This window comes from Oncorhynchus keta, chromosome 34 (genome assembly GCF_023373465.1).
Source record: "Oncorhynchus keta strain PuntledgeMale-10-30-2019 chromosome 34, Oket_V2, whole genome shotgun sequence".
Taxonomy (NCBI): domain Eukaryota; kingdom Metazoa; phylum Chordata; class Actinopteri; order Salmoniformes; family Salmonidae; genus Oncorhynchus; species Oncorhynchus keta.
In genome coordinates, this window is record NC_068454.1 from 55,235,817 (window position 1) to 55,379,995 (window position 144,179).

At 43.9% G+C, this 144,179-nt stretch overlaps 1 protein-coding gene across 3 annotated transcripts; it reads left to right on the forward strand.

Moving 5' to 3' along the window:
* The first annotated feature begins 6,123 nt into the window (after positions 1–6,123).
* On the forward strand, positions 6,124–65,783 carry LOC118367301 (zinc finger protein 516-like). 3 transcript variants are annotated; one of them, XM_052494110.1, is made up of 6 exons: positions 6,124–6,481; positions 40,267–42,613; positions 50,000–51,343; positions 54,846–54,950; positions 55,986–56,053; positions 65,191–65,783. In XM_052494110.1, the coding sequence occupies exons 2-6, from the start codon at positions 40,813–40,815 to the stop codon at positions 65,206–65,208; spliced, it is 3,336 nt and encodes a 1,111-aa protein (XP_052350070.1). In that variant the 5' UTR covers positions 6,124–6,481; positions 40,267–40,812; the 3' UTR covers positions 65,209–65,783. The 3 variants fall into 3 exon arrangements, with proteins under 3 accessions (XP_052350070.1, XP_052350068.1, XP_052350069.1); XM_052494109.1 differs by lacking the exon at positions 65,191–65,783 and adding an exon at positions 57,613–60,787 and having other exon boundaries at positions 6,129–6,481; XM_052494108.1 differs by lacking the exons at positions 55,986–56,053; positions 65,191–65,783 and adding an exon at positions 57,613–60,787 and having other exon boundaries at positions 6,125–6,481.
* The last annotated feature ends 78,396 nt before the right edge of the window (positions 65,784–144,179 follow it).

Below are 144,179 nucleotides of genomic sequence, written 5' to 3' on the forward strand. Positions count from 1 at the left end.
TATTTCAGCCACACCTGTTGCTGGGGAAGGCCCTTGCCTGTTTCAGCATGACAATGCCCCCGTGCACAAAGCGAGGTCCATACAGAAGAAGTTTGGAAGAACTTGACTGGCCTGCACATAGGCCTGACCTCAACCCCATCGGACACCTTTGAGATGAATTGGAACACTGACTGCGAGCCAGGCCTAATCGCCCAACATCAGTGCCCGACCTCACTAATGCTCTTGCGGCTGAATGGAAGCAAGTCCCCGCAGCAATATTCCAACATCAAGTGGAAAGTCTTCCCAGAAGAGGGGTGACCAACTCCATATTAATGCCCGTGATTTTGGAACGAGATGTTCGACAAGTTGTCTATGGTCTATTCAACTATTTGTCAACAAATAAAAGTTGTTTTAATGCATTTAAACAGCTAAAAATGACCCTGCTAGAGCCAAGCCTGGGGCTAGCAACTGTCGTTCTGCCTCTGAACAGGCAGTTGACCCACTGTTCCTAGGCCGTCATTGAAAATAAGAATTTGTTCTTAACTGACTTGCCTAGTTAAATAAAGGTAAAATAAAAAGCCCAGCCCTGTACTTAAAATACACTGATGAAAGGGGAGAGTGTATCCTTCCTTTCTCCTCAGTTACATATGATGAGGCTATCATTGAAAGAGAAACCATGCATGGCAAAGAATGAGAAAGTACTTCCTGCCTCTGTGCTCTCGAAACAGGATATGTGTACAATGTAAGCTGTAAAGGTAGGTTACGATGACAATGTGCAGTTCAACCCCCTCAGCTCAGGAATCATATTATCCTCTCAAGTTGTATTGAGAGGATGGCAGCTTACTGTATAAAACACATACATTCATGGACTCTTGATGTTTTGTGTTTGTTCTTTGTTCTCGCAGCACCTTGGACTATGTGCATGCTTCTCTTGCTTTGAATGATCTCGTTCTTCTACTTGTGGCAGCCGGGATTGTATGTGTGAGTGAGGTGGGGGGCACAGTGGCCTTGATGAAGGGAGTATAGTGTGTGCATGTGTGCGTGTGCCTGCGTACGTGCATGTGTGTGTGCCTGCACGCGTGTCATCTGCATGAGTGAGTGTGTGCCTGCGTGCAAGTTGGCGTACATGTGTATGTCGAGGAGAATGGGTTTCAGACAGTGATAATTCTGGTGAAGAGAGGCAGAGGAGGGGTGGGTGAGGATGGCGAGCTGAAGAAGACAATCTCAGTGCTGCAGCAGCATCACTGTGTGCTGTATCCATCAGGCTCCCTCCTCCTCCTCCTTCTGCAGTCACTGCTGTTTAAAATGCACTGCCAGAGACACACACACACAGCCCCCACAGGAAATGGGTTCACTTCCTGGGTTGGCTGCTGGCTGCGCAGGAGTCCACTTTCTCATCCAAGATAGGATTAGCATGATATTACATGATTACACCACATGATTATATTAGCGGAGGAGGATGCAACCTGGGACTTCCCAATCAATTGCCTTATTCCCTATCTGAGGCCAGACTTGTCAACACAATCACACACCCAATAAACAATTCATTTTCCACAGCTACATGAACCTGTATCAATATCCACTTCAATGGTCAAATGCAGATGAGACCAATGTGTACTGCCTAGATGTCAAGTCACATTTTATTAATGGTGCACTTCACGTCTCAAAACATTTTTAAAGAAGAACAGCATTTTGATGCTTGTGTGACGGCCGAGGCCTGTGGTCGGATATATTTCCCGGTCCTCAACGACATGGTTAAAATAGCATGATCAATGGTGGGGGCGGATCCTCTCTTTAAGGCCACAGTGGAACTTGATAAGAGGGAAAATCAAGCAGTGCTTTTAAAAAGACAGCGAGGGGGAGGACAGAAAAAGCGAGAGCGAGAGAAAGAGAGGGGGAGAGAGAGAGAGAGAGAGAGAGAGAGAGAGAGAGAAGGAGGGAGTGGAGAGAGACAGAGAGAGAGAGAGGAGGGAGGGAAGAGCACATTAAGGAAACTGATAAAAAATGACAAAGGATAGAGGATAGAAAACAGAGGGTAAATGAAGTGTTAGTTATTTGCCTCTTATTCAAAACAAGTAATCTGACACATCACATGAATAGTTGATATTGGATAGCATTATGGTGGGGATTGCGTGTGCTCATGATGTGGTCATTGGCCGTGAGGTAACAAAGCACTCCCCTTCAATCCCTGTGGTAAGGCAGTAAGGTTCTCGGTGTACACCAAACAGCTGACAATTAGCAAGGAGTCAATAATGTACTGGGAGCTAATTGAGCATAAGGGGCTGTGGTGTCAGTCAGTTGTGTAACACACCTTCACTGTTACGGCAAGCTAGCCCAACTCCAGGACTTTTATAAATGTAGTCTCTGTCGCGTTCCTGTATGAGTGGAATATTACAAAGTGTAAGGCATTGTGGTGAATACAAGTAGAATAGCTATTAAAAGCCCGCCCTGAGGTTAGGACCAGTGTGTGTGTGTGTGTGTGTGTGTGTGTGTGTGTGTGTGTGTGTGTGTGTGTGTGTGTGTGTGTGTGTGTGTGTGTGTGTGTGTGTGTGTGTGTGTGTGTGTGTGTGTGTGTGTGTGCATGTGTGTCTGTTTTTGTGTGTGTATGTGTGTGTGAGTGCGTGTGTGTGTTCTGTGTGTGTGTGTGTGTGTGCACTACATTCGTTACTTGTGTATGAGTATGAATGAAACCTAGAGGGTGACATTGATTCGAATGATTCATTGAAGTTCTGCTACAACCCTGAAGCAGTTATTGCAGTGTGAATAAAGAACCACAACAGGACGTTTGACAAATGACAGAGAAGCCTCTTGAATGACTGGCTGGCAGAGGACACCTTGTCTCTTGACCCTCCCTGCCTCTCAGATGGTAGAGATGAAGGGAGTATTGAGTATGACCCCTCTATTGTGACAAGAAGCATCTCAGAGCACTAGTCTAAGACACTGCAGAGAAGCTTAAAGAGGAAGGGGGCTCTATGGCCATGTCGTTGTCATATGGCGTTGTGTGTACTGTACACATGTTCAATGCATATGCACTTTTAAAAGGCTAACTATCTATCCCAAAATAATGATTTAGTCGCTTGTCTTTTTTTGTGTGTGTGTGTGTGTGTGTGTGTGTGTGTGTGTGTGAATATTCAGTGCCTTCTATTTTGTGAAGTGCACCAGTTCCTCCTGCAGCAAAGCACCCTCACAACATGATGCTGCCACCCCTGTGCTTCATGGTTGGGATGGTGTTCTTCGGTTTGCAAGCATCCCCCTTTTCCTCCAAACATAATAATGGTCATTATGGCCAAACAGTTCTATTTTTGTTTCATCAGACTGGAGGACATTTCTCCAAAAAGTATGATCTATGTCCCCATGTGCAGTTGCAAACCTTAGTCTGGCTTTTTTATGGCGGTTTTGGAGCAGTGGCTTCTTCCTTGCTGAGAGGCCTTTCAGGTTATGTCGATATAGGACTCGTTTTACTGTGGATTGCGAGTGGGAAATGTTAAGATTCCAAATATGGCAAAATACTGTACAGAATATATTACAAGTCATTGGATGATATTTGATTTTGTACCTGTTTCTTCCAGCATCTTCACAAGGTCCTTTGCTGTTGTTCTGGGATTGATTTGCACTTTTCGCACCAAAGTACGTTCATCTCTAGGAGACAGAATGCATCTCCTTCCTGAGCGGTATGACAGCTGCATCGTCCCATGGTGTATATACTTGTGTTTGCATTGTTTGTTTGTACAGATGAACGTGGTACCTTCAGGTGTTTGGAAATTGCTCCCAAGGATGAACCAGACTTGTGGAGGTCTAAAATGTTTTTCCTAAGGTCTTGGCTGATTTCTTTTGATTTTCCAATGATGTTAAGTAAAGAGGCACTGAGTTTGAAGGTAGGCCTTGAAATACATCCACAGGTACACCTCCAATTGACTGAAATGATGTCAATTAGCCTATCAGAAGCTTCTGAAGCCATGACATCATTTTCTGTAATTCTGAAACAAGTTTTAATCCCCAACGTAAGTGTATGTAAACTTCTGACTTCAACTGTATATATATATATATATATATATATATATATATATATATATATATATATATATATATGACATTTACATAAGTATTCAGACCCTTTGCTCAGTACTTTGTTGAAGTACCTTGGGCAGTCATTACAGCCTCGTGTCTTTTGGGGTATGATGCTACAAGCATGGCACACCTGGATTTGGGGAGTTTCTCCCATTCTTCTCTGCAGATGCTCTCAAGCTCTGTCAGGTTGGATGGGGAGCGTTGCTGCACAGCTATTTTCAGGTCTCTCCAGAGATGTTTGATCGGGCTCTGGCTGGGCCACTCAAGTACATTCAGAGACTTGTCCCGAAGCCACTTCTGAGTTGTCTTGGCTGTGTGCTTAGGGTCGTTGTCCTGTTGGAAGGTGAACCTTCACCCCAGTCTGAGGTCCTGAGAGCTCTGGAGCAGATTTTTTAAAAGGTTTTTATGATCTCTCTGTAATTTGCTTTGTTATTCTCTGACTCGGTCCTGACTAGTTTCCCAGTCCTGGAAGCTGAAGAACATCCCCACAGCATGATGCTACCACCACCATGCTTCACAGTAGGGATGGTGCCAGGTTTCCTCCAGACGTGACGCTTGGCATTCAGGCCAAAGGCTTCAATCTTGTTTTTTAGGTGCCTTCTGACTAACTCCAAGAGGGCTGCCTTTTACTGATGAGTGGCTTCTGTCTGGCCACTCTACCATAAAGGCCTGATTGGTTTAGTGCTGCAGAGAAGGTTGTCCTTCTGGAAGGTTCCCCCATCTCCATAGAGGAACTCTTGAGCTCTGTCAGAGTGACCAAAGGGTTCTTGGTCACCTCCCTGACCAAGGCCTGATTGCTCAGTTTAGCTGGGCGGCCAGCTCTAGGAAGAGTCTTTGTGGTTCTAAACTTATTCCATTTAAGAATGGTGGAGGCCACTGTGTTCTTTGGGACCTTCAATGCTTCAGAAATATTTTGATACCCTTCCCTTTGGTTGATAAGACTCAGTGGCTTAAATCACTGGTACATCAGAAGTTAGGAAGGCTTCTTCCCTATGCATGCAAAGCAAACACCCTCCCTATATACTCACTGCAATGCAGATATGAATCTACCCACAACATAAATTGAATTCAAAGTGGCACAATTTAAAAGTAGTCTCATATTATCTAGGCCTCTTTGTTTAAATTCAACCTACCATAGTCTAAAGTCAATTTAGGTGGATCAAGAGATAACCCTAAATGTATCTTTCAAATCGGTGTGCTTATACAGCCTTCCTATGCTAGTGAGTCTACAAAAATAGGCCAACCTACCAAGCAGATATTTTCTATCACTGAAACAATATATGACTATTTTACCTTTAACACCACAGGTGAATTCCACTGTATCAAAAACAATAGAGTAGGTTACAAACATATCCTGTATTAATGCAACTAACAAATTAATACACTTTGCTTTTACCAATCATTACAGAATAAAAACGTAATTACACCTTCGTAAAGATTTTAATATAGCTAATACATGTTTAATGAATGATAAAATGCCATGGTGTTGTAGCGAACGTATGGAACGGGAATCTAACTGGGTCTCTGGAAAGGCAAAATTCCGTATGCATCGCACCAATAGGGTAAACTCACTTTGTGGATTTTTAATATGGCTCATTAAACGAGGGCTACACTGCCCCATTCGAAAATGAAGGTACGTCCCCGTGCTTCAACTAACTTCAGCCTCACGGTGCAATCCCGTGGCCCCACTTCTGACACCGATATAGCTCATTTAGAGCGTGGGAAGCGAACCCGGGTCTCTGTGAAAGGTCGGTGGGGATCGTATAGCGTGGGTCGCTACAGTATATTACTTATAATTACCCAGGCCAATTAGAAGTTAGACTAGTTCATCTAGGCTATTTGTTTGGGATTTATCTGATTCCTCTGTCTGTAACTGCATGCATTCCAAACGGCTTCTATCTACGACGTGCGTAAGCAGGTTTGAGAACCTGTCTGAATTGAATCCAAATGATAACACATTGATAGTCAATATGTTGGCGAATATACAAGTGTTGGGCCAACATGTCATGTCGTCGTGTATGTCAACCGAATATTTGATTTAGTATAGTATCAATAACTTTGTGCTGATGGAGACAATAGTAAATAGTTCATTTAATGCGGGAGAGACCATCCACAGGCACTGAAAGGTGTATCCATGAAACGACCGAGGCGCAAACGTCTTGGTTTTGCTCCTAATGGAACACAGTCCAGGAAATAGGCTGTACTTAGGAGTTAAAGAAGCAATTGGAGGCTTTGCTTGTCGTCATCGCTCGAGAGGAATCAAGCTCTTAGTGCATTGAATACTTGGGAGACCGATGACTATCCCTGTGTCACAGTGGTTTCGACTCACTCAATCATATGCACTTCAACATACAGCGCATGCTTTCACCTTTTGCGTTCGCCTATTCTTCGGGAGTGCTTCCGGGATATGTTTTGATCACACACTTGCACACAGGTACGTAACAATATTAGATTACATTGATGTTTCGCTTCCGTGTGTTTGGTGAGGGTTCTGAATGGCAGCCGAGTCGAAGAGTAGGAGTTGGAGCAAATACGAACCTATTAATTTAACCTACGTGAGACTATATCAAACAAACACAACAAACATTCCATTATCAATAGTCTGGATCTATAACAACATGCGTACGTGGTTTATATCATATGGGTTGGATAGAGCTGCCCTGATGTAGGCTACCTTTGCTTTGTCATATTCTTGAAATGTGAAGTTGAAAAGGTTGCTCTGTAATCATGCAACATCAAAACCCAAAGGGATTAATCCAATTGGAGGAACGTTAGGGGAAGTGCATGGTTGACTAGATTCATGTTTGTTGTTTTCATAATCGTAGTGAATTATTACATGGATATTTAATCGACTTTGTTGTTTGTTCCTTAAAACAGGCAGAGACAGATGAAAGCACATCCATATTAGGAAGTCGAATGTCCTACACATAGATCTAATGGACATGCCATTGCTGTCATTTAGTGAGAGGAACATGACACACATTTCATGCGTTCATAATAACTGATTTTGAGCTCGCTGACTCAAAAGTCGCCGCCAACATGTTAAATAGCCTACCAACAAAATTAGTTGGAGCTCATTACAAATTCGAGTCTATGGTGGGGGGTGCAAAACATGTGGCGGGGGTGTGGAGTCGAAAGATGCTGGGTGGGGGGTGTCGGAATCAGATGGAGCACAACTTTTGAACTACGTGTCTTATTGTCCTTTATAAACTTCAATGCGCCATTGTAGACGGAGGTCCTATGCTCTATATGGGGAAGCCTAAACAAACAACTATCCTCCCGTTCTCCTATGCATGGAGATGTGTGTGACATTGTGGAAGGAAAGAAAGCAGGAGGGCTGTGACGTCACAATCACAAAGTAGTGTCCACGTAGGGCAAGGGAGCCAATCACACGTCTGCGCACAGATGTCTGGTAGAAACAATTAGGCTACGCTTAGCCTATTCAAACCTCACATATTTAAAAAAAGAAATATATATATATATATATATATATACATTTTTAACATATATTTACTTATTTGACTGGTTTTATTTACTAGCAGACTACAAAGATTAACATTCGGTAAAGGCTATAGGCACAATACCCAAATATATTGCCGTATAGGCTAACAAATGAAATATGAAGTTCCAAGCCATTTAAGCCAGCTGTAGGTCAGTATGCGATGCATAACGTTGCAGGGACGTCACGCCGGGGCTCTACATTCTTAGCGCAAGTGACACGAGAGAGGAAGAGAGCCGGTGACAGACAAACAGACAGGGACAGAGAGCATTGAACCTGTACAGTCCTACGGCAACGAGACCACCGCGAGTAAAATACGCCAGAAACGTGCCATGCAATGTAAATAAGTAATTGATAGAATCAAAAGATGAGTGGAACCGGCACTCTCAAAATATAGTGCCCCAAGTAGCCTTAGGCCTATCTGGAGTCATTCCCTCATATTGCATAACCATACCTCTCGTAAGGGGAAAACGGTTGTCTACTGTTACTGGGAAAGGAAGTCGTTAAATACATATTATTGTTGCTGGTTGCAGGTCTGAATGGTATTATAGCCTCAGACAAACGTATTTGACTCCGTGTGAATACAGTGTTACTTGATGAGGAATGGGAGTGGCCATTCAATTAGGCTACTAATTTTGTTTTATTTGCCTGTGCCCTGATTTGAAGAATGTCATAACATCAAAACATGGCTGTTTTGTTTCGAGGACATTGCAACAACGTATAAGTATAGCAGTGAACTTGTCTGGCTACATTTCGTTGGCAATGTAGCGTAAAATCAGAGTTCAGTGTTTTGAATGACCCTGCGTGCTGAAAAAAAAGTTACGATATAGTTAGAAACTTGAAAGGTGGAAAATAATTTGACGTATTTGATAGAAAGCAGGCTAATAACGGTGCAGAATGCAGCATTGGGGACAGTGTCCTTAGACTTCCCACGTGTTTTACAGGATGCAGTTGTTGTTGTCTCTGGCGGCGTCAGGTTTCAGAAAATTGTATTCACCTTTCAAAAGTCCGCTGATGAAAATAGTTTTTTCTTTCTTTTAGATCCACAAAATCATCCGTGACATTTGGACATGATCGTAACACACGACGTAGCCAAATTGTATACTCCCTCAGAACTGAGTAGCCAACGAAATTAGAATGATAATCCACTGGAGTCCACCTGTCGTAATAGGCCTACATATTATTCTCAAAATCATTACAGTTAAATACGTTTCAATCCAACCTTTTAATGCGAGTAAATTACATGTTGCATAAAAACATGTCATGACAGGCCTGATGGAAACATCACATTTGTTGGTAAGCTTTCCAAATGTTCACTAAACAAATACACTAAGGCATGGTGGGATCTTTTTGTGTTGGCACAATTAATGATGCGAGAAATGGCTCTGGGAACGCTTTTGTGCGCAAATATTGGTATAATAACCTTTATATCGAAGTACATTTTGGAGTCACGAAATGACATGTTATTTGATGCTCCCACTACGATTCGGCAACGCATGCAGTTTCTTAGGCTACAGATGAAACAACAGGTTGGTGAAAGTGCAAGGTGGCAAGCTTGATGCACTTTTCCAATAAATATCGAGGGTCTTATTCTGGTGACATGATGATCAATACTTGGCTGCAGTTTGACAAATAAAACTATTTGTTCAACTCGCTCTTTTGTCTGTACTAATCTCATCATGTAATTATTTTTTTTAAGTAGGGAGTTCAGTCAAAGAACAAATTAGTATTTTCCATGAAGGTTTAAGAACAAGGAACACAGCAGCAGAACGACATATTTTTGCCATGTCAGCTCGGGGCTTTCGATCTTGCAAGCTTTCGGTTACTAGTCCAACGCTCTAACCACTAGGATACCTGCCGCCCCTACACGCAAGATGTTGGCTAGAGCACATGCGAGTGTGCCAATACCGGAGTGGGCACAATAGCTAAATACAGCAACAACAAAGAATGTGACAAAACCATCCGTAGAGTTGAAAATGCGATGGAAACCCATTTCATTTGTATTTTTTTATTAGGTACATGGGAATTTACCTGCAAAAGTTATTTCTATGTGCACTACTTTTATGTGCACAAACACTTTTATGGTTACTACATGATTCCATATGTGTTATTTCATAGTTTTGATGTCTTCGCTATTATTCTGCAACGTAGAAAATAGTAACAAAATAAAGAAACGCCCCTTGAATGAGTAGGTGTGTCCAAACCCCTGACTGGTACTGTATATAAATGATCAGAGATTTGTTATGACATGCATGTGGCATCTCCAAATCTCACAAATATAAGTTTAAATACATGAAAATAGGAACACGGTGGCCATGTTTAACATGCTTTCTCCATCTTGATTAAATATCTATTTTATTTAAAGATCAACGTTGTAGCAACATACTGTACCATGATCCACAGCTGATCATGTTTGGGCTACAAAAATGCACAGCTTCACAGAAGAAAGCCACTGGTGGAAAAGCCCTGTTGCAATGAAGTCACACAGTAGCACATACAATGACCCAACAGAGATTGTATTTGATTGGGAAAGAGGGATACCTAGTCAGTTGCTCAACTGAATGCGTTCAACCGAAATGTGTCTTCCGCTTTTAACCCAAACCCTCATAATCAGAGATGTGTGAGGGGCTGCCTTTTTAAAAACAACCACATCATGGGCATCCAGGGAGCAGTTGTTATTGTCTTGCTCAAGGGCAGAATGGCAGATTTGTCCAACTCGCTGGCTCAGGGAGTTACTGGCCCAATGCTTTTAACCACCAGGCTACCTGCCTTTTACCATCATGCTTAAAAAAAAAAAAAATCTTGACACCAAATGAATGACGAATAAATTGAAATGTTAGTCTTCCTTAAGTAGATTGTGTGCTTACTTTTACTTTCCATCTCTTGGCCTATCACACTTAAAACTTTACACACTGTACCATGAAATGTCTTTCAAAGACGTTTTGTCATAGTTCCCCCTCCCGTTCTCTATCTGTAGGAGTCAAATTAGTGATTTCATTTTTCGAGCCGAATGTGTTCTATCGGCCTATATGAAACAATGAGGACAAGGCAGGCCTTTGTGGTGGCTGCAATGCATTTTTTTACCCATGTGAATGGTGCCTCACATTCCACAGCAGCAGGCTCTAGCTGAATCGCACCAGGTCCTAGCTGAATGGGACCAGTAACTCCCTCTGCTGTTTTCATTACTGATTACTCCTATTGGGCTTTTTGAACAACACACACACACACACACACACATCTTACTATATTTTATATAATCACATTATGGAAGATCCATAGAACCCCATCTGGTTATGCATCTTAATTTCCTGTGTATCCCGTCTCTTTGTCCGGATAACCTGAGGTGCAACACTCAACAGTTGTGTCTTTTGTTTCCTCAATTTTTGTCTACCATGGCAACACCTTAATGGGCTAGGCTGATGTGGTAAACACACCACACCTCTACTACATTCTAGGAGATTTAAGATGCGTAATGTTGTTGCATAACCTGTATCCAGAGTAGAAAATACTTCCCATAGGCTTTTATCCATACACACAGTGTTGACTCATTTTTTTGTGTGTGGCTCACTTGGTTTGGGTAAAACAGCTATTTGTTTTTATTACATTAATGTACTGTAATGGAATCTGTACCTGGCGGCTGTCTACAGACAATTCCATAATTTGTTTATCGGCAGACGGATAGGTAGTGGTACCTGGCTGTGTTAGTTTGTGGCCATGGCATTGATTTCAGCTGCACAGTAAGACTCCTCCTGTGAAAGGGCAGTCTCTCTCTGCCAGTTCAGAAAGACTGTGGCTCCTGGATTAAATTATAAATGAGCCCCTCCATAGGAAACTCATTGCTTATGTCCTCAGTATAATCAAAAGGAATGTATTTGGCAAAAAGACTGACTGCAGACCCTTTAAGGCACTGCTGTATCTTCTCTCATCATCACTACACACACACACACACACACACACACACACACACACACACACACACACGTGTTTTCTCCTAATTCTGCGCAAAGGGTAACAGGTGGGTGTGTAATCCCCATATTTGGGTCACACCTGCAACCCCATGGCTGGATCAATGAAATGCCATGCTACGTAAGCATGGGCTTGATAGTAAGCTATCTAGCAAGATATCTGGCCAAATTAGTCCCGAATAAAATGATTTAGTCATCGTGGGATTAGGGGTTAGAGGAGAGGAGCGGGGTTGGAATGAGGTCGGTGGGAGGCTGGGGCCGAGGGATTTAACATGGCACATTTTGAGACTGCATGGTTAGCTAGTCAAGAGGCTGTGCTATTGTGATGGGGTAACATGCAATATGGTGTATTGGTAACACTTGATAACACACCTTCATGAATAAGCATTCAAAATATCATTTTCATTATTTGTTAGAAGCATTGTCAAAAAGTGTTACCGTTGTGTTTCAGGGACTATTGTAGTGAGACTGATTTTGGAGTGCTGAATCTGAGATTGAATGAGGAGTTTCAACGGAACATTTGATTGGGTGATTTCGAGACTACCTAGTGTGTGTTTAGTGTCCTTCTGACACATAAATGCTTGCCTTCCAATTAACACATCATGCCTATTATTGGCCATTCGTCTCACATGAGAGAGTGAGAGAGAATGCTTGAACAACACCATGTTGATTATGCATCTGCCCCACTCCTGGCGAGTCAATAACTTAACCCCCACAGCAGATCACAAATACATTCATAAAACACTCCTTTGATTAATACTCACAGTAATTATTTGAATCCCCATCGGTTGTGGTATGCTGTAGTAAAGGAGCATATGTCTAATAGATTGTTTGCCTGTTCTGTGAACCAATGGTGGCATTGTTGCACTGATTGCTAAGGGATTAAAGAAGAGATACGATTAGGGAGAAGTAGCCCTGAGTCACGTGGATGCAATCAGGGATTGGAAAGAGACTCTGTGTGTGTGTGTGTGTGTGTGTGTGTGCGCTGTGGCGAGCTCATTGTCCAGCCCAGATGTCACTAGCGACTAGCTCACTGGTATTATCGATCCCCTTTTTTTATAGACCCACTGCTCAATAGAATAATGGCATTATAAGCAGACGTTGAGTTGAATAAGACCAACATGATACAGTTGAAAAATGACTGTGATGAAACGCTCGCTAATAGAATCATATTTTGTCTTTGATCAGTTACCTTCTTCCATTGCCTTTTTTTAATTCAAATGACAAAGGTCATCAAATGAAATTGATTGAATTGGGCCTTTAGCTTTTGAACATTACTTTTCCATCAACAAAGAAAACCTTTTGGTAAAAAGTCCCGGTCGATCAAATGATAAACATTAAATCAATAATAAGTGGGATATGAAGGAGGTCATTGCTCCTGTTTTGTCTACATCAACAGGTAATATGTCCTTGATATGTTTGTTTTAGCCTTTGGTATCTCTCTATGCCGATAGAGATAAAAACATAGGTTGTCTATCATCCCATCTGGTAGTGACTGTCTTGACCGCATCAAATCGATGTACAGAAGCTAGCCAAGCTAGCAACCTAGGCTAATTGACACTATTCTGTTGCACTTCCCCTTCCTTGTCCACCACAACTCCATTCAGACGAAACAGCAGCCTACCCGGTGGCTGCTCGTTGTAGCCTACTCCTTCTCATTCAACTAACTTAATTCTGTCATTTTAATTCCATTTTTGCGTTGATTAGAGATCTCTCACGTCGGCTGCTACACATGGAGCCACTGACGGTAACACTTTGATTTGCCAACAATAACAACAAACGTGTGACATCTGTAGGTTTCGCAAGTGTTCAAACGCTAATGTCCGTTCGGGTGTTCAAATAACCGTGCCCATCTCTACCTAACACTAGTAGTGGCCTGACACTATTCATCCTGACACTGCCTTCCACTGGCCATGCCTCTGCGTCTGTCTCTGCCGTGTGACGGAGGCTGTGGCCTTCCTCACGACCTTGTTCATATTTGATGAGCCACCGCGAGTCGCTAAGCCCCAGCCAGCTCTAAACACCCAACCGTAAGGTCTGAAGAGAGGAGAGGTGGAGGGTGGGAGGGGAAAAGGGGTAGAGAGGTGGAGGGATAGAAGGGTGAAGGGGTGGAGAGATGAGGACACTACGAACTTAATCAAAACCCGGTGTTCTGAAGGTCAACAAAGTGGGGTGGGGGGTTGGGGCAACGATGGCTTCAGCCTATATCTCATTGGAATCTCGAGAGGCGACCCCCCCCTTTTTTTAAAACAACGCTGGTTTAAAAACACATGCTACTGTTTTTCTGCCACAAGTGGTGCTTCAATTTACTTTGAATCCCAGTCGGGTACTAGAGATCTTATACTTGTAAGCAAACACGTCATTTAGCTGAGATTTATGTACAGTGGGACAACTAGCTGGCATGTTATTTCTGCTGGTCCATGAAGTGAACAGCAGGAGACGTGGTCCTGCTGTGAGTGAGGCTGCTTTGTGGTGGTTAGTGAATGCTCTTATTAGATTAGATTAGCACGGCATCGTAGGCTGGACAGGCTCACACAAAGACCACACCCAATAGTCACAGTCACACATACAAACAGCCCAGCAGACACATTGAAGCATATTTAAAGTGGCTATACAGAACTTTTGCCTCTGGGTTGCTCTTGAGCCAAAAGGGGTCACGTAAAACAGACGGACATATTGTCAAGAAAATATCTCATTTGAAAGAAAGGTGCATTTATTTCCACACCCGTGAGCCAAAACATATGTTGTTTACCTAAAACAAAGGATCTGCTTTGTCATCCACAATTATTAGGGATGACAAGTAAACTCGAAATAGAACAGAGTTATGTCTCTGCTTTCCACTTAACTTGAGTTCTACGAGGATGATCTAGTTTCTAGACGAGGACACTGGGTAGATGTGTGCTTTGAGAGTGGAACAGGATGGATGTAGGCCTAGTTATTGTGCTTTTTGAAGCCTGGTGATGTTCGATGTCTGAATGACTTAGGGAAACAAGCTGGAAATGTCTCTGGGCTACAGCTGATCATTCACTAAAGAGGACCTGATCGTTAGCCACTGATGTCAACCCAACCTTGCATGACGGAGGGCGATATTTATGTTCCTATTTGTATGGGTGTGTATTGGGTTGTGTGTGTGTGTGTGAGGGAGGGGTCCCCCAGTTGCCAGGCCCAGCTGTGTTTAAACACATTGCTTCACTAGAAGTGTGTTTCTGTGTGCCTACGTACACAAGTGTGTAATAAAGTAATAATCAATGTTGCTTTCATGCACATTATAGTATCCCCCCCCCCAAAAAAACCTGAAATGTTCGTTATGGTTGTGTTCTCTCTTAGTAAGCATCTCTCTCACAAAGCTACTCATGTGGAAAAGCCAGACGGAGGGAGAGATAGTCTAGGATGGTTATTTGATTTCTCTGTCAGCAGCTGTGTCTGCATTCTCAGAATGAGGGAGAGAGATGGAGGCAAGGAGAAGGAGAGGGAGAGAGAGAGAATCCATATTTTGTTTATTTATTTTAACTTTTGTACTTGAACTATTTCTACATTGTTACAGCACTATATATAGACATATGACACTTTTTTATTAATTATTTCACTTTTGTTTATTATCTATTTCACTTGTTTTGGCAATGTAAACATATGTTTCCCATGCCAATAAACCCCCTTAAATTGAAATTCAGAGAGAGAACGAGCTGTGGAGAAGGGAGACAGGGGCAGACTGGTTTTGAGGTCACTGAGGATGGTGGTGAGGATGATGACTGCCAGGGGCTAATGAACTTGCCCCATAGCCACGTGTGGAGCTGAATGTAAAGCTGGACAGAGGTAGCTACCACATGATCCACTGCCTTTGCTGGCCTCTCTCCACTACATCAGCCAAGGCAATGAAACAAAATGAAAGATCGCTGCTTCCTGAGTGGCTGTTCTCTTCCACCCCCCCCCATCCTCTCTCTTTGTCTCTGTCTCTGTCCCTCCCTTTCTCTCTCTCTCTCTCTGTCTCTCTCTCATTTCTGAAAGGCTGCACTATTGTCCCAAACTAGGCTTAATCTGAGTCTGGGAAACCGACCCTCTATGTTTTCCACCGTCCTCTAGTCCAGATTCTGTCTTCTACCCTCTGCCTTCCATGGGCTTCTGCTGCCAGCGGCCAGTGTTATCCACTGGGGATGCACGTTTCCCAGCTGCTGCCTCTATACCTCTTGCCCTGGGTGTAACTTGTTGGTGTAGTAGCGGTTCAGAGAGGGGAAACCAAAGTCAGGGAGCTCTTAGCAATGACCCACAACCCCCCCACTCGCCCCTCCTCATTGGTCCTTGGTGTTTTGTAAAGACCTAGATCTCCTTGCACTCCCCCATACGCTCCCCTACCCCGCTGACCTCGGTGTCCTGTTCCCACATTATATCCAGATGTATGTGTGTGTGTGTGTGTGTGTGTGTGTGTGTGTGTGTGTGTGTGTGTGTGTGTGTGTGTGTGTGTGTGTGTGTGTGTGTGTGTGTGTGTGTGTGTGTGTGTGTGTGTGTGTGTGTGTGTGTGGGAGGGAGGGGCCCCCCAGTAGCCAGGCTCAGATTATCTGAAGCTGCTATTAAACACACTCATTCACTAGACTTCTCTGTTGACCCTACTACTGAGAGAACGGAAGTCAGATGTCATCATGGTGAACTGACTACCATGCCCTCTTACACCACTTTCAATTTACATGTATTTACATGCATTTCCATTTAAATAAACACTTTACATTTTCCAGGGTCAAGAAGGAACCTGCCAGTAAGCATTTCGTTGGAAGTTGTATACACAGTGCCTTGCGAAAGTATTCGGCCCCCTTGAACTTTGCGACCTTTTGCCACATTTCAGGCTTCAAACATAAAGATATAAAACTGTATTTTTTTGTGAAGAATCAACAACAAGTGGGACACAATCATGAAGTGGAACGACATTTATTGGATATTTCAAACTTTTTTAACAAATCAAAAACTGAAAAATTGGGCGTGCAAAATTATTCAGCCCCTTTACTTTCAGTGCAGCAAATTCTCTCCAGAAGTTCAGTGAGGATCTCTGAATGATCCAATGTTGACCTAAATGACTAATGATGATAAATACAATCCACCTGTGTGTAATCAAGTCTCCGTATAAATGCACCTGCACTGTGATAGTCTCAGAGGTCCGTTAAAAGCGCAGAGAGCATCATGAAGAACAAGGAACACGCCAGGCAGGTCCGAGATACTGTTGTGAAGAAGTTTAAAGCCGGATTTGGATAAAAAAGATTTCCCAAGCTTTAAACATCCCAAGGAGCACTGTGCAAGCGATAATATTGAAATGGAAGGAGTATCAGACCACTGCAAATCTACCAAGACCTGGCCGTCCCTCTGAACTTTCAGCTCATACAAGGAGAAGACTGATCAGAGATGCAGCCAAGAGGCCCATGATCACTCTGGATGAACTGCAGAGATCTACAGCTGAGGTGGGAGACTCTGTACATAGGACAACAATCAGTCGTATATTGCACAAATCTGGCCTTTATGGAAGAGTGGCAAGAAGAAAGCCATTTCTTAAAGATATCCATAAAAAAGTGTCGTTTAAAGTTTGCCACAAGCCACCTGGGAGACACACCAAACATGTGGAAGAAGGTGCTCTGGTCAGATGAAACCAAAATTTAACTTTTTGGCAACAATGCAAAATGTTATGTTTGGCGTAAAAGCAACACAGCACATCACCCTGAACACACCATCCCCACTGTCAAACATGGTGGGGGCAGCATCATGGTTTGGGCCTGCTTTTCTTCAGCAGGGACAGGGAAGATGGTTAAAATTGATGGGAAGATGGATGGAGCCAAATACAGGACCATTCTGGAAGAAAACCTGATGGAGTCTGCAAAAGACCTGAGACTGGGACGGAGATTTGTCTTCCAACAAGACAATGATCCAAAACATAAAGCAAAATATACAATGGAATGGTTCAAAAATAAACATATCCAGGTGTTAGAATGGCCAAGTCAAAGTCCAGACCTGAATCCAATCGAGAATCTGTGGAAAGAACTGAAAACTGCTGTTCACAAATGCTCTCCATCCAACCTCACTGAGCTCGAGCTGTTTTGCAAGGAGGAATGGGAAAAAATCTCTATGTGCAAAACTGATAGAGACATACCCCAAGCGACCTGCAGATGTAATCGCAGCAAAAGGTGACGTTACAAAGTATTAACTTAAGGGGGCTGAATAATTTTGCATGCCCAATTTTTCAGTTTTTGATTTGTTAACAAAGTTTGAAATATCCAATAAATGTCGTTCCACTTCATGATTGTGTCCCACTTGTTGTTGATTCTTCACAAAAAAAAATACAGTTTTATATCTTTATGTTTGAAGCCTGAAATGTGGCAAAAGGTCGCAAAGTTCAAGGGTGCCGAATACTTTCGCAAGGCACTGTATATACTGTATATAAAAAGCGTACTTCCTTCCTCCCTTCATTGTAGTAATCACATATCTGGCATGACAAGTGGTGAATGGATATCTTGCTGTCACAATTAATGTCAGACCAATGATCACTTCAAGGGTGGGAGAAAGGGTATATATTTTCTTAAGTATTCAAACAGGGCCCCGGAGATATCTAACCTAGCTTCTCTTAGCTCTACTGGGTTATAACACTTTAGGAATCACAATAAACACTTTGTCGTGATCTTGTTTTGTTTCTGTGATGCACTGTAACTGAACTAACTTCAAATAACATAATAATTATATATTTTTTTAAATAGAAAAATAATAAATGAGGTATAAATAGAAGTATAACAACACATGGAATAAATACACAATGCATAACTTGGCTATATACACAGGTTACCAGTACTGAGTTGATGTGCGGGGGTACGAGGTAATTGAGGTAGACATGTACATATAGGTAGGGATAAAGTTACTAGGCATTGGGATAGATAATAAACAGTAACAGCAGCATATTTGAGTCAAAACAGATTAGTGCAAAAAAGGGTCACTGCAAATATTCTGGGTAGTTTATTGGTTAACTATTTAACCAACTATTTAGCAGTCTTATAGCTTGGGTGTAGACGCTCTTCGGGGTCCTGTTGGTTCCAGACTTAGTGAATCAGTACCGCTTTCTGTGCGGTAGCAGAGAGCACAGTCTATGACTTGGGTGGCTGGATTTTTTTCTTTGACCATTTTTAGGGCCTGCTGGTATAGAGGTCCTGGATGGCAGGAAGCTTGGTCCCAGTGATGTACTGGGCCGCACGCACTACCTTCTGCAGCACCTTGCAGTCAGATGCCAAACAGTTGCCCTACCAAGCGGCGATGCAGCCAGTCAAGATGCTCTCAATGGTACAGCTGTGGAACCTTTTGAGGATCTGAGGGCCTGTGCTGAATCTTTTCAGCCTGCCGAGGGGGAAGAGTCTTTGTCGTGGCCTCTTCACGACTGTGTTGATGTGTGTGGACCATGATAGTTCCTTAGTAATGTGGACACAAGAAATTGAAGCTCTCGACCTGTACCACAAAATCCCCATGGACGTGGATGGGGGCGTGTTCGGCCCTCTGATTCCACATCCGACGAGTCGGTGTAGTATGACTCGATCTTGGCCCTGTATTGACACTTTGCCTTTTTGATGGTTTGCCGGAGGGCGAAGCAGGATTTCTTATAAGAGTTTGGATTAGTGTCCCGCTCATTGAAAGTGGCAACTCTAGCCTTTATCTCAGTGCGGATGTTGCCTGTAATCCATGGCTCCTGGATGGGATATGTACTGTATCTATGGTCACTGTGGGAACAATGTCGTTGATACAGTAATTAATGAAGCCGGTGACTGATGTGGTGAACTCCTCAATGCCATCGGATGAATCCCAGAACATATTCCAGTCTGTGCTAGCGAAACAGTCCTGTAGCTTAGTATCCGCTTCATCAGACCACTTTCGTATTGAGCGGGTCACTTGTACTTCTTGTTTCAGTTTTTGCATGTAAGCAGGTATCAGGAGGATAGTTATGATCAGATTTGCCAAAAGGAGGGCGAGGGAGAGCTTGTACGCGTCTTTGTGTGTACAGTGAAGGTGATCTAGAGTTCTTTTCGCCTCCAATTGGACAGGTCATGTGCTGGTAAAAATAAGGTAAAACGGGTTTCGGTTTTCCTGCATTAAAAGTTACCGGCCACTAGGAGCACCGCCTCTGGGTGAGCATTTTCTTGTTTGTTTATGGCCCTATACAGCTCGTTGAGTGTGGTCTTCGTGCCAGCATCGCTTTGTGGTGGTAAATAGACAGGTACGACAAATATTTCCATGAGAATTGTAGAAATTCAGTTGTTTGGTCTCCAGCATTGCTTCAAGTTGGACCTATGTCACCACAGGAAAACCGTGCCATGCAAAAAAAACTACATTTTGTTTTTGCTGAGCCCACATATGAATGGAATCTAATAGACCTCGGAGAATCAGGGCTCGTTGTCAGAATATTATTGATTAGAGGTGACACACACACACACACAGACTCTCTCTAATACCACTATCTTGCTCGGGAATGATTGTTGTCATGGTATTCCCATAACAAAGTCAACGAGACAGAGGCTCTTTGCTCTTGAGGCTCCTGGCCGTGATAATCTAATCCCTGGCCACAGAACTCTATTTAAAGAGCAAACTAATCCCATCAGATTATACCTTGCCGACGACCACAAAATCACCCAATTCATGCCCCATGACCGTGGGTGGAGAAATCTGTTCTCCGCCATAACCGAGGGAAGCTACAGGAGGTCCGTGTTCATTTGAGCATGAAGCATAAAATGTATTTAAAACATTCCGTAACAGAAAACAAAAAAATGTCTGTTTCTTATTGGACAAGTCGAGGTAGTCCCTCCCTGGTTCAGTCTGTCTTCTCCTGTTCGGTGCCTAATGAACACGACCCTTGCTGTTAAGGCAGAAAGGGAGTCAGTTTACAGAGGGCTGCAGACAGGTGTCATTGGTCCAGATAATGCTAGCGGACAATTGTGATGTGAACACTTCTATTGTCTGCAGCCTGTTCTGTTGTGCTGCTTTTAGAGTGCTTCTTTGTCTCTGTGGATCTTTACAGTCAGTGTACCACCACTCCCTTATACTGTATGTCTTCAACTGTCTTCAGCTGTGCCAATATGTTTTTCTCTCCTCTCCTCGGTGCTCATCTATTCTGGTCTAAATCACCTAATTCTGTGCAGTGCAGACATCACTGACTTGAGTTCTGTGTAGGCTAGTGTATTGCTCTGTGCAGGGTGCTGTAGCACAGAGCTGCTCTGTGTGTTGCGTTCCACTGTGCAGTCCCATGCTGCTGATTTACACAGAATACACACCCACACGACGCCCTTCTCTGTGCTGATGGACGCACACAACTTGTCAAAAGTTTTAGAACACCTACTCATTCAATGTTTTTTCTTATTTTTTTAAACTATTTTCTACATTGTAGAATAGTAGTGAAGACATCAACACAATGAAATAACACCTATGGAATCATGTAGTAACCAAAAAAGTGTTTAACAAATCTAAATCTCTTATATTTGATATTCTTCAAATAGCCAGATGATAGCCCTATTTGGTCTTCACTATTATTCTACAATGTAGAAAGTAGTATAACCTTAAGAAAAACCTTTGAATGAGTAGGTGTTCTAAAACGTTTGACCGGTAGTGTACGTGTACATAAGACAAACACACAGACACACAAATGTTTCTCACAGCAGAAAAATAAAATATTTTTTTTGTTAAGAGATATCAAGTCTGACATTATATATATATTATATATATATATATATTTTTGTATATTGATACATATATATACACACACACACACACACACACACACACACACACACACACACACACACACACACACACACACACAGTGGGACAAAAAGTTTAGTCAGCCACCAATTGGGCAAGGTCTCCCACTTAAAAAGATGAGAGAGGCCTGTAATTTTCATCATAGGTTCACTTCAACTATGACAGACAAAATGAGGGGAAAAAATCCAGAAAATCACATTGTAGAATTTTGTTAATGAATTTATTTTCAAATTATGGTGGAAAATAAGTATTTGGTCACCTACAAACAAGCAAGATTTCTGGCTCTCACAGACCTGTAACTTCTTCTTTAAGAGGCTCCTCCGTCCTCCACTCGTTACCTGTATTAATGGCACCTGTTTGAACTTGTTATCAGTATAAAAGACACCTGTCCACAACCTCAAACAGTCACACTTCAAACTCCACTGTGGCCAAGACCAAAGAGCTGTCAAAGGACACCAGAAACAAAATTGTAGACCTGCACCTAGTGAGTGACCTGCAGAGAGCTGGGACCAAAGTGTATATAAGATATATAAGACCACTGATAATCTCCCTCGATCTGGGGCTCCATGCAAGATCTCATAAAATGATCATATATATATATATAAATATAAATATAAAGTAAGAAGCATTTCAAGGTCCTGAAGTGGCCTAGCCAGTCTCCAGATCTCAACCCCATAGAAAATATTTGGAGGGAGTTGAAAGTCCGTGTTGCCCAGCAACAGCCCCGAAACAGCACTGCTCTAGAGGAGATATGCATGGAGGAATGGGCCAAAATACCAGCAACAGTGTGTGAAAACCTTGTCTGTCATAGTTGAAGTGTACCTATGATGAAAATGACAGGCCTCATCTTTTTAAGTGGGAGAACTTGCACAATTGGTGGCTGACTAAATACTTTTTTGCCCCACTATATATATACACACACACGCTTTTTTCCCTCCCCAATTTCATGATATCCAATTACGATCTTGTTTCATCGCTGCAACTCCCCAACGGGCTCTGGAGAGGCGACGGTTGAGTCATGCGTCCTCCATACCCCCATACCGTGCTCTAGCGACAAGGAGTGCAATGAGCCAAGTAAAGCCACCCCGGCAAACCCTCCTCTAAACCGGTTGACACTGGGACAATTGTGCACCTCCCCATGGGACGCCTGGTCACTGCTGGGATTGAACCCAGGCCTGTAGTGACATCTTAGCCCGCTGCGCCACTCGGGAGGCCCCAAGTTTGACATTTTGAAAGTGGGAAAAAAAACGTGGAAATTGCTAACTTTAGAAGCTGTTTTAAATCTTGGATGCACTACACCCCTCATGCAACTATGGACCTCGAAGCCAGTGCCATTGCGTTTTTTTCATTATTCCCGTGTAATCAGGGACTGATTTACACCTGGGACACCAGGTGGATGCAATTTATTATCAGGTACAAAAGAGAACCAGCATTCTTCAGACCTCGTAGGGTAAGAGTTGAATAACGTTGCACTACCTGTTTGCATTTCCTGCAACAACCGTGGGATCACATTTCAGAACGTACACCTGTACAGGTCTTGTTGATGTTTCCATCAGCAATGCATCCTCACACAGCTACGGTATATACAGTTGAAGTCTGAAGTTTACATACACTCCAAAAATTTCTTGTCAACAAACTATAGTTTTGGCAAGTCGGTTAGGACATCTACTTTGTGCATGACACAAGTCATTTTTCCAACAATTGTTTACAGACAGATTATTTCACTTATAATTCACTGTAATCACAATTCCAGTGGGTCAGAAGTTAACACACACTAAGTTGACTGTGCCTTGAAACAGCTTGGAAAATTACAGAAAATTATGTTATGGCTTCTGATAGGCTAATTAACATCATTTGAGTCAATTGGAGGCCTACCTTCAAACTCAGTGCCTCTTTTCTTTACATCATGGGAAAATCAAAAGAAATCAGCCAAGACCTCAGAAAAAAATTGTAGACCTCAAAGTCTGGTTCATCCTTGGGAGCAATTTCCAAACGCCTGAAGGTACCACGTTCATCTGTACAAACAATTAGTACGCAAGTATAAACACCATGCAGCCGTCATACTGCCCAGGAAGGAGACGCGTTCTGTCTCCTAGAGATGAACGTACTTTGGTGTGAAAGTGCAAATCAATCGCAGAATAACTGCAATGAAACTTGTGAAGATGCTGGAGGAAACAGGTACAAAAGTATCTATATCCACAGTAAAACGAGTCCTATATCAACATAACCTGAAAGGCCGCTCAGCAAGGAAGAAGCTACTACTACAAAACCACCATAAAAAAGCCAGACTACGGTTTGCAACTGCACATGGGGACAAAGAACATACTTTTTGGAGAAATGTGCTCTGTCTGATGAAACAAAAATTTAACTGTTTTTGCCATAATGACCATTGTTATGTTTGGAGGAAAAGGGGGAGGCTTGCAATCCGAAGAACACCATCCCAACTGTGAAGCACGGGGGTGACAGCATCATGTTTTGGGGTGCTTTGCTGCAGGAGGGACTAGTGCACTTCACAAAATAGATGACATCATGAGGATGGATAATTATGTGGATATATTGAAGCAACATCTCAAGACATCAGTCAGGAAGTTAAAGCTTGGTCACAAATGGGTCTTCAAAATGGACAATGACCCCAAGCATACAGTACTTACAAAGTTGTGGCAAAATGGACAACAAAGTCAAGGTATTGGAGTGGCCATCACAAAGCCCTGACCTCAATCCTATAGAACATTTGTGTGCAAAACTGAAAAGGCGTGTGAAAAAGCAAGGAGGCCTACAAACCTGACTCGGTTTCATCAGCTCTGTCAGGAGGAATGGGTCAAAATTCACCCAACTTATTGTGGGAAGCATGTGGAAGGCTACCTGAAACGTTTGACCCAAGTTAAACAATTTAAAGGCAATGCTACCAGATACACTCAAATAGTATGTAAACTTCTGACCCACTGGGAATGTGATGAAAGGAATACAAGCTGAAATAAGTCATTCTCTCTACTATTCTGAAATTTCACATTCTTAAAATAAAGTGGTGATCCTAACTGACCTAAGACAGGGAATTTTTACTAGGATGAAATATCAGGAATTGTGAAACAACTTAGCCAAATACGTTTAAACTCAGTTTATGTAAACGTCCGACTTCAACTGTACTGTAACGGCCGTTGTTGGTGGAAGAAGGTGAGGACTAAAGCACGGCGTGGTACGTGTTCATGATGTTAATATTTAATTAATCAAACTGAACACTGATATACAAAACAACAAAGTGAAAGAACGAAATGACAACGAAACAGTCCTGTCTGGTGAAGACACACAACAGAAAATAATCACCCACAACTCAAGGGTGAAAACAGGCTACCTAAGTATGGTTCTCAATCAGGGAGAACTATTGACAGCTGCCTCTGAGAACCATACCAGGCCAAACACAGAAATTCCAAATCATAGAAAAAATAACATAGACTGCCCACCCCACCTCACGCCCTGACCATACTAAAACAAAGACAAAAACAACTGAACTAAGGTCACAAAGTGATGTACGTGAAACCATGCTAGACATCTAGCCTAAATGCTGCAAAAGCACACTCCCACTCACACACACACATATACACACAGGCAGAGTGTGTTGTGTGAAGCAGGGCAGAAGCTCGGCCCGATGTGAAAATAATAAAAGGAGTAGCAAATCCTTTCGCTTATTTGTTGTGTAACAGGACTGAGGGTTTATCATCGCTTGGGCAGACCGAGAGAGAGACACGCACAGCCCAGGTCTCTGTCGTCACGGCAACCTGGCGGCCCGCCTGCCAGGTGAATCCCGTTGGAATCGTTGAGCTCCGTCACTGACTGTCTTGAGTTCTCCAGAGAACCTGTAGTCGTGCCGTAATCACCGCTGTTTACCTGTATGGTAATGTGCAGCTGCGTGTGTTCAGCTTCGCTGTGCATAGTAGTCCGCTCAACCCTCTGATGACATCATTGTCTATGTTACCTTACCTTACTCATCGTTTACCTGACATTACCATACTAAAAACCATTGCAGAAATGTCATTATCTCACCCCAGGTATATTTATAATATACCCCACCAGGATATTCTGTTATAGGTGACTGGTGCACTGTTAAAAGGAAGTGTTTTGTAACACTAAAATTAGTAGCAACTAAGGTGCCACCATCGTTAAGGAGACGAAACCTTAACTTTCCTTGAGTTTTGAAACACATGGGTATAAGGGGGTAATGATACAGATTTACTGTGTTCTGAAACATTCATCCTGAGGTGTTCCGAAACATGACATAGTGTGTTGTAACACCACTTAATCAAGAGTTGGGCAACATCTTGCAAGAGACTGGGAGAAAGTTGAGGACACTATTATCGTGTTTCGAGTCCTGTCTAGTGCAGAATAAGATCCCTTATTCTGAAGTTTCCAAATACTGTAAATGGGAGTCCCTCCTCTTGTTGTATATTCCTTGCTCTTATACGGTATGCTGATAAACGCCTCTTTGGTCATTCCCAAAGGTCAAATGTACAGTATTATGCTCAAACAAAAGATGCACGAAAATATAGTTTTGTGAAAATACAAATTATTAATGTTTGTCCAGGATAATAACTCATGAGCACAAAATGTGTTTTTCAGGACATGATTTTGAAGCTTCAAATGCTTCATTTTCTGTAACGGCGTTCTTCTATCTCCTCCTCTGACGAAGAGGTAGAATAAGGATCGGACCAAAATGCAGCGTGATGATGATTCATGATAATATTTTAATGAAGGAAAAAACAATACAAGCGGAAACTACAAAAATATGAAAAGTGAAAAACCGAAACAGCCCTATCTGGTGCAAACACAACGACAGGAACAATCACCCACCAAAACACTCACAGAATATGGCTGCCTAAATATGGTTCCCAATCAGAGACAACGATAATCACCTGACTCTGATTGAGAACCGCCTCAGGCAGCCATAGACTAATTAGTCACCCCACAAAACCCCAAGACAAAGAACACACCACAATAACCCATGTCACACCCTGGCCTGACCAAATAAATAACGAAAACACAAAATACTAAGACCAAGGCGTGACATTTTCTTTGCAAATATATGTGTTCTGCTACCTCGTTTTACCTCTGCTGCTATGACTTACATATTCCTAAATATTTTGGATTGTAACATTTATAATCTCACAAATGGGCCTGGCAACTGTAGCCTGTAATTAGTGCCATTTTCTACGCTAGGAAAAATATTCAATTCCCAGTGTCTTCTTTAAAATGTTAATTAAAGAGTCAATATGTACGCTATTAAACTATTAGCATTTCAAACCATGTGATTGTATGAGAGGCACAGTTTGCCAAAATCTGGCAGGTTGTGGCTCCAGACTCAAGTCAATCCACCAGCCCAGGTTCCTCTCTCTCTCTCTCTCTCTCTCTCTCTCTCTCTCTCTCTCTCTCTCTCTCTCAGAACAAATCAGGGTGGAGACCTCGAGGGGCTCGAGGCAGACCAATGTATCGTGCTGGTCTTTCTGGATCAGACACGTCTGTCACAGGTGGTTTCAGAGGACATCACTACGTCCTTACTTCTGCTTGTATTTAACCTCGTATATCTGAACGTTGACCTTTTAGCATTTCAAGTGGAAGGGGCCTCCAAATCAAACCATTTGAATGTATCTGTATTAGCAAATCCCACGCAACACGAGGAGACATTTGGGTAGATGCAGTATCAAACTATGCAGAGTCATGATGTTAGATACTAACACACAGTGACTCTGGTGTTATTCTGTGTTGCCTTTGGGATGCAGAAAGAGACTCCTGTCTTCAACATGCATGTAGCACCCATAAGCCATAAGCTGACAGAAAGAGGAAACCTAATCCTATCAGATTCTCCCCCATAGGAGTTTTCTGGGCTAGGAGTGTTTGGCGATTGGAGAGCATGTAGCATTTCCTTGCTGTGGTTGGAGCCTGCGGTTCACCCTTTCTCTCTCTTGCTCAACCATTCACATAATCTCTTGTTTTGTCTTTATCTCATTTCTCATACTATTTTTATCTATATATATATATCTCACTCGCTCACGCTCTCTCTCTTTTCAGAGGGAGGTTTCATTCTTAGTGTATACTTTCCACTTGGGGAGTTAACAACCAAGGCTGATGTTCACCAGCGGGAATCAGTCAGCCCTGTAAAGACATGACACAGATGTCCATGGTTCTGCTATCAAGCACATCATTGTAATGTCTCAGAGGCAGTTTGAAGGAACTATTTTACATGTTGATTCCTTGTAAACAGACCTGGGTTCAAATACTATTTTAAATCATTTCAAATACTTTATCTGAGCTTGATTGATCTTGGCTGGCTCAATCAACCAATAGAATAGTTCCATAACTCCAAACCTTGCCAATCCGGCACTCCTAGAAGGCTAGAGCAAATGCTCAAGGTAGTTGAAAGATTTCAAGTAATATTTGAGCCCAGGTCTGCTTGTGAACTCCTTGTAAAGTCCTGTGTGAAACTGTGAAATATCATACACCTAAAGTAGTGGTTTTCCTGTGTGCTGGTTCTGAGGCCCCGGGCAGATGTTTCTCTCTGTTCCCAGACCAATAGTGAAGTGGACTCCGTGTCACAGTAACACGGTATTTGTTTTGAAGAAATTGGATTTCACCCACTGGTTATTTTATTTTGGTTGCACCTTGTTGTGCTATTGTATTTGTTTTGAACAGTTTGAACCAAGTTAGTGTTTGACCATCCACAGTCTCCATTGAGCTGAGAAGTTTTCTGTGAAACCACGCCTGTGTGTGTGTGTGTGTGTGTGTGAGAGAGATTCTCTCTTCATCCCTATGTGCCGTATCTCTTCACCTCCTCCTCCTTTGCACTTCTTTTTCTATAATGTGTACATGCTATGTTATCGTCAGGTTTTGACTTTCACGCTAGACTAAGATTAAAAAGGATTAGAAGGGACTAGACAACAACGAAAAGATAGGAGAAACCCTGGCACAGCTATACATTGATAATGTCCTTCTTTCCGTCTATTCTTTTTGTTCCTGTTTTGTTTGTGGCCGTGTGTGTGTGTGTTGCTGTGGGCCTGGCTGGAAGTGTCTCTCGTGGGCCTGCGCTGCGGAGGGGGAATGCACGGGGAGTTCAGTGACCTAATTGCATTCCAGAGAGGCTCATTTAAGTTGCTGTTCCAGGGGTTATTCTGGGCTGCCTACACAGGGGGTCGTAGGGAGAGAAGACCCTGGGACAGACCCTGGGATGGAGGTTCCATATGGGAGTCTCATCGCAGCCTACTACGCTCTCCCTCGCCTCAGTCACAACTAGTCCACAAGAAACCTATTAGAACTGCTTTGGCAAAGAGCTCAACTCGAAATGACCAAAACAAACAAATGCATCTTATCAACTGTCCAAGTGTGTTTCCAGTTCTAACATCTTCTATTTTTGTTTTCATTTATCTGTAAAACCAGATGTCTTGTCTTGGGAGCTTCAACCTTGTCTCGGGAATTGCCAGGGACCTCGCAATACGATATTAACATGATACATACAGTGCCTTGCGAAAGTATTCGGCCCCCTTGAACCTTGCGACCTTTTGCCACATTTCACGCCCAATGAACGCCCAATTTTTCAGTTTTTGATTTGTTAAAAAAGTTTGAAATATCCAATAAATGTCGTTCCACTTCATGATTGTGTCCCACTTGTTGTTGATTCTTCACAAAAAAATACAGTTTTATATCTTCATGTTTGAAGCCTGAAATGTGGCAAAAGGTCACAAAGTTCAAGGGGGCCGAATACTTTCGCAAGGCACTGTAGGTGCTGATACGATATGTATTGCGATTCTCACGATTGCATGTCGATATTGTGTTTTATTGCGATTTGATGTCCCAAACCAATTGTTCACTGTATCTGCTGCACAGAGACAAAAGATAGAATGAGAAAACTAGTTTTGATCAGTCAAAGTACTGAAAACATGTTGGCTCACTATTCTTCAAGGAAGATGGTGAACAAGCTATGGGATGGACCAGAGTTTGGCTCAAGTGCAGTCGACTAGCACTAGCTAACAATAGCAAAAACAAAAAAAAGAATAACCATCCGATTAACAAAAAAATAAATATAGATACAAATGTTCTCCTCTGCTCCTGACTGCATGTGCTGCCATTCAAGTCAGTTATGGCATAATGGGTGGACTGGCGGCCATTGTGAGTGTATCTATAGGGGCAAAGCGGGAAATAAAAGCAGGAAGTGTACCCATCAATATTTGTTGATTCAACTCAACTGACGTTACAAAAAATACATTCCATTACATGAGCCATATCTGTTTACGGGTGCGTTACGTACATTTGCTCTGGCTATCTACTCCGATTTCAGAGCACTCTCATCTGAGTGAGGTGTTCTCTCATTTGTGTCTGGAAGTAGCTAGAAAGCTAGCCAACGTTAGCTTGGGCGCTTGACTGCCATTGTGTGATCAGAACACTCTGATCAACCCTACTCCTCGGCCAGAGGGTCCACTCTGAGCACTCCGAGAGCAAAACACTCTGAATTTCCGAAACAGACAACCTGACAACGCTCTGAGTTTACCAACGCCCGGAGCGCACTCGGGCACTCCAGAGTGAGAGAGAAAGCACCCTACATCAGTTGAACGAACATTCTAAATGATTGCATCACAATACCAGGCAGCTATTGCGAGTGTACCCATGGGTTTACCATTCTAGATTACCATGGAAATGATTGCGTCACGATACCAGGGTGCTATTGCGAGTGTACCCATGGGTTTACCATTCTAGATTACCACGGAAATGATTGCATCACGATACCAAGGTGCTATTGCGAGTGTACCCATGGGTTTAAAATTCTAGATTACCATGGAAATGATTGCGTCACGATACCAGGGTGCTATTGCGAGTGTACCCATGGGTTTACCATTCTAGATTACCATGGAAATGATTACGTCACGATACCAGGGTGCTATTGCGAGTGTACCCATGGGTGTGCCATTAAAATGTCCACGGTTATCGGTTCCATGTCTGTTCTATTTATTCTAATTCTATGTGTGCTGCTGCTGCATTGTGGATGTCGTTGCCGTGTCAACCAACGGCTTGTTTGCTACAGCGCCTCGCCGGTTTCAACAAGGAACAACAACGTTTCATCACATTGCCAAGAGTCCATGTTTACCGCAGAAACTGACTCAATTGCCCGGCCGTCCTTTTTTCAGTCAGCTGTTAGTTGATGCAATAATTTCCATGGTGATGTAGACGTTTCACTCAAACGATGTGAGCTGATGTGGCCATAACAATTACCAAACAAATCAACTTAAAACAACGGTAGTGGATACTTGTTGCCTGTATGTTGGGCTGTCTAATCCAAACGTGAGAAGGATCTGAAAAAAAGGGAAACACACTAAGGCTGCCCACTTATGAAAGACAGTCCCTTAAACCCTGCAGATGTGAGTTTGCAGTTAACTCCAGAGGGCCGTGTGTGTCTGTGTGTGTGTGTGTGTGTGCTTTCCTCTTCCACCCTCCCCCCACCACCCCTGTCAGTTTTTCTCACACCACTCGTCAACCCCCAGCTGCTCCCCCCAAAAAATGAAATGAATATATATGTCATATATATGTGTGTGTTCATGTGATTTAGGCAGTTTCTGCGGACTCTTAACATGATAAAACGTTGCTGCTCCTTGCTAAAACAAGAAAGGTGTTGTAGCAAACTAGTCTTCAGTTGCCTTGGCAATTCCCCCTACAATGCAGCAGCATACATTGAAGTATAATTATTACAACAAACTTGGAAATGTTTACATTTTATTTTCCTCCATAACTGTCAGTTGATCGGTTATGTTCATTGTGCCAGCCCGAATCACTACCTTCAATGTCATGTCGCTGCTGTATCTCTCAATCTCTCTGGGTGGTTTAGCTCAGTAGTAGTTAGTCTCTGGTTAAGTTAGGTGGTCAACTCTGCATCTTTGTGCGGAATGCTGTCATGAGTAGAGGTCACTCAGATTTATACAAATAGGGTGTTCCTGTGGGAGCAGCTAGGGCTAACGAGTGGTGTGAGAAAAACAGACAGGGGTGGGGGGGGGGGGGGAAGCATACACACACACACACATAGCCCTCTGGAGTTAACCATGCAGATGTGTGGGCCAGTCGGGGGACTGTTTTTCCACCAAGGGGGCAGCCTTGGACTAGACAGCGCAACATACAGGCTACAAGTATACAGCACACTACACTCTTAGAAAAAAACGGTTCCAATAAGGTTATTGGGTTCTATGTAGAACCTTCTGTGGGAAGGGTTCTACATCAAACCCAAAAGGGTTCTACCTCGAATCAAAAAGGGTTCTTCAAATGGTTGTCCTTTTAGGTTCTAGATTTCACCTTTTTTCTCTAAGAGTATACTGTTGTTTTAAGTTAGTTTGTTTGGTAATCGGTATGGTTTCTTACAAGAATGTAGTAGAATTAAGGATTATTATTTTTTTTTATCAATGAGCAAAGTAGACAATGATTCTCTAAGCAAAATAGAAAAATGTGAGAACAACTCAAACAGATTCCAAAGTGTCCAGAACAATTCAATTTAAGGGGCTTTATTGGCACGGGAAACATATGTTTACATTGCCAAAACAAGTGAAATAGATAATAAACCAAAGGGAAATAAACAATAATGGGAAATATTACACTCGCACACGTTCCAAAAGAATTAAGACTTTTCAAATGTCATATTATGTTGATATATAGTGTTGTAATGATGTGCAAATGATGTACAAAAGGGAAAATAATAAATCAACATAAATATAAGTTGTATTTACAATGGTGTTTGTTCTTCACTAGTTGCCCTTTTTCTTGTGGCAACAGGTCACAAATCTTGCTGCTGTGATGGCACACTGTGGTATTTCACCCAATAGATATGGGAGTTTATTCAAATAGGATTTCTTTCGATTTCTTTGTGGATCTGTAATCTGAGGGAAATATGTGCCTCTAATATGGTCATACATTTGGCAGAAGGTTAGGAAGTGCAGCTCAGTTTCCACCTACTTTTGTGGGCAGTGTGCACATAGCCTGTCTTCTCTTGAGAGTCAGGTCTGCCTTTGGCCTTTCTCAATAGCAAGGCTATGCTCACTGAGTCTGTACTTAGTCAAAGATGTCCTTAATTTTTGGTCAGTCACAGTAGTCAGGTATTCTGCCACTGTACACTCTGTTTAGAGCCAAAGCATTCATGCTCTGTTTTTTTTGTAAATTCTTTCCAATGTGTCAAGTAATTCTCTTTTTGTTTTCTTATGATTTGGTTTTGTCTAATTGTGCTGCTGTCCTGGGGCTCTGTGGGGTCTGTTTGTGATTGTGAACAGAGCCCCAGGACCAGCTTGCTGGTTTATTTCTCTGTAGGTGATGGCTTTGTTATGGAAGGTTTGGAAATCGCTTCCTTTTAGGTGGTTGTAGAATTTAACGGCTCTTTTCTGGATTTTGATAATTAGCGGGCATCGACCATGCATTATTTGGTGTTTTACATTGTACACAGAGGATATATTTGCAGAATGCTGCATGCAGAGTCTCAATTTGGTGTTTGTCCCATTTTGTGAATTCTTGGTTGGTGAACGAACCCCAGACCTCATAACCGTAAAGGGCGATGGGTTCTATAACTGATTCAAGTGTTTTTAGCCAAATCCTAATTGGTATGCCAAATTGTATGTTTCTTTTAATGGCATAGAAGGCCCTTCTTGCCTTGACTGTCAGATTGTTCACAGCTTTGTGGAAGTTACCTGTGGTGCTGATGTTTAGGCTGAGGTATGTATAGTTTTTTTTGTGCACTCTAGGGCAACGGTGTCTAGATGGAATTTGTATTTGTGGTCCTGGGAACTGGACCTTTTTTGGAACACCATTATTTTTGTCGTACTGGGATTTACTGTCAGGGCCCAGGTCTGACAGAATCTGTGCAGAAGATCTAGGTGCTGCTGTAGGCCCTCCTTGGTTGGGGACAGAAGCACCAGATCATCAGCAAACAGTAGACATTTGACTTCAGATTCTAGTTGTGGGAGGCCGGGTACTGCAGAACAACTGTTTTTTTTGTTGTTGAAAACCCATCTCTCCTTTCGTTGACCATGCGGTCACCCCAGCAGCATGGCCCACTCCGAAATCTAACATGACATTGTTGACCCAAACACCTGCTCTGGTCCCCGTACCCTCCTACAGCCCTCGTACACACACCCAAGCAGTGGGTGCTTTTCATTTGTAAGACCCTTCTCACATAAATAGAGAGCCCCCCCCCCTCTCCTCTTCCACCCTCCTCCCACCTCACTCTCAAGGGTCTCGAGACAACCAGAGAGAGAAAGAGGGGGGGGGGGGGGGGTGGAGGAGGAGAGGATCCCTCCATTGTTTTGTCTCTGCTGACACATTCATGGTGGGTTTATGTTGGGGCTGTGGGTGGGGGGGTATGGTTGGGGTGAGTATAGGGGACGGAGAATGGGGGGGGAGACAATGGACGCCGTGAGCCCCCCGCTGGTCTCCCTGTCTGTGAGCGTGACCTGCTTTGACAGTCCCATGCCTAGGCCCAGCCAGTCCACAGGGTGCTGGGCTGTGGGACTTCTCTGCTGCCCTCCAACCAAACACTAAATGGGCCTGTCCCACCCACACACAGTGCAGGGCTCACAAATGCATGCAGTGCTCACAAATGCATACACCACACACACACACACACACACACACACACACACACAGCAGGACTGGGACTACACTAGAATGCAAAGCCCTCATTATTGTCATTCAAGCTAGTACATTCAGCTATATAAACAGGGAGCATGACAAGAAAAGTTAAACAACAAAGTAAGCTACAGAGAATCAAATTGATTCGATTTGTGTTTGTATGCTACAGGCGACACCAATTGGTCATTCATACATGTACATTAACATGCACTCCATACATGCATACAAAAGTCATCAGATACCATAACTCCACTGTCTAAAAAGTTGCATGCAGAAGTAATAGCCTGTGCTTTCCCTGTCTTCTTGTCGTTATTTATCCCTCTTCTTCTCGTTCTCTGGTTCTCTCCATCACACGGCTTAAAGCAGGGCTCTTTGTCTGCATGCCGGGAATGGGGAGGCGAAGCACAGTTTGTTCATAATGGATTATTGATTGGTCTGAGAATCTGCTGGCTTGGGGGTTGATAGAGGGAGAGGCGAGGGGACGGGGGCTCTGTCCACACCACTGCTGTCCTGCCCTGAGCACTGAATGTGTCCACTTTATGAGCCCCTGTCTCTATAACGTGTGTGTGTGTGTGTGTGTGTGTGTGTGTGTGAGTGTGATTTTAAAGAGTTCTCTGTGTTTAATGCCCAAAGCACACATGTGACTGACTGTGAAGCTCTCAGTATGTACCAGTCACTTTCAAAGCTTACTCTCTCTCTCTCTGTATGGAGCAGTGTTAAAATCTCAGTGTGCATGGACCCCATAGAAATCTGTGTGGATAACTTTTGTAAAAGCACCCCTCTGTTTGGCAATTACATTTTTCTGTGCGTGTGCAGGCATGTGTGCGTGCGTTTGTCTGTGCGTGTTTTGTGCATTTGATCACGCGCGTGTGTGTGAATAAGCAGACCACTTTTCATTTGCTATCCGTATGTGTTCTTCTTAAATGCTGTGCTCTGTGTCTCAATGAGGCTACAACAGACAGCAGGGCTGACGATGCCCCACACTGAAATGGCCCTGAGCCATTTGTTTTAATAAAGCGTATAGTGGTTTGGAAGGAGTGTGTTTTTAACGGCCATATCACTCCACCTCCTTCCTCTGTGTTTGGAGATGTGTGTTGCACATCTCCGTCTCTCTTCACTGTGTTTGTTGTGATTGAGAGCCCTCCCTCTGGCTGACGGTGTCGTCCATCACAACGACGAGAGTGCAGCTACAGCGCTCCGCTCTCCTCACCCTCTTGCCCTCCTTCCTCGCCTCTCTCCCTGCCTGACACACAGAAGAATGTGCTGCAAGACCAGCTCCAGATGTCCCAAGATCCTCCCTGAGATCTGAGATGGAAATAGGCCTCCTTTCTTTGAAGGGCTCCGGATCGATGGGGGGAAAAAAAATAGGAGTGGATTTCCTCGTTTCGCACAGCAGCTAGACCTTCAGCTGCCTGAGTTCGACATTTTTGCGGGGGGAAATGTGTTTTTGTCTTCCTCCCCACTAACAGACCCTTTTTATCTCAGCTGGGAAGGTTTATGTGGGTTTTAAACTCATGGTACGACATGTTAAAAGTGCATCGGTATATCTGACACATTTATAGAGCTATTATAGAGCTACGGTATAATAGACTTAGCCCTTCTCAAACCATGCATCTGCATCAGGGTTGGGATCAACGCTAGCAAGATGGAGTGGGCTACATGACAGCCAAGGCATTCAATTCAAGGTTGGGCTTATCATAGGCTATGAGGAGCTTTTTGGGTCAGCGGGGTGGGGGGGAATGAGGGTGGGGGGAATGGGGGTGGACATGTTGAAATCGAGTCTTTGACAAGAAACCCGTGGTGGGTGTAGTTTTTGCATTACTGTAACACATCATCACAGAAGTCCTAATAATGAATGGTAACATTGTTCCTCTGGACGCACACACACACACACACACACACACACACACACACACACACACACACGCGCAATGGAGACACAATGTAGTCCCATTCAAAACCCTATTTTCCCTAACCCCTAAACCTAACCCTAACCTGTACTCTTACCCTAACCTTAACCCAAAAACCTAACCCTAGCTTCTAACCCTTAACCTAATTGTAACCCTAACACTAATTCTTACCTTAACCCTAAACCCCCTAGAAATAGCATTTGACCTTGTGGGGATGAACAAAATGTCCTCAGTTGGTCAAATCTTTGTTTGTTTACTATTCTTGTGGGGACTTTTGGTCCACAGAGACACACGTCCACAGAGACACACATACACACTATTAGCCAATTTGTCATTTTTTTCTTACTTTGTGTTGAGAGGGAAGCACATTGTTTCTCCTTCAGCTAGGCTAATCTCATTACAGTTTAATTTGGACATGTGACCGTCTGGTGGATGACAGGCTTAATGCTCGCTGAAAACTTACTCAATCAGGAAACCCCATTTAATAACAAATACGATCATTATCCTCTTTTTTTTAACACTTAAACAGGAAGAAATAAACCAGGAAGTTTTAAAGGGGCAATCTGCAGTTCGAACAATAACAAAGTGAACACCCCACCACTGATTTGGTAAACAGCTGAGGAATGGGGCTGGAGAAATAGTAACCACTCTCAGACTAAATGGGGAAAGAGACAGATAGGAGGGATATTAAGGAAGAAAAAGTGGGAGAATGAAGATCTGTTCAGATCTAGGTGTTTACTTGTCGGTCCTTTCCAGCAATGTGAATTCCTTATGGGCAATTCCAAGGTATTGACGCTTTGACTTTAAAACGGATGCCAAACAAAAACCATTGATTTCAAAGTACAGCTCTATGCACAAGGAATACTTTTAACAATTGCTACAGAAAATTCAACAAAAACTAATTTATTGGAAGAACTGTGCAGATGCAAACTTGTGTAACAGAGTTGGGGTAAAATCTCCCTCGGGTTTTTATGCGACCATGTTTTCCAAAAGCTCTGTTAAATATCTGCCCCGAATTAAAATTCAAAGATGTCTGCAGAGAGAGTGGGGTGTCAGCTATGACATGGCACCTTGAATTTGAAAAAAAAAACCTCTGTTATTGAACTACAGTACCTGAAGTGGATATACACCCGGTAACGGAATTACGGTAACGGAATTACATGACCTGTACTGCACAGAAATGCATAGTTATGTATCTGAATCTCATTCTCCTCATGTTTCACAAGTTTGGACATCACAGCGCAGCACAGTAGAGTGCAGTGCAGTTCAAAACAGCACAGCAGAGCACAGTAGAGTGCAGTGCAGTTCAAAACAGCACAGCAGGGCAGTAGAGTAGAATAGATTAGAGTAGGGTAGAGTAATGCAGGGTTGAGTTCAGTAAAGTGCAGTAGAGCACAGTAGAGTTCCGTACAATACAGTAGAGTGTAGTTCTCGTATAAAAAAATAATATTCTACTGTACTATCCAAACTTGTCAATCATACGTCTATAATAGGTTCGGATTTGGTCCAGTCCCGTCTGTCTATGGACATTAACATCAACTCCAGTGGGGACTGACCACATTTCAACTACTTTTCAATGTCCATGCACGTCCAGTGCTTAGTGGGTGAAAGTGCTGGTTACATTAAATGGAAAGAGAGGTGCCTTATGGGTAGGTGTCAGTAAGTGCTGGGAGAGGTGACATTAACTGGAGAGAGGCTGAGAGAGAGGGAGGGGTTGTTATCAACTGAACATAACTGTGTACCAGTGGAAGGGAGGATAGAGAGCTAGTTTGTGACTACTCTGATTTCCCGTTGTAGCCAATTCAGTTGCGGTAATTCCGTTACTGATTTTTGGGTAATTTCGTTACCAATTTAGTAAAGGAATGAGTTTGAATCACTTAATACTTCATAAACCAATGGAAATACCCTTATGTCATTTGCTTAAGGCTTGTTTTAGTGTGATTTAGTCAAGTTTATAGTCTCTTAGTTTTTTTTTGTGATTGCTAATATATTTTATTTGAGGCTCAATGCTTTGCCAGTAAAATCATTCTGTCTTAGACTTGACTTTAATCAAATCAAATCAAAGTGTATTGGTTGCGAACACAGATTTGTAGATGTTGTCGCAGGTGCAGCGAAATTCTTACGTTGCACTAATATCTAGCAATAGAATAACAGTCCACACATAATCCAAAAAGTTAAAAAAAGGATAACAAGAAATGAAGAAATATCAGAACACTGAGCGCACAAAACATTAGGTACACCTGATCTATCCATGACATAGAGTGACCAGGTGAAAGCGATGATCCATTATTCATGTCACCTTTTTTTTAAATCTACTTCAATCAGTGTAGATGAGTTAAGGGAAGCATTTAAAGCCCTGAGACAATTCTGACATGCTTTGTTGGTTTGTGCCATTCAGTGTGAATAGGCGAGGCAAAATATTGAAGTGCCTTTGAACGGGGTATGGAAGCCGGCGCCAGGCACACCGGTTTGTATCAAGAAGTGCAACACTCGGAACAGTTTCCCGTGTGTATCAAGAATGGTCCACCATCCAAAGGACATCCAGACAACTTGACACAACTGTGGGAAGCATTGGAGTCAACATGGGCCAGCATCCCTGTGGAACGCTTTTGACACCTTGTAGAGTCCATGACTCAACGGATTTAGGTTACTCAGAGGGCAAAAGTGTGCAACTCAATAATAGGTGTTCCTAATGTTTTGTACACTCAGAGTATATAAATGGTGTGTATAGACAGTGTGGACAGGATATGAATAGAAAAGTTGTGTGCCGCACTAGGTATATAGAATAAGCCATGAATACAATACAGTATATCCGTATAAAGTTAGTAAAAACAGTATGTAAACATTATTTAAGTGCCCAGTGTTCGATGGCTGTGTACATAGGGCAGCAGTCTCTTAAGGGGAAGGGTAGAGTGCTTTGATGCACCTGTACTGTCTCACTTATTTAACAGTGAGTGTTTAGCATTTTAGGCTGTGGCTGGCATTCAGACCTTGAATCTTTCAGTAAATCCTCAATGAAACATACTGTCTGTCTTCAGCACCTTCGAGAACACCACCACTAGCGCTTTGTTTTTTTTGGGGGGGGGATAGAGGTGAAACCAAAGTCTTCAACCGGTTTTAACTTTAAGCGGCTTATGTTTGTAACATGTGGACCAGTGAAATCTTGCGTCTGAGGTACTCTCTCTCTGATACAAGTACAATGGGCTTTCCTCAATACGTATCGCATTCATGCCTGACTTGCTGTTGACATATTGCTCAATCCGTATGATGTCCATGTGCAGCAGATGAGAACTGCTTTGTGATAACTTGCACAGGCACAGTTAAACTGACATATGGTGTTGTACTCTCCCCGTGTTAAAGCAACACCATTTACTCACTGTGTGTGTGTGTGTGTGTGTGTGTGTGTGTGTGTGTGTGTGTGTGTGTGTGTGTTTTGATAGCCCGTCATTTCCCACCTCATCCTCGATTATACACTTATAACGATAGTCAGTCACTCAGCCCGGTGAGCTATGAGCTGTGGATGATGTAATAACCTGTAATCATGCTGTCAATCATCCTTCCTCATAACTCCAACTCACTCCTCTGTCATTCTCCCTTTCTATATATGTATTATTCCTTTTAGTCTCTTCTGGTATCTTTTCAAATTGAAATGAATCTGAATACAGTAAGGGGCTTTTCGAGGTAAAAAGGTTCACATTAGTTGGTGCCTTTTTCCTTTGTTGGTATGTGTCCTGCACTTCAATTGGGCTTTTGTTGAGTCCACATTCAGAATTGTGGAACTTGCAACAGTGAGATTGAGACATGAGAGAGAGTGTAAAGCAACTCATAAATGATCTCTCGCTCTCGCTCTCTCTCTCTCTCTCTCTTTACTCTGGAAGAGTAGAAAGAGCCACTTCCTGTTGTGTGCTTAAGATCCCTGCCATGTGATAGTGTCAGTTGAAGCGGGCGTGGGGAATATGGTGGCTAGGCTCAGGCTGCTGGCGCTGATCCTGCTGATGTGAATGAACGTTGCACTGCGGTGCGATTGTGTTCAAAGTGTCGACTCAGCTGGAGTGGCGTCTATGGCAGCGCCATGCACAATCACACACAATGTGGCCCTCTCTGTCTGACACTTCAACAGACCTACATATGATATCACCCCAAACACACGCTACTTACATAGAAACCTACACACGTGCAGCATGCTCTGACACATACCTGGAGTTCTGAATATGCAAATGTGTAACGGATCACTGTGGGTGAAGTGGTATGCTTTGGCTAACGCTGTCTCTTTGTTCTGTCTCTCTCGCTCTCCCTCCTTTTCTGTATTGCCAAAATAACTATGTTGATTATTGACAATTCAATAAGATATAAAAGACATTTAGAAACATTTATCAGAATTAGTGAGTACTCAATTTCATTTGATCTCTCTCTCTCTCTCTCTCTCTCTCTCTCTCTCTCTCTCTCTCTCTCTCAGGGTGAGGATCTGCACAGGCTGTGTAGAGAGCTCCCAGAGAGTGATGCAACCTGGAAGCTGCTGATATGCTGAAAAATAAAGCCAAAGAAAGGCCAGCCAGTGAACTGAACAGGAGAGGAGACATGGAGTAACAGTGTCAGCCAGAGATAGAGCTTGTTAATGTGTTGCCATATACCATGACTGATTCCTTCTGACACAGTGTACGGTACCCAGAGATGTACGATTCTCGATAGTGCTGTGTAAGCTAAAGGGCCGTATAGCAGGTACAGAGACATTGACAGTGTTGGATTCACTGACTGTCAGGGCATGAATGAAGACAGATAGATGGCATACTGAAGATAGATGGCAAAAGACTGTTGAACACGGGTTAAATAACACTGGATGCACCCTTACAGTTGGCAGTGGATGAGCACGGACAGATAGAATTGTGATTGGCTGATACTGACGGTGAACGCTAGAGCTAGATGAGCTACTGCAGATAGCAGTAGCAGATCCACTGTTAGCGAGCTAGCGCAGGCAGGGAGTGGGAGTGGGAGGCTTAGCACCATGAACCCCAGAGAGAGCGGAGGAGGAGGAGTGGAGGCCATGGAGACTCAGGCGGGAGGGCTGGAGGTGGGGGAGGAGGGAGGCCAAGCCAGCCACGGAGGAGATGGAGAAGAGGGGGAAGAAGACAAGGCCTCAGCCTACGACTGCAACGTGTGTGGCCGCAGCTTCCCCTTCCAGAGCTCTCTGTCGCAGCACATGCGGCGCCACACAGGCGCACGTCCCTACAAGTGCCCCTACTGCGACCACCGCGCCTCCCAGAAGGGCAACCTCAAGGTCCACATCCGCAGCCACAAGCTGCGCACGCTCACTAGCCACCACCCCGAGGAGGAGGAGGGGCCAGAGGAGGAAGAGGACGGGTCAGTTGAAATTGGTGTGTCTGAGGGCCTGGACGGTGGAACCAGTCCGACGAAGAGCAGCTCGGCCTGTAACAGGGTCGTCAACGGAGACGCTAACACAGAAGAGGGCATAGGGAAGACGGCGGTGAGGAGCGTCAAAAGGGAGAAGTCGAGCTCTGAGCAGCGGCCATATTGCTGCCGTCTGTGCGGGTACCAGACCCAGCGCGAGGACCAACTCCTCAGTCACATCGAGAAGGTCCACATCACAGCCGACATGGAGGACGAGACTAACCCAGTGAGTCAGGAGGCAGTGGCAACGGAGGGAGAAGCAGGGACTCAGGTCACTGATGGGGCCTTCCCCTGTGAGACGTGTGGCCAGGTGTTCACACAGGCCTGGTTCCTTAAGTCCCACATGAAGAAACACGCAGGCCTCCTTGAGCATTGTTGTCGGGTGTGTGGCCGCCGCTTCAGGGAAGCCTGGTTCCTCAAGAGCCACATGAAGACCCACAATGGCTCCAAGGCCTCCGGCCGGGGGAAACCCAAGGCAGACTCCCAAGAGACCGCGGCCACCATCAACGACGTGGCCCAAGACCCAGAGACCAATGTGACCTCCACAAGCCTTTACCAGGTTTGCTCCAAGTGTGGGAACCTGTTCCATGACCGAGAGAGTCTGAAGGCCCACGAGAAGATCCACAGCCAGGCTAAGCAGCTGACACAGGGCCAGAGAAGACCTAGCGATAACGGGGACTCTCTCGGTGCCAAAAGGCGCCTCCTGGACTACCTCAGCCTCCGGCCAGCTGTCGAAGAAAAACCCCAGGAAGAGAAGAGGCACTTAGGCCAGAGGATCCCCGAGCTGGACCCAGTTTGTAGCTACCAGGCCTGGCAGCTGGCTACGCGGGGCAGGGTTCTTGAGCCTGTGGAGGCATACAGTATAAAGGCAGGTGGAGAAGGGGATGAGGTCCTGGCTGGAGGGACCGTGGTGTACGAGAAGGAGAGCAGCCACTACATCCTGGAGGGCCAGCAGAGGGAGCGACGTTCAGGGAGACGCAGCAGCGCCAGCGGGGGAGGGGGTAGTAGCCACCACACGTCCCCTGGGGAGCACACTCCCGAGAGCCTGAGCGACTCAGAGTACCGTCCCTCCTCCCGCCAGGGCCGACGTTCCTCCTCTTCCCAGCAGAGCCAGTCCAAGTCCACCGAGTGCTTCGAGTGCGGAAAGGTGTTCCGCAGCCGCCACCAGATGATTGTGCACCAGCGGGTCCACCAGAGGCGAGACGGGGGCAGGGGTTCTGGGTCCGGAGGGGACCACAGGGCAGGGCAAGGAGGGGACCGCTGGGGATCCACCAGTGATCCCGAATCAGGCTCCCCTAGCAGGCCCAGCACCCCAGGGTACGGGAACTCACCACCAGCCTCCACCCTGGGAGAGGACGCCCCTGAGATGGGCACCGCCAACGCAGTCCCACTGACAGGTTAGTGAACATACCTCGACTGTTATTTAAGTAGTTACTGACCCTAATTTAAGCCCTCTGTCGTGTGACCGTAGTTGGATTAGTGAGGGGGGAATTGGGCAATATTTGAGAGGAAATAGAATGTGAACAAACCCTTTCTCTGACAACAGCAAGATATTTAGCTCTGTTCTCAACAGATCCAAGAGATAAGCTTCAATGTAAGGGCTATGTTAAGCATGCTGTAGGAGCTCAAATCCTTTTCAAGCTCTTTCAAGGTCCCTGTTCCTGACAGTCTCCCATTAGCAAACATCTGTTGGTGAGATCCCTATCATTGTGATTCCATCTCGTCAACTCAGCCCCACATGGAGTGGGGACATGAGCCACCCTGTGGCGATAGTCGGAACTGCTCAGGATCTGTTTTTGAGTTTGCTTTACATAAACAAGATGATAGACTGTATCTTGTCAGGTCATTCATTATATTCTCATTTGTGTTCAAGCTACTGTTGAAAACAACAAGACGTTTGACAAAAGCAGACCAAGATGAAAAGTCAGTGGGTGGTTTGATGAAAGCTTATGCTTTGAAAGTGGCTTTACAATGGAGATGGAATTTTTGGAATGCCTATCATTTCTTCACCCCTTTGAGCAATAAACACTGGGAACAAATAATGACAAACATATAGATCTTGGTTGATTTAAGATTCAAGATGGCTTGGTATGTATGTTCTTCAGTAGGGTACAGACAGGTATTTGAGTGGGTGTCAGTGTTGGCACTAACTTCTTGAAAATATGTCTCTGCTTATCATGTTTTCATACACAGTTAAGAATCAGAGCTTACTCCTTCACTCTCTTCCCTGGCGGTTTAGAATGTCAGAAATAGAAGTAGCTTTTCTTCGTGCTCGAGCAGTGTGCTATTTCAGCTTTTCCTGTCTCAGGAAACCCCCCCATTTTATCTGTGTGAATATGTTTTTGCTCTCCTTTTTCTTTTCTTTTTTTACATTAAAAGAAATCTGTCCTTTTTCTCTCCCCTCGGCTTTCAACACGAGAGTGTTTGAAAATGGAGCAGATCAGAAATAGAGAAATAGCACGAGAACACGCAACTTCACTAGACTAAAGAAAGAAAATAGTTTTTTGTTCGCCGTACTGTCCACACACAAGACAAAAAGAAAACAACACCTTTTCATGTCTGTTGTGAACTTCCTGTTTTGTTATTCATGTACTAAATCCTCAGACAGGAACATTTACTTAGTCAGTTAGTATGCAGAGAATGGATCTTACTTATCACGTCCCTTAGGCTACTGCACATAACATCCTATGTATGAGAACATTAAGAATATTAACTTGTACAGTCAGAGCCATGGGTTCCTGGTTCCAGAACTGTTAGTGCAGGATAGACAACTGAACATGTTTGTCATCACAATGACCATAGGAGTTGGCAAGACAGCACCAACAGATCTGGGACCAGGCTAATGAGAAATTGAGGAGATTTTAAGATCACAGCAATGGATTCTGAGTGAGCATGTTTTTTTTACTCCCTCATTGCAGTTTGTTTAAAACAGAACTCATTAGGTTACACAATGAAATACATTCTTAAACGTTCTACAACTGAAAATGAAAATGAGCATTTCTTATTGGACAAGGACAGGTAGTCCCTCCCTGTTTCAGTCAGTCTTTCTCTCATTTGATGCCAAAGGAACAGGACACAGGCCGTGGCAGTGATGGCCACATTTTTACATTTTAGTAATTTAGCAGATGCTCTTATCCAGAGCAACTTACAGTTAGTGCATTCATCTTAAGATCGCTTGGTGGGACAACCACATATCACACAATAAGTACATTTTTCTTCAATAAAATAGCTAACAGCAAAGTCTGAGCTAGTAAGGGGGGAGTTCACAAAACCTTTTTTATGGGGGGGTGCTGCGAGAGGGGAGTGCTGTGGGATTATTTAAGATACTCTGTGAAGAAGTAGGGTTTCAGATGTTTTCGGGAAGATGGGCAGGGACTCTGCTGTCCTACTGGGAGGGTCAAGACACCTGAGGTGGCAGAATGGAGTGCTCGGGTTGGAGGTGTAAGGTTTGAGTACAGCCTGAAGGTAGAGAGGGGCAGTTCCTCTTGCTGCTCTGTAGGCAAGTACCATGGTCTTGTAGTGGATGCAAGCTTCGACAAGAAGCCAGTGGAGTGTGCAGAGGAGCGGAGTGACACGGGAAAACTTGGTAAGTTTGAACACCAGGCGGGCTGCAGAATTCTGGATAAGTTGCAGGGGTTTGAAGGCGCAAGCAGAGTCCTAGCCAACAGCATAGTCCAGACAGGAGATGACAAGTGCCCTGGATTAGGACCTGCGCCACTTCCCGTGTGAGGTAGGATCGTACTCTACGGATGTTGTAGAGTATGAACCTGCAGGAGCGAGTCACTGCTTTGACGTTTCCAGAGAACGACAGGGTGTTGTCCAGGGTCTTGCTAAGGTTCTTTGCATTCTCGGGGCGGAGGGCACCGTGGAGTTGTCAACTGTGATGAAGAGGTCTTGGAGCGGGAAGGCCTTCCCTGGGAGGAAGAGCAGCCACACCTTGTTGATGTTAAGCTTGAGGTGGTGGGCTGACATCCAAGCTAAGATATCTGCCAGGCATGCAGTGATGCGTTTCGCCACCTGGGTGTCAGAAGGGGGGAAGGATAAAAGTAGTTGAGTAGTTGAATGATAGGAGAGACCATGAGAGGATATGATGGAGCCGGGTGACTTGGTATACAGAGAGAAGAGGGCCTAGAACCGAGCCCAGGGGGACACCAGTAGTGAGAGTACTTGCAGATAGAGATCCTCTCCACGTCACCTGGGGATGGGGTCAAGTGGGCAGGTTGTTGGGCAGCCGGACCTCACTAGTTGCAGGGTTTCATCTGGAGAGAGAGGGAAGAACGCAGTCAAGGCATAGGGTAGTTCCATCCAGCCACCCTGATGCCTCTCCTGCTCCCCCACGTCTCAGGGATTTGTTATTTATAGAGACACTACTAATGAACACACATACTCTGAGGACACACACACCTAGCATGCACCAGCAGCATACCACCCTGCATCCCACTGCTGACTTGTCTCTGAAGCTGAGCAGGGTTGTACCAGGTTGGGAGACCAGATTCTACTGGAAGTGGTGTTGGAGGGCCAGTAGAAGGCACTCTTTCCTCTGGTCTAAAACAAAAAGTCTCCCACTGCCCCAGGGCAGTGATTGGGGACATTGCTCTGTGTTGGGTGCTGTCTTTCAGATGAGATGTTAAACGGGTGTTCTGACTCTCTGTGGTGACTAAGGATCCCATGGCACTTATCATAAGAGTAGGGGTGTCAACCCCAGTGTCCTGGCTAAATTCCCAATCTGGCCCTCATACCATCATGGCCACCTAATCTTCCCCAGCCTCCAATATTGGCTCATTCATCCCATTCCTCTGCTCAGTAACTCTTCCCCAGGTTGTTGCTGTAAATGAGAATGTATCGTGAGTCAACATACTTGGTCAAATAAATGCATGTGCACACACAAACACATACACACTCCCAGACTTCACTTGAGTGTACTGACACAGGTGGTCTGGTTGGAAGGTGAGCAAAGGCCTAGATTCAATCAGATCACGTGTTAACCGGCGATAACCGCATAGCTGATGTTTTGGAGGTGTCGGGAGGTGGAACCGCGTTGGAGCTGTCAAATGTGACCATTGTCACGAAGCCACACCAGTCCCACTCGCAATAAAAGTTCACAGCGAGACAGTTGTATAGAAATAATGAGGCTCAAAATTAAAATCATTAAACAAAATAATAAGGATTTATATCAGCCTAATGAGGGTGTAGATTACATCTCACATTCCAGTTAACAAGGCTGCATGGCTTCAAGATTTCTCTTAATGCGACTCCGTGCAACCAATGGCCATGTCCTCTTTGGGTATACCGTGAGCCTCTTGTGGATTTGACAGCTCTTACGCCGTTCCAACTCGGACACCGTCAAAACAATCAGATAGGCGGATGTTGCTTAAAGCGGATTGGATTGAATCGGTCCCTAAGTCGCTCAAATCGGGGGTTCATTCAAGGTTTGCGGTGTTGACGGTGTTGTTTATAGTTTGGAAGTGCCAAGGAACATGACTGAATGGCTGCGGGAGTGTGCTGCTCGGGTGATCCGGTCCATGGAGGTGAGGTGACAGAGACTGTATCTCAAGGCCTTGTTTTTAACCTATTTACTATCTATAGTACATACTGTACAGGAGAACATGATCATTTTCAGGCCGTTACCTATGAAGTGTGGATTGGCTTTCTAAATGGCTGAGTAATGTACGTTTTAGAATGTTTGTATGGCTACTGTAGGCGCTGGATATCTAGTCTCCTAGTCCCACCCAATTGTTAGCCTCTTGCGACAGACTGGCGAGCGCAAGGAAGATTTGGTTTCTGGGTTCCAGGATCACCTGTATGTCTGCAGCACATGTAGAGGAGAGGAGCTACAGTGTCAGTCTCGATTGCCTTGACTGCTGAGTGGGAGGGAGGGAGGGCGGGAGCACGCGAAGGAGGGAGGGAGCAAGCGAAGGAGCGAGGGAGGAGTGCAGTTCACGGCGGATATCCCAGCCAGTGTTTGTTTATGTCAGATGGATGTTATCCCCCCCCTCGTTATCCCCTTGGCAGCAAAGCAGGTTTTGCCACCGACAGCTCTATGGGAACCAGGTTCTTTCCCCTTCTCAAACACAGACATGCACACCACCTACTGGTACAGACTTATGTGGTGGTACATTTTTCCTCAATAAAGAAGCCAACTATGTACGACTGAGATGTGGTTGTCTCGCCTAGCTATCTTGAGATGAACGCACTAACTATAAGTAGTTCTGGATAAGAGCGTCTGCTAAATGACTAAAATGTCAAATGCAAAAAACACACACATACACACACACAGGGATTATAGCCTCCAGCTCAACCCTGGCTGGGTGTTAGCCACTGCAGTATGTGGACAATAGGGAAGTCAAATGAAAAGCAGATGGCAGTGGCATGTTCTAATTACGAAGTGTGTGTGTGTGTGTGTGTGTGTGTGTGTGTGTGTGTGTGTGTGTGTGTGTCCATTTGTTTCGGTGGGCAAGGGAGTTCTTGTACATCAGAAGGCACTGGCACATCCTTCTTAATTAAAGGGGGCAATCTGGAGTTGCTACATCCATTTTTGTAATGATAATTGAAGGATGTGTGCCCATTCGATTCTTGAAGGATGTAACTTATAAATGCCCCATGAGCTTAGTTCAACTCCGGTACCCCAGCATAACCCAAAATATAAGCTTGCTTGACTCTGTTTGTAAAGAAAATAAACTTAAATACACACTATATAGCGTCAAAACATCATTTTGATGTCCTGCATGGTCAGTCCTTGCATCCATTGCTCTGTCTGTGAATTTGAGAGTGGTTGCATATCTCCAGCCCCATCTCCAGGGGCGAGGAGCACGCGTTGTTATTGTTTCAACTGCTGATTGCCGCCTTAAGGGGCCTCAGGAAGTATTACTGAACATTTGTGTGTGTTTGTGTTTCTTCCTGTATGAGAGAGTGAGAGAGGTGGGGGATCAATGCTCTGGAGTAGTGTGGGTGTGTGAGTGTTTTTGTATTCATGTTTGTGTGTGACAGATTGTGGGGTTCTGTTTGTGTGTTCAGGGTGGGGGGGGACTCTGTTTATATGCCACCGTGTGGTGAACATTGAGTACTGCACTCTACAAACCATTTTAAACGCAACATGCAACAATTTCAACGATTTCACTTGAGTTACAGTTCAGATAAGGAAATCAGTCAATTGAAATAGACCCTAATCTCTATTTTACATGACTAAGAATACAGATATGCATCTGTTGATCACAATATAACTTAGGTAGAGGGGCGTGGATCAGAAAACCAGTCAGTATCTGGTGTGACCACCATTTTGCCTCATGCAGCGTGGCCAGGGACATCGAAGGTGAGCATTTGCCCACTGAAGTAGGTTGCGACACCGAACTGCAGTCAGGTCAAGACCCTGGTAAGGATGACGAGCACGCAGATGAGTTTCCCTGAGATGGTTTCTGGCAGTTTGAGCAGAAATTCTTCGGTTGTGCAAACCCTCAGTTTCATCAGCTGTCTGGGTGACCTCATGCTCCAATTGGTTTTGAGAAGGAGGCAAGGAATCAATTCAGATTCTCTCCATATATTCTTACTGTTTGGTATTTAGGCCAACACTGCCACCAATTGGTCATGAGGAAGCACAACACCCCCTTTTTCATGGAACATGACTCAATTCAACTTGTCAGTTACTATTTCAAGAAAATCTCTAGGCAGATTTTTTTTTTTTTTTTACCTTTATTTAACTAGGCAAGTCAGTTAAGAACAAATTCATATTTTCAATGACAGCCTAGGAACAGTGGGTTAACTGCCTGTTCAGGGGCAGAATGACAGATTTTTACCTTGTCAGCTCGGGGATTTGAACCCGCAACCTTCCGGTTACTAGTCCAACGCTCTAACCACTAACCGCTGATGCAGGCTCTCGGGTTCTGGCTTCGCTTTATTCATTTTTTTTGGGGGGGGGGGGGGGGGGCGTGCGTGCGTATCTGTACTTTACTTTACTACTTGTTTTTGTTGTTGACAACTTTTCCTTTTGCTCCACTACATTCCTAAGGAGAATATGTACTCTACTCATACCGTACATTTTCCCTGACATCCAAAAGTGCTCGTCACATTTTGAGTGCTCAGGCGGGGGAGCGATAGGGTCCAATTCGCGCACCTATCAATATAACATTTTGTCATCCCTACTACCTCTGATCTGGACGGACTCACTAAACACAACCGCTGTATTCATCATCATTAGCTGCTGCCCGGGCAGCCTGTCCTCTTCCTGGCGTCCAAACAGCAATAACACAACAGATGGCAACAAAAAACATTGTCTACATCGTTAATATAACAACACATCACACGGGACATTGTGCGCTATACAAATGTACACTGCTCCACCATCACACATTTACAATGTACAACGGTGTGTCTCTTTGTGCCACAAGGTGCTGTTTTATTGCTAGCTTGAGCTACCTGATGTGAAAGAGAGTTCGTCGTAGTCATTAGCCACTGTCTGTAATAATGCCTGAGTGTTGGAGTGTGCCCCTGGCTGTCCGTAAGAAAATGTAAATAAAATATCTTCGTGCCATCTGGTTTGCTTAATGCAATATAAAGAATTTGATGCATTTACTTTTTACTCAAAATGTATTACTTTTTTTACACAAGATACTTTGACTTTTACTCAAGTAATATTTTTCTGGGTGACTTTCACTTTTACCTTCGTTATAGAAAACGTCTCGAGTATCTTTACTTTTACTCCGGTATGACAATTGAGTGCTTTTCCCACCACTTGTTGAACGTTTCAGAGAAGTGACCAAACCATCTCTGTTCTGTTTTTCCTTCCACAGATGAGAAGCCTTACGTCTGCAGCCTGTGTGACTTTGTCAGCACAGAGTCCTCTGCCTTCCTGTCCCATCTACGTCTCCAGCACACCAGTGACGGCCGACCTATTCCCGACCCCAGCTCCAGCTCTGAGAGAGGCACCCCCAGTAGCTTCCCCAAGCTGAAGAGGGCTCTCCTCCACGGGCTTGCTCAAGCCTCTGCCCCCCACCCGTACCTCTCTGCCCGACCGTCGAGAGACAAATGGACCGCCGCGAGCAGTTCACCCACTGACTCTCACCGTGTTGCTCCTCTGGACCTGTGTGTGAGAGCCGAGGGCCACAGGGGCCCGGCCTCCTCAGCTCTTCAGCAGAAGGGCCTGCCCAGTCACAAGTGCTCCTACTGCTCCCACTCCACCCACTACCTGGAGGTGCTGTGGATGCACCAGACCGTCGCCCATCGCATCAACAGCAGCGCCCTGGCCCCCAAATGGGCCCTCCTGAAGAATAGCTTCAAGGGCCCCCGAGAGGGCTCGTCCTCCAGGAGACGCACGGGCCCTCCTCCCGCTCTGGATGGGAGGGAGTGTCCCCCATTGCCCCCTGTGGTGCGCACCCCCCGCACACGCCCCCCATCGTTGAATGGGGGCCAGAAGAAAGACAGCAGGGACAGGGCAGCCAGTCAACCCAGCACCTCTTCCTCCTCCTCCTCTGCCTCAGGCCCCCAGAGTGTGCGGCCTCCCAGGGCAGGCAGCAGCAGACAGAGAGGCGAGGCTGTGCCGGATCAGGGCCAGCGCTCTCGCTCCAACTCTAGGCCCAGGGTGGAGATCTACCCACGGGGAGGCTGCTCGACCGGCTCCCTGGAGAAGAGCACTGCAGCCGGGGCTCCCCAGCGACCCTCAGCCCCTAGCCCCAGTGTCGGAGGAACCACCAGGCTGGTGGAAAGGTACGTGTTGCCTCGGGAAGGCCTGGGATTCATGCTGTCCAGTAAACATGGCCTTGCAGAGTACAGCAGAGCCAGGAGCTCGCCTCAGCCCAAGCCCAAGCCCAGGAGTTCCCAGTCCCACACCCAGTCTCACCTGCAGTCCCAGGGCAGACCCAGGGCAGAGCGCCCAGCCCACAACACCACCACGGCAGGCCAAGGCTATGGAGCCTCCCACTCCCAGACACATGGGAGTGCTGTCCAGGTATCCTCCACCTCCTCCTCCTCCTCCTCCTCAGCCCAGCGTGCAGAGGTGAAACAGGAGGAGGCACGGGGGGTGGAGACACCAGAGCTGCCCATGGACATCCTCAGCTTCCTGAAGAGCTGCAACTCCAATGACCTGGCGACACTCTACCACCGCTGGGGCGCCGCCAACCCCCTACTGGACCCCACAGGTAAGAGCCAGGGCAGAGCTGTCAAACAACCGTAGGCCCTTTAAATAGATAGGAAAGTATGTTTAGCGAACTGCGCACATGACCTGGACACAAAATAACATCAAGAAAACAGAGGGAGCGTCCACTCATTGTTTGCCACTCTGACAAGATATCTTTAATGACTGTAAAGTCACCCTTTTCACAAACACTACTATAATATTCAGATATGTTTCTATTCAGTGTTTTGTGAGTAGCCTGTCAGTGCTGTGATGAGAAGGGGAGACAGTCAGAAGGGCAGTAGGGATGATGATAAACACGCCTCGGGATCATGTGTTTAGAGGAAAGGCCAGATGCCAGGAGATGTTGAGCAGCCCTTTTTTGGCTCGCTGATTGACAGCTCATATCACATGTGGTGGGCTGGCATCACTGGACTGGATCTACCAGAGGGACTGGCCCCTGAGGTGGTCACACACACACACACACATGCACGCACGCACGCACGCCTACACACACACACCATCTGGCAGAAGATGATTGATAGACAGGACGACTGGCCAGACTGACAGGGGCATAAATAACGAAAGGGAGATGCATTAAAGTGTGTGTGTGTGTACGAGCACAAGAGGTACTTTATATTGTAAAAAAGCTGTATCTGGGGCAGTGTGTGTTCTATATGTAGGGAGATGTGACGGCTGGTGGGAGGAGCTATAGGAGGACGGGCTCGTTGTAATGGCGGCAATGGAATGGTATGAATGAGCCAGTCCTCCTTATAGCTCCTCCCACCAGCCTCCGCTGGTAGGGAGTGATGTTATAACAGTGAAAGATGTGGCAGGACCTTCGTGGGTCTCTGTTCTGCAAGGCATATCTCCACTCTCCCGTTGACCTGTCGCAACTGTTTGGATCAGGGCTCCGGCTGATGATACTCTCACAGACGGGGGGAGAGAGAGAGGGGGAGACAGAGAGATAAAAAAAGAAAGAGAGAGAGATATGTAAAAAGAGAGAAAGAAAGAGAGCTACAGATATATATATATAAAAAGAGAGCGAGTGAGAGAAGGGCAGGGAGAGAGAGAAAGAGAGCGAGAAAGATTGAAAGAGAGGCAAAGAGCGAGAGACGTGACATAATAATTAACCCAGCAGCAGCTGCTTTAGAAATGGTGATTACCAAAACATCCTATATTTCCCCCGTATTCTGCTGCTACTTTCCTAAGGTCAAGTGGGCCTCTGCTTAAGACACCCAGCTGGCAGGCTTCTATTCCTCCCCATGTTCCAGAGAGAGAAAACAGCCTGGGAGGCAGACGTATGACATCGCTGTCACCCGTCCAGGTCGATACCGTCACGCTCCGCCTTAGCCCTTTGAGTCAGATGCTATAAAGTGACCTTTTTTGAGAAAGCCAGGATGTGTGTGTGTGTTGTGTGTATGTGTGCATTAGTGTGTTTAGTCCAGCTCACTTGTCTTTCATTAGTGCCTCGGCGAGAGAGAGAGAGGCTTGTGAGTCTGGCTGGATGTTTCCAGGGGCCAGGCAGGGTTAGGCCTGCCAGAGACACTCTCAGTCACCTCCACTCCCCTGTCACCCATACCACCAGCGGGCACCACGAGCCCAGGTACATGCCAAGGCAGGGCTGGGAACTCACCCCCTCACTCACTGCACACACCCCCGGGGCTTTTTGGCTGGCAGGGGAAGAGGTCATAGGAGGGGTTTGGTAGTGGCGGTGGTGGGGAGGAAAGGGAGTTATGTGACGATGGATGGACCAAGTTGGTCTCTCTCGTCTTCCTGCTGTCTCCCTGCATCCTGCATCACCGGATGACACGCCAAAGATCTTTTATATGCCCCTTCTGCACATGTACACGCGTACAAATAAACAGAACACTCTCACTCTCACTCTCACTCTCACTCTCACACACACACACCTGAGCGGGCACATCACAGCCGGGGCGTTTTAATTGGCTGTAATTTATGCGGCGGCCGTGTAGCTGTGTGTGTCTGCCTGTCAGAGCCTGAGATGATGCTGTGTGACAGCTGCAGTCTAACCCCTGGAGCTAGCCTCCCATAATGACACATTAGACATTACTAATGATGCTTCCCTCTCTATACTCTACTCTTCTCTACTAGAGTTGAGGCTAGCTCTCTCCAGCCAGAGACGAGAGACTAGTCTGACCATGTCTGTCGGTGGCCCTGTGTTTCATTCATTTACATCCAACCATCCAATCAATCCATCAATCAATTACATGTATTTCCAAAGTGCTTTTTACATCAGCAGATGTCACGAAGTGCTTACACAGAAACCCAGCCTGATACCCCAAAGAGAAAGCATTGCCGATGTAGAAGCACTGTTGCTAGGAAAAACTCCTTTAGAAAGGCAAGAAACCTAGAGAGGATCCAGGTTCTGAGGGGGAGCCAGTCCTCTTCTGGCTGTGTAGGGATTATAACAGTACATAGTTTACGTCATTTTATGTGTTGTTCCCTCGTATTGAATCCCTCCCAAATAAAACCGCTCAAGGGGAGAGTTCTGCCACCACCTGTCCTCTCTGGAAGGTCACGCCATCTCTGCCTTGACCTGTGCCGGTGGATATTATAACAGTACATGGCCATTTAAAGGCGAGATCGTTCTTCAAGATGTTCAAATGTTCATAGATGACCAGCCGGGTCAAATAATAAGCACAGTGGTTATAGAGGGTGCAACAGGTCAGCATCTCAGGAGTAAATGCCAGTTGGCTTTTCATAGCCGAGCATTCGGAGGTCGAGGCAGCAGGTGTGCACTTCATCTAGTTCTTCCCGGCTTTTCTCCCTCTTATTTTCCATCCTCCCATCCATCTCCACATCTTCGTTTTGGTCATCAGGTCTTTTGTGTGGATTTTTTATATTTTTTTCTCTCTCTCAATTCCCAATTTACCCTTAGTCTTATTTTATCACCGTGTCCCTGTTACCTCTCTCTTTCTCCCTTCCCATATCCTTCTCTCGGTGTCGTCCCGGATGACGTGCGTTTTAAGAGGACGTTTTAATCCGTGTTCTCTCTCTCTTTCTCTCTCTCTCTCTCTCTCTCTCTCTTCCTCTCTCTCTTTCTCTTCCTCTCTCTCTTTCTCTTCCTCTCTCTCTTTCTCTTCCTCTCTCTCTTTCTCTTCCTCTCTCTCTTTCTCTTCCTCTTCTTTCTCTTCTCTCTCTTTCTCTTCCTCTCTCTCTCTCTCTTCTCTCTCTCTCTCTCTCTTTCTCTTCCTCTCTCTCTCTCTCTCTTCCTCTCTCTCTTCTTTCTCTCTCTTTCTCTCTTTCTCTTTCTCTCTCTCTCTCTCTCTCTCTCTCTCTCTCTCCTCTCCTCTCTCTCTCTCTTTCTCTCTCTTCCTCTTCCTCTCTGCCTCTCTCTCTTCTCTTCCTCTCTCCTCTCTGCTCTTCCTCTCTGCCTCTCTCTTTCTCTTCCTCTCTGCCTCTCTCTCTTTCTCTTCCTCTCTCTCTTTCTCTCTTTCTCTTCCTCTCTCTCTCTCTGCCTCTCTCTCTCTCTCTCTCTCTCTCTCTCTGTCTCTCTCTCGTAGGGATGCTGAGGCCTCTGGTTCGACAAGGGGAATACGGTTGCCAAGAGTGCGGGAAGAGCTTCAGTCAGCCCAGTCACCTCCGCACACACATGAGATCCCACACAGGTAAATGGGGATTAACACACACACACACACAAGCAGGTGTGTATACAAATGCACATGTGTATATGTATGTGCGCACAAACACATATGCCTGTACACACACACACACACACACATACATATACAATCACATATCCAATACTGAACATCATTAACATTCAACTACATTATTTGTTCATTTGCGCTCCTCAGCCTGTGGGTCCATTCTTTGCCCTTGACCAGGATAGCTGTCTATAGCTTTTTAAACTCATATGATTTGCTGACCTGTGACAAATAGTGTACGTTATTAATCACGTGCCAGATAGAGAGAAGGAATTGTGCACGCTAGTGAACTGTAGCATTTGTCCATCATGCCAACATATGTCTCCATTATCATGCATCCTTGTTCAGCCGCCAAACCAGTTATTGTGCCTCCTTGCTCTCCTTTGTCCTCTTTCTCCTCTCCTCTCTGGTCGTGTCCATCAGTGGGGGGCAGCTGTAATAGTGGTAGACAGTGAGATAAGTAACTTCTTTATGGAGAGTGTGAATGATATGCGGCACAGCCATTGATACTAAGTGACAGGAGCCAAACGACAAGTGATGCAGAGGGAGTGTCCCCCCCGTCCCCCCCCCCAGCATCCACTGTAAACACACACACCCTACACACACACACCGCACAAACACACACATTGCACAAACACACACACACACACACACAGAGAGTGAGCTGTAATTAATGTTGTCACCGATGGTTTTCTTCAGCATGGATGTCATCCCTCACGCGAAAGGCCAGTCACCCCGAAGCCTCCCATTAGCATGTCGGTGTCATATTAAATCACTGCCTTCACTCCACCAGGTCTCATCATCATCATCATCATCACCATCATCATCATCTAGTTCCACTCTGCTCTGCTGTTGTTGTGTTTTCTCTCTCTAACTAACTGGTTGTTGCTGTGGTTGACGGTAGCGTTTGCTAATGGTGATGCAGGTGAATGGAGACTTATTTTTTAACAAGTACCCCCCCCACCTCCCAACCCTCACCCTCCTTTTTCCCCACAGTCGTGTTTGATTATAACGGACTCCGAGGTGCTGACGCTCAAAACAACTCCTCGGAAGCTCCCAAACAAGTATGTTGCTCCCCTAGATTCACATTGGATTGCTGCTTCCAGTATCCTCATGCCCGTCAGTTTTGTGTGCATGTGTGTTTTCCTGTGTATGTTTGCATGTGTGTTTTCCTGTGTATGTTTGCATGTGTGTTTTCCTGTGTATGTTTGCATGTGTGTTTTCCTGTGTATGTTTGCATGTGTGTTTTCCTGTGTATGTTTGCATGTGTGTTTTCCTGTGTATGTTTGCATGCCTGCATGTTTGCTGGTGCTCATGTCCTTATTGTTTTTACTCATTCTGTCATTTTCACTATGAGTTATGTGTCCTTCCGGAATCATCCGCTTTCAGACTCCACATATTTTGTGATGTCACCAAGTCACTAGAACCATAGACGTCAACAGTTTGGGTAGTCTGTCCCTGTGTGAAGGATTGGCTCTGAGAACACACAAAATGTCTCTTTTCTCTCTGCATCAGATGAACGTTTTCTGAGAGAAAGAGAGGGGGGGAGAACGAGAGAGGGTTGGGTGAGGTAAATCTCCTCTGCTTTGACATTCGGAGAGGGCCAGGTCCGCAAGCCGCACCTCCATCTTAATGAATCACCCGTCCGCAAATGTATCGCGACGCTATGAATGATGGGCGAAGAAACAGCGCCGGGGTCCAATTAGATGTAGTGTTGGCGGTGCTTCACGGTGACGATAACCTTTAGTGTAATTTAGTGCACCACTCCCATCCAGCCTCCCTCCCCGCCTCGCTTCCTAACAGGGCGACGGTGTCCTAGAGGTGCTCGCTTTCCGCTCACGTCTCAACCTGCCCGCCTGATCGCCTGGCTCTGCTTTTAGATTCTTTTTTGATTCATTGTGTATTTTGTTTTTTGTCATTTCCCTGATGATGATGATGTACGATAACGCACATATTTTTCTGCCTCTTCTTCAGGTAAGAGAGAGGGAATGAGAGGTTGAGGGCAGAAGGAGTCATTTGTTTTCCCCCATTTTATATTCTTCCATTTATCATAATGATAATTAGGCGCAATTAAAAGGCATTTTCATTTGTTTAGTTCAGGTGTGCCGCTGCTTATTTATGTGATTGGCGCCAGAGCCCGTTTGTGGGTCAGTCTAATGAGTAAAGCGAGTGGGTGGAGCTGGCTGACTTGAGGGAAAGAGAGAGAGAGAGAGAGAGAGAAATGAATGGTCACAGGAGAGGAGGGCAGGTTCATGTAGGTTAGAAAAGAGGAAAGTTGACGTGTTGCTTTTGGAATCAGGTGCAGTATATTTTAATGGTTAGACGTCTGTTGCCATTAAGTTTCATGATTTGGGGTTAAATTTGTTTTTGGGCCTGTTTGTGTTATAACTGTGTGTATGTATACAGGTCTGTGCTGTTTACCTACAGTCAGTCCCAGCATGGTTTTCATCATTCTATGTATTGTTCCTTGTATTAAATCCCTCCCAAATGAAATCGTTCCAGGGGAGAGTTCTGCCACCACCCGTACTCTATGAAAGGTCATGCCATATCTGACCTCTGTGTGACCTCTGACCTGTGTGTGTGTGTGTGTGTGTGTGTGTGTGTTGCTGTGTGTGTCCCAAAGGGGAGAGACCGTTCCGATGCCGCCTCTGCCCGTACCGAGCCTCTCAGAAAGGGAACCTGAAGACCCACGTCCAGAGTGTCCACCACGTACATTTCGACAACGCCCAGTATCCTGATCACAGACCACCGGGACTGGACCACGATCAGGTGGAGGAGCCGGGAGACAGGTTCTCACCCAACACCACCGACCCACCGCGACCTAATAACAGACCCACCAACGTGACATCCCCAGGGCCTAAGATAGAGCTGGAGACTCCATCCATATTCCCAGCCCCTCCCCACAGACAGCAGAGAGAACTGAGAGCTGTGTCAGAGACACCACCTGACAGAGTGACATCAGCGTGAACTCACCCCCGTTGCCGTTTTGGTTTGAAATAAGACCAGGATTATTTGAAATGTGTTTAAAAAAAGAAAGAAAAGGGTTTCTTGGAAAGAGAAGAAAAATCGGACACTGTGCAAACAAATGCTGTTTTTTTCCCCTCTGCGGACCCATGGGCAAGGACGGCATGGCGGCGTCCCTATAGCTTTCCGTTTTCCTATTTTTTCCCCATTTGATTTAGATTGTGATGAAATGGTTTTGTGCATTCCTCAGGACACTGATCCCTTAAAAACACACGGCAGAAAGGAGCAGCCAAGTTGGCGATGCTTACACTGACTGAACTGAACACACTTGGCTAACCCTCCGATTGCAGCTAACTTGACAAGCTTAAGACGGTGTGTGTGTGTGTGTGTGTGTGTGTGTGTGTGTGTGTGTGTGTGTGTGTGTGTGTGTGTGTGTCATCCTCTCGAGGACCACTATAATGAGTCCAGTATGATTGGCTGAAGTGGAGTGACCACTACACGATCTGACTCCGAGGCTGTTTGGCCGGTCATTAAGGAGAGAGAGAGAGGGAAGGAGAGAGGGCTAATGACAGTGTGAGAGGAGGTGCCTGCTTTACTGCTCATTAAAAAGAGTGTGCGCTTTTAATGGGGGGTATAAACGAGCGTGCGGTTTTAACGGTCGTTCAATTATTGTGGAGGAGAAGAAGAGGAGGCCGTTTTTTCTGATCCCTCTGATCCGAGCGTAGTCCTCCTCCCACACCCACACCTCCAACCTCAAATTATACCCACTTACTGAAACCTCTTAGCAGGAACAAAGTGGTCGGACTGTTTGGTTCGAGTTGCCCTTGCTCTCCTTTCTACTTGACTAAGACGAAACCCCTAAAAGCTAGTCCTCACAACAGTGGCTTTTGAGAGGTCAGGCGTCTAGAGCTTTCAGGGAGCATTGATGAAGACAGTGTTTTGCTTCTGATGGCTGCAGCGTCGTCGTAGGGTTGCTGTGTGTGTGTGTGTGTGTGTTTGTGTGTGTGTGTGTTTTGCCCCTTCTTGATTACCTCTGCGTATTAGACTCCCTTTAGACGCTTTGCATACTACCTCCTTTGCAATAAAAGCTTGTTTTGGTTTTTGTACGGCTCGGTGTGAAGTGAGGACCAAAGCCATGCTTGCATACTGTATATACGATATAAGGAGAGGCTTCACTGTAACCATATGTGTGATGTTTTCTTTTCTCAAAGTTGCCCTCATAAAACGCCTCCTGGATTAATAGCCATGCCTATGACTATTGGATTACATTGAAATGTAAGTACCTGGGTCCTGTTTGTTAGGGCAGACACCAAAAAAAAAAAAACATTTTGCAACGGGAAACAAAAATGAGCGTTTCTGATTGGACAAAACCAGATGGGCCCTCCCTGTTTCAGTCCACTTTCCTCCGTTTGGTGCCTAATGAACACAGCCCAGGTGAAGTGACGCTCTAATAAGTTAGTCATTCTTGTTTTGGTGCAAGGATGCCAACATGTTCGTTCAGACAAGCAGACGATTGGTCAGACGGTCTTTTTGAGCAAACGTTGTATGCACGCAAGGCCGCGTGCACTGTACATGACACTGCAAATGTCCAAGTGTGATACAGAGAGCCAGAGACAGATAGGAAAATAATGAATAATTATCAGCTGTTTAGAATAATATTTTTGTGTGTGTGTAGGGGGGTCAAAGATATGGAATTATTGTCATGGGATATAATACTGTCTACTTTGAGACCTCAGTAGTAGTTTTTACATGAACACAAGATGAAACGATTTCTGTGCCAGTTACTTGGTGTGGTTGGTTGAATATGTATACAGCTGTGTGCTTGAATATAGCTACACTTACTGTATGCGCATATTAACGATGAGGATAGTCAAATACTTGAAGCGGATAATATAGCCTATCAAGTAGTGTCCTTAATAATTAGTGCCCTTCGATACCGTTGTACAGAATGACCCTTTTTAAGATGAACTCCTAAAATACACATTCGTACTCCTAAGTGTGACTTAGCAGATATGAGCAAACCACGCGGGAGTGAGAGAGTTGAGTATTTGTGCGTGCATATGTAAGTGTGTCTGTCTGTATTTTAATCTTACCAAACCCGTTACAGCGTTTAGATACCAAATGGCATTTCCGGTGCACTTAGACTAGGTTACTGCTTTAACACGTTTAACTGTCTTCATTTCATTCAGTCTTTGACTGGTTAAAGTGGTCCAGTTCAATGTCACCTCTGGTTTTTAATGATTATTATTCTATTATTATAGATATCAATTATTTCATTTTCGTTTTGCTATGTGTTTTTTTTTTTTAATTTTTAGGCGTTTGGGTTTGTAATTACACTGCTTCGTTCAGTTTTCGAATGGAAAGGCGCAGAAATATGTTTCATAAAGAGTGTGTTTTTAGTCTCTCTCTCTCTCTTTACTTAACAAAACGAGGACTTGTTCAGTAGATTATCCAAGGGTGCCCTCCCAAAGAACTTGGTGGACGTCGTTATTTCTATTTGGTTGGGGTTTTAACAAATCCTCCCAAGTCGTGTGTGTCTGTTGGCTTTTTATTTGTAATTAACTACATTGTCATTTTCCTGTAGATGACACTGTTTGAAATGTATCTGGTTGACAACTGTATTTATTAGTTACAAGGATCAGAGCAGAAGCAGACAGGAGTTGATTTATTTGATTCTTTTCTGATTAGTTTTTCTACTTTGTTCTCACTGTCCCCGATGTGAAAGCTCTACCTCGTCTGAGGCCTTCTCAGTTCTGTTAAAGTTTTGTACATCGTTGCAGAAAATGTCGTGTCACCATGTCCACATTAAATACACAAAACATGGCACCATTCAACCGGTTTCATCAGTCTCCCTTCCTCGCATGTGACAGAATGAGCAGCATCCTGTAGGGGAAAGAAGTGTAAGTTGTGCCATTTATTTAATTTATTTTTTACATTAAGGATCACTCCGTCAAGGGAAATATAGTTTTCTTTCTAACAAAGGTATCTACATATATTTCAGGATGTTGTGTATCCCTGGAAATAATCGGAATTCATGTAAACATTACAGTTTTGAAAATATAGCTTGTCCAATAAAGTGGTCTCTTGGCACAACTTACCCTGGGTATGGGTTAAGATGCCTACAAATTCTTAGACTGAATGAAATATTCCCACTACCTTTTTAAAACCATGTCTATGTTTATTTCCCAAATTCAATTCGACATCACTTTTTTTTGTCTTGTAATCATTTTAAGCATAATTTAACACAGGGTTAACACCTAACAGGCACTATTTAAATACACTTTGAACATCATTCCAGTGATAACGCCTTGCATTACACCTGGGGAGAGAAAAAAAAACCCACTTCAATTTCCTCAACTTGCCATTGGCTCAACCGTTGGCTAAATTTAGCCCAAGGCCACTTACCACAAGGCAAACATTTTGACTATATTAGCCCACGCAGCTACAAGGATGGACAAGTAACCGGAAGGTTTGCGAGATCAAATCCCCGAGCTGACAAGGTAAACATCTGTCGTTCTGCCCCCTGAACGAGGCAGTCAACCCACTGTTCCTAGGCCGTCGTTGTAAATAAGAATTTGTTCTTAACTGACTTGCCTAGTTAAACAGGTTTTTAAAAAACCCCAGAATAAATTCGTTTTTGAACCTGACTTGCTTACCACTTTCTCCATGTGGTTGCTTCCTTCACCAATTCCATGACATGATTACCATTTAACGTTTTTGTCAAATCATTCATTTTGTGTGTGGTTCCTTAGAAACAAGGGTTGTTCAACTTACCGCTTTATCTCAATTTATCCCACTCTCCCCTACAGGTCCAGAGAGGTACTGGGTCATGTTCATTAGGCACCAAATGGAAGAAAATAGGGAAGAACTACCTGAACTTGTCCAAAAACAAACACTCGTTTGCATAAGGTTCTAAAACGTTTTTGTTTTGTTTCGTGCCTTAATGAAAACGACTATTCAACTATTCTTATAATACAGAGAACTGACTTTCGACTTAGTAACATTAGGCAGAAACCATTTTCAGATAAAAGTATGGTAGTAGAATAAGAAGAAACAAAAATACCTTTTCAGGGGTTGACCATATTTTTTTATGAACCACATGTGGCACTTGAAATTAGATGTTTTCTGACACGTGTGATGAAAGGCCCAGTTCAGTCAAAATTAATTTCCCCTGTGTTTGATCAGTGTTATTTCCTGATAGTTGCTGTTTGAAAATACAATCTACACAGGGCCTTCTAATCAGAAGGTTTGCTTGGGTGGACGTTTCGGCTTGCCTGGTGGCATCACCAGGTGGTAAATTGGTGTTCCAAACCTCTCTGCCAGTAACAACTAGTTTTCCCCTCTCCACTTAGACCACTCCCAGACACACCTAGCAAAATTCTTGCTTGAGCATTTCTTGTTGTTGCTAAAAAAGCTATTTCTGCCAATTTTAATTAAAAACGAATACAGTAGAGGTACTTAATACTCCGAATGATTTGATTTAAAAAATGGCTGCATTTGGCCTTTAATGTGGAAAAATAGCTTGAGCTTGTTTCTATTTCTGATCTTTTGCCTAGTTACGGCCAAAGTCCATTTGAGGCGATGTTCAAAATTGGACTCCCAGTCTCCCACCCACCTATTGCAAAGACACACTGACTGCCCTAGGACTTGACAGACCTGCTCCTCACTTTTACCAGTCCTTTTCATGTACTAGCCTGTGACTGTGCTTTGAGACCTAACTGACTGAAGGACTGACTGACTGAGTGGTGAGTGACAGGTTTTCCCAGAGAACATGGCACATGACGTTAATGCCAGTGAGGCCTGCAGGCCGGTGGAAAGACAGAGAGACAGCAGCTGCCTGTCGCTCTCCCCCCTCCTCAGTAACATGACGGCCACGCAGGCAGCACTCACTGAGAAACCTGTTCCCTGACATCTCTGCTTTCTGTCTCACTGACGGGGGAGAGAGGGAGAGGGAGAATCAACCTTCAGGCAGCAGACTCCATTTTGATGACTGATATGATATGTGCCTTCTGAATAGATTTATCCATTTGAATGTGAATAAACTTGTGAAATACAGTTTTTGCAGGGTAGAGTACTACAGGGATTATTAACTTGATTCAGCCGCTGGCAGATTTTCTCTTGAGCGGATAGTTGGGGGGACGGAACATCATTACAAATCATTTGTAGACTGCAAATTGACCTCAAGAAGCTCAAACATATCATATTTTACTAAAACATAATCATTTCAACCCTTGCTTACATTTGTTTACGATCACGTGTCTATATTATGTTAAAAGTTAAATCACTTGGAGCTGATTTCTTGGAGTTTTTACAGGCTTTTAAGTCCAACCATGAAAAATAAAGACAAATTGCCAATTAAAACCACCTATGGAAAGAACTCATTAGGCCTATATTTTATAAATGTTTGTGATCATACAGTCTGTTTTCACCCCACGGACAGACGCAAAAGATCACGTTTCCCTTTACAATACACAGCTCGGACCTTAGTGGGAGTATTACTGTATGTACAGTATACCTCACAGCTCACACTCACAGCCATATCTTCAGTGCTCTTTGCTGCTGTTCTACTATGTAAACATGTCTGCACCGTCTCTTCAGCTCTCCTATGTGTCTCTTGTCTCTGTTGTGGCTGTGTCCGGGGGCATGATCTGAGCCTGCCATCAGAGGGCAGCATTCTGCTCTAATGGTCACTAAACTACCATCTTCAGGAGGACAAGGGCCACATCGAACACCAACCCAGACCAAATGACACTTGTACTGTGTGAGGGTGAGTGAGTGGGTGGGTGGGTGGGTGGTGGTGGGGGGGGTCTAAATAAACTTAAAACACACACTCACATACACAGAACAGTAGAGCTCTGCTCGGGAATCCAGGCAAAAGGCCAAACACATTTTACAACACTTCAAGTGTCGGCGACACGAGAATGCCCTCTCCACCGAGAAATATGTAAATATTGCACTAATCAAAGGGTTCCGGAATCGCCAAATGCCACAGAAAAGGTTATGACCTGGAGCCTGTGGTAATAGGAGAGTGAAGGCACTCTGAGGGGGGGAGGTCGGGAGGGAGAGGGGGTCAGAGTGACAGCTTCCACAGGCACCCCTCCTGCCTGAGGAGGACCTTCACACGGTGACCTCTGCCCCCTGTGCCTCCCTGCGCCTCCTGCAACTCCACCAACGTTGACAGTAACGAATAGAAAGGGGATGTATATGTACCACAAGCAGAAAGAGAAAAGAGAGGAAGAGAGAGAAATGGAGAGCGAGAGAAATGGAAAGAGAGAGAGAGGGGGGGAGAGAGAGACGGGGAGAGAGAGAGAGAGAGAGAGAGAGAGAGAGAGAGGGGGGGGAGCGATGCAGAGCCCTCTGTGCACTATGCATAGGAGGACTGTGTGGACATCGCTTTCGTGATCTGTCAAATAAAATGTCATGTTTGTTGTTTTATTTTTCATGGATGGATGTTTCAGACTTTGTTCATAAAACTCACAAATACGGAATTGTGAATAGTGATTATTTCTTATAGATATATCAGTCTGTTTAATAGTTTTACCCCAAAGCAAACCCATATATAAGCAACTATATACAGCCCTGTCCTAAAACACTGCAGGGTACTAAATTCTGAGACAGAATCAGGAAATACATACATTCCAGTCATGTAATTTTTTCTTAGGCGGGATGAATTATTTTTTACACTGACGTGATTGGTCTTAAATGCCCCTGGAACCTTAAAGCCCCAAAAAAAGGAAGAGAAGCCTGAGTGGAATTATTCAAGGGAATGACATTCTCGTGATGACAAGCTCAAGAAAATAACCTTGAGCCAGCGAACAATGAGCAATCAGCCGCCAAAGAACGTATGTGTTTTTTAACACCACGTGTCAACATCATCGGTTTAGCGCTCTGGTTCGTTTTATATCAATCCTGACAAGAATTCAGTTGGATCTTCAGTATGCAAATGAGAACCTATTCTGTCCCCCCCACCACACACACCCTCTGCATGATTCCCTGGACAGACCATGACATTTAACATAGCCTTCACTAATTTGCACTTAATAGCCAAAAAGTGATTAGAATTAACATTAATGACATTTCATATGTCTTCCCCTCCACATTCATTTCCCCCTTTTCTACTGATACTTAACCAGCTAATGCTTATGGCTGCTTCTTCCTACAGCTTAAATTTAATGGAACACTTTTGGCAGAAATCCTTCAGTCGCTTTAACTTTTTCTCTCTCTCTCTCCCCAACAGCCACCCTGCTTCTTTTGAGGAGTAACAACAAGGAAGGAGAAGTGAAAGACTTAAAGCGAGAGATTGTGGATTGTAGTAAAACCCCTTTTAAGTTTCAAATCTATTCTGTAGGTCGCAAACTCTTCACCAATTGGCATCAGCGTCGCCAGAGATTAAGAGCGGGGTCTCGCTTTCTCTTGTCTCTTCTGTGCACATCTCTTAATTTTAGCTTCCGCTCCCCCTCTTTAAACAAATGCTGTCCGATACCCTTCGTCTTCAAACTCCAACCCTGCGGCATGCCTATAGTCTTCCTCTCAAAGCCAAATCACACAATGGATATAATAGCAGCGGAGGACTGCTGCCATGTGTTCCTACTCATTCTTAGGACTGCACAGAAAGAAGAGAAACATGGACATTGAGCACTGAGCAGCCAATCCCTTCCTGTGTCTTGGCAGTACCATGTGTTCTTTGTGTGTAAGCCAAACGTGCAGATGAACACATCAGCATTGCCCGGTGACTGAGTGTCAGAGCAGGAGACAGCGAGGACAGCAGCTGAGCACATCTCCTCTTGTTACATCTAATCTCTCTAACTGGTCACTCTCCCCTGGGGGAGGGAGAAGAGGAGAGGTGGAGGGGTGATACAGGGGAGGGAGGGGGACGGGGGAGAGGTGGTGGTGGGTGCTCATGGGTAATGGCAGGGGAACTGGCGCTGACGGACAGCCCAATCTCCCGCCTGGACAGGCTCAAGAGAGACGTGTCACTCTCCTTAGGCACCCGGGCTGGCCGAGCCGCTACAGTGCTAAATGTATATTGGCAAACTGTCCGTGCCAATGCCATTAGCCAGCAGACTTAAATTCCCCTGTAATTTTCCATGGGCCCCTCGTTATTGGCACCTCTGACGGGTTAAGTATTTGAGTCCAGGTTCAGCTTTAATGGATGACTGCATGGTGGTGGGGAGCAGGGGAGAGACTCACGATTTCCCCCCCCAACCACTCTCTGTCTGCACGTCCCAATGAGACAATCACTGACACTACCCAGCATCCCTCATTACACCAACAGAAGAGATCTAATGGAGGAAACCAAGGGAGAAACAGAGGAGATCCGGATTGGACAACCCCCTGTTTCTTCTTGACTTACTGGAACCAACTGTCTCCTCTCAAAACTAACTACACTGAACAAAAATATAAACACACAATTTAAAGTGATTATCTATGTTTCTTGAGCTAAAATAAAAGATCCAAGAAATGTTCCATAAGCACAACATTTTTTCCTCAAATGTTGTGCGCAAATTTGTTTACATCCCTGTTAGTGAACATTTCTCCTTTGCCAAGATAATCCAACCACCTGACAGGTGTGGCATATCAAGAAGCTGATTAAACAGCCTGATCATTACACAGGTGCACCTTGTGCTGGGGCAATAAAAGGCCACTCTAGTGTGCAGTTTTTTCAAACAACACAATGCCACAGATGTCTCAAGTTTTTAGGAAGTGTGCAATTAGCATGCTGACTGCAGGAATGTCCATCAGAGCTGTTGTCAGAGAATTGAATGTTCATTTCTCTACCATAAGCCACCTCCAACGTCGTTTTAGAGAATTTGGCAATACGACCAAACGGCATCACATCCACAGACCAGATGTAATGGTGTCGTGTGGGTGAGTAGTTTGCTGATGCCAACACTGTGAACAGAGTGTCCCATTGTGGCGTTGGGGTTATGGTGTGGGCAGGCATAAGCTACGGACACTGAACACAATTACATTTTATCGATAGCAATTTCAATGCAGAGATACTGTGAGGCCCATTGTCGTGCCATTCATCCGCCGCCATCACCTCACGTTTCAGCATGATAATGCATGTCGCAAGGATCTGTACACAATTCCTGGAAGCTGAAAATGTCCCAGTTCTTCCATGGCCTGCACACTCACCAGACATGTCACCCATTGAGCATGTTTGGGATGCTCTGGATCGATGTGTACCACAGCGCGTTCCAGTTCCCGACAATATACAGCAACTTCGCCAAGCCATTGAAGAGGAGTGGGACAAAATTCCACAGGTCACAATCAACAGCCTGATCAACTCTTTGTGAAGGATATGTGTTGCGCTGCATAAGGAAAACGGTGGTCACACCAGATACGGACTGGTTTTCTCATCCACACCCCTACTTTTTGTTTTAAGGTATCTGTGACCAACAGATTCACATTTGTATTCCAAGCCATGTGAAATCCATAGATTAGGGCCTAATGAATTTATTTCAGTTGACTGATGTCCTTATCTGAACTGTAACTCGGTCAAATCATTGGAATTGTTGCATGTTGCGTTTATATTTTTTGTTCAGTATAATACCAATACCAAATAGGCAAAACTGGTTGCTAAGCCTCAATTTGGTGTCTTTTATGACTTTATGGTCAAGTTGTATACTAGTTGTATTAAGAAGGTTTTGTTGCCATCTTTTTAGCAACAAGAAAAAGCTGTCTTTATTGAGTTGTAATCAGTGGCATTTTTTAACAATGTAACCTTTATTTATACAGGTTTTTCTCATTGGATAAAAACTATTTTTCAAGAGCGATCTGGTCCAACAGCAGTAGAGGGAACAAAGTTTCAGACAAAAACAACTTACATCGACGAACACAACATTGAACAGAACTATAGACACACATACAGTACACTCAATTACATAATGCATAAAGAAACGCAAACGTCGTAACTAGAAAGCAGCTGACCTAAAGACAATTACACTCTTCTATGATAGTTACATCCACCAAGGTGACGAGATCATCACCTTTTCAAATGTTCAGGAGAGAATTCCAGGACCACAGAGCTGAATAATTCAAACTATTTCCAACATGACCTGTTCTAATTCTTGGTACTGTCAAAAGCAAATGAGAATGGGACCGTAATTGATATTTATTTACTGACCTGCTTAAAAAAAAGAACAGAGATAATGTGACATTTTACCCAATATGGACTTGTAAATCTGTGTATTCATGGTGGCCAAGGGAAGCCAGGCTTACCCAAATACTGGTTGAATAAAAAAATACAAATGATAACACAATTATTCATTCTCCTCTCTGTGTTTTCGTAATTTCCCGTACATTTGCAAGTGGCTGAATCTCACTGGAGAAATCATCTGAGCGAGGGAAGCGGCGCCTCTCTGTCTCAGTATGTGTAGCCCATGTGACAGGTTCTATGTGGAACAAAATAGTATTTGATTGACGCCAGCAAGCGTTTGGCCTCGCTTGATAAAAAAAAAAGCATTGAGCTGAGCTAAACTGTGGGTTGTCCTGGTGCAGCAAAATGCCCCCCAACGGAGGCCAGTTTAGATTTGGCTTCGCACCAATCAAATCACATCCTAAGCAAAACTTCATCATTGTCAGATAAACCTGTCTGTTTCCGGTCTGCTTGTGTCGATGTCCTGCAGTATCTAGCTTGCTAAATCAGCCCTTGCCTAAGCCATGGATGGAGATGTGCATTTGGATTTGTGGTTTTGACAATGATGACGACTGTGATTCTGATCTAACCATAAATTAATATGTTGTGCCACTGGCCTAAGACATCTGAAGTGCAATATGTAGCCTAGATGTAGTCCCCAATATTTTACAACTTTCATAAGCATGCACACATGCACACACACACACAGAGAAATCAGTACCATGGACAGCCACCATGCTACTTAGCAACATTCATTGGACTAAATTGTTTTTGGTATTTTCACATTTGTTTTCAGTGTACTAAACTAAGCATGTACTGTATAGCCTTGTCGATGTGATGATGTTTAAATGTTTAAATTGAAATGGGGCTGGAATATCAGAGGATTTACTCCTGATGTCTTTGTCCTGACTTGCAGAACCTACTTAGTTCTAAATCAGTAGTGTTTTAGTAAACTGTGGAAAACAGCAACTTCCATGCTGCAGGTCACATAACTGTTTGTTACTTGGAATGTTTGCTTTGTGGACTTTGCTCTCCGGGATTTGTGATGAAACAAACGTACGCGTGGTTGAATTTATTCCGCCATTATGTGACTGTTGTCATTTTGTTGTCACGGCCTTGTCGTTTATCACGGTGGCGTATGAACGAATGGGCTATAGAGCAAACAACTCAATTATCACAGCATAAGTTGTAATGTGCCTTTTTTGTTGGCTTGGCTTCCCCACTGATTTTGTCTTTACCTGCATAACAGAGACCGATTGGTTATAATCTGGTTACAAGATGTCTTCATAACCTGAAATCCAATGTACATCCATGTTGCCTGCTGTGTAGGGACTAGGAATAGAACTGTCCCTGGGTTAGTGATTAGTGAAAGATCAAATACACAAATCCCACCAATGATTGCCTGGCAATACATACACTATGAAATCATTATTTACAGAGTCTTATTAGAGGCTAAAATACATGTTAAATGTCATATCATCAACTATAAGACGGGTCTATTGTGAATTGTAGTCCTATAGATGTTTGAAACTAAACAGATGTATCTTTCTCTCCCCCTCTCTTTTTTTATTTCTCTCTTTCTCTCACTCTCCCTCCTCTCTCGCCCCCCTCCCCCGCCCTGTTCCTATGACATTGCCCACAGTGTGCTGCTTTGCGCCAGGGGAGTAGGCTTTGTCAGGGCTAAGATAAACAATCCACGGAGGTAAATAAATATATAAATAAACAAGAGCAATTTAGGTCTATTGTAATTTGTATAACGTTTGACAACCTTGCTGGAAAGTTTCACCCCAGAAATGCTAAGTACTCCCAGCAGGAGTCAGTCAGGGAGAAGGGGCTCTTTGGTTTTTAATGTATTCCTAGGCTGCCGAGAGGCCTCCAAAACGGCAGAGATGTGGCGATGACATACACAAGCATATCTAAAGCTAGGCACTGAAGGAGTGTTGCTAATGGGCCTGTTTTTAATGAGCCAAGAAAGAGGAAGGGAGGAGTGACCCGACGAAGGTGAATCTCCCTCCCTCCCTCCCTCCCTCCCTCCCTCCCTCCCTCCCTCCCTCCCTCTCCTCCCTCTCTCTCTCTCTCTCTCTCTCTCTCTCTCTCTCTCTCTCTCTCTCTCTCTCTCTCTCTCTCTCTCTCTCTCTCTCTCTCTCTCTCTCTCTCTCTCTGCCTCTCTCTCTGCCTCTGCCTCTCTCTCTCTCTCTCTCTCTCTCTCTCTCTCTCTCTCTCTCTCTCATACACACACATGCTAATACTCAAACATACACACACACACAAGTGTGCTAACAGACACATATGCACCCCATGATACCATCAAGTATCATCAAGTATTCTGACGGCTTGCTAGAGCACTGTAAAATGTGTTGGAGCAGTGGTCTAACCAGCATGCTCTGGCTCTGAGCATCACGACTTCTCCCCCAGTGCTGGGCAATCATTTTCCTTTGTTTTTGTGAGAGACGTATTTTGAAACGTCTGAAATCAAAGTCTATTTCTAGTGATCAGGCTGCATCACAACCATTCAAGCTACAAGTTGCAGAAGATGCTTCTATTTCTTTCAATTTACCATTCCCATTAGTCCAACATGCATCCCAAGATGATGACACCCATTTCACTGGTGTTCAGTCATTTTTAGCTCCATTCATTTTCCAGGTAGAAGAGAGATGAGCTCAACATGGTGCAGTTCTCCAGATGACCAAAAGATGGCACACTGTGGTAAGAGAGTAGCCTGTAGCCTACAGTATACTACTGGTAGGACTGAGGCATGTGCTACTGTTGCTGTTACCGCTCTGTAGTTACATGTTCGGAATGGTGCAACACTACAGCACGCTCAGATAGAAATGCGTCATGTAGAACCAACCCAATTGTCTGCCATGTAGAATACGGGAATCATGTCCGCTCTGGTCATTCCATTTCTATCTGCAACATTCTGACAGAACTTTTGGATGGAAATGTACTGCGTAGAACAAAGCCGATTGTCTGCCATGTGGAATAGGGGGATCATGTCAGTTCTATTCTTTACATTTCTATCTGCAACGTTCTGAATGTTTCACCTTTTTGAACACACCGCTGGTTAGGTTTCATAGAGGAAGAGCAAGAGAAGCACTTGATGTGAACAGATGTAATGTGTACATGTAATACCCTTGCCCCTGTTGTTTAACAAGCATGGCTGCTTACACAGTGAAGGACTGGAGGTCATTCTACCATGGCATTGAGGGTATTCTTTATCTAGACACTGGCACAGTGCTTAGAGCGTTGGGCCAGTAACCGAATGGTTGCTAGATCGAATCCCTCAGCTGACAATGTGAAAATATGTTGTTCTGCCTTTGAACAAAGCAGTTAACACACTGTTCCCAAGGACATCATTGTAAATTTAAAAATGTTCTTAACTGATTTGCCTAGTTAAATAATTATATATATACTAGTCCATTTCATCTAGAGAGGAGTATAAGTGTTATAGTTTTGAGTGCACACGTCACTATCTTATTCGTCTTTCATATAAGTGAATTTTCAGTGTCTCTAATTTAGTTATTCTAATCCACCCCAAAGAGAGGAAAATGTCATTCTTTAATTGAAGGTAATATTTTACAGTGCCAGTATCTTGTAATTCTGATGTACTCTTTGTATAACCTGATAAATAACATAGTTTTATTATTATAAAATGTATCAAAAATCACATTCTCCTTTTAAATGGCTTTTTCCTCCATTGTCCAATTAGTTTTATCGAAGCACAGCTTCTGTTGATTGCAGTTTGTAATTTTTCCTTTTTAGACAGCCAATTGTATTTGCAGATAGGGATGATCGGAATGTCCCCATTAAGTTGGGTTAATTGCATACGGACTTGGGATTTGGGAATCAGTACATTATCACTGGCAGAAATATAATGTGTGGAATGTGCGCTCCTTTTGCTGTGTCGGTTCGTCCACTGTGAAGATTTACAACAGTGGTGCTGTGCTGTCTTCTTAGCACATCAGTTAGAAATAGAACCAAGGCAACAACAAAAAAATAGTATTTTTATTATTTTCCTACAATTCAATCTAATTTCGTAATTTTAATGAACCTTCCTTTTTATAATTAACCATCGTCGGCTATATTTATACAGTACTATCCTTCATAAACGTTCGTAAATGAAGCCTCTCTTATTTTGCATTTTTGAATGCTGTCACAGTGTATCTAAGCAATGGGTTTGTGGTGAGTGCAATGATCGTTTCCCACAGCCTGACTACAGCTATTCTGTCCCCAGTACACCTCCGTAGCTCAGGTCCCTGCCTTAATTTACTCTACTCACACACACACACAAACACGAGACTGCTGAAAATCAATGTGACAGGTTTCAGTCTTCCCTCAGCATACACATCCTCTCCCAGATCCTCTTCTGATATCTGATCCATTACCTCCGCCCTCCACACACTCACATGCAGTGGAACACACAAGTGTACAAACACACTCACACACACACACACACGCATGCATGCGCACACGCACAAACACACACATAAACGCACACGGAACTAGAAGCACAAGCATTTCGCTACACTCGCATTAACATCTGCTAACCATGTGTATGTGACAAATAAAATTTGATTTGATTTGATATAAACACACACACACACAGAGACGCACACACACCCTCCCCCTGGCTGTTCTAAGCCCCTATGAGCCATATGAAATGTACTCTGTGCAGGAGAAACCAGATACTGCTCGCTGTGTCACATCGTGTTGCCAGAAAGCGTCAGGGCCAGGCTTGTTTGACTGCCAGGCATTCTGACAGTGTCAGTCATCTGCTCAGAGAACCCAGTGTGTACCCACAAGCAGTACAGAAACAGACAGACAGGGAGCTGAGAGCTCTCCACAAGCTACATGGATAATGGAGTGATTGTGTGTGTGTGTGTGTGTGCGTGTGCGTGTGCGTGTGCGTGTGTGTGTGCCAGTGTTCGTATGTGCATGTACAGTACAAGTCAAACGTTTGGATTATTTTGATTATTTTCCACATTGTAGAATATTAGTGAAGACATCAAAGCTATGAAATACCACATATGGAATCATGAAGTAACCAAAAAAGTGTTAAACAAATTAAAGTAGCCACCCTTTGCCTTGATGACAGCTTTGCACACTCTTGGCATTTTCTCAACCAGCTTCACCTGGAATGTTCCCACATACGCTGAGCACTTGTTGGCTGCTTTTCCTTCACTCTAAGGTCCAACTCATCCCAAACCATCTCAATTGGATTGAGATCGGGTGATTGTGGAGGCCAGGTCATCTGATGCAGCACTCCATCACTTTCCTTCTTGGTCAAAGGTGTGTTTTGGGTCATTGTCCTGTTGAATAACAAATTATAGTCCCACTAAGCACGAACCAAATGGGATGGCGGATCGCTGCAGAATGCTGTGGCAGCCATGCTGGTTAAGTGTGCCTTGAATTCGAAATAAATCACTGTCACCAGCAAAGCACCCCCACACCATCACACCTCATCCTCCATGCTTCACGGTGGTAACCACACATGCAGAGATCATACGTTCACCTACACCGCGTCTCACAAAGACACGGTGGTTGGAGCCAAAAATCTCTAATTTGGACTCATCTGACCAAAGGACAGATTTCCACACGTCTAATATCCATTGCTCGTGTTTCTTGGCCCAAGCAAGTCTCTTCTTTTTATTGGCGTCCTTTAGTAGTGGTTTCTTTGCAGCAATTTGACCATGAAGGCCTGATTCACGCAGTCTCCCCTGAACAGTTGATGTTGAGGTGTGTCTGTTACTTGAAGCATGAAGCTGCAATCTGAGGCTGGTAACTAATGAACTCATCCTCTGCAGCAGAGTTAACTCTGGGTCTTACTTTCCTGTGGTGGTCCTCATGAATCCTTATGAATACTTGAAGAAACATTCATAGTTCTTGAAATGTTCCGCATTGACTGACCTTCGTGTCTTAAAGTAATTATGGAATGTTGTTTCTCTTTGCTTATTTGAGCTGTTCTTGCCATAATATGGAGTTGGTCTTTAACAAAATAGGGCTATATTCTGTGTACCACCACAACCTGGCTCAAACGCATTAAGGCACACCTGTTAATTGAAATGCATTCCAGGTGTCTACCTCATGAAGCTGGTTGAGAGAATGCCAAGAGTGTTCAAAGCTGTCATCAAGGCAAAGGTGGCTACTTTGAATAATCTCAAATATATTTTGATTTGTTCAACACTCAGATGGAGAGCGAGTGCAGTATGTTGGCCCAGAGGAATAGAGAGTACACATGCACAAATACACACACACAACACACACACACACACACACACACACACCAAATGTGATGGCAACCTGGTTTGTCAGTCTTTCCAACAGCACTCAGCAAGGTGAGGTCCCACGTGGCCCTGCAGATATCCGAGACAGGAGGACAGGAGACCTGGATACCAACACCTTCTGGCCTCTATCCTCACTCCTCCCTGCTTCTCCTCACCCCTCACCGCATGCCTGCCTCTTACACGCAGAACAGCCATCCTCTGAAGGGCCTGGCGGACTGAAGGTGATTGACAGAGAATCTCCAGTGTGAACTCGAGAAGAGAAGAGTGACCCCATGATGTCTCTTTCTCTCTCTTTTTCTCTCTCTTTCTCTCTCTCTGGGAATCACTACATTATCACTGACAGAAATATAATGTGTGGAATGTGCGCTCCTTTTGCTGTGTCAGGACGTCCACTGTAAAGATTTACAACAGTGGTGCTGTCTTCTTAGCACATCAGTTAGAAATAGAACCTATGCAAACATCTCATTTTTATTATATTCCTACAATTCAATCTAATTTCACAATTTCATTTTTATTATTAACCGATGTTGGCTATAATTATACAGTACTATCCTTTATAAACGTTGGCAAATGAAGCCTCTCTTTTCTTGTGTTTTTGAATGCTGTCACGGTCTACCTAAGCATTGGGTTTGAGGTGGGTGGACTGCTCCTTTCCCACAGCCTGACTACAGCTATTCTGTCCCCAGTACACCTCCGTAGCTCAGGTCCCTGCCTTAATTTACTCGACTCAAATACACAGCTCTCCTTTCCAGACTGACACACACGCACGCACGCAAGCAAGCAAGCACGGACGCACGCACACGCGCGATACTGCTGAAAATCAATGTAACAGGTTTCAGTCTTCCCTCAGCATCCTCTCCCAGATACTCTCTATCTCTCTCTCAGGGCAACGTCTGTCTGCCTGTCCGTCAAAACGGCAAGAGGGGGTTCTTCTGACTTCTAACTATCCGTTGAAGAAACAGGTCCTAGCTTTTACGAATGATTAATAAACAAACCTGTTAACAATGCAGCAGACATTTTACAGAAAGGTTCATTTTAGGAAACACAGTCTCCCTTTTGTTAATAATGTCCATTAATCATGGGAACATGTCACTTAACGCACGGTTAATGAAACATTGTTAATGCATCGCTAATCTATTCCGAGTCAGAAAGCCCTTAGAACTGTAATTCGTAAACCCCTAAAACTATTTCCTGGAGAATTTTAAGTGGCTGATTGATGGGTGTAGGACAGGGGATGTCCATTATTTTTAAGTGGAAACACAAAGGCAGCATGTGGGGGTCAACCTGGGCAAAACTCAGAAAGCTTTACCTGTCCAAGGCCGTAATGAACCAATGCAAAGATATATGAGCAACACTTTGGAGAAGAATTTAAGTAGGACATAACAGCTTCGTAATGGATTTACTGTGGCATTCACAACCATTCATTAACAATCAGCGATAATATCCACTGTCGCCTTCCATAATGCTCTGCTTTGAGATGTGTCGTCCTACAGTATATTCCATCATGCTGATAGTCTGTGACTTATACACACCACTTACATGACTGAGGCCAGGATTTTATCCAGATGGCGGAAGAACCGCATTGTAGCACGGTTGTATTGCCTTTAAATGGTGAATAGCCGAACAAGAGCAACCGGATGGGTCCTGGGGAAGGATGTGATCAGGTTGGCATGTGATACAGTGTTTAAGTCTCGGAGATATGACAACAGTCATACTAACCTGTGTTTGGGACACATGCCCCTGTCTCCGGACCATAAATCCTTTACTCTAATAATTGTTCTTCCGCTCCCCGGCCCATATTCACGAAGATTCTCAGAGTATTGCTGATATAGGATCCGTTTAGCATTTTAGATCATATTGATTAGGCTTATATGGATAGGCGTAACCTAATCCTAGATCAGCACTCACTACTAACTTTGAGACGCTCTGTGAATTACGGGCCCTGAGCTCAAACCACTACTTCAACTTAAACAGAGTCATAGTTTGTGTGACAATGGTGTTAGCATGGAGTGCTAACTGCTTAGCGTTACATTTAAGGGGGGCGTTTGTTGTAGTCTGGCTCGCTGTCTGGTTGCAGCTCAGCTGCTCAGCCCCTAGGTGTTTGGAGAAGCGGATGACTGTTTGATTGATTGTTTGATGACAATGTGAGGCTTGCATCTCTATCCCTTTCGTCGGCGTCTCTGAAGAGCCGTGACATTAGATGCTTGATGTCGGTGTGTCGATCTGATGTGCAAACACAAACCAGACCAGGCAGCTTTTTTTACACAGCGTTTGGTGTTTTTATCTGTTGTTTTGAGAATCTAGTCAAGTTTTCCCTTCTGTTCTTTGAAAGGTTGGGTTGTTTTTAATCAGATATTTGCCCAAATTGAAGTGGTTAAAAAAAATTATTGTCATTTGGGGTGAATTACTTTTTTGGAATAAATGTTTTCCATTGGAAAATCTCTTGGTTTTCAATAAGATGTTGGTGTGTGATGTTGTGACGCAGTCTGTGTGTGTGTGTGTGTGTGTGTGTGTGTGTGTGTGCGTGTGCGTGTGTGTGTGTGATACAGAGGGGACGAGGTAGAACAGATTCTGGTCAATAGGAGCTCTACTAAACCAGGAGTTCATTTCCACCTTGCTCTCCCCCTGGCCAGGGGCCACTCCATATACAAGTCAAATCGGCTTTTTGCCTCCCAAAGCTCTGTGATTTATGACCCACTTCCATTGACCAGACCAGCTACTTTTCATTTTTGTTAAATCATGCTGGCCCCTAAATGAAACTATTGATTTACAGTCAACTTACTGAGGATTTAATTTGTATTTGGAAAATTAAAGCAGGTAAAGCGTTATAATTTCACACTACGATGGAAATACCAGTATAATCCCCCACCAGCCCGGCATCCACATACGCTGAAGCATCACACTGCTACACTGCCTCCCCCTCTCTCCTCTCTTGTTCTCTTTGTGTAGCCATTAATGCATTTTTGGAATGGGAGATGAGGGATTTACGGGCCTGGGAGTCATAGTTGGACTGTCCCAGAGTTCCTGGCCTCGGTCCAGACCTGTGGAGAGCTGTGGCCGCATGAGCACCGGACTGTCGACCCTTTGTCCTGCTTTGACCTTGACTTGCACTGCCCCCCCCCCCCTCGTCCCCGGGAATCTTTCCTGGAATCCCCACCTCTTCCCTGGGATGAGTTGGACAGTGTGGCAGCCTCACCTCCCCTCATCCTGGCCCCGCTGAACACTCTCTTCACCAAGCCCTTCATTAACTCCCCACCCCCACCCCTCTCAACCCTCCTCTCACTGGCATTGAAAAGGCACTGTCTGTAAACCTGTCCTCATCCAGCGCCCTAGTGTTGAGGTTTCAATAGGGGCCGTGCGGGGGCGGGAGGGTGGATCGTTCTCTCGCCCCCTCGCTGGCGGCTTATATTATATTTAGTCATAATAATCACAGCTATCTGTGGCCCGGCTCCCCCCTCTCCTCTCCCTGTTTTTGTTTGAGTCTCCCACTCGCAGGCTGGTAGGATGGGAGCGTTGTCTCCGTCGCCTCCTCACCTCAGCAGGGCTGTGTGGTGTCGCTCACAGGCCCATAAAGGAGAGGGAGGAGCGGAAGGGCGTGAAGCTCTAGGGTGTCATTAACTCCTTTCTCCTACCCAGGAGGAAACAGCGGGTTGACTAGCGTGAGCCTGACCCCCCCCTCCTCACCCTTTCACAGCCCTCACACAAGCCCCTCGCGACCCCCACCCCCAAGCTCCTCCATAAGTGTTTATTAACATGTCGTTGACTTCCCCAGGGTCTTTAAGCTAAAGCTGCTAATGCTACCCCCCTCCCACCATCCTCACTCACACAGTTGACGCTTGTGCTGTTATCAGGATGGACCTGCAGAATGTCGGACTCTTCACCTTTCCCCCGCTTCTTCTCCTTCTTTTCGCTTTCCATTGTTCAGTGGTGATGACACAGCTGACACCATAGATGCATAACAAAACGTTTAAATGGCTAACTTAGAGGCAAATGTCACTGTGCACCATTTAAAAGACCTGTCTCGCTTGCCCTTTTTGAAAAATGTATCTAAAAAGAGGTTCACCAAACATTTCTGCGAGGAAAACATTTCTAAAATAAACAGCTTTTTTTTTTTTTCTCCTTCGTGACATCAAAAGCTGCGGCAGCCTCATCCCAAACATGGAATGGAGGGCTCCGGTCGGCGTCTTGAGAAGCGGGGGGAAGGTTTTCTGAGGAATTCTGTAGTGCAGTGGGGACATGAGGCAGCTGGCGGCGAGGGAAGGGCGGATGGATTCTGGATGGTCCGGGACAGTTCAGTCCTTGACTGTGTGTAGATCCCCGAGGGAGGGGCGGAAAGGGTTGGGGAGGGGGGCGTGGAGGCCCCATGTCTTTCTCCTCCCATAAACATCATGAGGGGTGATGGCTTTAAAAAGCGCTGAATGACGTCTGTGAATGGAGGAACGCCAGTGATTAATCACCACGGTGATTCTCATGGAAATCGAGAGGGGGGTCACAACCGTGTGAAACCCATTTCGGGCAAATACTGAGGAGCCTGATTGCTCACAAGGGGATTTTTATGTTATTAAAAAAAGAGGTTCTGTGAGCACAACGGGCTCCTCCCCTGCAGACGCACCACAGTTAGGGAGTATTTTAAATCTATGGCTTATAGATTAGAGGGACGATTCTGATCGTTCCGCATATTAATGTCACACTCGGAGCGTGAGCAAAGGACGCGGTTTGGCTCAGTTACTAATCGTACGGCATTCAATGAGCCAACACTATAGCATTAGAAAAGCAGAGAAAATGAGTCACGGGCTCATATACTAGTACCGTGCTGTGGTCCTCAGTTGGTTATAACGTGGGGAAAGCAACATGAAGGCTGTGGGTTAAATTCCTGCAGCGAATTTACTGTATGTGCAAATGTATATTTCAGCGTAATGTAAGTGCCTTTGGATAACTGGCATATGTTTACTACATATTAATTTAGTATAGGCAGAAATATGTAACACTTGAGACCCTTAATGTCACTTCCTGTTCCCATCAGGTGAATTAGCTGATGTGTTGTTGCAGTTGGAGGGGGGTACAGGCTGCAGGTGCGAGGGATGGAGGTGTTGGATGGAGTGTCACTGCCTCAGATTTCCCTGTGGGGCGGTTCTGCCTGCTATGCTGCTGGTTCCGTATTGACTTGAGTATTGTCCTCTAACAGGTCATTCAGATCTCAATGATAAATATTGTTTTTCGCACAGACAGAGATGGATCTGTGTGCCGGCTGCCATTTCCTGAGCAATGTAGGAATTCATACCGGTACCTCTTCGTTGACAATGCCTCCAAAAGTTACGGCTGACACGGAGAAATGAATGAAAGTTCAATAGAATTTTGAGTGCTTGTCAGAGGTTGCGTTTATGCAGTTCCACGTTACGGCCTTCCTGAACCAATAAGTCTATGCCGGCATTAAAAGCAAATAGCCAAACAGAAAAATATGGTTGGAGGAAATTTGCCAAAGTGAGAAATTGATTTTCTTCTGGCTCTGGAGAGTACTTCATTCTTGGTCACAGCAGTAGGAGGGTTTAGAGACATGTTTTACTAACGGGAAGAGCAAAGGCACTGATGCAAAACCCTTTTTTTTTAACGGTGCCTGGGAAAAATCGACTTCTCCTGTACGTCAATATTTTGTGGGGGGTGCGCAGGTGACACAATACTTTCCAGTCACACGTCACCTACAGGAGCACCTCATGGCCACCTTTCTGATTTAAAGCTGCGGCAGAGCAACATGCTACCCATGTTATTATCAAAGCAGCATTGGCCACAGAGAGAGATGGTTTAGGGGATGTTGGGTTGGCTGGTACTGTGGTACGTTTACCAAAATAATTCTAACCCCCGTTGAAGTGTCAACAATGCACAGGACCCTAAATCCCTAACTATAAACCTAATACTTTTCTGACATGACGAAACATAAACCTACCCTACCCAAACTTACCCTACCAATACTCTTACTCAGAGGATGATGATGATGTGGAGGAGCAGGGGGAGGAGGAGGAAGGTTATGTTAACAATGACATATGCAACGATGAAGGAGAAGGACAATGAAAACGATGAGGGCGGAGTTGGTGACGCCAATCATAAGGATCAGAATGATTCTGATTAGTATCATGACGTTATCATTTGAGACACGATCATGACACGCTGAGAATGATGCCACTTTCACTTTGAGCTGTCACAGTTTCTGTCCACCTCAGCAGCAACCTTGGTTTTATGAGGGAATAAGGAGTGGAAAATGTGAATAAGCGAATTTAGGAAAGCTTGACTCCTCGTCTGTGCTAATTTGGTGTGTGAGCTAAGTGGCTGCTTTTTATGTGAACACCATTGTGTTCCTAACTATGCAGCAAACAATCGCTGTTCGGGGGCAAAGAATGACACAATGTGAACAATGGAACAATGAAGGCCGTTTTTCTCTGTTGCTGCCTGGAGGAAAAGATCCCAACAAAACAAAACTGGGCTGGTATAATTGTTTTCTAAGGCTTTTGATTCAGGGATGTTAAATATGGCTGAAAGAACAGACGTGACAAGATAGACAAGCTAGAACATACAAAGGAAGCAAGAACATACAAAAGAATGGTCTGTGTGCCTGTGAAAAGCATAACGTCTGAAAACAGGCTTCTTAAACCTCAAACAGAGGAGGAATGAATCTGAGTTCACATACATAAGCACAAACATATACATACATCAATGCACGCATACACACACTGACACACACACACACACACACACACACACACACACACACACACACACACACACACACACACACACACACACACACACACACACACACACACACACACACACACACACACACACACACACACACACACACACACACACACACACACACAGGGTACCACACATTTCAGACATTCCTGGGCGATGCCATGTATGTTAGTGTGTATGTTGACAGGGATCAGTGTGGGAAACCTTTCAGCCCTCCTCCCCATCCACAGCCATGCCATTGACAGTGTGAGACCTGCCGCTGTGCTCCCTAACCACTATCTATCACTGGGAGCATGCAAAAGTCAATGCTACAGTGGACACACACGCATGCGCCAACACACACACACACGCATGCACAGACACGCACACACTCACACACGTGTGCGTAAACATACACACACTCACACACACAAACACAGCCATCGAAAGCAGACACACCGTACACAATTAAACAAGCAAATAGTTATTTATGTAGATGATGTGATTTTAATACAAACCAGTGAGCTCACTTTAAACTTCAGAAAGCATTCATACACCTTGACTTATTCTACATTTTATTGTGAATTCAAAATTGAATAAATGTTTTTTGGGGGGTAAACAACTCCAGTGTATATTTGGCCTTGTGTTTTAGGTTATAGTTCTGCTGAAAGGTGAATTTGTCTCCCAGTGTCTGATGGAAAGAAGACTGAACCAGGTTTCCCTCTACGATTTTGCTCTATTTCCGATTTGAACCCTATTCCCCAGGCCTTTATCTGTAAATGAACCGATGATATCAAGCCACACCCGGCCATGACACCTGTGTGTCCTTTGAAACTATATAAACTAGTGACCCGCAGTGTTTGTCATTATACCACCGATGAAGACCGCTTGTCTATCGAAACGTTGGCTTTTTAATGTGTTCTACTCCGCTAGCCAGCACCTCGCCTAGTCCTCAGTAATGTATTGGATTGGATTTGGTCCGAACATAACACTTTGTATTCAGGACAAAAACACTGTTTTGACACATTTTTTGCAGTATCACTTTAGTGCCTTATTGCAAACAGGATGCATGTTTTGAATGTTTTTATTCTGTACAGGCTTTCTTCTTTTTACTCTGTCATTGAAGTTTATATTGTGTAGTATGTACAATATTGTTGATCCATCATCCGTTTTCTCCTATCACAGCCACTTAAACTCTGCACAGTAACTGTTTTAAAGTCACCATTTGGTCTCATGGTGAAATTCCTAAGCAGTTTCCTTCCTCTCTGGCAACTGAGTTAGGAAGGACACCTGTATATCTTTACAGTGACAGGGTGTATTGATACACCATCCAAAGAGTCCATGCAACTTATTATGTGACTTGTTTAGCAAACTTAATGACTTAGGCCATTTCAACTTTACATTTCTATTAATTTACAAAAATTATAATTCCACTTTGACATTATGGGGTATTGTTTGTAGGACAGTGAAGCAAAATCTCAATTTAATCCATTTAAAATTCAGGCTGTAACACAACAAAATTAGGAAAAAGGCACTGTATATCCTCCATCACGTGTTCATAGTAGATCAAACACAGTTCCTCCCTAGTGTCTGCCCACTGGGTACGTACTGGTTGAATCAACGTTGTTTCCTTGTCAATCCAGTGGAATTACGTTGAATTGACATCTGTGCCCAGTGGGAAGGCCTGGTATCCTCCTACTAGCATGTCTCTCTCTCTCAGATGATCCTACAATCGCTCTCTCAGCCAATCATAAACAGAGAGCACTCTAGGGTGTTGTTACACATACACATACACAAATACAAATAATATATATCACACACACACACACACACACACACACACACACACACACACACACACACACACACACACACACACACACACACACACACACACACACACACACACACACACATTCGCTTCCAAACACCATTGCAAAACTATCCTTTAGTTGCTCTTGTCATGTCTACTTGTGATATATAGTACAATACAACACAGTATCTGAGACACACACCCTGACATCCTATACAATAACAGCACACAAAGGAATTGACACCCTGTACTTTTCCATTAAGGGTCTTTCTCTAAATGGCCCCACTACCCATTTCAACCCCTGTAACACATACAGCTGATAATAGCAGACATGAATCTGTGTCTCTCTGCACTAAACAGATGCTGGCTGTCCATAAATCACATCACCTCCATTTTGTTTGAGAACAAAAAGCAGTGTGTTTCAGCGGGCCTGGTAGGAATCCCATATGTTTTGTCCCTCTCTCTTTCCTCTTCTCTCTTTCCTCTCTTCTCTCTGTCGCCTTCCCGCTACTCCAGATGTAGTACAATAGGGGCAGCGAGGTGATGAATATTTGTGTCCGGCCTGGCGTTAAGATTTCATTAATCACGCAAAAGACTACTGAGAAGCAGCATACCTGGTCCTAGCCAGCAGGCCTTGCACCAAGCTCTCGGTATACATAAGCCTTTACAGACCACTTGCAGACCAACCATCTTCTTTTTTTGTTGTCGTTGTCTTCTCCTCTCTTTCTCTCTCTCTCTCACCCCCTTTCTATCTGTCCTTATCTGTCGTGGCATGATGGAGTGACAGAAGAAAAGAGACAGAAAGGAGGGGATGATAAGGAGGTCAAATGTGCAACATTTACTCATTCTTTTCATTATTGTCTTTCGCCCTGGGAGAAAAAGGGAAGGAAGGAAGGAAGGAAGGAGGGAGGGAGGGAGGGAGGGAGGGAGGGAGGGAGGGAGGGAGGGAGAGAGAGAGAGAGAGGGAAGGAGTGAAAACAAACGGGTGGGGTACAAGGACACCTGTGCCGCCAGGGCCTCGTTCACAAACCACTCAGCCTTGATAGGATTCACCAGGTGCCAAGGATACACACCAGTCATTCACTCTCTCCCTCCCTCTGCCTCTCTCTCTCTCTCTCCCTTTCTCTCTCTCTCTCCCGCCCTTACTCTCCCTCACACTCACTTTCTGTCTGTCACTCAATTTAGTCTCGCTTTCCCTGTCTGTGTGTACCCTCCCTCCCTCCTGTCTGTAGCCCAGAGAGGTGATGGATAGACATGTGCTGGCGTGCAGAAGAACCTATTTGGACTGGTGTGTCAGCCCATCTTTATCAAATGTTGTACAGGTATATTCTCTTGTTATGCTTCATTACTCTGGAATGGTGTGCCTGAAATGTTTGACTGCTCTGTCTTCTTCTCAGACCCCTCTGCCTCACCACTCCCTCTTTCTCTCTCTGTGCTCCTCCTCGCTTCCCCCCTTCTCATTTAGCTCTTGTGGTTCCCTGTGTGTGAGCTACGCTGGTCGAGCTCCAGAGGGACAGGCCGAGTGTTGTCTTCTCTACGCGGTTAGGGGAACATGGCACTGCCTGGGGGACAGATATTGATTCCACTGCCTGGCTAACAATGCTAACAATTCCCCACCCTCCCCTGCCAAACAGCTGCCATGCCACTCTGTCATTGGCTGCTGATCAATGTAGACCCTGCCAATCAGAATTCCTGAGAGTGCCTTGTTCCCTGTCAATGACCTCAGGATGACACACACCCGAGAGACATGTCAGGGCATATTTTAGGACAAAAAGATGTCACCTTTACAAGAAAGATTCAATGACCATTCAGCTTATGACCGATCAAGTGAGCTAGGTATCCTTTGTTGACCATGTGTCGTTCCAAGATTGTAGAATGTTGCATATATTACTTTTCTCCCAAGATTGAACCTTGGGTCAACTTTTATGAAGCGTGTCTCAGAAAACTACCCTGTGTCTGTCCAGTTCCATTATACCGTATATCTGGGCTGCACACCTTGACTGCAAAGCCCCAGTGTGTATGTGTGGATGAATGTACCAAGCCAGAGGAAGTGGAGATCAATAGTAAATCCTCTTGAGCTGGTGGATATTTCTCCAGATAGGAGGAGAGTAGAGGGGATGGTCTTAACCAATCAATGGGGAGTACAGACACACATCCCTTGGACTTGATGGAAGTTTGAACTGATATGAGATATGACTCAGGCTGGTGCTATACACCAACTGGAGTAAGCAAGAGTGGGTCATCACATACTGTGGATTGAGTCATCGTTTTTTCAGCCTCTATTAAAGACATGCTCTGGAACTTTGGCGACTCGAAAGTATTTTTTGAAGCCTCCCGCTTTGGGATGGATGTGTCAATGTGTAGTTCATACATGCATAATCTATGAAAAGATTAACCACAAAATCCCTAGTTTGAAGGTGAATGTTTACTGGAAGCTGTGCGGTGCCATTTCCCCCTACATTTTCCCTCACGTGGGCCAGCCCTCTAGCAATTCAAGTTCCAGGCAATGAGCTTCCCTAAAGGACTCCAATAGGACTGCTTCCAAAATCTGATATTATTTTTCTATTGGATTCTGGTATTGGAATCCCATAGGAGTCTAATGCATTTCTGAGGGTAATTTACGCACCGTTTTCCTACCTCAGATTAGAGATGTTGGTGTAAACGTTTATAGTCATCACAAGGACACAAAATCGATTGCTTCAAACAGACCAGCATCATTGGTTTTTGTACTGTTGAGTTTTCTCAGCAAATTCCCCTCCAACGAGTGATATACAAATGATTTGAAGTGTGGCCTTCGAACTGTGTTCGTTTAAACGGTGCATGCACGGTCAAACGTCTTGTCGCCGCTCCAGGGACAAACTTCTATCGATATGAGTGCTGAAGAAGATAGCCTTGTATTTAGCTTTCTGTGTTGGCGACCCACTTGAAACAAAATGCAACAATCCAAAATGGAGCTGATTCCCTTCTACGAGTTGTCCTCTGACCAGTGATATGCAAACTATACACAGATTCGGTGTGCTTTGTAAGCAAGGTTAGTTTGAATACTACGTGCAACCCGACTCCTCCCTCTCGTTCTATGGATTTCAATGTGATCAGTATGATTGCTTGACGGACACGTGTTGCGTTTCTCTTTCCATTTTGGTGACCCCCCCCCCAAAAAGAAATCAAAATGCGTCACTCAAAAATATAGCTGGTTGTCTTCAGTAGGTTGTCCTCTATATGAGTGATGTAACAATATGTCCAGTCTCCACGTGTCTTTGAGTTAATCAATACGATGACTAATTGGGTTGTTTTTGTACATTTTATGTTTAGGTTTTCAATATATCACAAACTGTTTATTGATTATTGATTTTGTCAACGGGAAGCAGTAACTGAATAATTTTCAACTTATGTTTTAGGAATATAAATGGAACCTTCAACATTAATTTCCAATAGTGGTGGTAGTGTGATGGTTTTGGGATGCTTTGCTTCCTCAGGACCTGGACGACTTGCCTTAATAGACAGAACCATGAGTACTGTTCTGTATCAGACGATTCTACAGGAGAATGTCAGGCCATCAGTCTGTAAGCTGAAGCTGAAGCGCAGCTGGGTCATGAAGCAAGACAGTGATCCAAAACACACAATCAAGTCAACATGAAAATGGCGAAAAAGCAACACATTTGACGTTTTGGAATGGCCTAGTCAAAGTCCAGACCTAATCCCAATTGAGATGTTGTGGCAGGACTTGAAACGAACAGTTCATGCTTGAAAACCCACAAATGTTGCTGAGTTAAAGCAGTTCTGCACGCTAGAGTGGGCCAAAATTCCTCCACAGTGATGTGAGAGACTGATCAACAACTACAGGAAGCATTTGGTTGCAGTCACTGCAGTTAAAAAGGTGGCACAACCAGATGTTGAGTGTAAGGGGGGAAATTACTTTTTCGCACAAGGGAATTGGGTGTTGCATAAACTAAATCAAATAATATTTGGAAACTCAGGCTCCCGTTATCAAGTATTAGGTTTTGGTTGAAGATCTGGTTAACATTCCGTATAAAATAAATATGCAAAAATAGATCAAATCTGAAAAGGGACAAATACTTTTCACAGAACTGTATTTAGCAATTACAAACAAGATGTCTCATCTGCTATAACAATACCAAAACAAGATGTCTCATCTGCTATAACAATACAAAAACAAGATGTCTCATCAGGTGGTCCTGATCATCAGGAGCTGTAGCTCAGTTGGTAGAGCATGGCGCTTGTAACGCCAGGGTAGTGGGTTCGATTCCCGGGACCACCCATACGTAGAATGTATGCACACATGACTGTATGTCGCTTTGGATAAAAGCGTCTGCTAAATGGCATATATTATATTATATTATATATTAGCTATAACAATACCAAAACAAGATGTCTCATCAGCTATAACAATAACAAAACAAGATGTCTCATCTGCTATAACAATACCAAAACAAGATGTCTCATCTGCTATAACAATACAAAAACAAGATGTCTCATCTGCTATAACAATACAAAAACAAGATGTCTCATCTGCTATAACAATACAAAAACAAGATGTCTCATCTGCTATAACAATACAAAAACAAGATGTCTCATCTGCTAATAACAATACAAAAACAAGATGTCTCATCTGCTATAACAATACAAAAACAAGATGTCTCATCTGCTATAACAATACCAAAACAAGATGTCTCATCAGCTATAACAATAACAAAACAAGATGTCTCATCTGCTATAACAATAGAAAAACAAGATGTCTCATCTGCTATAACAATACAAAAACAAGATGTCTCATCTGCTAATAACAATACAAAAACAAGATGTCTCATCTGCTATAACAATACCAAAACAAGATGTCTCATCTGCTATAACAATACAAAAACAAGATGTCTCATCTGCTATAACAATACAAAAACAAGATGTCTCATCTGCTATAACAATACAAAAACAAGATGTCTCATCTGCTATAACAATACAAAAACAAGATGTCTCATCTGCTATAACAATACAAAAACAAGATGTCTCATCTGCTATAACAATACAAAAACAAGATGTCTCATCTGCTATAACAATACAAAAACAAGATGTCTCATCTGCTATAACAATACAAAAACAAGATGTCTCATCTGCTATAACAATACAAAAACAAGATGTCTCATCTGCTATAACAATACAAAAACAAGATGTCTCATCAGCTATAACAATACCAAAACAAGATGTCTCATCTGCTATAACAATACAAAAACAAGATGTCTCATCTGCTATAACAATACAAAAACAAGATGTCTCATCTGCTATAACAATACAAAAACAAGATGTCTCATCTGCTATAACAATACAAAAACAAGATGTCTCATCTGCTAATAACAATACAAAAACAAGATGTCTCATCTGCTATAACAATACAAAAACAAGATGTCTCATCTGCTATAACAATACAAAAACAAGATGTCTCATTTGCTATAACAATACAAAAACAAGATGTCTCATCTGCTATAACAATACAAAAACAAGATGTCTCATCTGCTATAACAATACAAAAACAAGATGTCTCATCTGCTAATAACAATACAAAAACAAGATGTCTCATCAGCTATAACAATACCAAAACAAGATGTCTCATCTGCTATAACAATACAAAAACAAGATGTCTCATCTGCTATAACAATACAAAAACAAGATGTCTCATCTGCTATAATAATACAAAAACAAGATGTCTCATCTGCTAATAACAATACAAAAACAAGATGTCTCATCTGCTATAACAATACAAAAACAAGATGTCTCATCTGCTATAACAATACAAAAACAAGATGTCTCATCTGCTATAACAATACAAAAACAAGATGTCTCATCTGCTAATAACAATACAAAAACAAGATGTCTCATCTGCTATAACAATACAAAAACAAGATGTCTCATCTGCTATAACAATACAAAAACAAGATGTCTCATCTGCTAATAACAATACAAAAACAAGATGTCTCATCTGCTAATAACAATACAAAAACAAGATGTCTCATCTGCTATAACAATACAAAAACAAGATGTCTCATCTGCTATAACAATACAAAAACAAGATGTCTCATCTGCTATAACAATACAAAAACAAGATGTCTCATCTGCTATAACAATACAAAAACAAGATGTCTCATCTGCTATAACAATACAAAAACAAGATGTCTCATCTGCTATAACAATACAAAAACAAGATGTCTCATCTGCTATAACAATACAAAAACAAGATGTCTCATCTGCTATAACAATACAAAAACAAGATGTCTCATCTGCTATAACAATACAAAAACAAGATGTCTCATCTGCTATAACAATACAAAAACAAGATGTCTCATCTGCTATAACAATACAAAAACAAGATGTCTCATCTGCTATAACAATACAAAAACAAGATGTCTCATCTGCTATAACAATACAAAAACAAGATGTCTCATCTGCTATAACAATACAAAAACAAGATGTCTCATCTGCTATAACAATACAAAAACAAGATGTCTCATCTGCTATAACAATACAAAAACAAGATGTCTCATCAGCTATAACAATACCAAAACAAGATGTCTCATCTGCTATAACAATACAAAAACAAGATGTCTCATCTGCTATAACAATACAAAAACAAGATGTCTCATCTGCTATAACAATACAAAAACAAGATGTCTCATCTGCTATAACAATACAAAAACAAGATGTCTCATCTGCTATAACAATACAAAAACAAGATGTCTCATCTGCTATAACAATACAAAAACAAGATGTCTCATCTGCTAATAACAATACAAAAACAAGATCTCATCTGCTATAACAATACAAAAACAAGATGTCTCATCTGATAATAACAATACAAAAACAAGATGTCTCATCTGCTAATAACAATACAAAAACAAGATGTCTCATCTGCTAATAACAATACAAAAACAAGATGTCTCATCTGCTAATAACAATACAAAAACAAGATGTCTCATCTGCTAATAACAATACAAAAACAAGATGTCTCATCTGCTATAACAATACAAAAACAAGATGTCTCATCTGCTATAACAATACCAAAACAAGATGTCTCATCTGCTATAACAATACAAAAACAAGATGTCTCATCAGCTATAACAATACCAAAACAAGATGTCTCATCTGCTATAACAATACAAAAACAAGATGTCTCATCAGCTATAACAATACCAAAACAAGATGTCTCATCTGCTATAACAATACAAAAACAAGATGTCTCATCTGCTATAACAATACAAAAACAAGATGTCTCATCTGCTAATAACAATACAAAAACAAGACACAATTGGCTACAATTTAGCTAGCTAGCTAGCAGGCTAAATGTGGCTAACAGTAGTTTATTGGCTAGTTTATTGGTTTATTGGCTAGTATAGAAACGGGTACATAAAATGATGCACAGTGACAAAATATTGACAACTTATCAGGAAACATGAGGAAACAAATACTGTACTCACAGTTCTTGGATTCACAGTATTTGCATCACTGAAGGACAAAACAACTCGAATGATAATGTTAGAAAACGTGAGATTCTCTGCACAGACACGGGTGAAAGGGACAGGCTCTCTTACAGTTCAATAAAACGGAAATGAATTGTACTGGAACGCATGACAAAAAAACCATATAATTGAATGGGTTCAAAACATAAGAAAGAAAAGTCCGATAAAAACCTATAGGATTCAATTTGATTACTTTTGATTTCCAATAGGAAAAAAGTAGTTCAACAGGATTCTGATAGAGGTGACACAAAATCCTATAAGATTGTGAGAATACTATAGGATTCTATAAGAAAAATCACTAACCCTCAAGGATATTTAATGGCACCGGAGGGGATGGTTGCTGTTTTATGGCCTCCTAACCAACTGGAATATTTTGTGTATTTATTTCACATTGTTTGTAACTTATTTTGTACATAAAGTTGCTGCTACCGTCTCTTATGACCGAAAAAAGCTTCTGGACATCAGAACAGCGATTACTCACCTTAAACTGTATGAAAAAAATGTCTTTAATGAGTCTGACGTGAAGGATATGGTGTTGTCTGGAGACCAGGCCCAAATACCCGTCATTTGCGTGAAGAAAAGGCGGAGATACAGAGGGAGAAGGTTGGGGTGCCTTGTGAGGATTCGGAGGCGAGTGAGTTAATCGCCACTACCATTGGCCAACGTGCAATCACTGGAAAACAAACTCAATGATCTACGGTCGAGACTATCCTACCAACGGGACATTAAAAACGGTAATATCTTATGTTTGAAAGGCTGGTCATGGCTCACATCAACACCATCATCCCGGAAACCCTAGACCCACTCCAATTCGCATACCGCCTCAACAGATCCACAGATGACACAATCTCAATCACACTCCACACTTCCCTTTCCCACCTGGACAAAAGGAACACCTATGTAAGAATGCTGTTCATTGACTACGGCTCAACGTTGAACACTATAGCACCCACAAAGCACATCACTAAGCTAAGGACCCTGGGACTAAACACCTCCCTCTGCAACTGGATCCTGGACTTCCTGACGGGCCACCCCCAGGTGGTAAGGGTAGGCAACAACACATCTGCCACGCTGATCCTCAACACTGGGACCCCTCAAGGCTGCGTGATTAGTCCCCTCCAGTACTCCTTGTTCACTCATGACTGCATGGCCAGGCACGACTCCAACACCAACATTAAGTTTGATGATACAACACAACAGTGGTAGGCCTGATCACTGACAACGATGAGACAGCGTGTAGGGAGGAGGTCACAACAATCTCTCACTCAATGTGACGAAGACAAAGGAGATGATCATGGACTACAGGAAAAGGAGGGCCGAACAGCAGGTTGAGAGTTTCACGACAACACATTTTCCCCCTCAGGAGACTGAAGAGATTTGGCATGTGTCCCCAGATCCTCAAACAGTTCTACACCTGCACCAGTATGGCAACTGCTTGGCATCCAACCGTATGGTGCTACAGAGGGTAGTGCGTACGGCCCAAGATATGACTGGGGCCAAGCTTCCTGCCATCCAGGACCTATAAACTAGGCGGTGTCAGAGGAAGGCCCAAAAAATTGTCAAAGACTCCAGTTACCCAAGTCATAGACTGTTCTCTCTGCTACCACATGGTATGCGGTACCAGAGCGCCAAGTCTAGGACAAAATGCTCCTTAACAGCTTCTACTCCCAAGCTATAAGACTGCTGAAAAATTAATCAAATGGCCACCTGGACTATTTACATAGTCCCGCTGTTTATTATCTGTTCATAGTCACTTTACCCCTACCTACGTGTACAAATTACCTCAACTTACCTGTACCCCCGCACATTGACCCCCGCTATATAGCCTCGTTATCGTTATTTTATTTTATTGTGTTACTTTTTATAACATTTTTTACTTTAGTTGTTTGGTAAATATTTTCTTAACTCCATTTCTTGAACTGCATCGTTGATTAAGTGCTTACAATTAAGCATTTCACGGTATTTGTTTTATTTGGAGCATGTTGACAAATAACATTTGATTTGATTTGATTTTGACAAGGGTTCAGCTCTTTGCCATTTGTGACAGCTAGCAAGATGCACACACAGCAGAGCAAGAGAGAGCGCAATGACTTGTGCACATACAGTGCATTTGGAAAGGAAGTTTAATCCATTTCAGAATGAGGCTGTAACGTAACAAAATGTGGGAAAAGTCAAAGGGTCTGAATACTTTCCGAAGGCACTGTATGTGACGTTGTAAGAAAGACCTCCCTGGGAGAATCTCAATTTCAATTCCTTGACTCCTTGCGTCCACTCTGCTCACCTCCTTCTCAAAACTCATATAAGGAGAAGGTCAGAGGGGAGGGACCTCTAACTTTTTTATCCAATGGGTTTTGTCAAGGAAGCGAGGAGAGAGGATGTGAGGAGTCAGGGAAACGGAATTGAGATCCTCCCACTTTTGCACTCCCATTCCACTCCATTTGGATCTGTATGCACAGTAACATCATGGGCAGTGCCTTTTCAACGGAGCCAGAATGGCCCTATAATCTATGACAGAAGGGGACACTATGGGATTCAAAGTGAAACTATGGGAAACATAGCAGCCATAACTTTCTGGGTTAATTACGTTTGGGAGTAAATGTCAGTGCACCCCAGACGTCTGGGACTCATCGGCCTCCTCGTAATACCAGCTTTTGTCATTCTATCAAACAAAATCACATTTGGACCAAAATATTTAGAGAACGAGCATGTTGGGGATTCGCTCCATGCTGTGCAGTAAATTAGCAGAGAAATGTAAACTAGGAACTCCTTTATGACATGCGCAGTAAACATGCTGTAAATTGGATTGTCAATGGCTGAATGATTTCTCATGGCTGAGATGCTAACGATGAGTGTAGGGCGTTTAAAGGGAGTGGTTGAGTTGATGGTTGTGGTAGAAGAGTTTCTGAATCGAAGTGAAACAAAAAGGATGGTCCGTGTGTCTGCGATAATTGTGATTACGCTCTGTTTTGCATAATCACCAGGAAGATAAAAAAAGCGGAAGAATAGAGGACAGAGAGTTATCAAAATGATGCGATCTTCAAGGGTGTTATCAATATATCTGTTTCACATCCCGATTTCCGTTCCATGTCTAGCACATTTAACCTTCTTTGTCTGTTTCTCAACTGAAATTGCGGCGTGAAAAAAAACAAGACTCGTATTAGCATGAAAAGATGCCTTTTTTTTCTGGAACAATAAGCAGTCCTTGAACTCGACATCATTAAAGGGAACGCCATCATTTCCTTTAACGAGGATGACTGTGTGCAGACACATATTGCGGTTGTAAGGTGTAGCAGCAGCAGCAGCATCAACAGCAGCAGGAGGCTCATTTAAAACCTCCCTAATCTACAAGATGATAGCTGTAGCATTTAGAGAGTTTCGACTGACTCCCTCTCTCTGAAAATGAGTGTTAGGAGGTTTTGTCACTCAGCTATGAGCACAATATTTTGGCAAATAAAAACTTCACGCAGAAACTAGCTATTTGGTAACACCACTCCTGAGACATGTCCTGTTCTATCATACATCCTCTATTTTTGCCTCAACAAATCTGAAAATGGCCTTGCTATTTTGTAACGTGTGGCCTACTGTATGGAGAGAATATATCTATACTCTGCTCTCCTGTATCCACTGTCCGTGGGCAGGAGTCTGAAAGACTATTGTAGGAAGAACGGACATGGACATAAATATCCTCACAAGGTGCTTTAATAAAAAATAACAATGTTATGAAACGCAGTGAAACATAGAGAAAGGGCTGGGAAATATCCATCAAATTAACACGCCAGTGACTTTGATTGTAATCTCTCCGGCCCTGCCGCGGCTCTCTCTGCCTCACAGAGAAGCAGCCAAACGTGATTTATCAATGCAAACCTAATAGCATCAATATGAATCTAACTAAAAATCAATATTTCATTACCAAATTGTTAGCGAGAATGAAGAAAAATGGCCACCGTCAGTGCATTCTCCAGGGTAGGAGCATCTGGAGTTCAATGTGACAAGATGAGCGATGCGCGACTCGGGGCTCGAGGAAGGACACCACGAGGACAGGACTCAGTCTGTGCACACTTTGAACTCTCTCTCTTCTTCCTCTCTCTCTCTCTCTCTCTCTCTCTCTCTCTATATATATATATATATATATATATATATATATATATATATATATACACATATTCCTCCTCTCTCTCTCTCTCTCTCTCTCTCTCTCTCTCTATATATATATATATATATATATATATATATATATATATATACATACATATTCCTCTTCTCTCTCTCTCTCTTTGCCCCTTTCTGTTTCTCGCTCTCCCACAGTTTATCACATTACTCTCTGACCAATTTCATTGTTTTCAATGTAACTTTCCATCCTTTCATATCTCTCTCTCCCTCTCGCTCGCCATTTCCTCTGTCAATCTGTGTGTGTCAGTTTGGTGTCAGTCTAGGACCACACAGTTTTTCAATTCTCTTCCTCAATTAATGGCACTCAATCTCACACCACCTATTTCAATTATTTTTTCTCCTTTGAAGACAAGTCAGTAGATTTGATTAAAATCTCTCCCTCTTTCTCTCTCTCTCCCAGTAGATATTTCTCCCAAGGCTCATCATGCTTTCTCTGAAGCAGCTCGGCATGGCTTCCTCGGTAATGAGAGAGAGAGGGGTTGCTGTGGTGAGGATATATCTACCTGGTCTAGATCACACCTCCCACAGACATTCACTTTATTTGTATTCACTGTGTTTTTTTTTCATAACAAGTATTCATTAGCAGGAGTTGTGATTGTGGCACTTCTTCAGGTAAGTAATGATGCACTTGCTTGTGCAGCAGCCCCTATTCGCAATTAAGAACAAACTCTATTTCCCCTTCTCTGCATCAGTGAACATTCTAGCTCCTAGCTACCATTTCCTTTTTTCTCCTCCTGCTCAACCTGGACTCAGAGGTAGACATAACACATCGTAAATGTAAACCAAGGCAAATTCAATTCGTATGGTATGTTACGAATTGCAATTCATACAGTATGTAACAAATTGCAATTTGTGCAATTCGTTACACGTTTGCAAATCTATAATATGTTACGAATTCCAATTTGTTGTAGCTAATGTTAGCTAGGTGGCGGTTAGGGTTTGGAATTAGGTTAAAGGGTTACGGTTAGGGAAAGGGTTAGCTAACATGTTAAGTAGGTGCAAAGTAGTTTAAAAGTAGTAAGTAGTTGCTAATTAGCTAAAATGCTAAAGTTGTCTGGGATGAGATTCGAACACGCAACCGGAGCATGTTATACGCCCACCCATCCACCCCGACCAACCACCCTACTTTCATTTTTGCCTTAAATAAACTTGTCTCTTATGTAACCTACCAAACTTAACATTTCATGCTAATGTTACGTCTAGTCTATGAGACTGGGCTGCCCCGCTGGACATTTGGTCTCCTCAATGTCACTCTCTCATTTATGTCTCCCCTAGGACGCGGTGTTAATTTCTGAGAAGCTAATATCTCTCGGGCTGAAGTGGATCGGTCCACTCCTCTGAATGAAAAGGAGAAGGGGGGGGATTGTAAAACGTGTCATTACGGTGTCAAAACAGCACACCACACAATGACTCCATCCTTTGATGATGTTTCGGGGGGAGAAGGGATTCATCCTGTAATTTATGCCTAGCGAGATAAGTATGTTGAGAAGTGTTTTTGTGTGGTCTGAACCGCAAGGAAAGATATCATACATGGGGAGAAGAGATCACACAATATGATTGCTAAGATCACTTGTGACATACAGCAAATCAACCCCGTGTGTGAAACATATGCTGCTCTGGATAAAATGTGCCTGTTTCCTTTGCTTGGAGATTAACCCATTTTTTTTTTTTATCGATGTTTACTTAGTCCCGAACGTGAGTGTGGGAACAAATGAGGGTGGAGGAGATGTTCTCACACAAACACATTGTAACTGGTAACGTGCTACAACCTCTACTCGCGTCAGGTACACCTTTCCCCAGTTCACACGTACAGAAAACGACAAGCAATAGCTAGTCAATGGTGTGAACAAACAGCATTAATGATTGATAACGTCGTTAGCTGGTCACTAAGTTAAAAAAAAATAAAAAAAATGTTTTACTTGACAATGCTACTATCTCTGTTGAGCTAGTTGACGTTAACTGTGACAGATTGTGTGGTTCCCAACACAAAGCAGGTTTAAAAATTTAAAAAAAGTGTGTCTCTGTATTCGGCATAAGCAAAGATTGGGTCTGGATAATGAGGCTAACAAGACTTTCGTTTTCTCTTGATGAATCAATTAGGCCAGGTAATGCATAATACATAGACAATCCTGTGTTGGATGGAGTGATAGATAATACATATTGTTCATTATTTATTTAATGACATTAACTTGGTTGGAGGTTTTGGAGCCAGGATTCCACTGTTAAAGGGCATGATGAGAATAGTGATTATCTGGTTGATTCTGTCCAATATGACTGGTGTACTGGCGATGAAAACAAACGATGAGAGAATTGGTGTAAAACTGCACTTTCGAGATGTACTGTACGTCAAAGAACTACTTCCTGCGGAGAACAGGCAATCATATCCAATTCATGTATAGTGAAAATGTCTGGTGCACTTATCTGTGGGTCTACTTGAAAAGGTTGAAATATCTTTATCATCTGACCAGCACGTACATATCTACTATGTTGGGGTCGCAATTTTTTTTCTCCCACTTGACACCCTCATCAGGTTGGGTGATCAATAGCTACTCAGTAAAAATATTATGGCCCAAATCTGGCCCACATCTACAAGGTTACTGCTTTCAACTTGGTCCAGTTACAACTTTTGGTACTCTATACAGTGCATTTGGAAAGTATTCAGACCCCTTCACTTGTGGCACATTTTGTTACGTTACAGCCTTACTCTAAAGTTGATTTAAAAAAATGTTTTTCCCCCTCATCAATCTACACACAATGCCCCATAATGACAAAGCAAAAACAGGTTTTTGGAAAGAAAAAATAAATGTAAATATCACATTTACAAAAGTATTCAGACCCTTTACTCAGTACTTTGTTGAAGCACCTTCAAAGCGATTACAGCCTGGAGTCTATTTGGCTACAAGCTTGGCACTAATGTATTTGGGGAGTTTCTCCTATCCTTCTCTGCAGATCCTCTCAAGCTCCGTCAGGTTGGATGGGGAGCGTCGCTGCACGGCTATTTTCAGGTCTCTCCAGAGATATTATACTGATATTATACTAAGTCCAGGCTCTGACTGGTCCACTCAAGGACATTCAGAGACTTGTCCCGAAGCCACTCCTGTGTTGTCTTGGCTGTGGGCTTAGGGTCGTTGTCCTTTTGGAAGGTAAAACCTTTGCCCTGGTCTTAGGCAGGTTTTCATCAAGGATCTCTCTGTACTTTGCTCCATTCATCTTTCCCTCGATCCTGACTAGTCTCCCAGTCTCCGCTGAAAAACATCCTCACAGCAGGATGCTGCCACCACCATGCTTCAACGTAGGGATGGTGCCAGGTTTCCTCCAGACGTGATGCTTGGCATTCAGGCCAAAGAGTTCAATCTTGGTTTCATCAGACCAGAGAATATTTAGGTGCTTTTGGAAAACTCCAAGCGGGCTGTCATGTGTCTTTTACTGAGGAGTGGCATATGTCTGGCCACTCTACCATAAAGGAATGATTGATGGAGTGCTGCAAAGATGGTCGTCCTTCTGGAAGGTTCTACCATCTCCACAGAGGATCTCTGGAGATCTGCTGTTGGGTTCTTGGTCACCTCCCTGACCAAGGCCCTTCTCCCCATTTCCAGGAAGAGTCTTGGGGGTTCCAAACTTCTTCCATTTAAGAATTATTGAGGCCACTGTGTTCTTGGGGACATTCAATGCTGCAGAAATGTTTTGGTACCCTTTCCCGAGATCTGTGCCTCAACACAATCCTATCTCGAAGCTCAACGGAAATTCCTTCGACCTCATGGCTTGGTTTTTGCTCTGACATGCACTGTCAACTGTGGGACCTTATAGACAGGAGTGTGCCTTTCTAAATCATGTCCAATCAATTGAATGTACCACAGGTGGACACCAATCAAGTTGTAGAAACATCTCAAGGATGATCAATGCAAACAGGATGCACCTGAGCTCAATTCCGAGTCTCACAGCAAAGGGTCTGAATACTTATGCAAATAAGGTGTTTCTGTTCATTTTTTTCTACATTTGCACACATTTCTAAAAACCTGTTTTCACTTTCTCATTATGGGGTATTGTGTGTAGATTGATGAGGGAAAAAATGTAATTTAATCCATTTTTAGTATATGGCTGTAACGTAACAAAATGTGACGAATAAGTCTGAATACTTCCCGAAATTCCCTGTATCCTACATTGTAACGGGAAACAGTTATTTATAAAGTCATTTTTAGGTATTATCAAAGGTTTTAAAAAATAAAATACTGCAGCATACTGTAAATTAAGGTTAATTGTAGAAATAAACGCTGTATTTTGAATGGTACTATAATTCCACCCCACAGAATATAGTACCATATCTTTGGAGCACCAAGAACCTTTTAGCCACTAGCGGATGGTATTGCTGTCTCTGGCTCATTAACATATTTTGAGGCATGCCTTGTAAGGGGCTATATTTGTTGCACCTGTAAGTGAGAATGCTGTACCAGTGGAACTCGTATGTGGTTATAGTGCCCTATGAATGTATATAGGGTAATATAGGGGTCAGATTCAGTGGCAGCAAGTCTTAATCCTTAAACAGTTGAGCATTATGCCATGTCCTTTTGGTCTGTTGTGCCCTGTAGTTGCTGTCAGTTAGGAAGCCATTGTTAAGGCTTCTAGAAGTGCAAGTGATATAAAACACCAAATCCATTCATATGCTGTAATGTGAAAAAACATTTTACCTAGCAGGCAACCTGCTTTCACCAATCCCTTGCAATTACAGTAAATACTGTGAAATACAAACCCCTCCCCTTAATGAATTTCATTCATTCATCCATTCTTCCATTCATCCTTCCATTCCTCCATTCGTCCGGTAATTTGCTCCAATTACCGTATCATTTTTACCTTTTTACATTATAATACAGTCATTTTTACAGTGTTTTACTGTGTGTCATTACACAGTTCTTGCTTTGGTATTGTATTTAGATTACAGTAGGTGTCCTGCAATATGAAGTACAGGATGTGACTCGCCACCGAGCTTCCTGTAAGATACTGTCAAATTCATGGCAAACTCTTTACAGTGTACATTCGGAGCAGATAGGGCATATGTGTTGCCGTACCAGCACTGAGCCATATGTGCTGAAAGTACTCTATTTACAGTGTACATTCGGAGCAGATAGGGCATATGTGTTGCCGTACCAGCACTGAGCCATATGTGCTGAAAGTACTCTATTTACAGTGTACATTCGGAGCAGATAGGGCATATGTGTTGCCGTACCAGCACTGAGCCATATGTGCTGAAAGTACTCTATTTACAGTGGACATTTCTTTCTTATGGATTGAAGTGGGATCTGCATTGATATGGGCTTAACAATGTAACAGAAATACTTACACATCCATTATGACGAAACACCCTACTAAACTGTTGTGAAAATCAATGCAACATGGAAGCAGTGTAGCTTCACTGGACACGGGAGCGTTTAATTGAGTCATTCCACCAGCAGCAGTATCCCCCTCTTCTCATTTCATTTCCCAAGTAACCGATTACAGGTTTTAATCGGGCGTACAGCAAGAGACCAATTAATCGTGGAATAAATTAGCGAGCATAGTCAAGACCTGAACACTCAACAGTGGAAAGAGCGGCTCAGATCTGGGGACTGATGGCGGACGGCGTGACACGGGTAATGTACTGTACATGGCTGGCGGGTCCTTCAAAATCAAATCAAATGTTATTGGTCACATGCACATATTTAGCAGATGTCATCGCGGGTGTAGCGAAAGTCTCGTGTTCCTAGCTACAGCAGTGCTGTAATATCGAGCGATTCACAACAGTACACACACATCTAAAGTTAAAGAAGATCCATACAGAGGCACTGATCAGTGAAATTTAACCACAATTTGACTTACATGTGTCGGAGTAATCAAACTACCTATATATGCCATACCTCCTATGTTATAAGGTGTATGCACCAATTTGTAAGTCGCTCTGGATAAGAGCGTCTGCTAAATGACTTAAATGTAATGTAATGTTAAAGACAGAAATCCTGTTCCTTTTCAAGTAATCGTAGATATTTTGGTATTTCGTTGAGTTCACCTCATTGTTACTATATTCAAACAAATCCATGTCTTTGTTGGCATTTCCCAGTTTCAAGACAGAGCTATCAACCACCATATCACCATAAAACTCATTTAAAATCTCACCGTTTACCTGCGGTGTCCAACCAGTCAAGCACTGGTGTGCCTATACACTTTATGGCACGAGGGGGGTGGGAGTCTCTTAGGTTTTTATCACCAGCACATTCAGAGGGTCTTGGGGGATAAAGGCGAGGCAGAATTTAGCATAGACTAAGGCAGTATGACTAATGTGGGGAATGGGCTATTTCCATAGTATAGAGAGGAGAGGCAGACTGCAGTCCCTCCCAAAGGTATGGTTGCCTGACGAAGTGATCTGTTGGCTGGCTGTCCTCAGGGTGCTCTCTCTCTCTCTCTCTCTCTCTCTCTCTCTCTCACACACACACACACACACACACACACACACACACACACACACACACACACACACACACACACACACACACACACACACACACACACACACACACACACACACACACACACACACACACACACACACACACACACACACACAGCCACTTCATTTCCATGCTCCATTTTAGATCAAGGCCTTTCTAACATTTCCACATTATCCTAGAAGGCAATCTGAGATTGGAATTTGATACACTTTGAGGGACACAATGCTGTACGTATATACCCGTCCCCAGCCCCTATGGAAATAGTTTTTTTGTATTTCAAGACTGTATCATTTGTATGGTTCAGTCACGTCACACTATGTTGATTGATAATTGTTTCTCAATGGTGTCATCCTATGGCAAGCTTATTGGGGTAGTTCAGCTAAATCATAGCATAGATATTTGTATCCTGAAACCTTGAAAGCAGTCACTCCTTATCCATAGACTCCTTTCAAGGTAAAGGAAACAAATCAGGAGTTGGAAACAAAATAATTTTTCTATTGTTTCGTTCCATCATTTTTTTGCGTACTGTTCCGACCAGTAAAATAAAGTTCTGAACCGCTTCAAACCCCAAAAAGAACGGTTTGTATCGTTCCTTTCTGTTCCTTTTTAAAACTTCTGATATCTGCTTTTTTTTTGTTACATTTTGCCTGACATTCATTTACTTCACCTATCAGTGCAATAGAGCAACTTGCTATGGAGCGGGCAAGCTATTTACATACATTGGACAGGCAACTGTAGGGTGCAAGATGCGACTGAAATTTTACTGGTGGCGAGAGAGCGAGAGGGCGAGAGAAGGTGGAGCAGGAGGCTTGGTTTGAAACATGGGGCATCTTGTTATGACATGCATTATCTGAATTAGGCCCACATAGTTATAACAGAGGAGCGGCTTCTATGAAGGAACAGTGAATGTCTTTAAACTTCAGAGAGTTGGCTTAACGTTGGACTGGCGCTAGCTAGCTAACAAACTTGTATTTGAACATCTTGGCCATGTTCTGTTATAATCTCCACCCGGCACAGTCAGAAGAGGACTGGCCACCCCACATATATGCTCTCTCTAATTCTCTTTCTTTTTCTCTCTCGGAGGACCTGAGCCCTAGGACAATACCCCAGGACTACCTGACATGACTCCGTGCTGTCCCCCGTCCACCTGACCGTGCTGCTGCTCCAGTTTCAACTGTTCTGCCTTATTATTATACGACCATGCTGGTCATTTATGAACATTTGAACATCTTGGCCATGTTCTGTTATATTTTCGTAGCCACCGTGCTTCTACACCTGCATTGCTTGCTGTTTGGGGTTTTAGGCTGGGTTTTTGTACAGCACTTTGAGATATCAGCTGATGTACGAAGGGCTATATAAATACATTTGATTTGATTTGATTTTGATTTGTATGTGCATAGCAGCACCAGAATTCAAATAAAAACAGATCTTTTTGTAGTTAATCAATTCAATACTATAGCATCCTTTACTAGCTTTTGTGGGACTGGAAAAATATGCCTTGAATGTAAAAGAACATTATTATCAGTTCACATGTTTTTCAAATAATGGTTCTGTTCTGGAACAGTATAGATCACTTTCGTTCCCGGTTCTGATTCAGTTCCTCTAAATGTTTTGTTATTTTCAGGTTCTCGGTTCTGTTCTCGGTTCTGTTCCCTGAACTGGTTCTGACCCCTGAAACAAATATCTAAATATGTAATTTCGCTGAACGGGGTGAGTGACTGGTTGACTGGTGACTGGTTGCCGGGATGTCAGGCACATGAGAGCAGAGATGGGTGATAACAGGAGAACTTTAATATACACCCTGGCCCAAAGGCACAGGCAAGGCAGCACAAAGCACAACCATGGTAACATTAACCGGATTAAACAAAACAAACAAACCTAGGTTTGAAACAAACCTAGCACAAGCCAGCCTGTAGCATAACACCCTACACAAAGAACAATTCCACACACAGACATGGGGGAAACAGAGGGTATTATACATTTAGTCTGATGAGAGAATGTGAACCAGGTGTGCGGGAAAACAAGACAAAACAAATGGAAAATGAAAGGTGGAGCGGCGATGGCTAGAAAACCGGTAATGTTGACCGCCGAACGCCGCCCAAACAAGGAGAGGGACCGACGTTGGCGGAAGAAAAATGTCACGATATAGACTTAAACAGAGGGAGTGGACAATCCATTGCAAGGATTATAATAAAATGAACGAGAACAACAGTAGGTGTTTTGAACACCTCTTGTGACTACCATAACTCATTCTGCAAGAAGTCATTATTAGCTGCAAAGCCTCTCAGCTTGAAGATTATTGGTGCACATTAAATAGCATGCGTCTTTGTAATTGTACAAGGGGAAAGCAGCAGGATAGAGAGTAAATTTTAGTTATTTTGAGGGACAGCAAATTTCCACTGTTATACAAGCTGTACACTCACTACTTTACATCGTAGCAAAGTGTCATTTCTTCAGTGTTGTCACATGAAAAGATATACTCAAATATTTACAAAAATGTGAGGGGTGTACTCACTTTTGTGATTTGCTGTATATATCTCTATGGTGTATTATAGGATCTTTATGGTACAATCCACCACTGAAATGTACTTCCTGTACGGTGAGCAGGCTAGGGTTGGCAGACTGTGTGGGGTAGAGGGGTGGGTTGTTGAGAGGCAGGCAGGGGCTATGTGGCGACAGGGGGCTGTGTTTGGCAGAGAGGAAATGGAAGCGCGGGCGAAGCCTCCTTGACCTGCCACGTTGACTATGTGAGTGTAAGGGTGGCCCTGGCTGGGCTTGGGAGCTCTCTCCTTGTCCAGACATGGCAGCTCAATTGGCAGGGGCCTCACCCCAGGGTTGGAGGGCCCCCACTCTACACTGGCACTGGAGTTCATGGGTACATCCTGATTTGCAGAGTGTGCATGCCTGTGTGTGTGTGTGTGTGTGTGTGTGTGTGTGTGTGTGTGTGTGTGTGTGTGTGTGTGTGTGTGTGTGTGTGTGTGTGTGTGTGTGTGTGTGTGTGTGTGTGTGTGTGTGTGTGTGTGTGTGTGTGTGTGTGTGTGGGGGGGGGTGTGTGTGTGTTTTCACACTTCTGTGTGTGTGTTCGTTTCGTGCTCAAATGACGAACACGGTAGTAATGCCTGTTGGCAGATGGAGACCTCCACCACCCCTCCCTAACAGTGGAGAAACATGGAGACGAGTGTTTCGGGAGAGGCTCAACACACTGACCCCACTGCCATATCCCGGAGGCCCTCTCACCCCACTGTCGTGTCAGAGGGGCCTTACCGATCCTCTTGGGTGGCCTCCACCAGTAGAAAGGCCATGAGGGGCCCCTCTCTTCTGCCCCCAAGGGACCCCTCTCTTTTACCTGGCATGTGTGTGACAAAGGGGGCACCGGGAGTCACCAGAAAGCAGAGTGTGGCTGGACAGGACGGACGAGTGAACAGGCTAGGCTACATGCTCATGTTCCCTAAATTGACATGACAAACGCTGTTCATGAGAGCTTCTTTGACCTCGTTTCACTGAAAGCAAGAAATCCCTACATCCAGTAACATGTTTGATGTTTTAATGTGCACATGTAACGCCCACTGCGCCACATTAAAAATGAATGACCTTGTCTTTAGAAGAGCTACAGCCAAGCAATTTTGTACCTCTGATTTCCTTCTTCTATTTTCCCAAAGTCCTGTACTTTTCCGTTCGCCTCCCCATACACACGACGTCCATGACACGTTTATAATTGTAACTCTAAATCAGTATTTTTCTGTGGAGGCAGAGGAGGGTACAGAATTGGCATTCCTCACCTCTGTGTGCCAGCTAGCTTTCCTCTCCTCTGTCAAGTGAGAGTTTGACAAAAGGAGGAGAATGGAGCCAAGCGTTCGTCTCCAATCCCACATCCCTCACTTAGCCCTGGTCTCTGATGAGGAGGAGAAGGCGAGATGTGTGTTTTGGATTAGTGTGCCACAGCACAATAAATCTTTGTTGAACCAATGCAAAGCAGATGGCACCGTGTGTCTCCGCGAGGAGACGGGAGTGAAAGAAAAACACGCCTACTCCAACATTCTCATCCTCCGCATGCACACTAACTCACGAAGTGAACATACATTACTGTCGTGTATTGAGTGAAAAGATGGCTGGAATGACGCACCTCACTCATGTAAGAGAGAGAGAGAGAGAGAGAGAGAGAGAGAGAGAGAGAGAGAGAGAGAGAGAGAGAGAGAGAGAGAGAGAGAGAGAGAGAGAGAGAGAGAGAGAGAGAGAGAGAGAGAGAGAGAGAGAGAGAGAGAGAGAGAGAGAGAGAGAGAGAGAGAGAGAGAGAGAGAGAGAGAGAGAGAGAGAGAGAGAGAGAGAGAGAGAGAGAGAGAGAGAGAGAGAGAGAGAGAGAGAGAGAGAGAGAGAGAGAGAGAGAGAGAGAAAAAATAATAATAATAATGCCTGTCATGTGTATTTGATGATTTAGTGGCATGCCCGACATTCTTTTGCTCAAGCACATCAAAAAGAGGACCATGGCAGGACCACTGCAGGACGGCAGCAGGAGTACAGGGAGGTGAAAGGATTATATTCTGCCTCTACCTTTTCATGTCTAGCTGGCCTCTCTCTGTAAGGCCAGCCTGCTCTGGCCCTGGCTGTCTTGGGTCGTTATGGATCGTTTTCATGTCTAGCTGGCCTCTCTCTGTAAGGCCAGCCTGCTCTGGCCCTGGCTGTCTTGGGTAGTTATGGATCCTTTTCAAAAGCTTGCGCGTTGCATGTTCCACCATGAGGAACGGAAATAGCCAGGGGCTATTCTGCACAGCACAACATTACCAAGATGGCCAGAGACGATCCCGCGGTGAGACTGATTTGGTCTTCAGGAAGAGACGTGTAGAAATCCACAGTGACCATCGTGGAGATCAGACAACTCTTTGAGACAGCAGGGGTTTAGCTATTGGATTCAGGGCAAATATGCACAATTCTGTTTCTATTTCTCGATTAGTTATTTTTTGCTCATTATAATATTCAACCTGACATCATGTCCAGTCGGCCTTGAGTAACCCCAGTGAGGAATCATCGGATACACGTTTAAAAATAACAAGAAGAAAGGCCGAATCCGTAGTTATGATGATAGGTGACAGTGGCAGCAGACTAGACGTCATTGCAAGTGACAGTGGCCTGTGTGTTTTTACATTTGTAAACAGCAGCAAAATACTGCGGGAAGTAAAAAGTGCCCCTTTAAAGCACAACAACTATTTCCCAGAGACATAAATCTTCCCTGACACTAACTATTTCCCTTTACGTCTAATATATTTCCCCCTCATTGACTCTGGCTTGTGATTAATGAACTTAAAAAATCTCTTATACTCCCGAGAATTGATTACTCGCAGCATCTCATGAAGCCGAAATTCTGTTATGAAGAGCCTTTACCGGCGATAATATTAACATCAAGGTACACTTCTCTTACCTCCAAACGTTTCAGTCCCACCGCACTATATTTAGAATCCACGACACAACTGATTGGGAGGCCGAATTGAACCACACGCACTTCAGCACTCCCTCTCTTCTCCTTTCATCTTGGCTGCAAATGGAGGGAAAGCATCCACTTAACATTGCAGCTCACCAGACAATTACCTGAGTACCTGTTCGCACTGCAATTACAAGCCAAAGACAAATAATTAGTCTGACAAATGACTGCCGGGCACGTCGCCCTTGTTGTGGTTGAGCCGTGTAATTTGGAGCCAGAGCAGAGGATGCTGGCACTGTGGTGGTAATTAGCGATCGGTGCACTGTAACTTTACACCTGCAGTGTGTAAAGTGGAGTGTGTGTGTTTGTGAGAATGAGCACTTGTTTGTGTGTGCCTGTGTGCGTTCTTGTGAGGATATACACTGAGTGTACGAAACATTAAGAAAACATCAAGAAAGCTATGATCCCTTATTGATGTCACCTGTTAAATCCACTTCAATCAGTGCAGATGAAGGGGAGGAGGCAGGTTAAAGAAGGATTTCTAAGCCTTGAGACAAATGAGGCATAGTTTGTGTGTGTGCGCCATTCAGAGGGTGAGTGGGCAAGACAAAATATTGAAGTGCCTTTGAACGGAGTATGGTATTAGGTGCCAGGCACACCGGTTTGTGTCAAGTAACTGCTCAACAACGTGTGTACTGTATCAAGAATGGTCCACCACCCAAAGGACATCCAGCCAACTTGACACAACCGTGGGAAGCATTGGAGTCAACATGGGCCAGCAGCCCTGTGGAATCCTTTCAACGCCTTGTAGAGTCCACACCATTCTGAGGGGAAAAGGGGGTGCAACTCAATATTAGGAAGGTGTTATTAATGTTTTATAAACTCGGTGTACATGTACATGGAAGTGGGAGTGTGTGTGTGTATATGTCTGTGTGTGTGTGTGTGTGTGTGTGTGTGTGCGTGCGTGCGTGCGTGCGTGTGTAGGGGCGGGAGCGTGGGTCAGGTTAGGGTGGTCCCCCACAAACACCCTTCCATGTTTCTGGAACTTCAAGGCCAGTGGAAGCAGCACCAGGAGCTGACAACATATCTGAACTATCCTTCACTCATTGCCAGATTGCCAGTGCTGACATTAGATTGTCAAATAATCCATACCTTCAGGTACATCCATCATTCAATAGGTGTCATAACTGGACAGGTAAGTTGAAATCAGGTAGTATCACTACTGCACTTTGGAGATGAGGCTGGTTAGAACTAGCTTGTACTGAGCTATATTTGCTCTTTTCTCTGACTTACCGTAGCAGAGAAAGGTAGCCTGACATAAAAGATAAGGGAGGATTTAGACTGAACAGAACAGGTACAGATCATATACAATATAGTCTAGACCATGGCTATGGTAACTAGTATCTCATGAAACATACAGTACCAACAACCTTCCTCCGAAACATTATTTCTTTAATGGTCTTTAATTGACAATCGGATGCACACACTCAAACACAATCAAACACACACACACACACACACTGAAACACACACATGGCTCAGCATTCATATTATGTATACACATTAAGACAGTAAACAAACATCTTCTCCACATGTTTTGGGGGGTTCCCCTGGGGCCTCTTTAAGAACTTTGGGTCTCTGTAGTAAATCAAGCGCAGGTGTCTCCTCCACCAGGGAGAATGGAGTTTCTCCAGGAGCAGAGAAGCAGAGAAGAGACCTAACCTCTCTGTTGGGGATTAAGTGCAGGCGAAGCCTGTGTGTGTGTGTGTGTGTGTGTGTGTGTGTGTGTGTGTGTGTGTGTGTGTGTGTGTGTGTGTGTGTGTGTGTGTGTGTGTGTGTGTGTGTGTGTGTGTGTGTGTGTGTGTGTGTGTGTGAACATAGGCTGTGTCTGACTCCCCACAGTGAGTCACGGAGGGCCCGCGGCCCTTGAACACAGACCACCAACCTCTACCTCAGGGAGCAACACACATCAGCACACAGCAACACAGAGCAACACACAGCAGCAGCAGCAGCAGCTGTCTTATTATCTGTGGTGTAAATACAGTGGTTTCATATGTTTTGATTATAATGAGACCATGTTATGTTGTATCAAAATATGAATGAATTAAATCAAACGGACAGAATTCTGTTCAATGAATGCTTTTCAGTAATTGACTTACATGTATTTACCAATGCGAGGACATGTAAGGGCTCACGTTAGGAAACAATAATAACAATTTATAATAATATTAATACCCTTGGTAACACTTTATAATAACTTTCATGAACAATCATTAGAAATACTTATAGATGTTTACAAATTACATTACATACTTATTTATTAATAGTTTATTTAAGCAATAAGGCACGAGGGGGTGTGGTATATGGCCAATATACCACGGCTAAGGGCTGTTCTTATGTACGACGCAATGAAGAGTGCCTGGATACAGGCCTTACCCGTGGTATATTGGTTATATACCACAAACCCCCAAGGGACCTTATTGCTAATATTAACTGGTTACCAACATAATTAGAGCAGTAAAAATACATGTTTTGTCATACCCGTGGTATAGGGTCTGATATCCCACAGCTGTCAGCCAATCAGCATTCAGGGCTCGAACCACCCAGTTTATAATAGCATTTCCTTCATTCTTATATATGAAAGTTGTTATAGATAATAGTTGAAATGCATTACAGTTATGATGTTATTGTTTGCTCATTGAGATATTATTATAAAGTGTTAACAGACCCTTTTATTGGACATTAGTACCTTGTTGTCAGATCAGTCTACTGTATTTCTGTCTCTTAACAGCTATGATCTCACACTTCAAAGTTGTGCAAATGAAACATGTTGGACTTTGGACAAAATCACACCGGTTTCTCATCAACTCCTCTACTTTTGTTTTCACACGGCAGAAAATAACACACCCACATGTGACAAAGTCCACCCACATCCATCAAAACTCTCTCCAATCTACCAACAGTATTGTGTAACAGAAGTGAGTCTGTTGCGGGCAAGACAGCATCGATTCATTTCGCACAAAGTTAAACAATGAGTGAGTTTGGAAGCATATAGAAAACAAGGTCATCAGTTAAGTTTCCTTTTGCTTTACTACAGTAGGTTTCCCTGCCCAAGTTGCCTATCTTAATATCTTTATAACACTTATATGTGTGACACCACTGCTTGATAAATGCATTGGTGAGGTCTACACTATTAAAAACACTGATTTTGTACACTGAATACAATGTACTGACTTAGGCATCAACAACGGGGATGATGCCATTGTTTTGAGGGAAACTTCAAAATGGGACGCATGTAACCTGATACCAGGCTGGACAGCGGTTAAACAACCCACATAGACTAGAGACCTAGTTGTCTTCCGCATGACATTGTTGGCACGTCTGGCATGATAAAATACAACCTCGTACGGCGGTGACCGGTCTCTATCGTAAAGGTGCTATCTGGTTGCACGCGGCAGGATGAGAAAAGGCTGTGGTCAACCCTAAAACGACCTCAAATAAACGGCCTGGTCAGCTTCAGGTCCATGTAGAGAGAGGAGTTATGTTAGAAACCCAACTCAACCAATTCACTTCCGTCACCTTTTCCTAAGCAGGAGTAGTTTTAAAAAAACACTTCACACCGTTAGAGACATCTCTGGGTGAGATTCGGGTGACCGGGGGTAGAGAAACAAAGGCACTAATAACCCAACAAGAGAGTAGAAGGTAAAAACACACACAAAGAAAGAGAGAGAGAAAGGGGAAAAGGTCAAGGTAAAATGGACAACAGATTTAAAATGGTCATCCCAATCAGGTATTGCCATCAGCTATTAAGCGTTCTGCAGTGGACATCCACACAAATCCAGGTCGGACGGCGTCTCACAAAAACCTCCTTATCGCACCTGTCCACCCGTCCCACTCACTCGTCCATCTTCCGGGCTGGCGTGGCGGGTGATTACATCTGAAGTGTTACTGCCCAACTGACAGCGCTGGTGCAGAAGCAACATAAAGTCCGCCCTTAAAAAGTGTATTTATTATTTGCGAAACAGAAGACGACAGCTAAGAGGATTGCCACTTCATTGGACCTGTGTGGATGTAGTGAGTGATGTAGGGGAGGTGAGAGAAGGTTACTGATTCAGGTGATGTACAGATTCCAAAGAGAGACCCTGAGTTATATTACAAATGGGATGTCAATATGGGATTTGGTCAATCAAAACAAACACTTACACCCTTATGCCTGAGACGTTCTTCGTTGTTCAGTATCGATTTTGTCTTTAGAATGCAAAGGTACGTAAGAACAACATACATGTTTTTCATACCATCTAAGTGGATGGATTTTTTTCCCCCCCGACGTATAATTGTATGGCTTTAGAGGTGTAAAGATACTGTATGACGGACAGATTATTTGTGGCAACACACAAGGATGTATGTTCCCACTCCACATGTTGTTTCTTCCATTGCGTACAACCACAGCACACTATTCTGGGGCCACACAATGTTGTTCTTCCTTTCTCGCCTCCCTCAAAGTGTCTGCATGGGCTTTCGTCTTGCCGAGCGCCGCGGGGTTAAAGGGCGCTGAAGTCAACGGGTGTCGTGCTACTTTAGCCACCCGTCCCTGAGCCCTCTCACGCCCTCTCACGCTTTGCACAACTTATCGACGGAAGGAAGCGGTTCCACGTGTTTCACCAGACAAGCCTCGTCCTCCTCCTTCCCTCTCCTCTACTGTGGAGGAATCCATGGTAGCAGAACAAGGTCAAGCCTACATAATGACCCTAACGAGTCAAGATGCGCTGGATTGGATTATTTCAAACCGTTTGCAGAGCTTCCGTTTTGACAAAAAATATCCCCGAGCAAGAGAGTGATGGTCATTCCGTGGCTGCTTCTGACATGGCAAAAACAATGTGTTGATTTGGATTTCACGTTCAGCCGCTCGCCACGTCCACACGGTTTACTCAGAGAGATATGTCATTCCGGGGGTTAGGCTAATTTCATCCGGGCCATTTTAGATGATGTCAGGGGAAGTGGGAGAAAATGGAGCTGACCTCCCATGCCCTGCGCTGCTACAGAGTGTTAAAAATGCACCGCACCAAATCAGAGCCAATCTGCCACCGATTATTCCCCCAACGTCCACTTCATTACGAGGCGTCTTAGAATCCGGGTGCACCGTCCCATGACACATCACCAGCAGCCCCTTCTCTATCCACCAGCAGCGAACTCTGCTGCATCCCCCCTAATGCAATGCGATGGGAAGCAACGTGAGTGTTTGGTTCAGAAATAAAACAAATCTCTTCCACTGTCACTCCTGTCTTCAGGAGCCATTTGGTTAGAATGCAGACCTAATCTGCCTTGTCTTTCCGTCTAATTATCAGCCGTGTAAGAGAACCACGTCTCTTCCTCCTCACATTGGGCCTCTTTTGTCTTTTGGTTTTGCTCCTCTCTGTATTTTGTTCCCTCCACTGTCATTTGATTCCACCGGTTTGAAGAAGAGCCCTGATTGTCTCGCCTGAGGTAAGATTTCACATGTATACATATCAAAGTCTATAAATAGATAAGAGCTTTTGAAAGGGGAATGTGAGAGGTGTGCCGTGCGTGCGTGCGTGTGTGCGTGCGCGCGCGCGTGTAGGTAGAGGGAGGCGTTCCCTCTTGCGTACATAGAGAGAAATCAACCTCCATCAAAAACAAAAGGGATTATGGCATTTCAAGGGTGTTGTGTTTGACTTATTTATTAACATAGCTCATGGGCCTGTGTTGTACCTGTTCTGAATGTCAATGCCCAGGAAGGAACACGCTGCAGTGAAAGATAAATATGAGGAACAATGAACCTACATTCAGGCTGGAGGTGGAGTTCTACTCCTCCCTCGCCACATCAAATAACCCTAAAAACTGCTGACGCGGTCGTGTAGTATATAGAGGCAGTGTCAGGAAGACTTTGTATGGTAGACGGGTATTTATCAATGAGAATTCCAATCTGGGTCCTATTCCAAAGCCTGGTTCAACCCACTTACAATGAGTAAAAACATCACAATAACGATGACCTAACATGCTGGCCAGACGGAAAGGCGTCTTTGTACGTCATCGCGCGCATGTTGATTTTGTCCCCCCACACACACCAGACGTGATCAGGACATGCAAGTTGAAATATCAAAAACGAATTTGGGGACAGGTCAAGAAGCATTAAACATTGATGGCAATTTAGCTAGCTTGCTGTTGCTAGCTAATTTGTCCTGGGATATAAATGTTGAAGTTGTTATTTTACCTGAAATGCACAAGGTCCTCTACTCCGACAATGAATCCACACACAAAAGGGTAAAGGTTTGTTTCTAGTATGCTCTCCTCCAGGTTCCTTCTTCTTCGTTGGACTTTATGTGGCGGTTGGCACCAACTTTAAAAGGTGCATCACCACAACTGACCTCGGTTCATCTTTCAATCACACACGTGGGTATATGCTCCTGAAAAACCAATGAGGAGATGGGAGAGGCGGGACTTGCAACATGTTGAGCGTCACAAATAGAACCATGTTCTGTTTTAGCGCCTGGCTACGCAGACGCTCGTTGGCGCGCGAGAGCCATGTGGGCGCAATGATTGAATAACATGTATGTGTACATTTATTATGCCCCGCTTGCGCACGCGACGCTGGTTGAGTTGGTCCGGTCAGCATGTAAGAAAAGAAAAACATAAAATAATTAGCAATGACTAAAGACGGAGATGATTTGCATAAACAAATGATGTCAGAGACAGAGCAGGTGCAGTGTGCAGTAGATAACATCAGCATATACAGTACATACTGTCGTATACAAGGCTATTATAATTATCGTTTCCCATTTTTTACCTTTATTTAACCAGGCAAGTCAGTTAAGAACATATTCTTATTTTCAATGACAGCCTGGGAACAGTGGGTTAACTGCCTGTTCAGGAGCAGAACGACAGATTTGTACCTTGTCAGCTCGGGGGTTTGAACTCGCAACCTTCCGGTTACTAGTCCAACGCGCTAACCACTAGGCTAGTGGTTTTTTAAAGTAAGCTTTAAAAAATATTCAAATTCTGAGTTATACTGGATCACTAATGTTCAACCTGTTTGTTATAACCATAGCAACCTTAACTTTAGGTTAACCACTTTTTTTCTCCCTTTTTTCCTTTCTTTTTTTTTGCATTTCCACATTCCTAATTACACTTTCATTCGTCAATGTTGATTAATAGGTCCTGTGGCACGCCTGCCTCATTTTACTCTCAATTAAGCTGCTTGATGCATGTTCTCATCAGGCAAGATGCATTGGCCTGGTTTACTTGAGGTGCTATTAGTGGACACAGTAATTAGTATCCCACCACACAGAACTGCCTCCACCTCCTTCCTCCCCTCTCCTCTCCTCTCCTTCCTCCCCAGCCCTGGCCTCTTTTAGTGTCTCCAAAATAATGAAGATAACCAAATAAATGAAGGAAGAGAAGGAAGGAAGAACGGACATTAATCATCCTCCATCATGGATTTTTCTGTTTGAATTATGGCGTGTAAAAATCAAGACCTACCCAATGCCTTGACAGACCTCTATTGTGTGGTGGTGGTACAACCACTCCAGCTCCTCCCTGCGTTTCCTTATCAGCCCCAGATATGCGTCGTTATCGCGTTTCACACTAAAAAAGAGAACAGACAGCCCGATATATTTGCCTGGCTAAATGTGGGGCTTTATCAAAAATATCAGTCTAAGTTGCCGGCGTTAGCCTCGTTGCTCTTTGAGGAGACACTTTAAATCGGGCTGATTACACGCTTGTTGCCATCGTTGATACCAGGCTCCAGCATATCATTGGACTCTCTCTCTCTCTCTCTCTCTCTCTCTCTCTCTCTCTTTTCTCTTTCTCTCTCTCTCTCTCTCTCTCTCTCTCTTTCTCTCTCTTTCTCTTTCTCTCTCTTTCTCTTTCTCTTTCTCTCTCTCTCTCTCTCTCTCTCTCTCTCTCTCTCTCTCTCTCTCTCTCTCTCTCTCTCTCTCTCTCTCTCTCTCTCTCTCTCTCCCTCTCCCTCTCCCTCTCCCTCCGAGGTTTTCCAGAGTGCATCCCCGACATGGACTCCATCCCTCCCTACACTTCACAAGGAGTCTCAGAGGAGGGCTCTGGGGCCCAGAGCAAAGACACTCATGCCTCAGACAGAATGGGAAAAGGGGATAGTGTAATAAAGCAAGAAGAGGCAGAAGACAGAAAGAAATAAAGAAAGCCACGAACAGTCTTTGTGCTGCTTGTATGCGAGAGGGAGACGGAGAGAGAGAGCGAGCGGCAGCCATGTCTGGTCCACATGTCTGCGTGGAGGACTCCCATGGGCCTCTGCGCAGAGCTTGTAAATGCTAATTGGTCCTGTTAGGGTCAGCAATTAGCCGGCTGCTATTGAGGGATCGTGACAGCTCAGCCTTTCATAGGGCTGTCATTCTTTTAAGGCAGGGAGAGAGAAAGAAAGAATAGACTAGCAACAGAACAGAGCAGAAAAGCCTGATGCTGCTCAAGCCAACAGACAATGAAGAGGAGGAAGTGTACTCTACAGTAGGCCTTTCTCCCAGAAAGCAATGCACTGCGTGTGTACGTGTGTCTGTGTGTGAGGCAACATGGATCCCACAGCTCAGCCAGAGCTGAGATGACAGACTAGGTCTAATGGCGCTGTGGCAAATGATGCAACTCTCTCCTGGTAGAAATAGTATGGCTCAACCAGCACTTTGTTTCACACCGAACTCTACGAAATGGTATGAAATATACCAGAAAACTCTCCGTAAGTGGTGCATGATGAAGTGCATTGTCTTGTGCATTTTCTTGTGCTGTTTATGTAGTCTGACATACACACACGTCTCTCTGTCTCCGGGCTATGCGTGTGTGTGCGTGCGTGCAATTCTGTGTGTTTTGTGACACGTCTGTCTGTTTCAAGGCTGTGTGTATGTGTATGTGTGTGTGTGTGTGTGTGTGTGAGCAGGCGTGCGTTTGTGTCTGTGTGTTTTTTGACACACACGTCTGTCTGTCACCAGGCTGTGTGCATGTATGTGTGTCAAGTGTGAGGACGATGCACTGCTTAGACATCCGGCACAGGTGCACTGAGCTGTCAGGTGTCAATGACAGGCAACAGCAGCCCCATCACCATGACTACCTGCACAGATGTTGATGAGGCGCTCTAATTAATGTAACTCCAGGTCATTAGGAGATTTACCCCACACAACCACAGCTGTCTATTAGCATAAGCCCTTTCTAAGAGATTTCTATATCATAAGGTTTAGTTAAGTCTATTTGAGGTTAGGTGGTGTTTTCACTGAACCATGGGCCCCCGTGTAACCCAGGCTAGTGCTGCATTACTCAACACTTAAAATGCAATATTCATAGAAAAATAATGAGTAGATTGATATCAGTTGTATTGAACAGCATTTAACTAAATGAATAGCTACAATTCAGAAGGAACTGATATTAACAGATATACCATACAATACAATACAATACAATACAATACCCAGGTGAAAGGAATTCGACACAAACCATTTTGTTCCTGAAGCCCATTATGTCTTGACACAGAGAGAGTTGTGAACGAGAGTGTCTCAACACAGTGAGCCCTTATGGTCATGGTGGTGCAGCGTGGTTGACTGGTTGACTAGCCTCTGATAACAAGCCCAAGGGAGAGCCACTGTGTTTCCTATTACCCAGGAGGCCATGGTTCTCAACCAGTCCATTCCCTCTATACAGACAGAGGAAAGAAAAAGGAGGACGAGAAAGAGAGAAGTTAAATGAAGCGGGAAAGAATGGAGAAAAAGGCAAAGAGAAGTAAGAGCAGGAAAATGGAAGAGAGTTGTACTGTAGTTGTCGTAGCAACAAGGCCTTCGTTTGGTTGATGTTTTGCTCTTTTAATTAAACAGCGTGTTCTGAAGGCTGCAGTGCTTGTGCGTGCATACATGTGTGCGTGCGTGTGCGTGTGTACCTTTGGCTGATGTGTGGGGAGTTGTGAGAGGGAGTGACATGAGACACGGTGACAGGTTGGCACAGGGATTATAACTACATGTCCGCGAAACTAGGGCGCTGTGTCAGTCTACCAACCACTAGAGCGAAAACAGAGAGAAACACTAAGAGAAGGTGATTCAAATAGGAGCAGGATTGCAGTTTAGTTCAGACATATACCTATTTTTCACCTACATAAACCGGGAGCAAAGAAAAGCTAGAAATGTAGATAGTGGTGCTGAATGACACTGAATGACACTGAATGACACTGAATGACACTGAAAGCCGGTGAGGCGAGGCTTCAGATATATGTTGGGTTTATAATTCAAGCATCCATTGTAAAACAAGATTATTAGTTATTGGTTCACATTCAGTTACATTTTGAGTTAGAACATTTTAACATGATTTGTAATGTTAAAATCAGGGTTGCGGTCAATACGAATTGAAGGCAGTCAATTCAGGAAGTGATTTGAATTCAACAATGGAAAAACATTTGAAATAAATAGCTTCTAATACTCAGTTTACTGAGAATTTTTTGAAAATATATGTAATTTTTTAAATTACTGAATTGGAATTTCAGTTCTTCCTGAATTGACTGCCTTCAATTTCAACCCTGGGTCAAATGTAAATGATCAGATATGATACACAAGTAGAGGGAGAGCGCAGACCGATTTGAATGCATGAATGATCAATCTACGTTGTCCACTTCCACCATCATTAATTATTACATCTCCATTGCCCGAAGTCCATTTTTCAGATTCAAGTTACATTGGAGTTAACCAGAGGCACTCCCTCCATCCTTAGATGGAGCAGTTTCATCTTTCACATGGACCAAGGGAAAATTTACCAAGTTGAAAAGCATTTTTTTTCCACAACTCCCTCTGAGAATAAACATCAATAAACATTACTTAATACCCTTACAGCACAACCCCGCAGGGTTCGATTTAATTTAACTCATGGAGAACGCCTAAAGTGTGAAACTTTGAGGAGGCAGATATTTTCTCCCCTTGAGAGAGAAAATTAATTAGCCCAACTTAGACTGTTTTATACGGAAAAAGTCCAACGCAAGAGCAGCATTTCTTGTTTAAAGTTCAAGTAGACATGTGACCCGTGGTAGGTGGAGACGCAGACTCTCAGACCATAAGGAAGTCGACGCTATTAAGAAGATGGACATGCAAGTTACAATTACAGAGGAGATGGATAACACAATTTTGTAGTTTAGACGCCCTGTTCTGTTCATGTCTTTGAGATGCCTGCAGACTTTCAACACACTCCGATCCTAATCAACACCCTTCACATTTCGCAACATACTTAAAGATGAAGAACAGTATGATATAGGCCTACTGATATAAAGACGATACAAAGGATCATGTAATGACTTTTGCGACTTACTAGGTAAATACAACCCTGTCTCATTTTGCCACAAAATTGCAACATTTAATTCTCTGACTGAGTGAGTTGCTTCCAATGATGCATATAAACCCTGGATTGCTGTTGCTACAGAATGTATTGGCCAATGAGAGGCTTTGAAACCACCTGTCCTCCATCGGAATACATGGAATTCTACAGTATTTCATGTATTTAATTCCATGTACGTAGTGGGGAAAGTAACATTTGTTATCTAAAAAAAAAGCTATACTTTAACGAAACATATTTTTTATTCATATTTTTTTTATGTTTCGCTCACATAATATAATAACAAATTATGCTTTAAGGTGTTTGTAATAGAATACATGTGGCAAAAACTAATGTAAATGCATTTATATAGCTTCCAAGATATTTTCTTTTACAACGGGAGTGCCAAGATGGCGGCACGGTGGCTTCAACACAGCGCCCCCTATCAGTCAACTGGAATACTGTAGATATAAATGATTGTTTGCTTCCAGGTGGGCAGGGTAATGGTCGGTGACTGGGATTGGTTTCGCCTTGCCTGCTGACGGACAAAGTCGGTGGCTGATTCACGACTCTACCACCTCTGATTAGCGGCATTCCATTGATCTTAGAGTAAGACACTCATGTCCCGCTCATTTCCAAGTCCGCTGAAATCATATGATAAACTCCTGTGAAAATAGACCACTGTTATACAACGTGTCGTCTAAAATATTTCGCTGAGGACTGGTCTCTAACACAGTCGTTAATTGAAAAACAACGTGGTCTCATTAGAACATGTCAAATGAGTGATATTTAACCTGTTTAGTGGACATACCAGTCATATGTCACCAGTAAGGACACATTACTTCAATGTCTAATCAATAAAAGCAAGTCATTGCGTATTGTGAAATGCAAAGTAGCACACATAGTCACATGTAGTTGTAGAAGGCTGCCCTCACATCTCTCTGATGTGATGTCATGTTTCTAAATGGTCAGAGAGGTTTTACAATACTCTAAATATGTCACTGGGAGAGAACATGGGGCGGCAGGTTAGAGCCTAGTGGTTAGAGTGTTGGACTAGTAAATGAAAGGTTGCAAGTTCAAACCCCGAGCTGTCAAGGTACAAATCTGTCATTCCGCCCCTGAACAAGGCAGTTAACCCACTGTTCCTAGGCCGTCATTGAAAATAAGAATTTGTTCTTAACTGACTTGCCTAGTTAAATTAAGCTAAAAAAATGTAATAAAAACATCCTGACATTTCATTAATCGTAGCTTTCCTGACACTGTTCACCTGTGGGAGGACTGCCACTGAGAGACAAGGAAGTCACAATGCATTCCTGGTTGTCAGATCCATCATGACTGTCGTCTTCTATTGCCAGTTGGAGCCTAGTCTTAGCAGTGTGGTCATTTTTATGGTTTTGGTCAAGGAAGCTTCTGAAATCTGACGTCAACAGAATGGTATGTAAACATTATGGCAGCAGAGCGTTTGACATCAACGGTGCACCTCAGACAAGGTATGTACACTGAACAAAAATGTAAACGTAACATGTAAAGTGTTGGTCCCATGTTTCATGAGCTGAAACAAAAGACGCACAAAAAGCTTGTTTCCCCTCACATTTTGTGCACAAATTTGTTTACATACCTGTTAGTGAGCCTTGCTCTTTTGCCAAGATAATCCATCCACCTGACAGGTGTGGCACATCAAGAAGCTGATTAAACAGCATGATCGTTACACAGGTGCACCTTGTGCTGGCGGACAATAAAAGGCCACTCTAAAATGTGCAGTTTTGTCACCTGACACAACCATGTAACCACGCCTGCCGGCTTCTTCACTTGCGGGATGGTCTGAGACCCGCCACCCAGACAGCTGATGAAACTGTGAGTTTTACGTCAGAAACGATCTCAGAGGAGCTTGTCTTGTGTGCTCGTCGTCCTCACCAGGGTCTTGACCTGACTGCAGCTTGTCATTGTAACCGACTTCAGAGGGAATATACTCACCTTCGATGGCCACTGGCATGCTGGAGAAGTCTGCTCTTCATGGCTGAATCTCGGTTTCAACTGTACCAGGCAGATGGCAGACAGCATGCATGGAGTCGAGTGGATGAGCGATTTGCTGATGTCAACATTGTGAACAGAGGGCCCCATGGTGGCGGAGGGGTTAGGGTAAGGGCAGGCATAAGTTACGGAAAACAAACACAATTGCCTTTTATCGATGGCAATTTGAATGCACAGAGATACCTGAAGAGATCCTGAGGCCCATTGTCGTGCCATTCATCCGCCCCCATCATTTCACGTTTCAACATGTGACGGCCGGCCGCCCAACAACCTGCCCGCTCGACCCTATCCCCTCCTCTCTTCTCCAGACCATTTCCGGAGACCTTCTCCCTTACCTCACCTCGCTCATCAACTCATCCCTGACCGCTGGCTACGTCCCTTCCGTCTTCAAGAGAGCGAGAGTTGCACCCCTTCTGAAAAAACCTACACTCGATCCCTCCGATGTCAACAACTACAGACCAGTATCCCTTCTTTCTTTTCTCTCCAAAACTCTTGAACGTGCCGTCCTTGGCCAGCTCTCCCGCTATCTCTCTCAGAATTACCTTCTTGATCCAAATCAGTCAGGTTTCAAGACTAGTCATTCAACTGAGACTGCTCTTCTCTGTATCACGGAGGCGCTCCGCACTGCTAAAGCTAACTCTCTCTCCTCTGCTCTCATCCTTCTAGACCTATCGGCTGCCTTCGATACTGTGAACCATCAGATCCTCCTCTCCACCCTCTCCGAGTTGGGCATCTCCGGCGCGGCCCACGCTTGGATTGCGTCCTACCTGACAGGTCGCTCCTACCAGGTGGCGTGGCGAGAATCTGTCTCCTCACCACGTGCTCTCACCACTGGTGTCCCCAGGGCTCTGTTCTAGGCCCTCTCCTATTCTCGCTATACACCAAGTCACTTGGCTCTGTCATAACCTCACATGGTCTCTCCTATCATTGCTATGCAGATGACACACAATTAATCTTCTCCTTTCCCCCTTCTGATGACCAGGTGGCGAATCGCATCTCTGCATGTCTGGCAGACATATCAGTGTGGATGACGGATCACCACCTCAAGCTGAACCTCGGCAAGACGGAGCTGCTCTTCCTCCCGGGGAAGGACTGCCCGTTCCATGATCTCGCCATCACGGTTGACAACTCCATTGTGTCCTCCTCCCAGAGCGCTAAGAACCTTGGCGTGATCCTGGACAACACCCTGTCGTTCTCAACTAACATCAAGGCGGTGGCCCGTTCCTGTAGGTTCATGCTCTACAACATCCGCAGAGTACGACCCTGCCTCACACAGGAAGCGGCGCAGGTCCTAATCCAGGCACTTGTCATCTCCCGTCTGGATTACTGCAACTCGCTGTTGGCTGGGCTCCCTGCCTGTGCCATTAAACCCCTACAACTCATCCAGAACGCCGCAGCCCGTCTGGTGTTCAACCTTCCCAAGTTCTCTCGTCACCCCGCTCCCCGCTCCTCCGCTCTCTCCACTGGCTTCCAGTTGAAGCTCGCATCCGCTACAAGACCATGGTGCTTGCCTACGGAGCTGTGAGGGGAACGGCACCTCAGTACCTCCAGGCTCTGATCAGGCCCTACACCCAAACAAGGGCACTGCGTTCATCCACCTCTGGCCTGCTCGCCTCCCTACCACTGAGGAAGTACAGTTCCCGCTCAGCCCAGTCAAAACTGTTCGCTGCTCTGGCTCCCCAATGGTGGAACACACTCCCTCACGACGCCAGGACAGCGGAGTCAATCACCACCTTCCGGAGACACCTGAAACCCCACCTCTTTAAGGAATACCTAGGATAGGATAAAGTAATCCTTCTCACCCCCCTCCCCCTTAAAAGATTTAGATGCACTATTGTAAAGTGGCTGTTCCACTGGATGTCATAAGGTGAATGCACCAATTTGTAAGTCGCTCTGGATAAGAGCGTCTGCTAAATGACTTAAATGTAAATGTAAATAATGCACTGCCCCATGTCGCAAGGATCTGTACACAATTCCTGAAAGCTGAAAATGTCCCAGCTCTTCCATAGCCTGGACACTCACCAGACTTGTCACTCATTGAGCATGTTTGGGATGCTCTGGATCGACATGTACGACAGCGTGTTCCCGTTCCCGCAAATATCTAGCAACAGCCATTGAAGAGCAATGGGACAACATTCCACAGACCACAATCAACAGCCTGATCAACTCTATGCAAAGGAGATGTGTCACGCTGCATGAGGCAAATGGTGGTCACACCAGACACGGACTGGTTTTCTACGCCCCTACCTTTTTAAAAGTATCTGTGACCAAACAGATGCATATCTGTATTCCCAGTCATAAAATCCATAGATTAGGGCAAAATGTATTGATTTAAATTGACTGATTTTCTCATATGAACTGTAACTTTGTTGGATGTTGCTTTCCTATTTTTGCTGAGTGTAAAAACAAAATATGTGACAATAAAACAACAAAGCAATATACCAAAGTTCACATAAAAATGGATGACTGAAAGAAATGCAGACAATTTGATTCACTGAGGCTTCTGATTGGCTTTAGATCTGAGCAGCTGATTGGCGTTTGATTTGCTCAGAGGAGTAACACCTGTCCTCCCCAGCCTGCCTTCCCAGATGCCCCGGAGACGTTATGAACGAGTGGCGTTGGCCCTATGTGATACACCTCCCACATCCCAGCACAGCCATAAGGACAATGAGAACTAAATACACTATGTCACACACACACAAGCATGTACGAGCGCGCACACACCGACATTTGCAGAAGGGCGTGCGTAAATACACACACGTACACAAACACAAACACGTTGACACACAAACCCACATTTTCAAACACACACAAACACATGCATATATAAACACACACACACACACAATAACAAACACACAGGGATAGGAGGAGGGCAGCAATTTGTTTTTGTCCCTACTATTGCGGCATGTCTGCCAAGACTGGGCCTTCGCAAGCACACACACACACACACACACACACACACACACACACACACACACACACACACACACACACACACACACACACACACACACACACACACACACACACACACACACACACACACACACACACACACACACACACACACACACACACACACACACACACACACACACACACACACACACACACACACACACACACACACACACAGAGAGAGAGAGAGCAGGGATGAGAACCAAATCCCTCTGCTCACTCCCCCTTCTTAATTCATCACCCCAGCCACTACACCAGAGATAGATGAGGGGCTGAGGGACAAAAACAACGAATGGGAAGTACAATATATTGTGCTGTACAGTCTGTTCAGAAGACTGATCCTGAGCATAATAGCCCTTTTCCTGCTGGTAGTAACAGGGTTTCGTAACTGCTTCAGTTGAGATTCTAGCTACTGCCATTGACTTACTCAGCTTAGCTAGGATACAAACTACATGCTCTAGAACTTGGTTCAAAATGGTTAAGCAACATTCTTTTCTAAGTGTACATTTTTTTGCCATTGACATGATTTTAGTCACGCTATGTGAGCAGCTTGAATGGCAGGCCTGGTGTGTCTAATAGAAAGCTGAAATGGAAGTGATAATGTCATCCTTGGACTTAATACAGAAACTGCCTCAGAAACAGCACCAAATACAGCACAAAATATACCCCCAGATTCACACACACACACACACACACACACACACACACACACACACACACACACACACACACACACACACACACACACACACACACACACACACACACACACACACACACACACACACACATATACACACACACACTAGTAGAGGCTCCTCCTCAGAGGAGGAAGGGAAAACCATCCTACTCAGTTAATTTAATAAAAATAGTGAAACACTCAAAAGGTTATCCTTTTTTTAGATAGAAATATACTTCATATATACAAATATCATCAACACACAGTCTTGCAATGCAACAAGGGTCTACAGAAGCCTCAACAGCACTCTCTAGGTTAGCACAATGGTGTAGCCAGAGGACAGCTATGTTCTGTCCTCCTCTAGGTTGAACGAGTTCAATTAAAAAAACGAGGAGGCTCATGTTTCTCACCCCCTTCCATAGACTTACACGGCAAGGATGTCCTCCAACCTATCAGAGCTCTTGCAGTATGAACTGACATGTTGTCCATCCAATCAAAGGATCAGAGAATGAATCTCGTACGGAAATCATAAACTACAGCTAGCTAGCTAGCACTGCAGTGCATAACGTGTGGTGAATAGTTGACTCAAAGAGAGAGAATGACAGTAGTTGAACAGTTTTTAACAAAATTAATTTGTTCAAAAATTAAGGAGAAGCAGCGGAGAGAGAGAGAGAGAGAGAGAACTACTGTATATTTGTCCTTGAAATCCCTATCCCTTACTTAGCTGATGCAGCTAATTTTGCCTACTCAACAACCTGACTCAAACTGAGAGGAATGCTATTTATGTTCGCTAGCTGGCTAATTTAATCTGGTGACGTCGCTTTAGGCTGTGTAGGGGCTAGTGGTTATGGTATGAAGAGGAGAGACTTTTGCATCTGGTCACAGACAGCTGTTGTGCTTTGCACTGAAGTCCACAAGCGAAGGGAAAAGGTGAGAGGAGGAGAGCGCATCAATGGGAGAAGGAATTATACAACAAGCAAAGGGATGATGCTGTACAGTATGTGGTTGCTATGAAAGTGAACTGTGTGTGTGTGTAATCAGGTTTGTATTCATTCCACCAAAGGGAGGGACCTACCTGAATTTGTCCAATAGAAACTCACATTTTAGTTGCAAAACGACTAATCATTACACCCAAGGTCAGCTAGATGCAGGCAAGAGTATGCCAGGCGGTATTGAAGGTGTCAATGTCTGTGACCTTGATTACTGTAATTTGTCTCCCGACCTGCGCACCTACGTTATAAACTTTCATTTGTGGGCTGGCAACCTGGTGATGGGTACAGGGGAAATTAAAGTCTCATGTAGTAGCCTAAACGTATTGATGTTACATTGAGCAGGGTGAATGACATATGAATGATAGTCAGGGTTGGGGAGTAACGGATTACATGTAAAACGATAACTGTAATCCGTTACAAGCGGAAATATTGTAATCAGATTACAGATACTTTAGAAAAACGAGATGATTACTTCGAGGATTACTTTGAAATTCAGAAAGGATGTTTGCGGAAAACATCTTTGACACTGTTTTCTCAATGACAATTCAAATCAGCATTGAAAAAAAGGTGTAAGTTTAAGTTTGTTCCACCTGAGCGAGTCTGACCACAAGTCAGAGACCACTATGATGACACACCACATGTGTTTGATAGATCACGAGAAAAGAGAAGGAATAGGCTTTTGTAGGCTACAGTCCAAGGTATGTCTTCCCATTGTGCGACTGCTGTCGGCATCCAAAGATTATCCAACTTGAATAAACGCTTGGAGGTAAGGACGACAGTAGAGGTGTAGTCTACGGTGATATGGATATCACTTATTATTGATATCTACATGGCGCATTGATGTGAATCACACTGCTGCTCTCTCATTTAGATATTTGCACCTTACGGATTGTGGTTGTTGTGGATGGCTGTTCACAAATCTAAATGTATATTTGAACCCAATAATGGTTGAATTCAAGAAGTTTCAGCTGCCTATCAATCATTGTTTTTGAAACCAGTGGACAGCCAGTGAAAATGTGCTTTTGCAACAGCTGCATAGTGCAGATCCCAGCCTATGGAATAACAGCTGCATAGTGCAGATCCCAGCCTATGGAATAACAGCTGCATAGTGCAGATCCCAGCCTATGGAATAACAGCTGCATAGTGCAGATCCCAGCCTATGGAATAACAGCTGCATAGTGCAGATCCCAGCCTATGGAATAACAGCTGCACAGTGCAGATCCCAGCCTATGGAATAACAGCTGCACAGTGCAGATCCCAGCCTATGGAATAACAGCTGCATAATGCAGAGCCCAGCCTATGGAATAACAGCTGCACAGTGCAGATCCCAGCCTATGGAATAACAGCTGCACAGTGCAGATCCCAGCCTATGGAATAACAGATGCATAGTGCAGATCCCAGCCTATGGAATAACAGCTGCATAGTGCAGATCCCAGCCTATGGAATAACAGCTGCACAGTGCAGATCCCAGCCTATGGAATAAAAGTGGGGCTTTTATTACTCAATATAATTCATGCTGATAAAAAAATACATCCATACGCCTACTGTACACCTGCTCAAACTCGTACACTTTTGATAGACTTAAAAGGGCAATCTCTAGTTGCTACATCCATTGTTGGACTTTATATAATTTATTTGTTTTATTATATGTAGAAGAAGCCTACATAACCAACCCATAAAGTCAAATTGAACAGCCAGCTATGTAAACTTTAACATTGATTTGACATACATATTTGTCTTCATCTAATGCCTCTTAAGGGGAAAGTAATCTAAAAATAAATGTATATAATCAGATTACGTTACTGAGTTTGGGTAATCCAAAAGTTATGTTACTGATTACAATTTTGATTACAAAGTAACTAGTAACTGCAATGGATTACATTTAGAAAAGAACCTACCCAACCCTGATGATAGTCATCAAATATGCTGTAATAGAGATAAGTTTCTCTTAAAGGTAAGATAAGTATAATACTTCCTTCTAAAGTTGAGGAAATTATATGATTACTGTAAATGTAAGTTGGAACTGTTTATTTTTTTCAAATCAGGTCTGAACAGTAATATACACTATTTATAAAAATGCATGTGGACACCCCTTCAAAATAGTGGATTCGGCTGTTTCAGCCACACCCCTTGCTGATAGGTGTATAAAATCAGGGACACAGCAATGCAATCTCCATAGACAAACATTGGAAGTAGAATGGCCTTACTGAAGAGCTCAGTGAATTTCAAAGTGGCACCATCATAGGATGCCACATTTCCGACAAGTCATTTAGACAAATTTCTGCCCTACTAGAGCTGCCCCGGTCAACTGTAAGTGCTGTTATTGTGAAGTGTAAAGATATAGGAGCAACAACGGCTCAGGCGCGAGGTGGTAGACCAAGCAAACTCACAGAACAGACCGCCGACTGCAAAAGCATGTGGCGCACAAAAATAGTCTGTCCTCGGTTGCAACACTCACTACCAAGTTCCAAACTGCCTCTGGAAGTAACGTCAGCACAAGAACTGGTCGACGGGAGCTCCATGAAATGGATTTACATGGCTGAGCAGCCGCACACAAGCCTAAGATTACCAGGCTCAATGCTAAGCGTTGGCTGGAGTGGTGTAAAGATCACTGCCATTGGACTGTGGAGCAGTGGAAATGCGTTCTCTGGTGTGATGAATCACGCTTCACCATCTGTCAATCCGACGGACGAATCTAGGCTTGTCGTTTGGCAGGATAATGCTACCTGCCCCAATGCATAGTGCCAACTGTAAAGTTTGGTGGAGGAGGAATAATGGTCTGGGTCTGTTTTCATGGTTCGGTCTAGTCCCCTTAGTTCTAGTGAAGGGAAATCTTAACGCTACAGACGATTCTGTGCTTCCAATGATGTGTTTCAGCATGATCATTCCCCCGTGCAGAAAAAGAGGTCCAAACAGAAATGTTTATCGAGATCGGTGTGGAAGAACTTGACTGGCCTGCACAGAGCCCTGACCTTAACCCCATCCAACACCTTAGGGAAGAATTGGAACACCGACTTACTAATCGACCTCACACACTCTTGGGGCTGAATGGAAGCAAGTCCCCGCAGTTCCAACATCTAATGCAAAGCCTTCCCAGAAGAGTGGAGGCTGTTATAGCAGCAAGGGGGGGACCAACTCTATACTACTGCCCATGATTTTGGAATGAGATGTTCGACGAGCATACTGTTCGTCCACATACTGTTGGCCATGTAGCGTACTTTATTTTGTTTCCACTTTCACAGGAATACAAACATGAAATACATTGCAATCCTTGGCGAAGGCTATGATGCCGAAACGTGCCAGTTAAACAATCTTAATAGCTTTTTGGGATAGGGGGCAGCATTTTCACTTTTGGATGACTAAGGTGCCCAGAGTGAACTGCCTCCTACTCTGTCCCAGATGCTAATATATGCATATTATTATTGGTATTGGATAGAAAACACTCTGAAGTTTCTAAAACTGTTTGAATGATGTCTGTGAGTATAACAGAACTCATATGGCAGGTGAAAACCTGAGAAAAATCTAACCCGGAAGTAGGAAATCTGAGGTTTGTAGTTTTTCAAAGCTTGGCCTACCGAATACACAGTGTCTATGGAGTCAAGTTGCACTTCCTACGGCTTCCACTAGATGTCAACCGTCTTTAGAAACTTGAATGAGGATTCTACTATAAAGGAGGGGCTCATGAGACCTCTTTGAGTCAGTGGTCTGGCAGAGTGCCTTGGTCTCTTGACGCGCACTCACGACAGAGTTACCTCTCGTTCCAGAGCTTTTTTTCAGACATTGGAATTCTCCGGTTGGAACATTATTGATGTGTTATGTTAAAAGCATCCTAACGATTGATTCCATACATCGTTTGACATGTTTCTAAAGGACTTTTAGAGTTTTTGTCTGGATGAAGTGCTTGCGCCTCATGAAGATGAATCAGTGGACTGAACACGTTAACAACAAGTGGACATAGATGATGGACTTTATGGAACTTTATGGAACAAATCAGTCATTTATTGTCGAACTGGGATTCCTGGAAGTGCCTTCTGATGAAGATCATCAAAGGTAAGTGATATTTATGGTGTTATTTCTAACTTCTGTTGACTCCAAAATGGTGGATATTTGTCTGGCTGTTTTGGGCTCTGAGCGCCGTTCTCAGATTGTACCTTTTCCGTAAAGTTTTTTTGAAATCTGACACAGCGGTTGCATTAAGGAGAAGTCAATCTTTAATTCTGAGGATAACACTTGTATATTTTATCAATGTTTATTATGAGTATTTCAGCAAAATCATCGGATGTTTTGGAATCAAAACATTACTGCACGTAAGGCGCCAATGTCAACTGAGATTTTTGGATATAAATATGCACATTATCGAACAAAACATACATGTATTGTGTAACATGATGTCCTATGAGGGTCATCTGATGAAGATCATCAAAGGTTAGTGATTAGTTTTATCTATATTTCTGATTTTTGTGACTCCTATCTTTGGCTGGAAAAATGTGTGTTTTTTTGACTTGGCTATGACCTAACATAATCATATGTTGTGCTTTCACTGTAAAGCATTTTTGAAATCGGACACGATGGGTAGATTAACAAGATGTTTATCTTTAATTTGCTGTTTTGGACTTGTAACCTTTGGGATAGGTGGGACGCCCACTTGGCCAATACCCAGGGAAAATGTAGAGCGCCAAATTAAAATAAAATACTATAAAAATCAAACTTTCATTAAATCACACATGTAAGATACCAAATTAAAGCTACACTCGTTGTGAATCCAGCCAACATGTCAGATTTCAAAAAGGCTTTTCGGCGAAAGCATAAGATGCTATTATCTGATGATAGCACAACAGTAAACAAAGAGAGTAACATATTTCAACCCTGCAGGCGCTACACAAAACGTAGAAATAAAATATATAAATCATGCCTTACCTTTGACGAGCTTCTTTTGTTGGCACTCCAATATGTCCCACAAACATCACAAATGGTCCTTTTGTTCAATTAATTCCATTGATAAATATCCAAAATGTCCATTTATATGGCGCGTTTGATCCAGAAAAACACAGCTTCCAATTTGCGCAACGTCAGTTCAAAATATCTCAAAGGTTACCTGTAAACTTTGCCAAAACATTTCAAACTACGTTTGTAATACAACTTGAGTTATTTTTAAACGTTAATAATCGATCAAATTTAAGACAGGACTGTCTGTGTTCAATACAGGAAGACAACAATCTAACGCTACCTTTCTGATCTTGGGCAACTATCAAACAATACACATAACGTGACACTCATTCAAGTTGGCCGTACTTCTTCATTACACAAAGGAATAACCTCAACCAATTTCTAAAGACTGGTGACATCCAGTGGAAGCGGTAGGAACTGCAAACAAGTCCCTTAGAAATCTAATTTCCCAATGAAACCTCATTGAATAGAAAATTACCTCAACAAAAAAAATCTGAATGGTTTGTCCTCTGGGTTTTGCCTGCTACATAGGTTCTGATTCAAACAGTTATAGAAACTTCAGAGTGTTTTCTATCCAAATCTACTAATAATATGCATATCTAATATTCTGATGATGAGTAGCAGGAAGTTGAAATTGGGCATGCTATTTATCCAAAAGTGAAAATGCTGCCCCTATCCTGAAGAAGTTGTAATGTGTGAGTTACATATTTCAAAAACATATTTTGGAATTTCGCGCGCTGCCTTTTCAGCAGAATGTTGTCGAGGGGTTCCACTAGCAGAATGCCTGCACTAGAAAGGTTAAAACCTATCTAGGGTACGTAGCGTCCCACCTCGTCAACAGCCAGTGAAACTGCAGGGCGCCAAATTCAAAACAACAGAAATCCCATAATTAAAATTCCTCAAACATACATGTATTTTACACCATTTTAAAGATACAGTTGTTGTAAATCCAGCCACAGTGTCTGATTTCAAAAAGGCTCTACAATGAAAGCAAACCAAACGATTATGTTAGGTCAGAGCCAAGTCACAGAAAAACACAATTTTTCCAGCCAAAGAGAGGAGTCACAAAAAGCAGAAATAGAGATAAAATGAATCACTAACCTTTGATGATCTTCATCAGATGACACTCATAGGACTTCATGTTACACAATACATGTATGTTTTGTTCGGTAAAGTTCATATTTATATCCAAAAATGTGAGTTTACATTGGTGCGTTATGTTCAGTAGTTCTAAAACATCCTTTGATTTTGCAGAGAGCCACATCAATTTACAGAAATACTCATAATAAACATTGCTAAAAGATACAACTATTATGCATGGAATTTTAGATCCACTTCTCCTTAATGCAACTGCTGTGTCAGATTTTAAAAGAACTTTATGGAAAAAGCACACCATGCAATAATCTTAGTACGGCACTCACTAGCAGCAGACGAAAAGTCAAAACGTTCCATTACAGTCCGTAGAAACATGTCAAACGATGTATAGAATCAATCTTTAGGATGTTTTTAACATACATCTTCAATAATGTTCCAACCGGAGAATTCCTTTGTTTGTAGAATTGCAATGAAACTCAAGCTAACTATCACGTGAATATGCGAAACTGAGCTCATGGCTCTCTGGCAGACGACTGACCTAATCCCCTCTCATTCCCCCTCGTTCACAGTAGAAGCATCAAACAAGGTTCTAAAGACTGTTGACATCTAGTGGAAGCCTTAGAAAGAGCAATATGACCCCACAGACACTGTGTATTTGATAGGCCAAGAGTTGAAAAACTACAAACCTCAGATTTCCCACTTCCTGGTTGGATTTTTTCTCAGGTTTTTGCCTGCCATCTGAGTTCTGTTATACTCACAGACATCATTCAAACAGTTTTAGAAACGTCAGAGTGTTTTCCATCCAAATCCACAAATTATATGCATATTCTAGATTTTATGACTGAGTAGCAGGCAGTGTAATTTGGGCACGCTTTTCATCCAAAATTCCCAATGCTGCCCCCTCCGCTGTCTGTCTGTCTGTCTGTCTGTCTGTCTGTCCGTCCGTCCATCCGTCCGTCTCCCTATGCAATCTGCAGAACAATCACACACCAGCTACACATCACAGCTCCTCTCCACCTTTCCGTATCGATCTCCCATCCAATCTAAATGACCCCGTTAACCACCCCCCCACCCAAATCTCACCGCATTGATACCCCAGTTAGCAGTTCCACTACCCCCCTTCCTCGCCCGCCTCCCATTCACTTGAACATGTCCTAGCGTGAAATAACTCACATCACTACAAGAGCAATGAGGTCATTAAGATGTGACGCGCTTCTCTCCCTTTCTCCTCTCACTGTCTTTGTGTTTTTTTCGTTGTTGTTTTTTTCCCCCAGGGTAATGTGTTTTTTTCTCCCCCCTACTCTTCTCCCTCAGAGGAAGTGTAGTAAAAAAAAATTTACATCCGTAACGTGACACCATTGTGCAGTCGCATCCCATAGTGTTGTAATGACCTTTCTCAACAACAATCATCGGTATCAAAGAATACCCTGCTAGATATAATCGCTTATTATCTATGCATATTGCATATATTGTACAGCAGAGGAGTTAACTCATTGGAAGTGTTACCCAATTATCTTTTTCCTTCAGAATACCTACAGTATTTGCAAAATATCTCAATGTCAGTAGGGGTAAAGCTATAAGCCTTCTCATATAGATTACGCCGTCGTAGTTCTCACTAATCATTTTTCTCAGTAATGTTTGAGTCTAACCCACGTCTGTTAGGACTGCAGTCTGTTTTGGTTGGGGTTGTTGCAGTTACTCGAGCTGGAAGACATATGAGGTTTTGATCTTTTCAGTACAAAGCCGCAGGTTCAAGCTTCACCGCCAACTCGCCTCCCATTTTTCCCTCATCTATTTACCAGGAGTCATTCGGAAGCGTGTTCATATTAAACGGCTCCTGTGTTCTTGCGGTGGGATATTTTCACGTTCAAAAACCCAAGGACACGGCCAGGCGGCCCACGGGCGATAGCCGCGGCGTGTTCTTTTCTCCACCCGTCAACCTTGTTGGGTGCAGTGTAACTTTCATTAAACAACGAGATTTAGTGCACTTGAAAAGACAGATGAAAGAGTTAGAGGCTAATTATCAGGAAATGGGAAAAAGATGTACTGCAGCGACTACAATTAGTGAAGCGCGGAATATCAAAGACTTATCAGAGCCAGTGAAAAGGCTGCCTTGAAGAGGGAGCACAATTAAGGCATCTCCAGCAGCCTGTGTGAAATGAGAGAGAAGTGAGAGTGAATGAGGAAGAAAAACATGCCTTGTTGAATAGAGGTCCCTTTTTACATCTCAGAGTTTAGTAAGCCAGCGGATAATGTTAAATCACGCTCTCTGATGAGGTTCACCTTCCATGACAGAGCTCTCTCTCTCTCTCTCTCTCTCTCTCTCTCTCTCTCTCTCTCTCTCTCTCTCTCTCTCTCTCTCTCTCTCTCTCTCTCTATTTAATTCACTTCAAAGGGCTTTGTTGGCATAGGAAACATGTTAGTGGAATATATTAAATAAACAATCAGAAATTAACAGTCTCTTGCTCCCCCCTTTTTCTACTATAGGGTGTGTAATCTCCTAACCTCCTCTTTGACAGGCATCTCCTGCACGCTTCATCGCCTTACAAATTTGCACTGATCGACAACCGCGGGTCACACATGCTCACAAATGGGTCAATTTGGGGGCACTGTATGTCTGTGTGTGTGCATGAAGCATGTAAGCGTGCGTGTGTGTCGTCAGCAAGGTTCAGTAAACTAAAACTGAAGCTGATCACGAAAAAACGATTTAGTAAACTGAAATAAAAATCATTAACAAACCCAATTGAAAAAATACAAATATACTGAAACTATTATCTTTGATTCCAAAACTAACAGAGCTAAAATGAAAACCTAAACATTGGGTTTCCAAGAATTTTGGGCATTGACTGAATCTGGATAGTAAATGCAGCCAGGAGATGGCACTGTTTCAAATTGGACTAGCACTTTAAATAGCTATCACTAACTAACAGGGGAAAACCTTCTAGGAAGCTAACTTCATTCTTCTTACATGCACTGCTAAAGTTAAAAAGCATTGGATTGGTGTAAACATGGGCGAGAGAGAGTTTCCTTCCACCATATATTTTGTATCGGAGCTATTCCATTTCAATCCAAGTCACATTCAGATTTGAGCTTATAATTCAAACCTAACTTAACCTATGACCTGACACATGACCTACTGTCCCGGTGCCACCCAAGGGGCCAGGGCTCCAGTCTTGAAGCACCGTTTCAACTGCTCCTACAGTTTTGCTTCAGTACTGCAGTGTAACTGACGCCCGGCCCAGGAAGACAATTTTCATACAAGGTCACATAGAGAAGTAAAATTGAAAATTGCTAATACTGTAAGATACTTTAGTCATACATTTTGTCCACAAAACATCCATTGAATTATTCAGTATTAAAATTATACTGCTCCCTGTGCGCACTGAGTGTTAGTGAGCATGTGACATGTGAAGCCGGTCTGTATAAACCGGATGCAACCTGGATGTAGACAATCCATGAATCGGCGTTTGCGAAAGTGAGTCGATTTTAGACGCAATCTCTGTGGTGCCACCCACAGACAAATCACCCCCCCCCCCAAAACAAAATACCTATACAACATGAATGGTTCCTAGCCTCCCACGCATGCGTTCTGTCCCTAACACTACAACTGAAATGAAATAATATTAAAACAAAATATAAATATTTTTATACAACTAAAAACTAAATAAAAACTAGCAAATCAGGTCTGAAAACTAACTTGAATAGAAATAGAAACACAAAACTACATTAACCTTGGATTTCATTGTGTCAGTTTTTCTGTGTCTGCACACACATTTTTTCCACTGTTACCCACCATAATGTTTTCAGGGAAATAAAATAAGAAATCAATATGAGTGTAAAAAGGTAACATTCAAAAATGAAAACAATAGGTTTCCAGTATTGATCAGAGCCTCAGAGCCTCTCCCTTTGCTTCTTAAGCGTGAAGTGACTATTCAATATGTGAGAGATGCTTCGGGGTCTGTACTCTCTCCAGACAGGCTTTACATAAACTGAATGACAGTGGCCTAGCCAAATCTACCATCTGGCTCATTTTTACACTCTCCCTCTTCTGTCCCTATCTCTCATTTCTCTCCCTCTTGCTTTCTCCTCCGCTCTCACTCTCTTTCTCTCTTTTGCTTCATCTTTTACAAATATGCATCAAAATACTGTCATTCTGAAGTTGTTTACAAAACAACAGCTCGCTGGTGAAAACAGAGAAGCAGTAGAAAGAACGGCAAGCCGCTGGTTGTGTTTGCATTCATAACGAGAGCTCTTCGGGTAACAGCGTGGTCTTTAGTGAGAGGACCTGCGTCATTTGTATGAGTAGAATGATATAAAACATGACAAAAACAGAGACTCTCTGTAGTCTTGAGACGGGCATATACCCTCCCTGGGACTGCTATGTAGGGCACGTGTGGAGCGGTGAGGTTTGAGGGCTAGGGGGCGCTCTAACACACACACACACACACACTCACACACACACACGCGCACACACACACACACACACACACACACACACACACACACACACACACACACACACACACACACACACACACACACACACACACACACACACCACAAGCACACACACGGAGGAGATGAGATGAGAGGGGGTGGTCTCTCCTTTGACTGTGTTGCGTTGTGCCTCGGGCTGCAGCGTCACAAGGGATAGGGTTAAAACAAATGCAAATGTCTCTCAGCCAGCGAGATCGTGCACATGTCTAGCAGAATGCAGGAACAGATTGGCATATGTCCTTCTTTTTCTGCAAGGGGTCTGAATTGAGTTTTTCGCTGGGTATTTCGGTGGCCTTACAAGCTTTGCAAAGTGTTGTGCCAGGAATGAATTACTCACTCTGGGAAAGTTTGTATGAGAATGTAAAACAGTTGCGTGAGAATATAAAAATGAAAAGGTACAAGATATCTGGTATCGGTATCTGTTTATTTACACTTCCTAGAACAATATCAGGCCTGCAAATGTAATGAATAAACACAGCTAATAAACACAGCTATTGTAACGATCTCTTGGCTGGAACATAAGGATGGTATGCAAATGTGTGTTCATATGTGCATGCACATGAACTCAACAAAAAAAGGAACGTCCTCTCCCTGGCAACTGTGTTTATTTTCAGCAAACATAACATGTGAAAATATTTGAATGAACGTAACAAGATTCGACAACTGAGACACAAACTGATCAAGTTCCACAGACGTGTGACTAACGGAAATGGAATAATGTGTCCCTGAACAAAGGGGGGGTCAAAATCAAAATTAACAGTCAGTATCTGCTGTGGCCACCAGCCGCATTAAGTACTGCAGTGCATCTCCTCCTCATCTCCTCCTCATGGACTGCACCAGATTTGCCAGTTCTTGCTGTGAGATGTTACCCCACTCTCCCACCAAGGCACCTGCGAGTTCCCGGACATTTCTGGGGGGAATGGCCCTAGCTCTCACCCTCCAATCCAACAGGTCCCAGACGTGCTCAATGGGATTGAGATCCGGGCTCTTCGCTGGCCATGGCAGAACACTGACATTCCTGTCTTGCAGGAAATCATGAGCAGTATGGCTGGTGGCATTGTCATGCTGGAGGGTCATGTCACGATGAGCCTGCAGGAAGGGTACCACATGAGGGAGGAGGATGTCTTCCCTGTAACGCACAGCGTTGAGATTGCCTGCAATGACATCAAGCTCGGCCCGATGTTGCTGTGACACACTGCCCCAGACCATGACGGACCCTCCACCTACAAAAACGATCCCGCTCCAGAGTTCAGGCCTCGGTGTAACGCTCATTCCTTCGATGATAAACGCGAATCCGACCATCACCCCTGGTGAGACAAAACCTCGACTCGCCAGTGAAGAGCACTTTTTGCCAGTACTGTCTGGTCCAGCAATGGGAGGTTTGCACCCATAGGCAATGTTGTTGCCGGTGATGTCTGGTGAGGACCTGACTTTCAACAGGCCTACAAGCCCTCAGTCCAGCCTCTCTCAGCCTATTGTGGACAGTCTGAGCACTGATGGAGGGATTGTGCGTTCCTGGTGTAACTCGGGCAGTTGTTGTTGCCATCCTGTACCTGTCCTGCAGGTGTGATGTTCAGATGTACCGATCCTGTGCATGTGTTGTTACATGTGGTCTGCCACTGCTAGGATGATCAGCTGTCCATCCTGTCTACCTGTTGTGCTGTCTTAGGCATCTCACAGTACGGACATTGCAATGTATTGCCCTGGCCACATCTGCAGTCCTCATGCCTCTTTGCAGCATGCCTTAGGCACGTTCACGCAGATGGGCAGGGACCCTGGGCATCTTTCTTTTGGTGTTTTTCAGAGTCAGTAGAAAGGCCTCTTTTAGTGTCCTAAGTTTTCATAACTGTGACCTTAATTGCCTACCGTCTGTAAGCTGTTAGTGTCTTAACGACTGTTCCACAGGTGCATGTTCATTAATTGTTTATGGTTCATTGAACAAGCATGGGAAACAGTGTTTAAACCCTTTACAATGAAGATATGTGAAGTTATTTGGATTTTTACGAATTACCTTTGAAAGACAGGGTCCTGAAAAAGGGACGTTTCTTTTTTGCTGAGTTTTTATGTGTGCATGTGGATGTGTGTTCTTGTGCATGTGTGTGCTTGGTATGGGTAATATGGAAGTGTGTGAGATTGTGTGTATTGTTGTGTGCATGTGTGTGAGGGATCTTCTTTCTTTTGTTTGAAATAGATCACCTGATCTCCATGTGAATTGACAGCTGGGACTCTGACCCTCTTCAACCATTTTGGGACCTAAACAGAGGACGCAAACAGCACAAAGCATTGCCTGTCTATGAGTGAAGTGCCTCTCAGTCAGTTAGCAACCAGCCTGGAGAGGGGCATGACAAATACACCAGAGGAGGCTGGTGGGAGGAGCTACAGGTGGATGGGCTCATTGTAATGGCTGAATTGGGAATCAATGGAACGGTATCAAACACATCAAACATATGGAAACCACATATTTGACTACGATCCATTAATTCCATTCCAGCCATTACAATGAGCCCGTACTCCTATAGCTCCTCCCACCAGCCTCCTCTGAAACACAAAATGTAAAACACAAGGCCGTGTTTGAGCCTCAACTATAGCTCCGTCATGGCTGTTGAGCCCTGAAAATGAAACTTATTACTCCAAAGTGGAGCCCAGCCACCCACCTACAGTCACATGTACTTCCCTCCCCGCTCTGTGTCTTTTAATGTCTCATGTCTCCATTTCACTCTCACTGCATTTCTCTTTCTGCTCCCCCTTTTCTCTATGTTCTCTCACCCTGTCACTCTCTTTTTCTCTCTCCCATCTACCCCATTCTCTCTCTGTCTGTCTGCTCCAAATTCTCTCTCTCTCTGTTCTCTCTCTCCACTCTTCCCTCCCCTCCCTCCTCTCTCTCTCTCTCTGTTCTCTCTCCACTCTTCCCTCCCCTCCCTCCTCTCTCTCTCTCTGTTCTCTCTCCACTCTTCCCTCCCCTCCCTCCTCTCTCCTCTCTCTCTCTCTCTCTCTCTCTCTCTGTTCTCTCTCCACTCTTCCCTCCCCTCCCTCCTCTCTCCTCTCTCTCGTTACAGGATTATGGGGCACAGGGTTAACAGAGTCAGTGTGCAGTGGACTATGTGGCAGAGATTAGCTTCAAAAATTCTCCCAACCAGAGTTCATAAAAGGGGGGAGGATTAGACAGACAGCCCTCGCCTGTGAGGGAGCTGCAGTCCTGTGAGCAGAGCTCAAATGTCCCCCCCCCCCCCGCTGAATATTGGTACGTTCCTGTGTGTGAGTGTGAGTGAAACCCTGCTCTGTCAGGTTTTTGGTAGGGTCCGGCCCAGGAGGAACGCTAACTACCCATACCATGTCATGGCTCCTCCACACCGGCCCGGTGATTAAACTCACACAGATTTATTGAGTGACACCCCAGCCCTGCTCTTTTATGACATCCATACCTCCTTAGGCAACAGTCTCTGCTGTTTTTCCTTCTATTTGTTCATGCTCCCTTTGTATGGTCGGAAAGGTGGGGGTGGGGTTTGGGAACTAGTGTGTTCCCCAGTTGCGACCACACAAAACATATTAGAGAGAGTGCAAACACAAATGTGTGCGCACACAAGCACATACATATAAAGCACACACACACACACACACACACACACACACACACACACACACACACACACACACACACACACACACACACACACACACACACACACACACACACACACACACACACACACACACACACAATTCCCCCGTGGGTTGTTTGTTCCTTTCCTCGCTGCAGAGTCACAAGATTGAAATCTCCTTATTATAAATGAGCGGTATACCTCATGAGCTTCTATTCCCTCTGACACGCCCAAGCCTAACATAGAACAAGACGCTATAATTAACTAGTCTTTCTGACAGGATGCATCGTGGACGTCCAACTGACCACTCAAATAGCACTGTGGGATACATTACCCCGCAATGAGAAGACGCTTGATTGACACCTTCACACTCCGAGCCAGATCTTCCATTACGGAGCAGCGACTGACGATGATGTGTGTCAAAGTCGATGCAGCTTCTCGCCATGCGAGGCCTTCAAATCCCAACCGCAAACTAGACACGTTTTGTCGAGCAGCCGCTATCACTTTCCAGGCGTAGTCAGGTTGGATTAGCATTATTGGGAGATAGGGAATGGAACAGGGTATCTGATTTGTCAGTGGGCCCGCATGGGATACAAGACCTCAGCTCAATGCCAGCTGTCAATCAAAGCTTACAGTAGAGCACAGACACGTATAGTAGGATCAATACAGTCCGTTTCCAATTCAACTTGCTCCATTGTAATGCACAAAATCTTCAACCTTATGTTCCTACAAGTTGTGCCACAATAGTCAAAGAAAGCAAAAACGAATGCTTATCGATATCTAACATTTTCTCTCGTTCACTCTTTGTTCAACCACTTTATCCCAACATTTATCTCACTGTATTTCTAATGAAATGAATAGAATAGTCTTGGCATCATTTTAATTACTGTCAGAGGAGGGATATATATGTAGAGAGAGAGCGAGAGAAGGAGAGGGAGGGAAAGAGACAGAGAGAGAGAAGTTTCCAGACTGCAGCAGAAGCAAAGGTGTGTCAGGCTAGTGACAGCTCGACGCATGGAGCTCTCTGCTGACACCTCTCTCCTGACAGCGCAGCATCCTAAATGCCTACTGTATCTCAGGTGTTACAGATGGATAAATCGAAGACAGTGGATCCTTTACCGAGCATTTTGGATGGGAGACATTAATATTTCATCAAAACTGCGTTTACACGCGCAAACAAACAAAAAAAAGGAGATGCACCGGTGAATCCGCCCTGCAGTCTCTCTCTCTCTCTCTCTCTCTCTCTCTCTCTCTCTCTCTCTCTCTCTCTCTCTCTCTCTCTCTCTCTCTCTTCTGCTCTCTTCCTCTCTCTCTCTCTCACTCTTCTGCTCTCTTTCTCTCTCCCTCTCTCTCACTCTTCTGCTCTCTTCCTCTCTCTCTCTCTCACTCTTCTGCTCTCTTTCTCTCTCCCTCTCTCTCACTCTTCTGCTCTCTTCCTCTCTCTCTCTCTCACTCTTCTGCTCTCTTCCTCTCTCTCTCACACTCTTCTGCTCTCTCTCTCTCTCTCTCTCTCTCTCTCTCTCTCTCTCTCTCTCTCTCTCTCTCTCTCTCACTCTTCTGCTCTCTTCCTCTCTCTCTCTCTCTCTCTCTCTCTCTTCTGCTCTATTCCTCTCTCTCTCTCTCTCTCTCCTCTTTCTCTCTCCTCTTTCTCTCTCCTCTCTCTCTCTCTCTCTCTCTCTCTCTCTCTCTCTCTCTCTCTCTCTCTCTCTCTCTCTTCATCTCTCTTCATCTCTCTCTCTCTCTCTCTCTCTCTCTCTCTCTCTCTCTCTCTCTCTCTCTCTCTTCCTCTTCTCTCTCTCTCTCTCTCTCTCTCTCTCTCTCTCTCTCTCTCTCTCTCTCTCTCTCTCTCACACTCTCACTCTTCTGCTCTCTTCCTCTCTCTTTCTCTCTCACTCTCACTCTTCTGCTCTCTTCCTCTCTCTCTCTCTCTCTCTCTCTCTCTCTCTCTCTCTCTCTCTTCTGCTCTCTCTCTCTCTCTCTCTCTCTCTCTCTCTCTCAATCTTCTGCTCTCTTCTCTCTCTCACTCTTCTGCTCGTTCTCTCTCTCACTGTTCTGCTCGTGGTCTTTATTCTCTCTCACTCTTGGTCCTGTTCTCTCTCTCTCTCTCAATCTTTCTCTCGTTCTCTCTCCATTTCAACGTCTCTCTCTCTCTGTGTGAATTCTTCTCTCGCTTCACTGAGTTACTAACTAACTCCGTGGCGTTGCTCATTCCAGAATGACTGGCATCTCTTGTATTGTTATGCTGTGTAATGCCGACTATAAGTATTTATGAGGGCTCTGAATGCCCGGTATGAATGAAGAGATTACTGAGGTTGGACGACAATGTTGTCTAAAGTGACGTTCTATTTAAAGACTATTAGTTTGGAATCTCAACATGCATATTTTCATGCATGGCTATGCATCAATTCATATGAACCAACATGGGTGGTACACAAACTCTTTATACAAACACACACATGCACTGTGCACACTCACAAGAACCCATACCAAGAACCCATACCGAGGACACTTCTACGCACATACACAGGATTGGGTCGGTTACTTTCTAAATGTAATCCATTACAGGTACTATTTACCGGTTTAAAATTGTAATCAGTCACTTTTGGATTACCCAACATCAGCAGCGTAATCCGATCGCTTTCACTTACTTTTGGATTTACTATCCCCTTAAGAGGCATTAGAAAAGACAAAAATGCAGTTGGTGTGTCATCATGACGATCTCTCAACTGGAGTCAGACTCACTCAGGTGGAACATACGTTTTGTCGTCTCTTTTTTCAATAGTATCTTTAATCTGATTGCAATATTTTTGCTGGTAACGTAACTGATTACAGTTACAGTTTTCTGGTAAACAGACTACAATCAGACAACCCTGCACAGACATTAAAAAAACACACTGGTGAACACACACACATGCCCACACACACACACACACACACAAAGGAATGTAAACACACGGAGGTAGATCAACACGTTACGGTGAGAGGTAGGAGCAGCTTGCTGTCGGTGCCTCGAGCAGCCATTAAATAAACATGTCAAGTTGTGCGCGCCTTTGTAGCTCTAATGACGATCAGCCAGGCCTACTTTCCCTGTGAAGAAGAAGCCAAAGGATCGACACCCAGCACAACTCCCCAGACCTGCTGTCTGGTTGTCTCGTCTTCTTCTCATCCACAACACGATCCTCTCCCTCATGTCGTCGAACAGAAAACAAAAAAGACACCGCGGCTTTGAATCGGAGTTTTGTTTTTTTGTACGATGACTTTTATTTGAAAAGAACAGCATCAGTCAAACTGCTGCTTTTGTGACTCGTGAACATCGCTGTAACATCGCTGTAATCCCCAGAAGTGTGTTGCTTGTGAGTGGTATGTGTTGACAAAAGAGGGAATAAGAGGATCTCTGTAAATGCTCGGTTTGTGTGTTTACTGCCATACGCGCCCCTAGGTGAGAAGCTTCTGTCTCTACTTCCATCTCGGCTTTGAAGAGCAGGGCTCAGCCTCGGATTAAAGTTTGTTTGTTTTACGTTTAGCGAGCGAGAGCTGCCGTTTCTCTCCTCTTCTTCTCCCACTCACCTCATGCAGACACACACACACACTCTTGGAAGCTCAGACACACACACACACACACACACACACACACACACACACACACACACACACACACACACACACACACACACACACACACACACACACACACACACACACACACACACACACACACACACACACACACACACACACACACACACACACACACACACCCCTCAGATCAGAAGTAGTGTGGAGTGCTGAGGCTGCATATGTAAATGCTGAGAGATTGTCAAGTGTCTCGGTGTGCATACATCAGGGTAATCAACCCAGTGCTCGCTCCAGTAGCAAATCCGCAGTACTGGCAGTCACAGGCGTCACTGAATTACTGCCAATGATGGCTTGGAGAGGTAGAGGAGGGGTGTGTATGTGTCGGCACGCGTGTACGTTTCTCAGTCGACTGTACGCGTGATGAGACAACGCCATAAGAAAAGACAAATTAAGACTGTGAAAGTGAGACCCAAAGTAAAGTGACACTTTATTGGTAACATTTTATGCGAAGGGTACCGATAAGGGCACATTCATAACACATACATACCAAATTCATAAGCAGTGCATAAACATTTTATGAATCTAGGCCTATGTCTATAGTGTATCTCAATGGTGGTCTGCCCCTCTTTGTGTGTTGGAGAATACCTAGGTCCAGCCTAGTGAGTTCCTGGCATGTTTGATCATCTAAACAGATCCCCCAGCAGGCCTTGCTCCTCTCTTGTCCCCGCGGAGTGCCTGGGATGGCGGGGAATGTTAACATCTCACCCGTCGCATGTCCTCATGCCGATGACATGGATGTATCTGTCCCTCAGGAGATCTCAGCCATTCCTCTCACTCTCCCTGCTCATCTCTCTCTCTCTCCTTCTCTCTCGCTACGTATCTCTCTCTCTTTATACGCTTCTCTTTATATATATATATATATATATATATATATATATATATATATATATATATGTGTATACAGTAGCTCTTTCTCTTTCTCACTCTTTCTCCCTCCCTCCCTTTCGCTCCCTATCTGCACGTGTGGGATTGACACTGTATCAGGATTACCGAACAAGCTGACATGATGTCGTGCTAATTGGGCGGGTCGTGTTTCTTTCCGCCCAGAAACAGCTTCCGTGACAATGAGCCAAAACCACGAAGATCCAGCAGGCAAACTATCAAATCGAGTAAACATTATACATATAGACATACCTCCCCTTTCTCTTGTTCTGTCGTAGGAGTCTACTTGTGTACTACCCAGTCTGTGTGCAGTGTCATCCAAGGCCTGCAATCAATGCGTCTAATTGCTCCTGAAGCCCCTCCCTCTGCTTCGTTCTTTACTGCACCCCTTGGTACCACACCCCTCCTGTCTTTACCCGTCTGTCCACCCCCCCTCCCCAAAAGCCCGACTTTGATGAGATGCCATTGTGCTGGAACATACACGCACACGAGCACACGCAGTTTCAATCTGCACAGGGCCCAGAATACATACAATATTTTATTGGCACTTCCTGTCCATTTTGTCACCTTATCCACAGTGTGTACGCGTGTGTGCGCTTGTGTGTGTTTGTGCGTGCCCGCGTGCATTCGTCGTACCCGAGCGAGTTGGTGCGCGCCCTCGTGCGTGTGTTCTAATAGCTTCACTCGGGTCCTGGCTGCCATCGGGGAGAGTATTTGCAGCGCGGCAGCTGCAAAAGGGCCTCCCAAAACGCGGCCTGACGAGAAGTGACAGCTCTGTATATCTCTCACTGGCACTGACAGCTGACAGATGGATAGCACTCATACCCCTGCATGAAGGAAAGGCGGAGGGTAGGAGCCAGAGAAGGAAAGAGAGAGGGAAAGAGGGAAAGAGAGAGCGAGAGAGGGAAAGGGAGAGAGAAAGCCCCCGGGATGATTCGCCAGCTCTTCTTCTCTCTCTGTTCAGAGGGCCAATGTTTGATTGTGCTACTGAGAATAATAAACCCTCCATTACACAGCTCAGTGCCAAACCCTCCCTCCCTCTCCC

Coding starts and splice junctions, on each gene's coding strand:
- LOC118367301 (XM_052494108.1), top strand. CDS start 40,813: ATGAACCCCAGAGAGAGCGGAGGAGGAGGAGTGGAGGCCATGGAGACT. Junction 42,614..49,999: donor CAACGCAGTCCCACTGACAG/GTTAGTGAACAT, acceptor TTCCTTCCACAG/ATGAGAAGCCTTACGTCTGC. Junction 54,951..57,612: donor ACACATGAGATCCCACACAG/GTAAATGGGGAT, acceptor TGTGTCCCAAAG/GGGAGAGACCGTTCCGATGC.